Source organism: Diceros bicornis, chromosome 4 (genome assembly GCF_020826845.1).
Source record: "Diceros bicornis minor isolate mBicDic1 chromosome 4, mDicBic1.mat.cur, whole genome shotgun sequence".
Taxonomy (NCBI): Eukaryota; Metazoa; Chordata; class Mammalia; order Perissodactyla; family Rhinocerotidae; genus Diceros; species Diceros bicornis.
Window position 1 is genome coordinate 64109596 of NC_080743.1, and position 144179 is coordinate 64253774.

Genomic DNA, 144179 nt, shown 5'->3' on the forward strand with positions numbered 1-144179 from the left:
CCCCTCACTTGCATGGGCCTGTCGAGGAAGAGGAAGAATCCCCCTCTGCCCTTTCCCTTAAGGTTCTTATGGCTGGCCAAATAATTAAAAGACAGGTTAGCAGGAGAAAATAATACCAAGTTTAATAACATGTATACATGGGAGAAACCAGGGAAACTGAGTTTCTCAACACAATAGTGGTGATTCTCATCTTAAATACCATCTTTAGCTAAAGACAAATGAGGATGTCAGGGGTGGGGAGGGTGACAGAAAGGACACAGAAATCACAGTAATCAAGGGTATGCAGATTTAAGGCCTCATCCTCCACACTGATAAGTTTCTAAAGAGGTCATCCCCCCTTCCCCCCAGCACAGAGCGGGAGATACTTTTACAAATGGAGATTTCCTTTATAAATGTAAATGTTTGTCTGGCAACTCTTTGTAGGGCCACCTAGGGAATGTGGCTGGGGAGAGACAGAAACCTTGACAAGAGGGGCTTGTGGTGCCTTTCCTATTACAACATCTATTTTACATTATATTACAATCCTCTGATAGTAACTCCTTCCTGGAACAGGTCTTCTATGTTAAATTCTTTAGGCAGTTTGGTGGAGCTCAAATGTCCATCAGTGAAAATAATCAAAGTAAAGAGATATATTTCGGGGTGGTCAATTTTGATCTCCCACAGGCCCCTCCAACATCCTGGAAGAGGTCATATGTTTTTGTAAAATTTACAAAAGTCAGATATGTTAGTCACATTTGGATAAAACCACTGTCTTTCCCCCTAGACTTTCCTCTGTCACATTTCCTTTCCTACCGGCAGCATGAGAGTAGCTGCAGGTAGCTTTTGGGATCCATCCAAGGAGAACTTGAGTTAAGAATATGTTTAGTTCTGGTTTGATGTAATAGATGTACGTGGTTCACAGTCAATTCCAGTATGGTAAGGTTCTGCAAGCCATCCTGGTGTATGAATGGCTTCCAGGAAAACTTCACCAAAGAGCCAATGCTCCTGGTTTCAGGACACAAGGTTGGAGGACCAAAGGTAGCATGAATGTATCACATCTTCCAACACTCAGCACTGGAAATTTGTGGGTAGTGAAGGAAAACCAAGGTTGAAATATCTAGAGTCAGAAGCTAATCTTGTCCAAAAATTTTTCCAAGTGTCGGGGAAGAGGGAGAATCACCCTCTGCCCTTTCCCTTAAGGTTCTTATGGCTGGCCAAATAATTAACAAGACAGGTTAGCAGGAGAAAATAATACCAAGATTAATAACATGTATACATGGGAGAAACCAGGGAAACTGAGTTTCTCAACACAATGGCAGAGATTCTCATCTTAAATACCATCTTCAGCTAAAGACAAAGGAGGATGTTGAGGGTGGGGAGGGAGATAGAAATCACAGTAATCAAGGGTATGCAGATTTAAGGCCTCATCCTCCACACTGATAAGTTTCTAAAGAGGCCATGCCCCCTTCCCCCCAGCACAGAGAGGGAGCTACTTTTACAAATGGAAATTTCCCTTATAAATGTAAATGTTTGTCTGACAACTCTTTGCAGGGCCACCTAGAGAATGTGGCCTTGGAGAGACAGAATTTTTGGTAAGATGGGCTTGTTGGTGCCTTTTCTACTGTAACATCTATTTTGCACTATATTACAGCCATCATATGACAGTAACGCCTTCCTGGAACAGGTCTTCTATGATAAATTCTTTAGGCAGTTAGTGGGAGGTCAAATGTCCATCAGAGAAAATAATCAAGGTAAAGAAATATTTCAGGCTGGCCAATTTTGATCTCCCACACAAGCATCAGATGTGTGTACAATTGTAAGCAGAGGATTTGGTTCATTTCTGTGTCTAATGAAAATGGAAGTTCTTTCCTATCAAGAATATTATATCCTCAACAATGTAGAATACAAAATTATAAACACACCATGATATTTTTGTCTTTGATCAGTGATGATAGGGGAAAGAATTGATACCGGTTCAAGACAAGGTTGACATAAGGGAAGCCATATTTTAGAAAAGAAAACCTCTGTTGTAACTTTGAATACCCTCTGACAAACTAACCCAGCTGGATATGCACCCTCCAGGAGATCTAACTGCTCTGTAGATTTTAGGACCCCTGCTTGTGCATGTACCTCCCAGCTGCGATAAGATGATAACTTTATTCTTTTGAGTTCCTTAGGAGTGTGATGACTCCCAAACAGAGAATCTATGCTAATAGCCATCATCAGCAAAAACTGAAAGATCTGGTGTGGCTACTCCCAGTCTGTAAGACCAGAAAGTCAACATTCCTAACCCCCTCCCCTATAACCCACTGGCTTGCATAAGTGCTGTAAGATTTGTGCCCCCTTAAGACGGATTTTTTAGACATTAGTCAGCAATCTTCCCTCTTGCTGGCAAGCTGTAATAATAAAGTCCTTTTCTCCTACCACCTAGCCTCTTGACTATTGGCATGTCTTGCGGTGAGCAGAAGGCCCCACATTGGGCGGTAACAGAATGAATTATATTTCTAGTTTCTCTATAAAAAATGGTATTATAATATCACTGATGAAGAGGAAATCAAAGAGTATGTAGCAAAGATACATAGGAAAAGGCAAGTATTATAGTGGAGTATCTAGTAACAAATTAATTGTTATTTTTTCTGGATTTTGTAATGTTCATGTCATTTTTCAGCTTTTAAATTTTGTAATTTTTTCTGATTTATGTTCTTGGCCTAAATAATAAGTCATTCTAATACCTGATATTGTATTCATAATTTTCTATTCAATTTTTAAGGAAGGCCCCCCAAATTGTGGAAGTTCCAGGGGCCTAAAACTGGATCTGTCTCTCCTACATACACATATACATATTTAAAAAATCAATATAATTCTCAGTTTTAATATAAAGAAGAAATAAAATAAAATAAATTTATACTAAGAATATACATCCGTAATGAATGTGACGGCCACAAATACAGCCTGATATGAGGATGGAGAATTGGCGAAACAAATATCACAAACGGTGTAGCTGTTGGTGATCTGATTTTCCGACACAGTGAACAATTCAAGGACGCTGTTTCAGGAAAAGCAAAGAATAATCCTCCCTCAATATACACAGCAGTTTCTTTCCTGTAAAATCCAGCATATGTGAAAAAATGCAAAAAATACTTTGCATTTATTTGTCAGTCAGGTTCAAGGCTCAAGTAATTATAAAATATCTGGCTGGACACTCAAAAGTCGTGCAGAAGCAGGACAGTTCTTTATCATGCAAGGTTGTCCTGGGTTTTGTAGAACGTCTGTCTGCCTACTAAATGCTAAAAATGTATCCTGCACACCCGTCAGTGAGACATGTAAGAAGCAATACCTACCCCACCCCACACCCAGCCCGACACACACAGACACACACCACACTTCTTAATGGCCTATTGCAGGCAATTACACACTCAGGGAGTATGATCTGAGAGGTTCAGATGACTCCCTGCCCGTCCTCATTTCCCAGCCCCCACTCATACCCACCCTCACCCCTAGAAACACCCTGGTCACAGTACTGGTTAGCCAGGTTCTGAAGGATTAAGGTTTCAAAAGTTACCCATTAAAATGCAAATATCCTTGGCTAGGCTAAAACCTCTTGTCCTTATCAGCTAACAGCCTAAAGGGAGTCCCAGAGAAGGCTGTTTCCATTTTTTAACTGTGTCATTCTGTAAGGAAGCATAAAATAAACCTGGCCTATACTACATATGGCTTGAGGGCTGGTTGCAAGATGGGTTTCTCTGTCTAGAACCATATCTGAGAATGAGCTCAGAATCCTCATAAAGCAACTCTCCCTCGCCCCCCACCTTGCTGGCCTGTGAGTGACTTGAGTCACTACTGCTCCACGTACTGGTCCTGTGTGATCCAGGCTGCATCCTTTGAGGACACAGTTTTGCCTTCTGAATCCACCAGTGGCCTTTCCACTTTTTCTTCCTATGGATGGACCAGGAGGATAGGGAAGGAGGTCTCTTTCTCTGTCGCTCTGAAGTCCAAAGGCTTCTTACGAAATAATCATAATAACAGTAATAACTAACATATACAGCATTTACTATCAGCCAACCTGTGTTCTAAACCTTTCCATATATTAACTCGTTTAATACTCACAACAACAGGTACTACTACTATCTCTGCTTTATCAGAGAGCAGGCTGAGGCACAGAGAGACTGAGGAACTTGCCTAGAGCCACAGAGCCAAGGAGTGGTCTGAGCTGAGAATCAAACTCCTCAGCCTACTCAGAGCCTGGACTCTTAACCAATCTTACACTTAACCTCTGTGAAATATGCATGGATAATAATTTATTTCTGTTCTTCTAAATCTTTTAAATTTTATATAATCGTCTGGCATTTTAAAAAACTTTTTTTTATACTACCATTCCCCCTGGGAATCTTCCTCAGTAGGGTAACAATTCTGTTCTCCACATTCTGAAGGAAAGATCAGCTCAGTTAACATCCGTATCTGTTGGAAAGCAGGAAGGCAAGTCTGAGGTGCTTTAGGTCTCATGGCTGGAACATAGTGTTTATAAGGCAAAGGTCATGGTCAATTTGCTTGAGCTCATCTTGTGGTTCAGACTGCTCCCTCACTATAAGATGCCACAAAGATGCCTTATCCAGAAAGAGAATGGCAGGTCACACATCTCAAAACAAGCAGCTTAATATCCCAGATGCTCACAATATACACTAAAAGAGTGTGAATTAGGCTCAGTTAGTGGTCCAGCCAGCTGACAAATTTTAGGACACCTATTCAAGGATTTTGTCTGTAATTTATAGTTTTAGGGGATATCCAAGTATTGAAACACTAGTTAGGAAATCTTTTCCCAATTTATTGCATTTTTCTGTGCACTCAGAATATGATCATGTACCTGGCCCAGGCCCTTTGGCTTCTGGGCTTCCACTGACCACCTTTAACTAGATATCTGGTAGGATTTGCCTGTAAAGAGTCTGTGGGACATTAGCTCCAGCTATATCAATTTGTAGTCTCCAAATAGTATGGTCGCCTTTGAATTTGAGCCATAGCATATTTTGTTATTAAAATCACGTGTGGAAATATTTTTGCAGCTAGTCTCCATTCAAATCCTTATTTCTGTGAAAAATTCCTCCGATTCTGCCTTCCGTGTTAGAAAGAAGTTAGTCTCTAAAAGTGAAAGGGAAAGAGTATCATCCTTGGGATTGTTTCCTAAGGTCTTATTTTTCTTTTCTTGGGGGGAGAATCTCTGTCCACACCCAAGGTTGTAGCTTGCATAACCCCTGTCTCCATCTCTTTCTGAATGGCATTTAATTTAGGAGTCCTGGAAGTTTCCATTTATTTCTCTTGGATCCACCCAAAGCAGGTGACGATTCAGGTCAAGACAACAAATGAAAAAAGTGTTAAAGCCACCAACTTTATTGTGACAATTCACCAGGCAGCCACCACCTACTCTTTCTGAGTGGATTCCTGTTTAAAGCGGCAGACGGAGCTGATGTCCTCTTGGCCCTAAGAATCTACAGTTAAAAAGCAAGAATCTCTCTTCTCTCTTCATTTTAGGCACATCTATGAAATATACATAACTAATATGCCGACAGTGCCAATAGCACTGCACGGCTGTGGATTGAGACAGCGTCTCTTAAAATCAAGAAAAAGAACTATAGAACAAGAGATTGGACTAGATCAATGATTTTCCTTTTGTGGGTCATGGACCTCTGGGAATCCAAGGAATTTTTGTGTGGGGACTATGAATCCATGTGCACGCCAAGCGTAATGTGTAGATTGGATGAATAAGGATATATATTATACGGAAGTGGTCATGAGTGTAGGCTCTTCAGCCAGATTGCCCGGTTTCACATCGTAACTCTTTCACTTACCAGCTACATATTCTTGGACAAGGCACTTAATCTCTTCGTGCTTTAGTTTTCTCAGTCTTTAACCACATAAAGTGAGTGGGAGGAACAAAGTAGATAAGGCATGTTGCGTACTTAGCCTTGTGCCTAGTCCTCAAAGAGAGACCAGTATCTATCAGGTACATACACACCATAAACAGACAACTATTTTGCTCTTTCATCATTTCATATCCAATTTTTTTGTGTGTGTGTGAGGAGGGCCAGCCCTGAGCTAACATCCAGTGCCAATCCTCCTCTTTTTGCTGAGGAAGACTGGCCCTGAGCTAACATCCATGCCTGTCTTCCTCTACTTTATATGAGACACCGCTACAGCATGGCTTAACAAGCGGTGTGTCGGTGCGCACCCAGGATCTGAACCTGTGTGGGGGTAGAGGGAGAATCCCCCTCTGCCCTTTCCCTTAAGGTTCTTATGGCTGGCCAAATAATTAACAAGACAGGTTAGCAGGAGAAAATAATACCAAGTTTAATAATATGTATACATGGGAGAAACCAGGGACACTGCGTTTCTCCACACAATAGCAGAAATTCTCGTCTTAAATACCATCTTCAGCTAAAGACAAAGGAGGATGTTGGGGGTGGGGGGAGTCAGTTACAGGAGATTACCACTAAAGCACAGTAAACAAGAGTAAGGTTATTATGCAGATTTAAGGCCTCACCTTCCACATTGATAAGTTTCTAGAAATGAGGTCATCCCCCCTCTTCGCAATACAGAGGGGGAGATACCTTTACAAATGGAGATTTCCCTTATAAATGTAAATGTTTGTCTGGCACTCCTTGCAGGGCAATCTAGAGAATGTGGCCAGAGAGACAGAATTTTTGACAAGATGGGCTTGTTGGTGCCTTTCCTATAGTAACATCTATTTTACATTATATTACAGCCATCAGATAGAAGATCTGTTCCAGGAAGGAGCTACTACGTCAAATTCTTTAGGCAGTTAGTGGGGGCGGTCAAATGTCCATCAGAGAAAACAATCAAGGTAAAGAGATATATTTCAGGGTGGCCAAATCTTGATGTCCCACACCGGCAAACCCCGGGCCGCTGCAGCAGAGCGAGTGCATTTAACGGCTTGCGCCACTGTGCCGGCCCCTATATCCAATTTTATATGGACCTTGCCTGGTGTTGAAGAACGTAGAGAGGAAAAAGCCAGTAGATTGGCTTTTCTTTCTGGAGAATGGTACAAAAGCCCAGATGCCCTATGAACTGATACCTCCTCTGCCAGCATGTCCCAAATCACAAAAGTTCCTGTCAAAAGCCTTTCACTTTGGACACCTCACAGTGGATAAGTTCTAATAGTTCACACAATTGAGTTTCATTTCCCCACTGCTACAAAGTGAAATATAGATTATGGTTTCCAAGAAGCAACAACAAGTCAAAATTGGGGGATAGAGGTACTATTTACGAGTGCTGAACACATGAGTGCTCAGATTCAAAAGCTTGTGGTAAGAAGTGAGATTAGGACACACTCTACTGATCTCAGGGGGCACATGTCCCTGATATTGACAGGCTGGATACAAGAAATTAACAGCACATTCCACCTAGAGAGTGCATATAAAATTTGGAGGACTTCTTTTTTTTTAAGATAAAAGGTGTGTGGCATTCAACTGGTACATCAACCAGTTATGCTAGGTGGAGGGGAGCTATTGTTTAATCCTAGTGTTTATGTGTTCCTTCTGAATTCTCATTTTGTTCCTTTGGGTTCCTGCAGTTGTATGCTATAGGAATTAGGGTGTGGTTTATTCTTCCTGATGTTAATGTTGTTGGCTTTGTTGTTTTTTGGGGTTTTTTTTTTAGGAGTGGATAGGTGAGTGGTTTGGTTTGTTTTTTAAGCTTTAATGAGCTGCTTTTGTTGAATCTGCTCCCAAAACACTAGCTTTATTTCAATGCTGGACACCGAAGCAAAAGCTTTAGGATTGTGAAGCAAATAAAAGTAGTCTCTAACTCCAAAGCGTACACTCTCCAAACATGGAAATAGTACCTACTGATGAGCTCCACTCCACTTCCCACTCAAGTAGGAGATATTTGGACAGCGTGGAGACTTAAGAGGATGCCTTTAAATAGACTATTTGAGTCACAGTAAAGTGGTTGTCTCTGAAGGACAATTTCATTGTAGATCACTGTCCTAGGAACAAAGAATACCCTATAAATCCCCTGAACAAAACTCAAAAAAGTGTAAAGTAGAATCTGTCACTGTCTGTTCCAGGATCTTGATATTCAAATATTGCCCTCCAATAGCACCTCAAAAACTATATCTTCCCCACTTCTTTCTCCTCCTCTTCGCTATCTCCATCAAACAACTTTTTGTGTTCTATTCTTTCCTTATGTTCTCTTCTTGACTATGGAGAGAAAAGTCATATTTGTTACATAAATTATACTGGCATAAGATACTGGTTATCAGATAAAGCAGCCTATGTATGTTGCCAATTGCCTTAATTCAGTTAAAATGTATGTTTCTCCTAAAAGTTTTTAATAAATAATGGTAACAAAGGAGGAGGAAGATATTTTTATTGAGCGTCTTTTACATACCAGATGCTGTGCAATGCACTTTACACATTTATTATCTTATTAAACCTCATAATAAAGCTGTGATCCGGATACCATTGTTGACCCTATTTTACACATAAATCTTAATCACATAAATACTAGCAGTATTTGAATTTAGATCTTTAAATACAAACAACTTGCACTTTTCAAAATAACTTGCTGCTTTCTTTAAATATCTGTCACTAAAACATTTCAGGACCTGGGACCAGTCACTAATCTTTTTATCTGAAACTTTCTGTTTATAAATCTTTTTAGCTCCATATTCTCTAATTCCATAGAAGCTGGAAGCTCTGTTCAGATGTTTATGTGGACCAACTTCATGTTTAATTCAGCAGACAATTCAACAGTCTGTGAGGAAAAGCCTTGTATGACGAACAGGGCCTCGCTTGCTTCCTATTGCCCCTGCTTATTTCAGAGTTTGGGCAAGGATCAAATATAATACTGCATATGAAAAAAATTTTGTAAATGGTAAGCCACTATAGATATTTATGGACTTACCATCTCCAGTATCATCACCAGTACCAAATTCTGGAAGAAGGTGACCAACTCTGACTTAGATCGAAAAAACAGATGAATTAGTCAAAGGTATGCTGTAGGAAAGAGAACTGACATGGATTTAAAGGAGAAAGGGTGATCATGCTGGAAGATTAGAAAGATAAAAATGGACAAAAGCTGGGAAAGGAAAGAAAATAAATTATATGACCTAGATTCCTATAAATTATGGTTTAACATCTGCCTTCTTGTATTGTGAGCCCCAACAGGACCCAGTGGGAGAGAAGGAGTCTCTGAAAATATCTCTAATTTTGTTGGTCAGATAGTGGATCATCAGGGAATCAGATGATAATTTGTAGATTTGCAGACTAATAGAACAGCAGGAAATGAGGTAACAAGCGGATTGGTAGCTCCAGAGAACCACAACAGAATTTTAGCAATTTCTGGCCACACTTGTGAACGTACATAAACAGTATATCACCATGATTAAGACTTTTACTCTGGGGTTAGATTTTTACATGTTTGAATCTCAAATTAGCCATTTAGTAAGTAGTACCCTAAGACAAGTTACTTAACCTCTCTAAGCTCCAGTTTTCCTATCTATAAAATGTAAATAACTGTGGTACCTATTTCATAGGATTATTGTGAGAAGAATGAAATATCAGATCTATTTTATTTTACAATTTTATTTAGCATAGTCCATCATAGATATTAGGTGCTGAATAGTTAACTTTTGTTGTTTTATTCTGCTCTCCCTTGCACCCCACTTTTCTAAGTTGCATTGATTGACAGTTTAAGAAAACTCTGTGACTGTGTGCCTAGCCCTGTGTCTCTCTTCCACCAGATTCCAGGTGAGTACATGGAGATGGGGTGGAGTGTGCAGTAAGGGGGTGATTACAAAATTGCCCAGTTAGGCACTATTCCAAATATTATCTCCAGAGAAGAAGGCAAACCTAGGCACAGCTAATGAGTCAAACAGATATGATGTAGAAAACATTTCCTTCTCCTTTTTGGTTTCAAGTTTAAGTCCCTAGACCTCTCCAGTCCAGTCGGCACCTAGAGGCCACGGAGGAGATGTCTGCTCCCATGGGAGGCCCTGCCCTGCTGTGGATAACATTTCTGCTCTTCTGTAAGTAGAGTTTCGGTTACTCTTCTTGGAGGGGCCAAAATGGATTTCAGGAACAGCTGGGAACACTGACAATTTCAGTGGTGACTTTTTCTAGGCTGGGCACAAACCATGGGGGTTTCCTGGGGATCCTGTAGTGGAGACAAGCTGGAGAGCAGAGGAAACTGGGCTGAGCAACACCTAAGGGGGAAGTCAGACTGAAAGGCCGGTTCCTTGCAATGGCTCTGGCATCTCCCAGAGAGCAAGGGAGGGAGGACAGAGGAAAGAGAGAAGCTCCTTCTCTCCCTGGGTCAGATTCCTGAGAAGATAGTTGGCCCTTAAAATTCCATGGATGTCGACCTTATCACCATACTCAGGTCGCTGTCCTCAGGAGTCCCAGAAGGCTGAGGAAAGACACTAACTTATCCTCTCTGGATTTTTGCAGCTCTGGATGGTATGTCAGCAGGTGAGTCCTCTGTCCTTGTTCCCTCAGTGGTTCAATGTGTCTGGGCATTGCTCTCCCTCACTGTTTCCCTTCATCCCATCACCTCTGTTTGCTGATTATGAATCTGCCCTTCCCTGTCCAACCCGCTTCCCATTTCCACCTTGCCTTGTCTTCCTTCTTTTCCCTCATTCAAAAGCTTCTCACATACCATTTCATTCTCTCAAGTCATTCCCTCCTCTTTCTGTACCAACAACCATGTCTGTTGAACATCTAAGTCTCAGCCTCTCTTCCAGCCACCATCATATAATCTTATTTAATTCTTACATCACCATCGTTATTATTATTATTGCCATTTTATAATCGAGGATGCTGAAACTCAGATTAAGTAATTTGCTAGAGGTTACACAACTAACAAAGGACTGGATTCTAACATAAATCCCTTAGATCCAACTCTGGTTCTCTTTCAACTGCATCACCCTTTCCTCATCACCACCTAGCCACTTCCTTGGCTTCTGTTCAAATTATCATTGCATCTTATTCTTAGAAGGCTTTTAAGACTGATCCTTTTGGTGTTTCTCACTACCTTCCAGTATTGACACATATTGTTCACACTATATACACTCACAGTTAAACAGTCATAAAAGTTTAGAGCTACGAGAGATCTTATATTTCATCTAGTCCAACACCTTTATTCATTCATTATTCACTCATTCATCCACTCAATAAATATTTAATGAACACTTACTATGTACCAGCCACTGTGCTGAACTACGGTTGAACATGACAGATATTGTCTCTGCCTGAAAAGAGATTCTGGTCTTCATTTACAGATTCTACAACTGAAATCAAGAGAATTAGAGTGAGTTATCCTGCATCACACAGTAAATTTGTGTGTTTTTCAATATCCTGCATTTGTGCCCTATCTTCTTCCTTAGGTTGGGAGCTCCCTGGGGCCACAACATTGTTTCCTCCTTCCTTTAATCCTAGCAGTCGGGACAGGGTCTTATCACCAGCAGTACAAGAGTAGACTGACCGTTGATTATCTGACTCTTGGTATGTCTGTACTTTGGAGCTTAGAGAGTTTTCAATTATTACTTTTCCCCTCTATATCTTTTTCCACAATTTGATCTTCTAGGAGGCACCCGGAAATCTACGGTGTCCTTGAATCCCCCATGGAATAGAATACTTCTAGGAGAGTCTGTGACTCTTATATGTAATAAGGATGAGCCCCTTGAAGGCAACTCCACTGAGTGGATCCACAACAACACAACTTTAAATGTGACAACTATGAGTTTGGACATCGTGAATGCCAAATCCCAGAATACTGGGGAATATAGATGTCGGAACAAAAAATTTAGCCTGAGTGAACCTGTGTACCTAGAAGTTTCCAGCGGTAAGTTCCAGGGCTATGCAAATATAGATTCTTCCATGAGAGGAATGGCCCACATGAAGATGGGGAGAAAGCAAACTATTTCAAGGCTTAGGGTACCAACGTGGGACACAGGATCTCTCACTCAAGACCCGTCCATCTCCTTCTTTCACCTCTACTCCTTCTGCCTGTCCTTCTGCCTTCTTTCAATATTCTGGCCATCTCCCAACATTATTCCTCTACTCTATTTCATCTCTGATTATCTTTTCTACATAGGTGCATATCATATGATCAAATGGCATGTTGGGTATGTGAACATTATAAAGAGCTATGTATCTGAAATAGGATCAAAAAGTTTGATCTAAAGATTTGTTCTGCAATTTCCATGTGCCACAACTATTAGGTTGTACTCGGCATTTTGAAAGATATCTGTGTACAGTCCTCATGTCTCTACTTTTACTTAAGAATAAATCTTATGTTTGCTTCATCTTTATCGCTCTCCTATTGCCAACAGTTAGCACTGCACACTTAGGCATATGTGGGTTAGTTAGTAAATATTGAATCAACAAACTAATGATTTCATTTGATTGGCTAGGTAATTGTTGTATTTTACTTTATATTTTTAACTATAAATATATTTTAAAGTATAAACATACTTTATATTTTTCTCTTGAGTGAAAAAAGATGTTTCAACATCAATATGCAAATTCCAAATACAACCTAAAGGAGTGTAGAATAGCTTCTTCATTTCCTTGAAGTAGATTCTAGAAAAGTCATCAAGGATCGCTCCTAAGTAAAATACATTTTCACAACATAGCCATATTTCCATTCAGAATTGTCCTTTGGTGAATGCTTTTCAATTCTTAAAATGACATTAGCCATAGAAACTGACTCTTATCTTTTACTGACTCATTATTGACAAATATTTGTTGAGTACCTACCAACTTCTAGGTGTTGTGTTAGGCACTGAGGCTGTAATATAAGGAACAGACGTGGCCTCTGACCTTTTGAAGTATAGATCCAAATGAGGAAGAGGACATTAAATAAGTAATTACACAAATAATTAATTTAAATTGTGATACATGTTTTGAGGAAGTTTTGGGGCCAACTATGATTAATAGCAGAACTGCGAACCCCCTGTGAGGTATGAGGGGACAAAATAGACACTCTTCTAGGCTAAGGCTCTCCAAACAGAGTAGGTTTATTTCCCCCTTAGTGATTAGAACTAGCAACAATGAATCTGAAGGATATACTGGGTTTCAGATCTTCCGTGGATGAGCTCAGCAGAAATGTCAGATTTTACAGCCCCCTGACTTACTTTTCATGAGGAGAGAGGGTTTATCAATATAGAAGACAAGCTCTAAGCATTATTTTGTGTTGACTTTTTATTGACCTTATGAGCCAAGAAATGGGTTAATGATAAACCATGGTTTCTGATACACTCTCTATCCAGGACTTCTTTTATTTTATTTTATCTATCTATTTATCTATCTATCATCTATCTATCTATCTATTCATTCATTGTTAAATAAATAACATAATGAATGCTCTTCAGATTGGCTGCTTCTTCAGGCCTCTGCTCAGTTGCTGATAGAGGGTAAGTCCCTCCTTATCAAGTGCCATAGCTGGAAGAATTGGGAAGTCTACAAGGTGATCTACTACAAGGATGGCAAACCCCTCAAGTACTGGTATGAGAACCACAACATCTCCATTGCCAATGTCACAACAGAAGACAGTGGCTCCTATTACTGCGAGGGCGCTTTTTACCGCAAGCCGGGAAGTATACGCTATACCTCTGATCCCTTCAACATTACTGTAAAAAGAGGTGAGTTGGTGAAGGAAAGGGAAGGAGTCAATAGCAAGGGAAGGAAGAGAGAAATCTGAGCCTGACATGGTTGCAGCTTGTAGAATGGGGGCAGCTGCAATACCTTGGAAAGTCTACTAAACTTGCAGTGAGGAGACCTGGGGTATAGTATATCCCTCAATCTCTGTCTTATTCCTTATTTGTTTAATGGCAATGTAATATCTGCTCATATTATGGAATTTTTATGAAACTTAAATGTGGTAATATTTGTGAAATGGATTTGTAAACCATTAAGCACTACCCAAGCATAACAGATTGCTTAATTACTGTTTTGATCTTAAAGTCATCTGTTGCTCCTAGGGAGAAAACTTATATTTATCAAATTGAAAGAGAGTTTCAAAGTTGAAGGAATAAAGGCTGTAAAGAGCTTGAAGAGTCTATTTCAACCTGGGAGGGCTGGGAAAGGAAACCAACAAATCAATAGTCTGGTGCTTGTGTATTGGAAGATGAGAGAGAAGGCTTGTTGAGGAAAGGATAGAAATGTGGACTGCCCCTATAGCCAATGACCAAGACTGCGCTTTCTAAACTTCATATAAGAGAGGGAGCCTTTGTAATATTTGTCTTGCAAGGAGGAAATCAGACCTTTTGTTTGGCAGATTTTGTTCACAGTAATGTCTAAAAAAGCATGAGATCAGAAGACAGAATTAAGCTCTAATGGCAGTTCTCCGCTAACTAATTTGAGACCTAAGTGCTATTTAATTGTCAATGGATCTTTATCCGTAAAATAAGGAGTTTGATCTAGATTCCATCAGAATCACTTGGGGAACTTAAAAAAATATTGATGTATCTAATCCCCTGAAGTTCCGATTTAATTGGTTTGGAGTGAGGCTGGGGCATCAGTATTTTCAAAAGCTCTTTCAGGTAATGGTAATGTGCAGCCAGTGTTGAGAGCCACTGGTCTAGGTGATCTCTAAGTGATTTCTGGCTGTAATATTCTGGGGATCTGTAATTCTAGAATAATCACAAAAATCAATAGTTTGTAAGTAGAATAACAGAATCACAAAATAGTGAAGTTGGAAGGCAACTTAAAGATGATCTAGTCCAATATCTTCATTTCACCCAACATGCATGCAATAAATGATGATTGAATGATTGAGAAATAAGGCAATGTTGACCCCCTGCCCTCACTCTGTCTCCTTTCCACCCCCAAATCATATGTGGTTGTTGGTCTTATCAGCTCCAAAAAAGGGAGTCATCTGTTATGACCTTCCTCTTGGACACATTGGCTAGAGGAACTGTTCTACAGGGGCTGTTGGGGAAATACTCAGGACTCCATAGGGCTCAGGGAGCACAGACTGAGGAACTCAAACTCATGAGTGTTTTCTCTCTGCTCCTGGATGCCATATCATGTTCGAAGATGAAGGACCAGGCAGGGCTCTTCTCTTAAGGAGAATGAAGCCCTGAACCTCATTCTTCAATTCCTAGTATGTTATGTTTCTTGTTGCATCTATCTTCCACTACAGATCCCCAAAGCAAATACTACCGGCTACAATTTCTTTTGCCGTTGTTGGTGGCGATTCTCTTTGTTGTGGACACAGGACTGTTTATCTCAACCCAGCAGCAGTTAACATTTCTCTTGAAGGTTAAGAAGACCAGGAAAGGCCGCAAACTTATGGACCCACATCCTAAGCCAGACCCCAGAAAGAACTGATGCACTGCTCAAGAAACATTTGCAACAGCAATTTCTGACTAGCATCAGCAATTGCTTCTCCATTGTCAAACACAACTCACAATGTACATGGAAAGGTCTATGCTCAAGGTATATTGCTTCATTAAACCAACTAGAACTTGTTAAGTGGCATGTAATAGTAAGTGCTCAATAAACATCACTTAAATAAATAAAAGAATGAATAGATTCATTTATTAGCATGTGTAAAAGAGAAGTACAGGGGCCAGCCCAGTGGCGCAAGCAGTTAGGTGCGCAAGCTCTGCTGCGACGGCCCGGGGTTCGTCAGTTCAGATCCCGGGATCACACTGATGCACCGCTTGGCAAGCCATGCTGTGGCGGCGTACCACATAAAGTGGAGGAAGATGGGCACGATGTTAGCCCAGGGCCAGTCTTCCTCAGTAAAAAAAAAAAAAAAAAAAAAAAAAAAAAAAACAGGAGGATTGGCAGATGTTAGCACAGGTCTGATCTTCCTCACAAAAAAAAAAAAGAGAGAGAAGTACAATTTGAAAAAAGAAGTATGAAACCACATAACATGATGCTTCTAAGTATTTGTGGCTTGCTCTTTTCTTTTTTGCTTCTAGAGACAATCTAATTCTAGATTAGAAATGTACTCTCTTGACCATTGAAAGTCTCAGCTAGGAATGAGAAGACATGGTAGGATGCTGGTGAGGTTCATCATTTTTATGCTCTCTCTTCAACATATTATCTATGAGCTTCCAGTTCTTGGCAGAATTTGGGGCAGTCCTGAGCCACAGGACTTGGGGAATAAGGCTCAGTCTAAGGTTCCCCTGTGATTGTTTCACCTCTCTAATATCTCCCAAACTTAAATCTTGAATATACTCTTACCACACCTGAATTAAGCATCTTGGAGAAATGCCAGTGAATAATAATAATCAGAACTCTCAACTCGGAAAACAGTTCAGGTCTGAATATGCTCTAGGGCAAAGATCCAATCTTTGCTCTCCCGTCCCCAGCCCACCTGCAACCATTGAGGCAGTTATACTGGGGGCTTGGGGAAAGCATTAGGGAAAAGAAGAAACATTTTGTCGGTGCTGACCCTGAGTTAATAATAGTCAATGAGAGATCAGAGCACCTATAGTTTACTTATGTTTTAGAACAATTCATAACTTAAGGAGGAAGTGAATCTAGGGGGAAATTTTGTAAATATCCATGAGGATGACAAGTTCCATTTTCTCCAAAGGATGTTTTTGGGCCATAAAGCAGAGAGAAATTATTAGAGCTTTTATTTATTTTTATTTTCTATATAGATATCTAGTATGAACCTCCTTAACACTCTCCACTTTTTTCTTTTTAATTAAATCTTTTCAGAGAGGTAAGAAATGACTAGATTCCCAGTGAACAGCCTTGTCATTTGGCTTTATGTAACTAGGCCTGGTAAGTGAAGAAGAGATTTTTTTGTAACAACAGACCAGAAAATGTCCCTGTAGGAGGCTCCTTGGTATTGTTCCTGGACACTTCCCCTGCCCTTAAGAAAAGATAGGAGGTCTGTTATAGGTTATAACCTTGGTACCACAGCCTTGAAGAAGCAATAAAATCTTGCTTCACAGTGTTCTATACACAACTACACGTCAGGCTAGAGAGAACTTACTTGCTCCTTTATTTGGTCTGAGACCAAATGACCCAGAATTAAGAATTGAGAAATATTTAATATGGATAGAAAGTCCAGGCTTGATCAGCTTGAGATATATCTTCTGAGGGATTTTCTGCGTTCTTGAGCATTACAATTCACTTTCACCTCCTCTTTTATCCCTGCTCCAAGATTGTGAGGACTATGGATAGAGCACAAACCTGGAAGTTCAAGCTCCTGTTAACTAGTTGTGTGATCAGGGGAAGTTCCTTGCCAGTCTCTGAGATTATATTTCTTCTTCGTAACAAGAAGTGTTTGGACTAGGTGGTCTCTAAGTTCTCTTTAAACTAGACATTTTGTCATTCGTTGCTTGAAAACCCAGTTCCTATGTGGTGACTATCCAGGCACAAAGACTCAGAATGAATCTCCCAAGAAGCTCCAGTGTGAGTCTTTCCTTCATCCTTCACACAATATTCTCTCCCTTCACTGTGCTTTTCCATGTATCTGAATTTCAGGTTTGTCCCAGACATAAGTCTACCATTCATTTCTACCTATTTTTTTCTTGATATTCATGCATCTCTTATTCTATAGGGAACAAGTTAGGGCTTGAGTATTTCGTGGACCTCCAAAATATGGCATTTATAAAGATATCTTTTTATTGTAATATACATGAAATCTACATATGCCAGAGAGGCAGCATGTGTATCATACAGACGATTAGAATAGAAATAATTTCCCCCTGGTTCACCCTTGGGGCCAGTCCATAGAGCAATTTTTCTTTCCCATAATTGCTCTTCCAACTTGGCTGCCACAAATCATCATGAACTCCCAGTTTTATGACTAGTTTTTTGAAAATCAAGTCAATAGCTCCCTACTGGTGGCCATTGGAAGAGAAATTCCCTTGTCCACCTCAAGAGTGGAAACTCAGACAAAAGATCCATCTTCTCAGTGTTTGGGGGAATTGAGTACTTGAAGAAAGGCTCTGTTCTTTTTCTTTTCTCATTAAATGGGAAATGGGACTGTTATTGGGAAATGGGAACATCTCCCTGAACCCAGAGATGGGAGCTTTATGTTGAGAATGGCAGAGGTACCTGCCAGCCTGGGTCCCTAGATAACCTCAGAGAGTAGTACTGTTTTCCTGTCTTAAGTTGCCTGTCCAGCTCTGGACAGTTATTTACCAAGCTCAAGTCCCCATCTGGTGCTTCACCAAGCTCCACAACATTCCCACCACAATCCTTTTACTCTATAAATGTGCCCAGGACCACATCAAATTCACTTGTACACATCACTTACAGCACCCACACTTTCTTTTCTTGAAAATTGGAATGACATATGCTCACTTTTAGTCTTTCCTGTTATTTGCAATATTTAAAATATCACTGAGATTAGTCAGAAATCTTACTGCAAGGTAAGGACACCAGGCTGCAATAAAATTTAAATTGCATGTAGAGAAATTTTTGAAGACAAAGGAATGACTTCTTGTGGATTCTGAGAAAAATTCAAATTTTTATTTTTTTAACCAGTTTCCAAGAAACCAATACTACACTGCCACTGACTAAATTGAGGCACAGTAAATATTGCTCAATTAATAGGATGAAATTATTTTTTAAATTAAAATATAGGAGCCACTGACATTCTGCCTTGACTTGAATATGTCAAAGCTGAAAATTTGGGTTCTCCACTTGCCAATTGCTGTTCTAGAAATGGGATCCTAACACGTCCAGATTGGGATCTCCAGGAAACAGTCTCTGAAACAGAGATTTGAATGCAACATGTTTATTAGGGAAGCGCTCCCAGCATCAACACTTGTGTGGAAGGGAAGGAAGCAGAAGCGGGCAGAGGGAGAAGTTGAAATGTGATGCAGTCACAGCAAAAACCTCAAACCATCTCGCAGATGAGAGCCCTGCAGCTGGGAGAGCCTTTTGTAATCATCTTAAATTGAGGTAAGGGGGCAGGGTTTCTACCCTGAAATAGACAAGTCATTGGAGGAAGTCTGCCCCTGGGAATTGGGTGTGACTTTGAAGGAGGCAGCTCTTTAGCAAGGGCAATTCCTGAAGAGGGACTCAGCTGAGAGCTGTCAGCCCAAGACACTCCCAGCAGCTGGGGGAACGAATGTGTGGGTCTTGAAGGGGCGCAATCTGGGTAGTGTGCCACAGCATCCACTAAACACAACTTCACATAGAAGAGAGTGCGACACTGGTCCTCAGACCTTTCCCTAACAGCTTGATCTAGATTAAGCAGAACTGCTAAGCAAAAAATTTTTGATAATTGTTTTTTGGCTGTCCTCACAGAAATGAACTGACTTTATCATTTCTAGAAGTCTTGACACAAAGGCAAAGATATCTTTTATCTCTGGTCAGACTTCACACGCCAGTGTTTTTTGTAAAAAGAGACATGTTTAACTTGATTTAGAAGATTAGTTAATTTCCACTGTGTTCCATCTCAGCACCCAGCTGCTTCATAACACTCTCACAAGTGACATCTTGCCTCTGCAGAGTCACCACATGGGATCAGCTGGATTCTGAAGACTGCAGGAGCTGTGTTTGAAACTCAGGTTATGCTTGTTTCTCAGTGTAGAGGGCCAGAGTAGAGTGGAAGGATGAGGGACAGAGGATCTTACCTGCACCAGAGCATATGCTTTCACCTGTGATGCTCAGACATGAAATGCTGTTTTTAACTCAGGTTTTAAGTTGGGAGTATCTAAGAAAAATTTCTCAAGATTAACCTCTTCAGGCTTAGGAACTTACTAGTAAAATTTTTATTTAAATGAAGCTTCAGACTTCTGCTCATTAATAAATATTTTCAGAAGTTGTAGTTAAAGTGTTTAATTTATAACACTATTTCAAAGAGTTTAGGTCTACCCCGCAAAAGAACTATACTTTTGTTTGGCTCCTTCCAATCTCCATCCTCTCATTCCTGTGTTGGAAGTGTGAAAAGCATTGAACTTTTCAGCATGTTCTCCTTCACAATTGGAGCTTTCTCACCTAGGCCTCTCAGGACTATGGACAACCCACCTCTGGGTTCTCGGTAGCTGACGATTTTTTGCTTTCCCATGTTTGCACTCCTCATTCCCAGGAATGGTCAGTTAGGGCAGTTCTACCCTGCGGAAAGTGTGTATCCAGCCTTTTGAAGATTCCTCAGGCTGTGATGGGATATTAGCAAGTAGCAAAAACAGATTACAAGGAAGCCTTCAATGTCCACAGAAAAGGATATGCATGTATGTCTCCTCGTTTATCTGTTAAAAGTTTACACAAATTACTCCTATACCCTAACAACAACAACGAAAGTCTTTCTGAGCTGGTTTCCAAATCTTCGACTCATTGAGATGAGTCTGTCATGTTCATTAGCTTTTTAGACCCTGCTGGATTTTGTGTCTTAAACGAAGTTGTGTAACTCAACATGTCCTCAGTATGTGTGTAGCTGTGTGCAAGTACGTGTGACAGAACATGGATATGAATGACCCAGGCAGGTAAATCTTTCCCCTAGATTCGTAAGTGTATGACAAGTCATTTTCTGTCCTCTCTGAAGGAGAGCACAGAGAACCTTGACTAGCTCAAACAGAAGCCTCCAGTTTTAGCACTCAACTCAATTTAGTCTATTCTTCTTGATCCCATACTTAAAGACATTATTGAAACAGCATTAAAATTAATATATATTTATAAAATCAAAGAAAAGTGCTTCAACAACTTTCCTCATTAAGAGGAGAGGGGCTTTCACCCCATGGCTCTGCACAGAGCATCTTTGACCTCCTTCTTCCTCGGGCTGTACACGACAGGATTCAGCAGGGGAGTGATGACAGTGTAGGTCACTGAGATGAGTCTGTCCTGCACCAGGGAACTCTGGGACTTAGGCTTGAGGTAGATGATAGATGCACAGCCATAGTGGATGATGACCACTGTGAAGGAGGATGCACAGGTGGCAAAGGCCTTCTTCCAACCTTCAGCTGAAGCAATCTTAAGGATGGTGGAGATGATGAGGACATAGGAGATAAAGACCAGGCCCATGGGTAGAACAAGGACACATACACTGACAATAAAGTTGGTAATCTCATTGACAGTGGTGTCTGTGCAGGCCAGCTTCAGCAGAGGTCTCACATCACAGAAGAAGTGAGAGATGACAAATGCATCACAGAAAGGGAGGCCAAACACAGGTGTTACCAGGACAATGGCCATGCCCAGGCCAATCCCAGAGACCCAGATGCCAGCTGGATGCAAGCCTCTTTACCCATGATGACTGAATACTGCAGGGGGTTGCAGATGGCCACATAACAATGATATCCCATGGCTGTGGGCAGGAAGCAGTTGTTGATAGCAAAGATGAGATAGAAGAGCTGAGTGGCACAGTCTTGGATAGCGATGGGCTGGTAAGGACTCATGAGGCCACAAAGCATACGGGGAATGATGGCCACAGTGTAGCAGGTCTCAGAGATGGACAGCACGCTCAGGAAAAAGTACATGGGAGTATGGAGGCGACGATCCAGGTGAATAATAGCCACAAGGATGACATTGCTGGAGAGAGTCAGCAGGTACAAAATTAGAAAGACAAAAAAGAAGACAAGCCTGTGCTGCCACCCAAACATGGAGAAACCTTCAAAGAGAAACTCAGTCACAGAAGTGGAATTTGGCTTTGGCATTGAGGAAAGTCTAGATCTGAAAGAGCTGGGCAAAGGAAAGAAAAGTGTGATGAGTCAACCATGAAAGAGTAGGATGGAACAAAGCCTTCAGTAAAGGGTGTGTCCATCCTCAGAGCAATGACCTAGACCTAGACGTCAAGGGCCATCAATGTTCAGCTGTTGGCCAGTTGCTCAAAGTCATCACCTTTGCTATTCTTTTCTTTGGTCCTGTTACTCCAGGACCCTGGGATTGAGAGCAGAGACAGATCTGAGAGGGAAAGTAGAGACAAATTAAAAGATAAATTTGCAGGGGCCAGCCCCGTGGCTTAGCGGTTAAGTGCGCACACCCCGCTACTGGCGGCCCAGGTTCGGATCCCTGGTGCACACTGACTCATTGCTTCTCCAGCCGTGCTGAGGCCGCATCCCACATACAGCAACTAGAAAGATGTGCAACTATGACATACAACTATCTACTGGGGCTTTGGGGGGAAAAAAAAGGAGGAGGATTGGCAATAGATGTTAGCTTAGAGCCGATCTTCCTCAGCAAAAAAATAAAAATAAAAAAGAGGAGGATTAGCATGGATGTTAGCTCAGGGCTGATCTTACTCACCAAAAAAAAGAAAAAAAAAGATAAATTTGCAGAAATAATTACCCAGCCATTGAAGAGGTGAGTCCAAGTCAAGGAAGAAATCCAGCTCTGTATTTCCTCTTCAGCCACTCTTGAATTAGCTTCCTAAGAATCCAATGATGAATAGTGACCTAGGTGAAAGAAAAATGATACCTGAGGTTCAAATCCTTTCAACACTGTCAGAATGTACTGTCGATACCAAATGCCCCATGAGGGTCCTAGAATGATTTCTCCTCCCCAGAACCCTAGGTCCTAGGCTTCACTTTCCCTAAGCCCTGCACGCAAAATCCACTGTGATCATGAAAGACTAGAAAAGGGAGCACTTCTACTAGATATTCCTCCTGAAAACACTGCACCAAATATCTTCTAAGATCATGAAAAACAGTTTGATAAGGCACTGCAGGTATTTAGCTTATCTCCTTGAATTCTAGCCAAAGGCAGGAAAGAGGATGGAATAAATCTGAGGCTATGCCTTCAAGTAGGGAATGGGTTTTCCGAGTGTAAGAGCAAAGATAAAATTCATTTAATCATAAAAGGATCAGATGTTCTGATTTGCTACTTCAATTTTGCATATTCCAAGTTGTGATGGGGATAGAAACGAGCTTACCCCATGTAAGCTCAGAACTAGAGTCTGCACTGGGGCAGATTTAACCCTGGACCTTAAACCCATATCTAGTCCTGACAAAACCTACCAGTACCTCCATTCAGAAAGCTGAGAATCATCCAAATTATCTCCCTTCCCTTTTCCATCCTGAAGACAGTACCTCCTGAAATTCTTTCCTCTCTGCGTCCTCCTCTCCCTGCTTTCTACCAACACCCAGCTTCTGACCACCGTCATCACTCTCTATGATGACTGTGATGGTCTCCTAACTAATCTCCCTCACTTCGGTTGACCTTAGTTCAAGTCCAATTCTTCCTCCTGAAGGTTGTCATAACATTCTTTTAAAAAATCTGCTAATGGATCTCTCCTGCATAAATTCTTTCAGTAGCATCTCCAGATTTTAAGCACAATATTTAAACTCATTTGTAAATTGAGTATAGCAATACTCCATACAGTTACCATGAGGATTAAATGTATCTGGAGAGTTTGACATAGCACTTGATACATAGGAAGCCCTTAATAAATAGTAGTTTTATTGATCATTGCTCCTTTTCATTTTCCACAAATGAACGAGTTTAAATATCTAAGAGAAGCAGGGTAGCAGTAGGATTTGTAAACAACCTGCAATTATGCCAGCTTTGATTTTATAAATTTTATAATTTCTCTTCCAATTGCTCATTTTTCACGCTCTTTTAAAATCTTTCTTGAGGTGCATTGACCAGAACCATGCATTGCTACATGTACTATCCCAACACAGGTATGCATTAGGTAGAATAAACTTTTCAGTTTTCCTTCTAATCCCCTTCTTGATGCTACCCAACATTTTACTCCTCCCTTAGATCATAGTAGCCCATCCAGCTAACACATCTAGAAACAACCTGCAGTGACATCTAGATTGTGTCCCTGGGTTATAATTGATAGTTTTGAACCCTTCACTATCAAATCACAGTTTTCACTATACTTGCACACTTAAATTGAAATTCATCCAGGTTATTGTTATAACTTAATTCCACTTTCTTGGCCAGAAGCTCTTACTCATGCATGTAGCCTACAATATTTCTGTTTTCTTCCTCCTCCAGACCATTAGTCAACTCTAAATTGCTAATACTCTAAAAAACTCTATCCCAGCACCATTATGTGGGAGACTCTAACAGATAGGACAATCAGTAAAGGGGTGCAGCGTGGGATGGGGAAATAAAAAACATTGGCAAGAGTAGGATTACTCATCTAGGGTGTAGGAAATGTAGGTGAGGAAGGAAAGAAGAGAGACAGATGGACAGAAACTTCGAAATTCAGATAATGTCTCTGATTTTGGAGTTTTTACTACTCTTTATTTCTTTCAAATAAATGAAAAAAAAAAAGTTAAATAATATCTGTCCCTGATCCAATCTTGGATGAGTGTACTACTTAACATTCTTTCCCCAGGGAAGAAAATTTATCTCATTGTTCCATGATGGTTTTTTTTTTAAATCTCCTGTGAATAATAAAATTTTGCTTCAAATCCAAGCAAAACCATTTTTTCAGTAGTTGAATGTGTTGAGTAGTCACAAAGTTTAAGTACTGTGCTAGTACTAGGAAAACAAAGATGACCGAGAAACGGTCCTGGCCCTCGCGGAGCTTAGATGTTTGAACAGCCTTTTGTATAGGACCCAATTAAAGGCCCTTGAAGTCTTATGCCTCTCTTCTCTAGATTAGTTTACACATCCACATTTCCAAAATCATAGACATCACAATATTCTCTATGAGAGATGATGTTCTCCCTTCTATAGACTATAAGTTGCTGTGTGATAACTGACTGTACGCTATAATGAACATTCCCCATCCTAGCATATAAGGAAATAAAATTTACCAAGTCACCTGATTCTCTGGTCTTCTGGAGAGCTGTACTCATGCCTGAGAGTCACTTCCCCCACTCAGGAAATTTGACTGCCTGTAATAATAGATATGAATTTTTACTAACAGTTATAAAGTGTTTCCCAGATTTTTGTCAATGTTCTTCCTGAAATTATTTAAAAATCCATCAGTTATTTGAGTTTAGGTCACTTTGTAAAAATATTGTTATTTTACCAAATAGTCTACAAATTTCCTGTAAAGGTGACTAACGTCTTACTGAGCAGAGCTATGGTTTAATAGGAATTTCCCCTTCACTGGCATATCTTTAGATACCACCCAGAATGCAATACCTAAAAGAAACTAGAGAGGTAGCAAATAATGTCTATCCCAGTCTTCTAGTGCCTGAGACTAGAAATGAAGGACAGAAAAGTCACCTTAGTCATCTCTAGATTCTCACAGCCCCTCCAGCTGGAAGAAACTCCTCTTTGGGTCACAAAGAAATAACTCTGGCTTGAGATTTCTTAATAAGGTGCAAATTGTCTCAGAGTCCTCCCCAAAACAGTACTGACTACTCCCAAGTGGTGGATAGCAGAAGGCACAATCCAAACAGCAGAGTGCCTGGAGACCTCATTACTCAGGCAGCTCATTTCCTAATCCTGAGATTAATATTTTGGAGAGTAGAGTTGGCTTGGCTATTAGGAGAAATCTCTGGGGCTAAAAGGCTGATTTCAAACGTTGTTGGGGTAGGCCATGGTCCTTCTAAGATACATGCCATCCTTTCCGTCCCTTACTCTGGCGCCAAAGGAGGGGAGCTTAAGATCTTATGGAATGACTCTTCATAAGCAGCAGAAAATAACCCACGATTGCCAAATAGAGTTTTAGCATGGACCCTTGTTGCCAGGTACACAGAAGGCTGACCTGCAGATACTCGGACACTTGAAGCCAGTTTAAAGTCTCAGGGTAGAATTGTTAATCCAGCTCTTGAATTCTGTTGTAAAAACTTTTGTACTTTTAACTGATCTTTCTCATCTCTGCTCTGCTTGCACATACTCTCCATCATTTTGAATCCTCTAGCTCTGTTCTGCCCAAGGTCATCTTCCATGGACTACATCCATCTTATTACCCATAGCCCAAATAGATGTTAATGAGTGTTAATAGCCTTAAAATATGTAAAAGTTAGCACTCAATTGTAACATATTTTTAACTCTTTAATCATTTTCTTTGCGCTGATCTTATATTCCTATCTCAACTATAAGAACTTTTAGGTGGAGACTATCATTTATCTTTTGTTCCCTCACTGTACCTACAGCTGCTACTGCTAATAAAAATAATTACTGACACTTATTGTATGTGCTTATTATATGCTGGGTACTGAGTTATGTAATGTACTTATATTAATTCATTTAACCCTAACAATGAATCTATAAGGTAGCATTATTATATTAGTTTTCAGAGGAGAAAACAGGCACAAAGACAATATATAAATTTCCCTAGGACACTGAGCTGATAAATGGGAAATCAGAACTTAAACTCAGGAAATCCATCTTCAGAAGCCATACTAGCACAATTCTGGACACAAAATAATTCTCAATAAATGTTGGTTAGATTGAATTTAACTTCAAATTTTGTTCAGTGTTGGTACTGCTAGTGATAGCAATCTGAGACGGCACCTGGGTTATGGTGAAAAAAACATTAGACTGGTGATTCTGTTTGCCCAGGTTTTGGTTTCCATATCTGCCACTAACTTGATTAGTGTTTGAACAGACACGTCTTATTTGGTCCTCTGTTTATTTGTCTGTGAGTGATGATATGATAATGTGGTGGTGATGATGAGGATGATGATGATGATAGTAATGTCTAACCAGATCTCGCCTCTCACTCTGCATTCTTCACGTTGTTTTATGTAATCTCACAATAACATGATGAAGTAAATATATATTTAAATATTATTATCCCCATTTTACAAATGAAGAAACTAAGGCAAATTAAGAGAACTGGAATAAGTGACCCTTACCAGGGTTCTTTCTACCCTGCTACTCTTCATATCCCTATAAAATTGAAGGATAGAATTAGTCCTTCTCCATCTCTAAAATAGTATTATAATGACTAGAAAATGTGGATATAGCTTCTAACTCAGTGAATTGTTGAGGGGCCAAGATTCAAGAAAAAAAAGGACATGTAGAAATATTAGCCTGACACCCAATTCTTTGCAGTATCATGGTGGAACTCGAATTTGTCATTTGTTGGTTTTGAGGGGAAGACTAAAAAAAATGAGCAGAGCATCTGGCAGTCTTCGTATGCTTAATAGCTATACCCTAGGTGAAAGGGCAAAGTGGAAATAAACTAACTCTCACCAAGACTGGAACTAGTTTCAATTTCACTTAATCCCTCCTTGTATTAATATGCTCTTGCCCCTAATCTAACTACCTGCCAGAAGGCAAAGTAAAACCTTGTCTAGAGGAGGATAATGTAAAGCTTCAATTTATCTTTATAATTTTTTCGTATAGAATAGAGGTAGGCAAACTACAGCCTCCTGGTCCATGAGCCTACCACTGGTTTTCACACAGCCTACAAGCCATATAATATTTTTTCCATTTTTGAATGGTTGAAAAAAATCAAAAGAAGAATATATTTTGTAACATGAAAATTGTATGAAATTCAAATTTCAGTGACCATAAATGAAATTTTTTTAATTCATAGCCACAATCACTCACTTACACATTACCTATGGCTGCTTTTGTGCTACTATGACAGAATTTAATAGTTGCAGCAGAGACTTATGGTCCATAAGTCCTAAACTCATTTACTACCTGGCCCCCTCAGGAAAAGTTTGAGGACTCCTGATATAGAGTGTCCAGGATGCAATAAACATGTACCAAACATACCAGGAGAAAAAAACAAAATGCTAAAAATCAAGAAGAAAAAAAAGCACTCCATCAAAACAGACTCATAAAAAAAATCACTGTAATAAGTTTTCAGGTACAACATTAAGATAAATAGATTGTGGCTGATGCACCCTAAGCTAACCCTCAATGAGTCACATCTAGTTATAATCTCCTCTTGAGTGTGGGCAGAACTGTGACTTGCCTCTACTCAACAGAAAACTGCAAAGGCAATGGGAAGTCACACCCATGCTTACATTACATTATATAAAAATCCTTCTTAGCAGACAAGAGCAAGAGATCCTCCCTTGCTGGCCCTGAAGAAGTAATCTGCCATGTTTTGAGAAGGCTTGTAAGAGAGTCATGTGGCAAGGAATGTAGGCAAGCTTTAGGAATTAAGAAATCTTAGCTGACAGCCAGTAAGAAAACACAACCTCATTCCTATAACCACAAGGAACTAATCCCGCCAACAACCATGAGTTTGGAAGAGGATGTCAAGCTCCAGAAAGGAATACAGCTCAGCTAACACTTTGATTTCAGGTTTGTGAGACCCTGAGCAGAGGACCCAGCCAAGCCATTCCCAGAATACCTGATCCATGGAAACTGTGAGATAATAAGTATGTGTTGTTTTAAGCTATTAAATTTGTGGTGATTTATTTTACATGAGAAAATGAATGGAAATATGCTACATGTAAAAAAAAAAATTGTGGTTATTTGTTATGAAGCAATAGAAAACTAACACAATTTTTATTATATTGGAGAAAATAGATGACAAATTGTGGAACGACACAAAGAATTGGAAAATATTTTTTAAAAAGAAGCTGAAGGGAATTAAGAGGTACAAACATCCAGTCTTAAAATAAATGTCATGGGGATGTAATGTACAGCATAGGGAATACAGTCAACAATATTGTAATAACTCTTCATAGTCACAGATGGTTACTAATCTTACCAGGGTGATCATTTTGTAATGTATAGAAATGTCAAATCACTATGTTGTACACCTGAAACTAATACGAAATTGTATGTCAACTATACTTCAATACAAAAATTAAAAAAGAAAGCGAAAACATCAAAAGTAAAAAATATAATAACTGAAACTAAGAGCTTAGAATATTTTAACAGTATATTAGAAACAACTAGAGATAAAAATCAGTGAATTAGAAGTACGTGAGTAGAAAATATCCAAACTGAATCACAGAGAAGATAAAAGAATGTAATACATTCAAAAAAGCATATAAGGTATATAGAAGCCAGTGAAAAGGTCCAGTGTATGTGTAATTGGAGTTCCAGACCAATAGAAGAGATAGAATGTGTCAGAAGCAATCTATGAAGAAATACTAGCCACAAGTTTTCCGAACCTGAGGAAAATATCAAGATACAGATTCAAGAATCACTCTGAAATATAAACAGGATATATACACATACCCCCACCCACAAAATGCGTGTAGGCATGTCATGTAAAACAGCTAAAAAATAAATATAAAAAGAAAAAGTCTTAGAAGTAGTTAGAAGAAAAAAATCCATTATTTTCAAGGAATAACAATAAGACCATTAACTGACTTCTTAATAGCAATAATGGGAAAATAATGAGAAATCAATGGAATGACATCTTCAAAGTGCTGAAAGAAAATAACTGCCAAACTAGAATTCTGCAGTCAGGGAAAATACCCTTCACTAAGAAATGCAAAACAGAAACAGTTTCAGAAATGGAAAAAACGAGAGACTCCATCACCAGCAGATCTGCATTAAAGAAATGTGAAATGGAGTTCTTCAGGTATAAGGAAAATTCATCCTAGATGAAAATAAAAATGAAAAATAACCAAAATGAATAAAAAATAACAGAAAAGATAAATGCATGGGCAAGTATAAATTAATATTATACATAATTAATATTATACAATAATAAATTAATGTCTTGTGGATTTTTAAATAATTATAGAATTAAAATACACAACAATAACATGAGAATGGGATAATTTAAATTAAGGTTTCATATAGTTTATGCATGGTCCTTGAAATGTAATCTCTAAAATAACTAATAAAATGATGTGTAAGCAACAAACAAAAGGGAAAGGAATAATAAAAATACTCAGATTACTCCAAAATAAAGCAGAAAGATGAGAGGAAAGGTACACACACATAAAATTAGAAAAATAGAAAACAAATCCTAACATAGTATATTTAAACCCAAACATATCAGTGATTCCATTAAATATACAATGTACATTTCATTAAATGTAAAATAATAATTCAGTTAGTAGACAAAGATTATCAGCCTGGATAAGAAAACAAAAATTTGTTTACAAGAGACACACCTTAATTACCAGCATACAGAAGGATTGAAAATAAAAGAATAGAAAAATATACCACGCAAACATTAACCAAAAGGTTATTGTTTTATGTTAATATCAGACAGAAAAGATTTCAATTTTTAAAAATTTATTGAGGCTTATTTTGTGACCTGGTGTGGTCTAGCCTGGAGAATGTTTCATATATACTTGAAAAGAATATATATTCTGCTCTTTCTGTGTGGGGTTTTCTGTAAACGTCAGATCAAGTTGGTTGATAATGTTGTTCAAGTATCTATATCCTTACATATTCTCTGCCTAGTTGTTCTATAAATTACTGAAATAGAATTAGGGAAGTCTCCAACTATAATTGTTGAATTGTCTATTTCTCCTTTCAATTCTGTCATTTTTGCTTCATGGATTTGGGGCTCTGTTGTCAGGTGCATATACATTTATAATTTTATATCTTGCTAACATTGATTCTTTTATCATAATTAAATATATTTTTTTCTCTCTTGCAATATTCGTTGTCTGAAAGTCTATTGGGTTTGATATTAACATAGCCACTTAAGCTCTCTTATGGCTACTGTTTGCATGGTGTATCTATTTAAAAAGTATTTGTCTTTGATTCTAAAGTGTGTCTCCTGTAGACACATATAGTTGAATCTTCCTTTTTAAAACCCAATGTGACAATTTTTGCCTTTTGATCAGAGGATTTGATGCATTCACTTTTAATGTAATTAATGATATGATAGGATTAATGTCTTCTATTTTGCCATGTTTTCTATGTTTCAGGTCTGTTTTGTTCCTTTGTTCCCCTTTTACTGCCTTCTTTTCTGCTTAAGAAATATTTTTTATTGTACCATATAATTTTTCTGCTGCTTTTATAGATTTTCTTTTTTTTTTTTTTTTTGCTGAGGAATATTAGCCCTGAGCTAACATCTGTTGCCAATCCTCTTTTTTTTTGCTTGAGAAAGCGTAGCCCTGAGCTAATATCTGTGCCAATCTTCCTCTATTTTTCCTATGTGGGTTGACACTACTGTGTGGCTGACAAGTGGTGTAGGTCTGTGCCCAGTATACAAACCCACGAGCCTGGGCCACCGAAGCAGAATGAGCCAAACTTAACCACTATGCCACAGGGCTGGCCCCAATTTTATAGATTTTTTTAGCAGTTGTTCTATGCATATTTAAACTATTACGATCTAGTTCAGGTTAATATTGATTTGATTTCAGTGAAATATAGCAAATTTACCCCAATATAACTCCATTTTCTCCTCTCTCTCCTTTGTGCCATTATCATCTATACTACATCTTCATTTTTTATAAATCCAAAAATACAGTATTATAATTATATAACTGTTTTAAACAACGTTATGGTTTTTTAAAAGAAATTAAGGGAAGAAAATAGAAATACATAAATACACACACACACACACTCTTTTATAATTACCTACATATGTTACATTTCTGGTTTTCTTCCTTCTTTCCTGTGGATAAGGGTTACCATCAATAGTCATTTCCTTTCAGCCTGAAAAACTTCCTTTTTTATTTCTTGTACGGTAGGTTTGCTAGCAACAAATTCTCTCAGTCTTTGTTTATCTGGGTATACCTTTATTTTGCCTTCAATTTTGAAGGATATTGTTGTGGATGTAGTATTTTTTGTTAAAACGTTCTATTTTTCTTTCGGTAATTTGAATGCCATTGCACTGTCTTCTGGCAAATTTCTTTCTAAGTCAGCTAATAATCATGTTTTTTCCTCTGTACATAAGTCACTTTTCCCTGATTGTTTTCAAGATTTTGTCTTTGTATGCGGCTTTCAGCAGTTGACTCTGATGTGTCTACATATGGTTCTTTTTGTGTTTATCTACTCAAAATTCATTGAGCTTCTTGAATCTATTAAGTTAAAGTTTTTCATCAAATTTGGGAATTTTTCAGCCATTATTTATTCAAATATTTTTTCTGCCTCTGTTCTTTTCATGGGAATCCCACTACATCTATTTTGGAATGTTTACTTTGTCCTACAGGTCTCTGAGATTCTACATTTTTCTTCATTAGTTTATTTCTCTGTTCTTCAGACTAGATAATTTCTATTGATTGATTTTCAAGTTCACTGATTCTTTCTTCTGCCATCTCAAATCTGCTGTTGATATCACCATTTCAGTTATTATAGTTTTCAACTCTAGAATTTGCATTTGCTTCTTTTTTATAGTTTTTATAGTTTCTATTTCTTTTTTGTGGGATCACTGCCATCATATTATTCTTTTCCATATTTTTTTAATTCTTTGAATATATTTATAAAATCTGCTTTCATAACTCTGCTAAACCCAATATAGGGGTCCATTCGGAACCAATTTCTATTAACTGTTTTTTTCCTGAGTTTGGGGGTCACACTTTTCTGTTTCTTTACATAACTTGCAATATTTGGTCAATGAATACATTGTGCAACTCTGGAAAATGTATATTTTCAAATGCCATCATTGTTCTTTTCCTTTTTTAGTTACTTTTTTCAACTTCAATGCAGAAACCACTATATATGGATCTGATGTCTGCTCAATTATTTTTATCTTATAGCCTGGCTTCCCAGGGGTTTCCTTGTGACTACATAGCTTAGTGGGTAGCCAATGATTTGGGCAGAGATTGTAGCAAACATCTAGAGCCCATAAGGCTCTATCTTCTCATGATCAACCTGTGTACAGGTTGTGGAATACCTTCTAATTTCTAGCCAGTTCTCAGGTCTCACTTACCTTTCAATTTCAGCCTGGTTTTCTCAATTCTCCCTTGTGCATTCACAGTTTCTATGCAACTAGAGGTGTGTGAGGAACCTATCTCAGCCTTTCTATGGCTCTCTTATTTTCAGGATCTCCCAGTTAAATTCATGGCTCACCCAGAACCAAGAACACAACATCACAGGGCACAGTAGCATAGCTGTGGGTTTTTTCTCACTCCATTCCTGACTGAGTCTGCCACATTGAGCCAGCAAAACTGAAGGTTATTGCCCAACCACCACTGCAAGTATAGACCAACCCGCTCTGACACAAAAGCTGCTGGTTTTTGCAGCCAATCCCAAGCAGATAAAACTAAAGTTCTTACCCACTGAACTGGGGGTCTGAGGATGATAATGGGAGCATCCCAAGACAAAAAGGCCACAGACTCCTGCTATCCTCACGTGAAGCTCTAGCAATTTTTTTGAACATAAATGTTTCTTAACTTCTTATCTGCCTTTGGTTAATTTCCAGTGCCATGAAATAATTGTCTATGATATATAATTCAGTTTTCTACTTGTTTTTTATGGAAGGAAGTTGTTGGCCTCTTCTTGCCACCATTACTACCAGTTCTGTCTGCTCCACTTTCTCTCATTGCCTCCTGATCCACAACTAGTTACAGGTCCCAGAAGACTCCTAATTTACAACATCGAGAACCTAGGAGATGTGTGTAGGAAGTCATTCTAAACGTGTTAGAGGAGAAAGAAACATAATGTTCAGATAGGCAGTGTGTATTGATGTGTGCACTTAACCAGAAATTCTGGACTCAATTTATCTGCTCAACGAGATGAGAGTAGCTCTTACAGTTTGCTCAGTTGATTAACTAAAATGTGGACTCAACAGCGGAAAATTTAATAGTGTCTGCTCCCTGTAGCCTGTGGTTGAAGATGCAAGATGTTGCCATTGAATGGCTCCTTGGTTTCAATAGGGAGGATGAAAACTCAATGAGTCAAAGATCAAGTGCCACCATATACCAATTGGATGTAAAGAGTGTATGTGGTTACTGAAATGGGTAGCAGTAGTAGTCAGAATTGCTTGCAGAGCTCTTTGGTGCATCTAATTGATTATGGTGTTCCTAAGACTGAAATAGAATGGAAACTGGGTCTATATAATAGTAATAATACATTTTGAAAATCTCTAGGACTGGTGAACATAACCCTCACTCGAGTCACCAAAATGGAGAACCATGGTCTCTCACCCAATTCCCAGACTAGAGCCAGTTCGCATTCCCAGAACCTCTTGAATGGCCATATCCCTTTGAGGATACATCCTACGACATTGCTACAAATACATATTATAAATTTTCTTTATTGCCTTCCCTAAAGGAATCTGAATCCATTTGCCAGGGTGATGCAATATAAGGAATATTATACATATATTATTATCATATATGTCATATTATATAATCCCCACATTTTAGGGAGAGTATTGGACACAATCTCTGAACTGACACTTATTCCCTGCATAGCAAACACAGTTTAGCATGGAAGCTCATGAACGTCAAGTAAAAAATGGAATTCACATTGGGGCCAGTGATTCCCAAACACAGTCTGGTTTATTTTCCCATTTCCAAATGTATTTTTTAAATAGACACACTTGGCAGCACATTGCACATCTGCTACTTTGTTTCCTGAGTTAGCCATGATACTGTCAATTTTGAGTAGGCCCTAGAATAAGAGAAGGCTCTGAAGTTAGCCCAGGATATAGCACAAGCAACTCTACTACTAAAGCCTTATGACTCCATAGATACAATGTCCTCAAAGAGTCAATTTTTACAGAGATTGAGAGATTTATAATATGTGTTTATAATATTTATTTGTGGCAATGTCGCAAGGTCTGTCCTCAAGGGGACATGGCCAACTCTTCATTCAAGGGATCTAGTCAGAGAATTGGGTGAGAGGCTATGATGATTCTCCATTAAAATGAATTAAGGCAGGATTCTATCAGACCCCAATAGGAGGATCACAGGGCAGACTCCTCAAATTTCTATAAAAAACCATACTTTCTTTCTATAGATAAGCAGTCACTTGACCATATATCCCAGGATGCCTATTGTGAATTGGTCTTATGTGTGCCAACAAGCCAGTCATCTTCGTATCTACCACCCGAGTTCCAGGTCCCATCATGTTTCCACTGGAGGACTGCAATAGCCTTCTAATTCACCTTTCTGCTTCCAAACTTGTTCTTCTCCAATTTATTTTCCACATTTCAACCACACATTTTGAAATGCACATCTGATTGTGCTATTCACCTCCTTAAAATTTTGCTGGCGCCACATCAGCTTTACAGCAAGCTTGAGGTGGTATAAGACCCTGCACAATCTCATCCCTTATTACCTTCTAACTTCGTCTCTCCCTCAGATTCTTTGTGCACAGTTTGGCTTTCTTTCAGTTGTTGGAATGAGTTATTATCATTAATCTATCAAATCCTTCACTCTTGCTTTTCTCTCTGCCTTAAATTCTCTTCCCTAACTTCACCTAGTTAACTCATATTCATCTTAAAGATCCCAGTTCAAACATCATTTCTCAGAAAAATATTTTGACTTCCCAGACTAGCAAAACTTGCCCCTTTTTATTAAATGTTTTCAGAAGACCTTGCATTTTTCCTTGTAGCAATTATTTTTGTTTGTAATAATGTATTTATTTGTGAGATTATTTGTTTGAAAACTGCCTGGTGTGCAGGCTGTGCACTGCACAAGAATACCTAAACAAGGGGGAGAGTGAGAGATAAAATCCAGTCCACAGTCTACTTGACAAGTCATACATCCTGGTATAGAGCTCCATCTGTTCATAAGAAGGGATGCCATTTTACTAATTGCCCAAATATACTGTCTACTCATCAAGTGGTGTGCACATGGCTGCATCTACCCATAAGAGGCTCGTTTTTCTAATTCTCACAAAGATACCTAGTGGATTAGCTACAGCTCTATATGCCTCTCTTCTTGATAAGCTCTATGAGAGCAAACACCGTGACTATTTTTGTCATGCTTGTACCTCTAATACTTGGCACAGTGCCTGGAACATAAGTAGATGTTCATTAATATTTTTGGCTTCAATAAATGAAGGAATGAGCTTCAGACATAGAATAATAGACAAGCTTTTTACTTTGCATATTTCTTCTGGATTCATTGGTTTTTTAAACAAAAAGCATGTCAGTTTCTACAACGCAAGATCTTCTTGTAAGTCGGTAACCAAAGACAAGGAGTTTTAGTCTACTAATTGCCCAAGTTCCTAATCAAGCCCCTGGGATAGAGCCTCAAGCTCTGTCTCTGCTGCCCCTTGTGCCCTGGAGTGATTCTCAAGAGGAAGTCTCTAGAGTCCTGATCAGATGTATCTGGTCTGCCTTTGGGAGTAGACAGAGCTCCTGGATTTAGGGTTTCAAGAGGCTTCAACTCTGCAGGAAGATCTTCTCAAGCCAGAGAGGTCAGTGCTCTGGGCCTTGAGTGAGTCACCACACTCTGAGCTTCCTTCTGGCCCTCTGCAGATGCTCAACTTCTAGGCTTGAGGTTTTCAATTTCTCCCCTATAGGCCTCTTGGAGAGAGTCCTATCTTGGTTCTTTTTTTTCTTAAGTTCAGATGCACCAGCTTTGTAACATGTATACATGCGAGAAACCAGGGAAACTGAGTTTCTTGGTAAATGGCAGAGGTTTTCACATTAAACAGCATATTCAGGTAGACAAAAGAGGATGTTGGGGGTGGGGAAGTCAGCAATGGGGGATGACCAGAAAGCACAGTAATCAAGAGTATGCAGATTTAAGTCCTCAGCGATAAGAGTTTCTAGAGATGAGGTCATTCCCCTTCTTCCTGGTACAGAGAGGAAGACACCTTTACAAATGGAGATTTCCCTTAAACAGAACTTTGGTAAGAATGGGCTTAGCAAGGACCCTCCCAGTCTATTGCTTTTAGGCAGTATGGGGGAAGGTCAAATGTCCTTCAGAGAAAATAATCAAGGTAAAGAAACATATTTTGAGGAGTCCATTTCTGATTCCCCACACCTGGTAAAGTTGAAAATGACATGTCCTATGAACCAGCAATTCCACCATTAGATATTTAATCCAGAAAAACTAAAGAGACACATACGAAAAGTTTATAGCAGCTTTGTTGGTAATAGAACAAAACCCTGAAACAAACCAAAGATTCTTCAAAAGTAGAAAGGATATTTAAATTGAAGTAAACTCTCACAATGAAGTAGTATAGAGTATCAAATGAATTAATTATAAAGCTGGGGTGGGCAACCTACAGCCCACGGGCCAGCTATCTGTTTTTATAAATGAAGCTTTATGGGAACAGTCACACCCGTTTATTTATGTACTATCTATGACTGCCTTCACACTGTAACCGTCCAATTGAGCAGCTGCAACAGAGACTATATGGCCGGGAAGACTAATGTTTGCTAACTGATCCTTTACAGAAAAACTTTGTTGACTCCTGTTATAAGATCATTAAAGAGACTAATTACGTTTTCATGAATCAACATAGATGAATCTCAAAATCAGAATGGTGAATAATAGAAGCAAATCACAGTTATATATATATGTATATATATAAACAGATATATATAATTATATATATATGTTTGTGTGTACGTGTATTCTATTTCTTCAATGTTCGAAAAAAGGAAAGATTAAATAATATATTGTTTAGGGATAATATGTTTCTTTAAAAACATGGAAATGCTTTGACCTAAAATTCATGATAGTAACTATTTGGCATATATTTGAAGTATTTGAAAGGAGCATGTACGATGCTACCAGATTTATGGTGATGCTCTATTTCTTAGCCTGGGCAGAGGGTACCTAGGTGTTTGTTTTGTTATTTTTCTTAAAATGTACATTTGTTTTATGTACTCTTTTTAATGCATACCATATTTTACAATAAATATTTTAACATTATAAATCAAGAAAAGTGTTCATGATATTGTTAAATGAGAAAAATATTGCAGGGGCCGACCAGGTGGCACAGCGGTTAATTTCACCTGTTCCATTTTGGCAGCCCAAGGTTCGCCGGTTCAGCTCCTGGGTGCAGACCTACTCACCGCTCATCAAGTCATGCTGAGGCAGCATCTCACATACAAGAACTAGAAGGACCTATAACTAGGATATACAACTATGTGCTGGGGCTTTGGAGAGAAAAAAAGAAAAACAGGAAAATTGGCAATGGATGTTAGTTCAGGGCCAATCTTCCTCAAAAAAAAAAATATTGCAAAACAGTAAAGGTCATATGATCCCATATATAAAGAAAACAAAGATATATATCCATGTCTATGTGAATATCTATGTATAGAAATAAGACTAAGGGTATTAAGTGAATACATGTGGCATTTGTAAACAGAAAATAATGCAATGCTATTTTTAAAATATATATTATGCAGCTTGTAAATGATGCATATGAAAATCTTGTATTTCAATGGAAAATAATAAGTTATAAAGCAGGATGTGATATAGTATATACAAAATTATCTCGAATATATGAAAATGTGCAAAGAAAAAAAGCTGAATGGAAGTTATCTAAATGTTAGTAGTGTGTGATTTTACATGGTATAATTATGGGTAAATTTCTACTGTCTCCTGAATTTTCCAAAATGTCCATGATAAATATGTATGACTTGTGCAGTGGGGTGGAGGAGAGGTTCAGTTTTTTTAAGTTTCTCTTGAGGTGATTCTTACCACCATCTTTCCATCTAGGCATCCCTCCCATCTTAATTCTCTCAGCATTCTATGCACTCTTATATGACATCATTTGTCACATTCAGTTGATATCATTTGTCATTTGACTTTTCAACTAAATTGTAAGCTTTCTGATGAGAGAGATCATACTTAGTCATTTCCACATATGCAGAACTTAGCCAATTTTTGCCATATGTTAAGCTTTTGATATCTATGTGTTAAATGAACAGATAAATGAAAGAATACTCTTTAGGTACTTCTAATCTGAAGGAGGAGACCCATACCTCTGCCAGATACATACAACAGCCCTGCCTTTGGCACACAGAAATCAGAGCAAAGTATTGAAGTAAGAATCTAGACTTCAGAGCTATAGGGGAGTGAGAGGTGGAGAACATGGTCTCTTCCACTGGGACATTTCGTACAGATGGAGCATATGAAGCACTCAAGCAAAAGAAAGACAGAAAATGGGCATACATGTAGACAGGAAAGGATCAAGTTTATAGAGTTTATTAAGTTGCAGAAGTTGAGAGATTGCCAGAGAAAACGAAAGAACAATATAGGAAAACATGGGTGGATGAACTAAATATTGGCAAACCATTATCATTAAGAAGGGACATAGACAATTAATCTTGTTAGTTTTCCAATCCTCAGTCTGACTTTCGGTGAGTTGTTCTTTTCTCTAAAAAGATGGTAGAAATGTATATGAGTGAGTTTTCTGCATTCTACAGTTTCCTTCATTCTTCAAAGTAATGATACTTCTACTATTCAAAAACAACTATGTGGTAGAAATGTGAGGAAACTTAATTCCAAAAAGGGGAAAGGAGTTGCCTAATATCACACTTTGAGTTCACAGCAGAGATAACTCGGGAACCCGGCTCTCTTTACCCTGCACCCTGAATCCTTTGCTCTTGAAAGATCTCAATAGTGGAGGAAGATATTGTGTCTCAGCTGGGTTACTGATACATGTAGCACAGATACACAAAAGTTGATGAGCCTTCTTTAGGAAAACATTAAAAAGCAGAGGAAATCACTGTATCCTGTTCTGGGTTGTTTTTGATGTCTCTGTGGAGAGGCAGGTTCATGGACTCGGTAAGTATTGCCCAATTTCCTTTTGTTCCTAACAAAGCTACCAATGACTGGGGGGAGGGCAAGTTTCAGAGGAACGTTGTATTCCCTTTTCTGTTTTCTTCTGTGGCAAGTCTAGCACCTATCTCTCAAGAATCCCAAGCTCCAGCCCGATTCACAGCCATATCACACACACACACATGCATTATGCCAAACATGTTTTCCTGGAAGTAGTGACCTGGATGCCCCTATGTTACATTGCTGAATGGAAGCAGAGCAAAGAACCTAACCCAGAATTGAGCATAATAAGTAAGGGGAGTCAAAGCAGCATATAGACCTTAAACACTGATGGAACAATAAAGTTGGCCCTTACACTCCGAAAGTCTGAAGTAATTAGTAAATGTAAATGCAGAAACTAACATTTGGTTAAAATATACTATATGCTAGCCAATTAAGACAGGCTATATAATTTAAAGTTTAGTATTTACTCTCCAAGGAAGTAAAACATTCCCATTTTATAGGTGGAGAATTTGAGGCTCAGAAGGATAAGCTACTTAGACTCACACATCTAGTAATTGGCAAGACCAGTTGTGAAACACAGGTTTCCAAATCCCACGCACTTCCACTGAATTAAAACCCTATTGAATGAACATTCAGGCATGTGGTTCAGGTTAGCGGGGAGGGAGAGAGCAGCTGTATGAAAGATGCCTGAGCCTCAGGCTTATTCACTCAAAAGATATCAGGGACATCAGTGGTAGATGACAACACTGGGATTATAAAGTTTTTCTTATTTACTATCTCTCCTCCACAATTTTACATAGATTCTTCCGTTATTTAAAAGTGAAACTTATGAGAATACTCTATTTCACTTTATAGGCACCTGATCTCACGTGCCTGGTCTCAATCAGCCATCGTGCAAGATACAGGGAAAATATGAAACTCTAATGTTCAAGAAAACTGTCAGAGAAACCAGAATGGGAAAAGGAAAAACTTAGAAAATTTAAAATCAATTCTCCTTTTCCTTTTTTTTTCCTACCAACAACCACTTACTTTTTGGCAAACTTGGCAAAGGAGATGAGAGAGAGCACCAGCGATTAAGAGAACTGGAGCTTACATTGCTTTATATCTGTGAGAGTTTTGATTTTTTGCAGTCTGATGAGTGTGAAATTGTCTGTTGTCTTAGCTTGTGGTCTGTGGTCTTATTTTTCCCTGGCTACTAATGGTGTTAAAAATCTGTTCACATGCCCTTTATGCTTCCTCATATGAAATTCCTATTCGTTTTTTTGACATATCATTATAAGGTGATCTTTTTTTTTCTTTGTGATTTTTAGAAGCTCTGGATACTTTAGATACCAGTATTTTATATGTTATTTTTGTTGTAAATATCTTTTCCCTGTTTCTCCCTTTTTCTTTTTTGTGATTTATTTTGAAAAATAGAAGTTAATTTTTATGTAATTTATCATTATTTTCTTTTATGTTTTATATCTTTTACTATCTCGAGTTTTAAAAATAGTCTCATATCTTATCTTCTAAACATTTCATAGGGCATTTTGTTTGTTTCTTCTTAGGTTTTTAATACATCTGAAACTTTTTTTTTTTTACAGTGCAAGCTAATATAATTTCATTTTGTCCCACATGGATAACCAACTATTCCAGGATCATTAATTGACTATTTTATGCTTTCCACTGATTTGCAATGCCAGCTCTGTTATGAAGAGTTTCCATATTTCAGAACTCCATTGTTTTCCATTGGTGTGATTGTTTATCCCTGTGCAAATACCACACCTTCTTCATTACTACAGCCTTGTAATAAGTAATGATATTTGAAGGGCAAATCCTCTCTTCTTGTTTTTCTTCTTCAAGAGCGTTTTGGCTTCTCTTAGATCTTAATACTTCCATGTAAATTTTAGTATCAGTTGTCAAACCAACAAATAACCCAATAAAAACAACCCATTTGGGATTCTGATTGAATTGCACTGAATTCATAGACTATGAATTAATAGATTTTGGATTAATTGGAATCTTCATAATATTATATCTTCCAATTCATAAGCATGCTCTATTGTTCCATTTATTTCAGTCTTCTTTAGTGTTCTTCATTAAGATTTTGTAATTTTCTTGATAAAGGTCTTTAGTCCTCAGTACTTCATATGTTTAATCTATTATAAATAACTCCTATAATTTAATTTGCTATCAGTTTGTTGAAGTACGGAAATGTGATAATTTTTTTACATTAGTTTTTTATCAGAAAGCTTGCTAAACTCTCTTAATAATTCTAATTTATGAGTAGTTTCTTTTGGATTTTCTATGTACACAGTCACATCACCTGTAAAGAATTTCTTCCTTCTCAATCTTTATATCTTTAGTTTCTTTTTCTTGCCTTACTGGGCTGGCTAAAATATTCAATACAATATTGAGAAGTGGATAAAGCAGTCACTCTTATCTTGTTCCTAACCTTAAAGAGAAAGCTTCAGTATCTCACCACTAAGTATACGTTGGCTGTAGAATTGCCATACACATTCTTTATCAGCTTAAAGAAAATCTTTTATTCTTAGTTCACTAAGGGTTCTTCTCATAAGCAGACATTGAATTTTAAAAATTCTTTTTTGGCAGCTATTGAAATAATCATATAACTTTTTTTCTTTAAACAGTTTATTTGAGGAAATATATAATTGGACTGTTTTAATGTTAAACAAACTTTGCATTCTGAAATAAAACCAACTTGGTCTTATACCCATTTTATACATTGCTAGATTTGGTTTGACAATATTTTGCTTAAGAATTTTACATCTATATTTGTGAGTGAGATTGGCTTGTTAAATTTGGTGTCAAGACAATTCAAGCTTCATAAAATGAGGTGAGGATTCTCTTTTTCTATTACCTAAAATAGTTTGTATAAGATTGAAATTAATTTATCTTTGAATGTTTTATAGCATTTATTGGTAAATTTTTCTGGAGGTTTATCTGTAGATTTTTCACTACTCTATTTCTTAAAATAGTTTTCAGGTTTCTACTTCTTGTTTCAATATTGGTCAGTAATTTTTTCTCTAGAAATGTATCAAGTCCATTGAAGTTTAAAAATACATAGAGATAAAGCTCTTCATAATGTTGCTTTTCACCTTTTTCTGTCTGAAACTTGTGTAATTGTGTCCCTTTATTCATGCATAATAGAGTATTTATGTCCTCATTTGTTTTTCTGTGTCGGTTTCACTAGTATTTTACCCAAAGTTTATAAACTTTTACCTTTGTGGATCTTCCCTATTTTATCTTTCTTTTATATATCATTAACGTCTGTTTTATCATTATTGTTTTTTTCCTTCTACTTTCTTTTCTGTCTTGTTTTTAGAACTTCTTAGGATGGATGCTCAACTCATTAATTTTCAGTATCTTTTTTTTTTTAAATAACAAACAAGCATTTTAAACTATAAACTTCCCTCTAATAATGTTCTAAATGCATTGTACATGTTTTGGTATGTGATTCTTTTATTATTGTTTAGTTATAAATATTTTTTAACTTCCATTATAAGTTCCTCTTTGAACTATCAAACATGATTATCAAACATTTGCAATTTTTCACATTATTTTTTGTGGCAATTTCTAACTACATCACACTACAGCCTGAGAATGTGGTCTACATTGTTAAAAAATCCAGTCCTAAGAAAGTTTTGCGACCAACTTAATGGGCCATACATAAGGGGTTATTTTTTTTTTTTAAATAACCCAGGTGTACATGAAAATGCTTTACCTCAAACTTTCAAATATTGTTGCTCAAATTTTCTGTATCTTTACTTCCAGTTCTAGGACACAGTCTGCCATGTCCCTGGAAAAGGCAGTTGATTCATGAAGTTTTGAACTGGGTCTTTGTGGTATTGAATCTTTACTCTGGACAGTGTGCTCACCAGAGGTCAGGGCAGTCTCTGGTGCCAGGAGGTGATGTTGACCTTCTCTTTATCTTTCAGACCTGAAATCCTCAATGAAGACAGCCAACCATACAGAGGTAAAAGAGTTTGTTTTCAAGGTTTCTCCAACTTGCAAGAACATCAGCTTACACTCTTTGTGGTGTTTCTCACCCTGTACATCCTAACTCTGGCTGGCAACGTCATCATTGTGACTATTATCCGTATTGGCCATCACCTCCACACCCCCATGTACTTCTGTCTAAGTGTCCTCTCCACGTCAGAGACTTTCTATTCCCTGGTCATTATCCTACGCATGCTTTCCATCCTAGTAGGATTGAGCCAATCTATCTCCTTGGAGGGCTGTGGCTCAGCTCTTTTTCTTCCTTGGCTTTGCTATCATCTACTGCCTCCTGCTAGGAGTAATGGGGTATGATCGCTATGTGGCCATCTGCAATCCACTTCGTTACTCAATCACCATGAATTGGAGGGTCTGTGCCATGCTGGCATCCTCAGTCTGTGCCACAAGGTTCTCACTCTCACTGGTTCGGGCTGTGGCCATTTTCAGACTGCCCTTTTGCAATACACTGATTGAGCATTTCTTCTGTGATGTTCAACCTGTGTTGGACCTGGCCTGTGCTACCCCAATCATCAATGATATCCTGACCTTAATTATCAGCCTCTTGGCCATCACAGCCCCTGTCACCTTCCTCTTCATATCCTATGTCCTCATTATTTGTACCATTCTCAAGATCACCTCAGCTGAATGCCGGAAGAAGACCTTTGCCACCTGTGCCTCCCACCTCACTGTGGTCATTGTCCACTATGGCTGTGCCTGCATTGCCTATTTCAAGTCCAAGTCAGAGAACACCAAAGATCAGGATCAGTTAATCTTAGTGACCTACACGGTCATAACACCTTTACTGAACCCTGTTGTGTATAGTCTGAGAAACAAAGAAATCCAGGATGCTCTGCGGAGAGTGGTAGTTAGGAAATCCCTTTCCTAAAATGAAATCTCTACTCAAATAGGCCTGCATGTCTTCCAGATGGAAGCTTATAGGTAAAGTTATAGAGCCAGGGTTTCAAGTGATTGGTGAAGTCTCTTCATCACAGTCAGAGCCAGGGCAAAAGTGAAGCTGTGAGTTAGCCTCTAATAATTGACTTTTACTTCCTCAACCTCTTTGTTAACATAATAAAAACACAAGTCACTCTACAGACCTGTAAACAGACACCCATTGGCTCTATTCCAGGAGATAATTGCAAGGTCAGATTGTGATCTAGTGTTTATCTTGTGCTTAAATTTAAAGTGACCGGTCCACTTTGCTGAAGTATAAACCCCATTAAAATTGGCACTCGACTGAATCTTCTTTTATCATAAATTGGGTGCTTCAACAAGAGGTTACTGGAAAGGATATTGTGCAGAAATCTAATTCCTTTATGTTTTAATAAGATAAGCAAAGCAAAAATATAGATATCTTTTATGAAATGAGTTTGGAATGAGCTAAAAATCTTCTAGAGAGAATATTTGTAAGCAAACTGCTGCAAGTTTCCTGTCACTCACATGTGGGACTCCAAAGGAAAGGGAACTAGGAGTTGGGGCTGGGGGAGAAGGGGAGTTAAGTGGCAAGGACTCCTAACCACATATCACAGACAAGGAGCTCTGGCCACGCAAACAAAGCTCACGTGACTAGGTCTGATCCTTCATTTCTTCTGGCTAAAGATAAGCCACATGAAGAAGTGCTTGTGTTACCGCACAAAGGTCACGATCTGCTCGCTGTGAGACAAAAGCCAATTGTCAAGAGGCAAGATGGTGGAAAAGAAAGGGCAGTTTATTACAGCTTGCTAGCAAGGGGGAGGATGGCTGACTAATGTCTCAAAGAACCATCTTAAGGGGGCACAAAACCTTACAGCAGTTATATAGGCTGGTGGGTTATAGGGGAGGGGGTTAGGAATGTTGACTTTCTGGTGTTACAGACTGAGAGCTGCCACAGCAAATCTTTCAGTTTTCATTGATGATGGCTATCAGCATAGACTCTTTGTTCAGGGGTCATCACATTCCTAAGGAACTCAAAAGAACAAAGTTATCATCTTATCGCAGCTGGGAGGTACATGCACAAGCAGGGGTCGTAAAATCTACAGAGCAGTTAGATCTCCTGGAGCGTGTATATCCAGCTGGGTTAGTTAGTCAGTGGTCATTCAAAGTTACAATAGGGCTTCTTTTCTACAATATGGCTTCCCTCATGTCAACCTTGTGTTGAGCCGGTATCACTTGTGGGGCTGAAAGAAATGTCTCCCTTATGGACAGGATGAACAACAGGCTCAGAGGAAGAGGAGACTGATGGCTCAGCGAACAGATTGCTGAAAGAATGCTATGAAATTGGCTAAGAAGAAAGAAAAATTAGAAGCAGATCCAAATTGGAGTTTCCAGCGATGGGAGAGTAGAAGGCAGAACAACGGAAGGATCAGGAGGAGCCAAAAATAATTTAGAAAAGGTCTTTCAGATTGGGTCCTCTCCTGTGCTTTGTAAGCCAAGTCACAAAGGCAAGGAAAGAGAATTAAATGGAAATATGAAAAAGAGTCAGCATAACACCTTTCTGATAAATTAGGTAATTTTATTACTCCTGAAAAGCTGAAAAAAGTCAACAATAAAAGATTTTGACATGAAAACACCCATAAAATTAAAGCAAATGAGTTAGAAATGGAATAATAAAAGAGTATTTACTGTTCCTCATTTCAAAAATATAAAAAAGAATGAAAGTGAACTTTAGACTCAAATGTGAGACAAAATAGGTGTTGAATAAAACTGTAATGATTAACAATTGTAATTACTGAGCAAATCAAAATTACTATACTGAGCTATTTGTAAAAAGATACATAAGAAATACATGAGTACACAGTATTCCCATTGTAAAATATTTTTGAAATACAGAAATATCAAATAAAATGTGTAAAGTGATTGTGAATTTTATAGGTTATGTAAGCAGGCATATAAAAATCTAACTAACTTTAAAAACGTTCTGCAAATTCAATCTACCTTGTAATTCAGAGCTCCCGATCTGCCTGCTGGTGGAAAAGTGTTCCATCAAGTCTTTTTCATGTAAACTCAGGCAATTTAGTGATTAAGTCATTTTATGAGTGAACACCGTGAAATTCAAGATCCTGCTCTTCCTCCTTCTTCCCCCTTATCCTGGAAGTGAATCAAATTCTGGTCAAGGCTCTAGTTTTGTTAGCATGGGGGAAGAGGAACCTGATCCATGGTGACTTCTTACCTGCCCATGTTGGATTCTATGGAGATACATGACCCACAGTGGCCATTCTTGTTGGTATCCATTGAGATGACGCTGGTCTTGCCATGTTCTTTAATCAGTGTGGTCCCTGCACTTCATTTTCCTTGTGACTACTATAGATCCGTTGGCCTTCTCTTAGCCACTTCTTGAGGGCACCTAGGCCTTCAGCTGCACTCTTGACCCTGTAATGGTGTGAATAGGACTCAGTGAGGTGTCACCAAGACTCACTCACCCATTTCTGCTCTGCCAGGATTCAGGCCTTTTCTAAGAGACTCCCCTGGGAAGCAGGGGCCATACCCTTTCTGCTTTTATCAGATCCTTCCCTACAGCAGGCTTTAGCTGGTAGATGCAAGACCCGGCCTTCCCTAATATCCAGTTAACTCTAGTGTTGTCTTCACAAAGCTGGGTGCCTTTATTTTATTTTGGCAGAAAAACCTGAATTCATCCTAACTCTATAGTTTACATTATACATGTCACATTCAAACTACTTTAGTACTTAGGCTTTTGATATTCAAAATCATTTTTTGTAAACTAAAAGAGGCTTTTCTCTCCAGAAAAGTTTGCTAAAGTTAAAAAAAGTTTCAGCTTTTAAGACAAATGTTTTAATTAAGAGTTTTAAAAAATCTTTTTGAAATCAACCAAGTTCTTTTTCTGATTCTTTTGGGTTGACCCTTCCCTGGGGCAAATGAAAGTCCTCTGAAACAAAGTGGAATGTGGAAACAATGTAGAATTTTTATTCTATTGAATACATATATTTATTCCATGTGTCAACAATATTAATTACCATAGATATTTTTTATGTTTTATTATCTAATAGAGATAGTTATTTGCCATTATTCTTCTTCAGAATGTTTTTGGATGTTTTTCTTGTTTAAATTTTTCATACAAATTTTAGAAGCAGTTTGTTTAATTTACGTCTCCCCTCCACCGCCCCAACGTACACAATATACCTAACTCAGCACAGTTACACACATACAAGCAAATCAAACTCTGGTATTATTTTATTGGAACCCTATTGAATTTATAGATTCATTTATGGAAAATTGACATCTTCATGATCTTGAGTCTCCCTATTCAAAAACACAGTGGTATTTTCGATCGGCTCAATCTTCTTTTGAATCAGGAAGTTTTACATTCGTCTATATTTTTTTTCTAAACGTTATATAGTTTTATGTTTTACATTTAAGTTCACGATCCATTTTGAGTTAGCTGTGTGTAAGTTATGAGTTTAGGTGAAGGTTTAATTTTTACTTATAGATATCCAATTTCTCCAGCACAATCTTTTTAAAAGGCTATCATCCTCCATTGAAGTGCATTTGCACATTTGTCAAAAGTCAGTTGAGCATATTTCTGTGGATCAATTTCTAGATTTTCTATTCTGTTCCAGTGATCTATGTGTCTATTGCTCTACCAATACTACACTGTCCTGATTAATGTAGCTGTATAGTAAGCCTTAATATTGGCTAGAGTGATTCCTCTCACTTTATTGTTCTTTGTCAAGATTATTTTAGTTATTCTAAGACCTATGTATTTCCATACCAATTTTAGAATAAGCTTGTCTACAAAAAATCTTGCTGGGATTTTACAGGAAGTACATTAAACTTATAGATCAATTTAAGGAGAATTGACATCTTTACTATGTTGAGTCTTCCAATCCATGCATACAATATGTCTCTGCATTTAAGTCTTTGATTTCTTTCATCAGCATTTTTTAATTTTCAGAATACAAATATTATACATGTTTTGTTAAGAGTATACCTGAGTATTTTATTTTCTTTGGAGAAATTATAAATGATAGTATGTTTTTAATTTTGGTTTCCTCATATTCACTGTTAGTATATAGAAATGTGATTGATTTTCATATGTTGATGTTGTATGTTGTGACGTTGCTTAACTCACTTGCTAGTTCTAGATTTTTGTAGATACCTTGGGTCTTTCTACATAGACAATTATGTCATTTGCATAAATAGGGACAGTTTTATTTCCTCCTTTCAGATCTATATGCCTTTTATTTCCTTTTCTTGTCTTATTACAGTAACTAGAACTTCCATTACCATGTTAAGTAACAGTGGTGAGAGCAGACATTCTTTTTTTTTTATTGTGACATTTTTGTTGTACATTATTGTGTATCAGTCACCATAAAAGTGCATCCCTCCACCCCTTGTGCCCACCCCCCAACCCCCTAGCCCCTGGTAACCACCAAACAGTTCTATCTCTGCGTGTGTTGGTTTATCTTCCACGTATGAGTGAAATCATGCCCTGTTTGTCTTTCTCTTTCTGGCTTATTTCACTTAACATAATACCCTCCAGGTCCATCCATGTTGTTGCAAATTGGATGATTTTGTCTTTATTTATGGCTGAGTAGTATTCAATGGTATATATATACCACATCTTCTTTATCCATTCATCAGTCGAGGGACACTTGGGTTGCTTCCATGTCTTGGCTATAGCGAATAATGCTGCAATGAACATAGGGGTGCATAAACCTCTTTGGATTGTTGATTTTAGGTTCGTTGGGTAGATACCCAGTAGTGGGATAGCTGGATCATAAGGTATTTCTATTTTTAATTTTTTGAGGAATCTCCATACTGTTTTCCATAGAGGCTGCACCAGTTTGTGTTCCCACCAGCAGTGTATTAGGGTTCCCATTTCTCCACAGCCTCTCCAGCATTTGTTGCTTCTTGTCTTGGTGATTATAGCCATTCTAACGGGTGTAAGGTGATATCTTAGTGTGGTTTTGATTTGCATTTCCCTGATGACTAGTGATGTTGAGCATCTTTTCATGTGCCTACTGGCCATCTGTATAGCTTCTTTGGAGAACTGTCTGTTCATTTCCTCTGCCCATTTTTTGATTGGGTTGTTTGTTTTTTTGTTATTCAGTTGTGTGAGTTCTTTATATATTATGGAGATTAATCCCTTGTCAGATATATGGTTTGCAAATATTTTTTCCCAGCTGATGGGTTCCCTATTCATTTTGATCCTAGTTTCATTCGCCTTGTAGAAGCTCTTTAATCTGATGAAGTCCCACTTGTTTATTTTTTCTTTTGTTTCCCTTGTCTGAGTAGACATGGAATTCAAGAAGATCCCTTTATGGCTGATGGCGAGTAGTGTATTATCTATATTTTCCTCCAGGAGTTTTATAGTTTCAGGTCTCACCTTCAGGTCTTTGATCCATTTTGAGTTAATTTTTGTGTGTGGTGAAAGAAGTGGTCTACTTTCATTCTTTTGCAAGTGGCCGTCCAGTTTTCCCAGCACCATTTATTGAAGAGACTTTCCTTTCTCCACTGTATCTCCCTAGGTCCTTTGTCAAAGATTAGCTGCCCATAGATATGAGGTTTTATTTCTGGACTTTCAATTATGTTCCATTGATCTGTGTGTCTGTTTTTGTACCAGTACCATGCTGTTTTAATTACTATCACTTTGTAGTATGTTTTGAAGTCAGGAATTGTGGTGCCTCCAGCCTTGTTCTTCTTTTTCAGCATTGCTTTAGCTATACGGGGTCTTTTCTTGCCCCATATGAATGTTAGTATTCTTTGTTCTATTTCTGTGAAGAATGTCCTTGGGATTCTGATTGAGATTGCATTGAATCTGTAGATTGCTTTAGGTAGTATGGGCATTTTAACTATGTTTATTCTTCCAATCCAAGTGCATGAAACATTTTTCCATTTCTTTATGTCATCATTGATTTCACTCAATAATGTCTTATAGTTTTCATTGTATAGGTCTTTCACTTCCTTGGTTAAATTTACTCCTAGATATTTTATTCTTTTTGTTGCAATTGTAAATGTGATTGTCTTCTTGAGTTCTCTTTCTGTTAGTTCGTCGTTGGTATATAGAAATGCAACTGATTTCTGTAAGTTGATTTTGCACCCTGCCACTTGGCTGTAGTTGTTGACATTCTTGCCTTGTTCCTGATCTTAGGTGAGAAGCCTTCAGTCTTTCACCATTAAGTATGATGCTATCTGTAGGTTCCTTGGATGTGCTCTTTATTAAATTGAGGTAATTCCCGTCTATTCTTAACTTGCTAAAATTTTTGTCATGAACAGGTGTTGGATTTTGTCAAATGTGTTTCTGTGTCAGTTGATATAATTATAAGATCTTTCTTCTTTAGCCTTTTAATATGGTAGATACCATTGTTTGATTTGTGGCTATTGATCCAGCCTTGTATTTCTGGAATAAATCCAACTTGGTCACAATGCATAATTCTTTTTTACATTGTTGGATTTGGTTTGATAATATTTTGTTGAGGATTTTTGCATTTAAGCTCATGAGAGATATTGATCTGTAGTTTATTTGTGCAGTCTTTGTATGGTTTAGGTAACAGGATAATACTGCCCTTATAAATTATCAATTCATAAAGTGAGTTGATAGGTGTTCTCTCCTCTTCTGTTTTCTAGAAGAGATTGTGAAAACTTGATGTTAATTTTTCTTTCATTGTTTAGTAGCATTCTCCAGTGAAACCATCTGTGCCTGGAGATTTCTTTGTCAAGAGTTTTTAAATTACAATTTCAATTTCTTTAACAGTCCTTTAGTAGTCCTATAGGACTACTCAGATTATTATCTATTGAATAGTTATAGGATTATTCAGATTATCTGGTTGAGTTTCTGTAGTTTGATTTTTTTGAGGACTTGATCCATTTCTTCCAAGTTTTTGGATTTATAAATATAAAGTTGCTCATAGTATTTCCTACTATCCTTTTAATAGCTGCAGAATCTGTAGTGATAGCCTCTATTTCATTCCTGATATTGGTGACTTGTGTCTTCTCTCTTTTTAATTTTTGTCAGTCTTGCTGAAGATATATCAATTTTATTGACTTTTTCCAAAGAATCAATTTTGTTCCATTCATTTTACTATTTTCTATTTTATTGACTTCTGCTGTTATTTTTATCATTTTTTTCTTTCTGCTTGCTTTGGGTTTATTTTGCTCCTCTTTTCTAGTTTCTTGAGGTAGGAACTTAGGTTATTGATTTAAGATGTTTCCTCCTTTCTAATGTAAGCATTTAGTGCTATAAATTCCCTTGTCAGCATTGCTTTATCTGCATTCACATGTTATGATATATTGTATATTAATTTTCATTCTTTTCTATGTATTCTTTTATTTCCTTTGAGACTTTGTCTTTGACCCATGGATTCATTAGAAGTGCATTGCTTAATTTTCATGTTAGAGGTTTTCCTGTTGTCCTTCTGTTACTGATTTTTAGTTTGTATCCTGGATATTTTGTCTATTATGCTAGAAGATTCTAGATTCTATTTAAATCTCTTCTTTTAGCAGGTAGTTGCCCAGTTTAGGGTTAGCATGCAGGGCCTCACCTACTTTTGTGGGCTGTGTTTCCAGTGACTGTTTAGTTTTCACAGCATTTTCTTTGTTATTTGGTTGTGCTTCATTCATCTGGTGCTGTTACGACTGCCACTAGTCCCTGCTGGTGCTGCCTGAGGGTTAGAAAGGGATTCCTCAAGCTGGGCTGATGATGTGGAAGGGCGAATCAGCCTGTGTGGACAGAAACTTCCCTAGCTAGGCACTTATTAGAGTCATATCCCCTTGCATGTGGGGATGGAGAGCCTTTCCTACTAGTATTCGCTCACCACCCCAACCCCACCCTGTGTCTCTGGAAGGTGGAGAGAAGTATCAAGCTCACAGGGCCAAAGAGGTTTCCAGAACTCAGTTTGTTGGTGGGATCAGTCGCCCTGGTGTTTCTGATGGGGGAGGAGAATCTGGGTGTCTCTAGGGGGTGGGGAGTGGGGGAGTTACAGGCCCTGTAAGGAGGAAGAGCACTTTCCTTGGCCACTTATTGTTAGTGGGGCTCCCTGACCAATTCCCCTTGCTAGTGGCGCTGGGATCATCTGGTATTGTGGGAGGGACTCTTGTTTGATCCAGGTTAGAAATGAGCCTACCTGGGCTGCCTTCTGTTGCCAGGTTGGGGGTCAGGAAACACAGGGACCTAGGTGGCCTAATGTTGAGATGGAGGAGGTTAAGATTCCCTGCCACTGTGCTGCTTCTCTAGTGCTGGGGTCCAAAACAGGTTCGTTTCCCTCCTACCATCTCTTAGAGTTCTTCTTTGGTTGCATCTTGGATTATTTCTAGGGGTTATAGTTGTACTTAAGGGGGAGAAGTAAACAGAATTAAGTCTATACTATCTTACCTGTACCAGAAATTCATTTTTCTATATCTGTATCTAAATTTACACATTTTCTAAGTTCATTTTTTGACATTTCTTATAATTTTGCACTTGAAAATGATATCTTTTTTTCCATTATGTTTTTAATTGGCTTTATTTCTATGTAGCTGGGATAATGATAAATTTGAACCCAGAGCTGTTATGGAATCATTTTAATGCATATAATAATTTTTCAGTTGAATCTTCTGGGTTTTCCAAGTATTCTATTGTATCACCTGGAAATGATTATAATTCTACCTCTTCATTTCCAGTTTTCATACCTTTTAATTCTTTCCCTTGATTTAATTATGTTGGTCAGTATAAGCAGTAAAAGATAAACAATAAATGTTTTAGTGATCATTTTGTCTTCTTATTCTATTTAATGGGAGTGTTTCTCATTTCCCTCTATTAAACATGAGCCTGGATTTTTAGTTGAAATACATACATTTTTGTAATGTTAAGAAATTATTCATCTAATCCTATTTAATTGGATATTTTAAATAAAGAATGGATGTTACATTTTATCATATATCCTTTTCAGCATCTGAAGAGAAAGTCGCATAATTTCTCTCTTGTTCTCTATATAGTGAAATTTATTAAAGGATTTAAAAATTCAGAACCCTCGTTGTATTACTGGAATAATAGCTAACATGTATAGAATTCTTATTATGTGTCAGGCATTTTTCTAAGGATGTATATTAATTAATTCATTTCATGTTTATAACAATCCTATGATTTAGATACTATTTTTATCTCCACTTTATAAGCATGGATACTGTTATTATATCCACTTTGCAGAAAAGGAAACTGAGGCACTTGGAAGTTAAATAACAGGTGTAAGGTCACACAGCTCATAAGTGGTAAAGCAAGGATTCGAACTCCAAGAGTTTTGGATTCATGATTTTTCCTCTTTATCACATGCAATATTGTATTATACTTTGGCATGCTATACTGTTATTTTAGTCTACTGCTCATTTCTCTTTATTTACTTTAGTGAAATTTGTCAGTATTTTGTGTGTCTGTGTGTGCTAATCAAATCACGCTTTCTTTTCAATGCTGCTGACTTCATAAAATAATTTGAAGGGTTTCCTTTTTTTCCTAGGCTTGGCACCTTTTTAAAGACCATCGGAGCTATTTGTTCCTTAAAGTTTTGGTAGAATTATCCTCTGACTTTATATCATATCATTTTATAGCCTGGAATTATCTGGCACTAAGACTCTTGCTCTGGAGGGGTAGCTTTTTGGCAACTTTCTCTACGGATTCTTCTAAAGAAAAGGTTGCTTTAGATTGGGTCTTGTTGCTTTAAGTTGATTGCTGAGAGGAATAAAGGGAAATCCCAAATTTATAATTCCTGCCCTGATCCTTTCTGGACCCAGGCTTGTCTAACTAGCTGCCTCCTTTTGACATTTCCGTTTAGATGTCTAGGATCATCCCAGGTAAAACACATGAAAAAAATATTAGCATACATTCCTCAAGCTCGTAAACGGCACCTTCTCTACCCAGTTGCTCAATCCGAAAGCCAGTGAGTTTGTTTTGAATCAGATTTTTTCCTCATTCTCCCTCTCCAGCATTGAATCTGACTGTACATTTTTATGCCAAAAAGGACAAAAGATATTCATACTACTAGCACCTCAGTGTGTCAAGCAAAATAAAGTGATATGGAGAAAATCTTCAAGTAGAAATGTGGCCAAGTGCACACAATCTCCCAAACACTCATTAACCTGTAGCTTAGGCTGTGTGTAAGTTGGCTAGTTATGCCATAGGAATGGCATATTTATAAAAGAGACAGGGAACATGTAAGTGACTAAGTGACAACAGGAGATGCCAGGTTGAAATAGCCTTGTTAGAAAAAACAGAACATCGAGAGCTCTCAGCTGGTGTCACCCTGTTCTTCCCTTGGGGTATCTTAGAACTGTGGCGTCAGCTCTTCCAAACTGCTGAAGGGGAGAGAAAACAAGTCTGTGGGACCATCTAGACTAGTATTCTCTGACAAGTTTTGTCAGCCCTACGTGAATTTATCCATTTCCCTCCATCTCCACTGAAACTACTCTTATCCAGAAACAATCTTCTCTCACTGTCTACTCTCCTTGTTTATTCTTGTTCTTTTCCACTCAATTATCTAAGTAACAGCAAAGTTATCTTTCAAAAATGAAAATCAGATCACTCCCTTCCCCTAATTAAAACTATCCAATGGATTTCCATTGCACTTGAAATAAAATCCACTTTCCTCCTGATGGCCTCTAAGGCCCTACCTATCTTTGCCACACTATGCCTTTAAGAATGACCTCATCTCTTATGACTAACCCCTTATTTACTAGTCCAGTATCTACATAGCAGGTTTATTGCCGCTTAGGATCTTCATACTTGCTATTCCTTCAGTCTAGAGGGTGATCTCTCCAGATTCTCATTCTTTCATTCATGCTTGTTCATTCTCTATCATTCAGGCCTCAATTGAAATGAGAAATAATCCTCAGGGATTCTTTCCCTGACCACTTCATCTACAGTCGTGTCCACCAATGTCATCTTCATTAGGTGACATTCTCCATTAGTATTTTATGGTTTCTATAACACCAATCACTATCTGAAACTAAAAAATAAGGTTAAGAATAAGGGATGGAAAATTGTGTACCAGTAAAAATGCTAAATAGAAGAAAGCAAAAAGTACTATTCAAAACAAACAAGCAGTGACCAAAAAATTTCCTACCATCGTGGAACTTATATTCAAAGAGGAACATAGATAATTTAAAAAGTATATAAGTAATGTATAACGTTATTTTAGGAAGTGATAAGTGTTTGAAGAAAAAGCAAAAGCAGAGAAGAATAAAAGGATAGTCATCACTGGCAGCAGGGAATGGTAGCTTGTTTAGATTGGGTGGTCAGGAAAAGCTTTTCTGAGAAGGTGACGTTTGAGCAGAAGAATGAGTGAAGTGAAGGAGTGAGTGAGCCATACGAGAATCTGGAAGAAGAGTGCTCCGGGCTAAGATAAGATCAAGGATAGAGTTCTGAGGAGGGGTTACCTTGGCATATGTGAGGAACAAAAAACAGGCCATTGTGGCTGGAGAGTAATGACTAAGAGGAAAATTGAAATCATGGTCTTATAAGCTATGGTAAGGACTTGAATTTTATTCTAAGAAGAATGGAAAGTCATTGTAGGTACATCTGAGTGAGGGGACTACCTGATTTGATTTATACATTAAAATCTTTACTTTGGCTGCTACTGTATGAAAAATCTACTGCCAGAGCCAAAAGGGAAGCAGGATAGACCAGTCAGAATCTTGTTGTGGTCCAAGTTAGAGGTGATGGCAGCTTGGAAACCCAAGATGTACCTTTGAGTGAGGACTGACCAGTTCAGCTGGGGACATGTTCTATTTGAGATGCCAAGTAGACATCCAAGTAGAGATCCAAGTAGAGATAATGGACTGATTGTTGAACATATAACTTTGGAGTTTGAAAAGAAGTATGGACTGGAGATTTAAAACTTCTTTAAAGCCAGAAGAGGAAGAGATCACTACATTGTAAGTATAAATACAGAAGTGGTCTGTGGCTGAACCTTGAAGTATACCAACATCGCATGTCTGAGAGAAAGAGGAAAGAGAAAAGACACTGGGTGGGAAAAAACAAAGTGAAAAATATGAAAACTATGACAGGGTGTGTCCTGGTAGCCAGATGAAAAAGGTTTCCAAGAAAGAGAAGTAAATCAGTTGGGTCCAATGCTGCCAACATGCCAAGTACAATGAGTAAGAATTGACTGTTAGATTTGGCAATACTAGTGTTTAGTCTTGTTGGAAAAAAATCTGTCTTAGCAGAGTGATGGTGATAAAAGTCATTTAGTGTGAATTCAAGAGAGAATACAAGAAATTGAAGACAATGCAATTCCTTCAGAGTTTTGATGTAAAAGGGAGGAAATAAATGGGCCTGTAGTTGGAAAGAATGTAGGACCAAAGAAGGTTATTTTAGTGTGGTTTTTTTATTCTTTTAGCATAAGGGAATTTATAAACAAATATGATTGTAAGTGAAAATGACCTAATACAAATTTGACGATTCAAAGGAGATGGGGAGAAGTGCTGAAGCAAGATCCTGAGTAAGCCAGAGGGGTTGGGATGCAGTGTGCAAGAGTGTGGAAGGCCTTGTTAGAAGGGCAGGGAGTGCTCCCACAGTGAAAGAGCACAAGGCTCAGCAGTAGAGCACAGATGCACTTGGCTGGGTAGAGGTAGTGATGGGACTATGAAGAAGATCTCTTCTAATTGCTTTGAATTCTTAATGAAATAGAAAATAAAGTCATCTGCTAAAAAAAAAAGAATAAGGAAGAACCTTTGCAAGTTGGAGGGTAGAAAAGAACCTGTGAAAAGATGCCAAAGAGGGTGAGAGACAGAATGGTAGGCAGGAATATGGTGGGGTTGCCCAGTAACATCAATGCCCAACTTAGTGTTCAATATCATGCATTTTAAGTAAGACCAGTTATGACAGGAATATGTTTTTCACCAATGAAGTTCAGCTGCATGAGTGTTCTGCACAAGAGGAAAATTTGATTTAACCAAGGTTGTAATTATACTAAGTAAGATAGGGGCACGTGAATTAAAGATGAATGCAAGGCAATAATGAAAATGATAGTCTATGGAATCTTAACAGGGTAGGGAGGAAGGTGAAGATACATGGGGCAGTAGCATGAGACATTGAAAATCATAGAAACAAACATAGATATATAATGTAGGACTTTATAAATTGAGGAATTATTTGGATTATGGTCCCAGTGAGAACGAGCTAGAAAGATAAGCGATGAAAACAATAGTTCTTTAGAAAATATAATGGAAGAAGATATCCCATTTCTAAATGAAACAAAACTGATCAAATGCATAGGAATAGGCAACATGCACTTTCTATATAAAGAATATTTCAAAACTTTACTGAAACACATAAAAGAAGACAAACATTTCCTTTTAAATCTTACTTTGGATAGAAAGCTTCAGTGTTGTAAAGACTAAAGATGTTTATTCTCCTTAAATTTCTATGAATACAATGTGAAATCAATAAAAATACCATTAACTGTTAAATGTGAGATTAGGGAAATTCCAAAGAAGAATAATTGGGGGGAGGAATTTAGCATATGGTAACATAATGTAGTAATAATATAAGATGTTTTTATTATTCATATATGATGGTGAGACAATGGCTTAGTTATTGGGAATAACAAAAGGTACACTTGATTTGATTTTAAGAATTATATCTAACTTTGTTTCTTACAACCAATTAAATTCCAGATGAATGAAATATTGAAATATAAGAAATATAGAAGAAAAACATGGGTACTTTTTAAAAATAATCTTGGAGTTAGGAAGGCCCTGATAAACACATAAATATAATACTAATAAAATTTCAAACTCACAAACTCAGTAAAAATGATAAATGGAAGAAAAATATTTGCAACATGTATGATAAAAGGCATATTTCCTTATTATAGAACTCATTATAAGAAAATGACAAAACAATATAAAAAATGAGTAAGATATGTAAATGGACATTCACAGCAAATGAAATACGAATAGCTAATAAACATATAAAAAGATACTCAGCCTCATTCATAATTGAAGAAATAAAAATTCAAAGAAAAAAATAATACACCATTTTTACCTATCAGCTCGCCAAACATTGAAAGAATTAGTCAAATGCTCATGGATGGTGGAAATATGGGTAAGGAAGCATTCTCAAACAGTTATGCTGAGTGTGTAAACTGACACATCCTATTTTGGTTTAGTTTGGCAATAGTTATTAAGTTTTTAAATGCACATATTACCGACGAAGGAATTTTACTTTCAGGAATTTATCCTATAGATAGGCTCCCAGAAGCACACAATTATATATGAACAGAGATTCTCTTTACAATACTCTTTAAAAATGCCAAAAACTGCAAACAGCCTAAATATGCTTTGATAGATAGGATAGGTTAAATAAATTATGTTATATTCTTACCCTACAATATGCAATTGTTCAAAGGAATGCTGTAAATCTTCACGTACTGATTTGTAAAACCATTTCAAATGTATCGCTATGTAAAAAAGCAAGTAGTATAACAATACGTAGAATACAGTCCATTTGGATTACAAAAACAGAACACACACAGATATATGCATAGAACATTTCTAAATTCTATTTAGTAGGTTTGGTTTTTGATGTAGCAAGAGTTAGCAATTTAGAAACAACTTTCTATGTATTTTAGACCTAAGCAAATGTGCAAATATATTGAGAATATTTGGAAACAGTTTTCTTACTGTTGGAGAGAGGAGTTATAAATATGGAAAGGGGAATACTAAAATATATTCTGAGATATTATATTGGAATTGGAGATATCTTATGAAATCATGGTTTTTAAGATACAGATATTAATACACACAGAGACACACACCACTTTCTAGTTTTTTCGCTAAGAGAGTCTGAAAGTAATTATACAACAGCAGCAATAAGTACATCTAGCACCCAGATCTTAGTTTCTAAATACAATGCTCCACTAAAAGGTACTAGAGCTCCTTAGAGAAATGGTTGATCCCAGGGCAAGCTCAGGGGAGGTACAAGATGAGCCTGGAACATCTTGTTGGGCTGGAGCATAAAGAAGTGCTTAAAGAGTAATGGAGACATTAAAACAACATAGGAGACAGACCAAAGCAGTTCCCACTGGCCAATTCTGTGATGATTTGAACATCACCACAAATAATGTTAGTAGCATCTAACATTATCTAGTAGTAGCTATATTATCTAAATCTAGCAGTATCTAAATAATATCCTTTTCACAGTAGAATGCCAATCTATAGGAGGAAAGATGGAGTTAGAAAATCATCAATGAATCCTAAAACTAGAGGGTGAAAGTTTGATGAGGAACAGGATGTTAATTTCAACATATTACCCTACAAAAAAGGGAAAAAGATAACTTACAATGGAGAAACCTGGTGGACACCTTAAATAGGAGATTACAGTTAACGTCACTAATGTTGGGATAAATTGACATCACGTGGCTGCTGTTATGATATGTTGAGAATGATGCAACATCGCTTTTGTGATATTCTTGTTAAAAACTCATAATCTGAATCTAATCATGAAGGAGATTAAACCAAAAGAAGTACAAAGACAGAGAAGGAATTAAAAAAGAATTGAAGATGAATGTAAGGGAAAAATTATAACGCATTCTTCAGCTAAACCCAAATTAAGAAACATTCTACAAAATATATTACTAGCAGTTTTCAAAAGTATCAAAGTTGAGAAGACAAAGAAAACCAAAGTACTGTTTGAGATCAAAGGACATTAAAGAAACAGGACAACAAAATGCAATGAGTAATTTTGAATTGAATCCTGCACTGCAAAAAATGTTAGCTATAAAGGACATTATTGAGATAATTGGGGTGATTTAAATATGATTTGTGGACTAGATAATAGTATTATTGTATTTGATATTAATCTATATGTATGTGTATCTATCTCTCTGTATATACACACATATACACTGATTTTTTTTAATAACTATGTTGTGGTTATGTAAGAGAATGATCTTCTTAGGGAATACACACTAAAACATTTAGGGGTAAAGCGATATAATGGCTTCAACTTATGCTCAAGGGATGTGGAAGAAAATTGATAGATAGATAGGAAGGAATGAAGGAAGGAAGAAAAAGAATAATAAAGCAAGTGAGACAAAATATAAATAAGTAGGGTATCTGGATAAAAGATGTTTTGGAGTTTTTGTACTTCTTGCAACTTTTCAGTAAGTTCGAAATGGTATCTTTAAAAAGTTTCCAGAAAAGCTAAAAAAAAGCTTACATGAAAAAATTATTAAAATTTCTTTAAAGATATTTGTGAAGGGTTAACTCAGCAGGCCTGGGTTACTCATACTCTGCTTCCCTGGTTGACAACAATCTGCGCCTATGGTCACTTTTCATTGTTGCTGGGAAAATTACCCATGTTCATATGATTCCACTGGGAGAGGACAGTTGGAAGCTTATATTCGATTTCTCCTGGACTTTGCCCCATGGACCTTTGCCCTCTATTGATTTTAATCTGTATTCTTTCGCTATAATAAACTATAACGATGACCACAACAGTTTTTCTGTATCCTGTGAGTCCTTCTAAGAGAATCATCTAGCTCGATGGTGATCTTGAAGACCTCCAATAAAAATTAAAGATATTTAAATAAATAGAGAGATAGCCAATGTCAATTCATCCCTAACGATCTTTTAACTTAATGCAATTCCAAAAACCTCATCTAAAATTTGTATGGAAAAGCAAAGGCCCAACTACTTAAAAATAAATTAAGGTAGAGGGTTGATCTGCCTGATAACTAAGATTTATTATCAAGTTACAGCTGTTAAGACAGTATAATTTTTGTACAGGGAGGTAAACTGACCAATGGAGCAGAGTAGAGAGTGCCTAACCTGACCATCTTTATATAGAATTGTGATATATAACAGAGATAGATTGTAGACAACTGGGGAAAGGAGGACTGTTCAAAGAAAGGTGCTAGGATAGTTGGTTATCCATTTAAAAAAATAAAAATGAATTTGGACATCTATCTTACCATCTATGCAAAAATCAATTCTAGACTGATTTAAATATGAAAAATATATTAATATGCTTAGAAGAAAATAAAGAAGATCATTCTGACATTGAAGTAGAAATTTCTTTTTTCAAGGAAAATGTAAAAAATGCTAACTGCAAAAGACAAGAATAATACATTTGACTACATTAAAATAATTTTGTTCAATAAAAATTACCATAAAGAAAATGAACAGACAAGCCACAAAATGGTAGAAAATATTTGCATAACATGTTAAGGACAAGAGTTTGGTGCCCAGAGTACATAAAAAGCTGCTACAATTGAATAAGAAAAACACAGAGAATCCAATAGAAAAATAGGCAAAGACATGAACAAATGTTTTACAGAAGACAAAACATTCATGGCCAATAAACGTTGAAAAATGTTCAACCTCTTTACTATTCAAGAAAATGTAAATTAAAACCACAATGAGATACAATTTCACATCCACTAGTTTGACAGAAATTAGGAGGTCTGATAACAAGTATTTGAAAACATGTATATCAACCAAAACTCCTCTTATTCTTTCCTTGTCATAGTGGAAATTGGTACAACCAATTCAATATTTAACTTGGTTTTATCTTGTAAAGTTGAAAATTTTTATATTCCACGAGCTAGTAATTCTTCTAAAAGATATAGACCTTTTTATATAGAGGAACTTTTGCACATTTGCTCAAGAATGCATGTATTAAAATATTTGTAACATTGCAATTTATAATAACAAAAATCTGAAAATAACCCCATTATCCCTTACCAGTAGAATGGATCAAAAACATTGTGGTATATTCACATGATGGAATAGTATAAGGCAGTTAAATTAATAAACTGCAGCTCTATTCTGGATTTTAGAAACATAACATTGAATTTTTTGAAAAGCAAGTCTCAGAAAACTACATATAGTATATCATTTATAAAGCTCAAAAATAGATATAACTAAACAATGTGTTATTTAAACATACATACATATGTAAGAAAGGTGTAAAGTAAGTGATACAAAAGTAAACATAAAAATCAGGATAATAGTAACCACTGGGTGGGGGGACAGCGTGAAGAGAAAGGAGGTGGGAAAAATGAGAAATACAATAGTGAATGTAGCTTTTGAGTTGGGTGACGAGTTCTCAAATATTTATTTTATTGTTATGCTTCACAACTTACATATTTTAAACATAATGTCTTATAAGTATAAAGTATTATGTTAAAAATGATAAAAATATATATATATATATTTTAATAAAGAAAGATCAGAACATAAGCCAAGCCTACATGAGATCACAAAAACCTACAGGCAAATCACAACTGGTGGCTTCAGAATCTTCTTATCACCCTAGCCACAGTTTTGTTAATTTTGAAATTTACAACTTTTGTTTGTCTTTTATTGTCTAATTCAGTCAAGGTATATCCCTTTTATTTTCTAACTCCCATTAATGTCATCTCAATATTAGAATGTTAGATTAACAGATCTAAAATCTGCCTTTTGGGGGGGGTTCACATTTTCCTTTAATTTTTCCAAGAATCCCTGAACTTAAGCATTCCAAAAGAGTGATGGAGTTTACATAAACACCTGGGTAGGGAGAGTCTGGAGTTTGGCTAGTCTAATTTTGATTTTGTTTCCTGTTTCCCTTGAGGACAACTAGCCTAAACTGCCTAAAAGAAGATACTGATCATCTGCTAATTGACTGTAGTAGACTGTATTTTGAAAAATTGAACACAATATCCCCCATTCCACATTCTCTCCTTATAGTGTGCCACACTCCTGTTAAAAGATGAAGTCTGTACCTCCTCGCCTTGAGACTGAGCAGGTCTTTGTGACTGCCTGGACCAATACAGTGTAGTGAAAGTGCTGCTGCGTGACTTCTGAGACTAGGTCATAAACGATTGTACAGCTTCTATCAGGGTCTCTCTCTTGGGGTACCTGCTCTTGGAATCCAGAGCACCAGGCTATGAGGAAGCCCAGGCCACATGGAGGGGCTTGTGTAGGTATTTCAGTCAACAGCCAATATCAACTGACTGTCATGTGAGTGAGGAAACCACAGCCATCTCCTGCCCACAACTACACGAGAGACCCAGTGTGAGAACAGCCTGAGACCAGTTACCCCAGAGATGAATGATAAAGGATAGTTATTGCTTCATGACACTAAGTTTGGGGTAGTTTGTTAGGCTTTAAACTGGTACATCTGAGTTTCAGTACAGTAACTACAGATGTGGACAACTACAGTTATGCACATGGACAATCCTACCCATTCAGCGCTGGGCTGAGGTAAAGGCACAGAGCACAGTTCCCAGGAACACGGGACTTCCTGGAGCTCAGCCCTTTCTGTTGTTATACAGCCATACCTTGAGAAATCTGCTGACAGGGAGTCAGAGGTTGTTTGGCCATCTACCTCTTAACAGACCCCTAACCACTGTCCTTCCTTTCCTGGTTACTCACAAACCTGAGATTCTGCTAGATTTCCTTTTCCAACCTTTGAAACATCAAAGGACACCTTCTCTACTGGAAAATAAGATTACTAGAGCATCCCCCTCCAACATGGCCTTCTGATTTTTGACAGAGAACTCAGACTGTAACAGTACAAAGCTCTCCTTACCCTGATTGTGTGTTGATAGAGCTGTCCTAATTGTCTCCCGTGAAAGAGGCTTTATATCCACTTCCCATTTGGGGAGGGAGCCTCTTTATGCCTCAATGCTGATTTGTGTTTCTAGTGAGAACTAGGGTCACAGTTTGGCTCTTCTCTCACTAGAGCAAAGAAAGAAAAACGCAAATTTAACCAGCAGGGGGACTCAAAAACGAGGACTATCTAATCAGGCTTTGACGCCCAAAGCATTGAAGGCTATAATGCATATGAAAATATTACTCAGCTGCAAACAACAAGGAAAGAAGTTGAGATGCTAACTTTATCAATGATAATTTAATTAAAAATTTTGAGTTTTCTAATAAACTGTAATTTGGGTAATATTTCCTCCTCTTGTGTCTTGAAACTGATAGGGATAAGAGCAAATATTATTAATGTTTTTATATTTCTATAAACTTTTCCTTTTATAGTTTTCTAAATTTAAAAGTGACCACAAATTCAATAGAGAAGGAAGAAATAGGGAATATAAAAATAAACAAATAACAAACACAGGGAGCATTTTTTAAGTTTATCAAGATATGAATGGAGGCACTTCATTTTTTGCCAAGTGTGGCAAAATTAACTTGGAGGAGAATTGTCTGGGTCTGGCAGTGAGATGGATAAGGGAACATATAAAAGGAAAAAATAGTGAGAATAAGATTCTCTTAGGGGAAAAAAGTGCCTGGGGTTGGGGCAGGGAAACCAGTGTTGAGATGACACTAGATTGGGCTCACGAAGCCTAGTGCATTTAACCATGTGCCTGATGGTCCCTTAGGATGAAATCCTGGCTCAGGTTTGTTTAGACACACAATTGGTCTCCTGGCCTTCGAGAGAGGTCTGTATTGTCTATTGAGGTTTGGTCTCCCATTTCTGAATCACAAAGGACAAAAATGATAGCCAGACTTGACTGTTTTAATTCCAGAAAAGAAGAAGAAGAAAAAAAAAAAAAAAGCAAAACAGCTTCTAGTACTGAGCAGGGTTCTTGACTACAGGGAGAGCTGCATGATTTCCCGGAATCCAAGACAGTGGCTTAGCTAGAGCTCACTCGGGCTTTGTAACCATGGTTTTCCAAGGCCCAACTGTATAAAAATAGAATGTTTATTTAAAAAATAAAATCTGACATATAAGCCACTGCTGTTTCTACTTGCTGTGAAAAGTGCTGCAAGACTCCCAAAGCACAAGCCAGTGTAATCTGGTAAATGTGCCCTACGCATAACGAGGTCCCCTGGCACTGGCTGGCTGCTTCCTTCCAGCTCCAGGGTGACTCTCAGGGTGCCAAGGGAATGGCACCCAGAAACCTTGAGAGATGATCCTCAGAGAGCCTTCCTTGGGTGTCAAAACTCCTCTTCCAGCTGGAGGAAATATCCAGTATCCAATGAGCTCCCTGTAACTTTACTTCTACCTCCATCCCTGGACTGGCCCTAGGGCAGGTGGAAGGACCACATTCAGGTGCCTTTTCTTCACGATCTTAATTTATGGATACTTGGGACCAACGGGCCACACCTCTGACCTCTACCTCCATTTTTCTGTTGAGCCACAGATTTGCAGGAGGAAAAGTAAGTGAGATCTGGAAAAAGACTCAATGACTTACAGAAAGAGCCATATGAGGAATAAAATAAAAGTATGGGTTTTGTTGTTGTTAAAGGGTCAAATTAAATTAAGCTGGAAAGGGTCCTGGTGTCTATGAATGCTTGTTTTCCTTTTTCCTTGATTTACTACTTTCAACCATAACCTGCTAATCCTAAGGAATCATGACTTCTCAGGATAAAGAGTATCTTGACTAATATGGTAATAAAGAATGTGGCTCTGCCACTTATCAGCTATGTTTCCTTGTGTATATTCTTGTCTTCAGACAAAAGGTAATCCACAGAAATACTGTTGATAAAGCCTCACGGAGTGCGTTTACAGTTACTTCATGGTACACACATCAAGGCCAAACAAATTTCCCTGTCAAGAAATGGTCTCTGACGTCTAACATACAACTTTGTTTTTTGCAACCTCTTTTCCATTCATATCATGGTCTGAGGAGTTGAAGCACAACTGTGCACCAATCCGTTACGAATAACTTTTTGTAGACTTCTTTTATTAAAAATGGTATATTTCTGAAAAATAGATTAATTGTAAAAGCACTAAAGAAGCTTACCTTTGAAATTGACCCAATTGTAAATCATTTTTCAGTATGGTTAATCTGCTTTACTTCCAGCAAAATGCACTTTTTATACAACTCCATCTATTCTATTATTGAATATATTTATTCATTTTTTTGTGTGAGGAAGACCAGCCCTGAGCTAACATTCGATGCCAATCCTCCTCTTTTTTGCTGAGGAAGGCTGGCCTTGGGCTAACATCCGTGCCCATCTTCCTCTACTTTATATGCGACGTCATCACAGCTTGTTAGGCATGCCTAACAAGCGGTGCGTCGGTGCGCAGCCCGGATCTGAACCGGCAAACCCCAGGCCGCCGCTGCAGAGTGTGCACACTTAACCGCTTGCGCCACCGGGCTGGCTCCTTGAATTTATTTTTTTATAGCTAACCTGTTACATAATTATATGTCGGTTATTAATAGGATAAAGGCTACTAGAAGAGTTGCACTACAAGTATATTTTCCTATTAGATGTTAATAGTGTCATGCTTTCTTCTAGTGTTATAATTCCAATGTTAAAATTTAGCTCACTTCTTTAGTTGTTTATTGCTGTCACAGGTATAGACAGCGGGGAAAAGGAGAACAGAGGTTAAAAACATTTACTACTCCTCTTCTCTGAAGAAAATCTCACTGTGGTTCCCCAGCACTCTGCTTCCTAATGACAATTTGATGGAGCAATGACCTGTAATGATTCTACCAGCAGATATTTGCGCCCTACATAGCAGTGGTCACACGGGGGTCATAAAGAGTTGGAATACATGGTCCCTATTCTAGAAGACTATATAATTTAGCCATGGTGGGGGCAGTTCTACAATGCTGTTTTGTGTAGTGGGAGGAACAATGGACACAGGATCAGAAGACATGGGTTCAAGTCTTGATTTTTGTCCTTTGGCAACTGTGTGTCCGTGGGCAATTCCCTAAGCAGAGCTGATCTGCAGTTTCTGCACCAGAAGAGAAACAGTAATTCTTGTCCTTCCTGCTCCACTGGATGGTAATGAAATTAAATAATGTATGTGAACATGTTTTGTAATCACAAGTGCACTATAAGCTGCTTTCAATACAAAAGAACCAGTAAACAGTTCTGTGCTACCTGTGTGCAACGACGTGTAGGCCAGAGTGGGGCTGTGGGAGATTTTTCAGAGGTCATGGGCTTTGCATGACTTTGAAAAAATGAGTGGTATCTAGAGAAGAGGAGTGTAGGACAGAAGAGAGCATCAGCACCATCAGAGTTGAAAGACTGGAAGGAGAATGCAGTGTGTAACCCCAGTAGCAGGAGTGCTACCCAAACCCTAGAAGCTTGGGTAGGAATAGGTGGCTACAGAGTCTGGAGTTCTGCGTGACACCACTGAACTTGAATGGATTCAATAATTTTTTGAATTCTAATGTAAGTATGACACTTAGTTTAAAATGTTTTTATGAATAATCCTATGATGTTGTAATCATCACTACATTCACATAAAGATGAGGAATCTGGTCTTAGAGATGTTAATTCCTTGCCCAAGATAACTTAGCACATAATAGAACTAGGATATAAGTTTATAGCATTTGACTCTAAAAGCCACGTACTTTCTTTTTAGTGAGAAAAGAACATTTCTCCATTCTCTATTTCCAAAAGAAATAAGCATAAATGTGAATATAAATAAGCAGAGACCCGAGGTAGATTAACCAAGAGAATTTACCGAACTTACTATTTGACAGAAATCATCTATCTAGGTCCCTTAAATTATTTTTTCCTTCCTAGATACCATATATGATTTAATGAAGAAAGAGAATCACACTTTGGTGAGTGAGTTTACTTTCCAGTGTTTCTCCAGCTTCCATGAGCAGCGGCTCACCCTTTTTGTCGTGTTTCTTGCACTGTACATATTAACCCTGGCAGGCAATATCATCACTGTGACCATCATCAGCCTTGATCGTCACCTCCACACCCCCATGTACTTCTTCCTCAACATGCTGTCAGCTTCAGAGACCATGTACACACTTGTCATTATTCCCAAGATGCTCTGTAACCTCATAGGTCTGAGTCAGACAATTTCCTTGGCAGGTTGTGCCACTCAGATGTTCTTCTTCACCACTTTGGCCATCAACAACTGCTTCCTGCTCACAGTGATGGGTTATGACCGTTATGTGGCTATTTGCAACCCTTTGAGGTACTCTGTCATCATGAACAGGAGGGTGTGCATCCAGTTGGTGTGGGGGGCCTGCAGCATTGGCCTAGTTGTAGCAATGACCCAAGTGTCAGCTGTGTTCAGGTTGCCCTTCTGTACCACAAAGGTGGCCCACTTCTTCTGTGACATCAGACCTGTGATGAAACTCTCCTGCGTTGACACGACTGTCAATGAGATTCTAACTTTGATCATCAGTGTGCTGGTGATCCTGGTTCCCATGGGATTGGTTTTCATTTCCTATATTCTCATCATCTCCACCATCCTCAAGATCACCTCTGTTGAGGGTCGGAAGAAGGCCTTTGCCACCTGTGCTTCTCATCTCACTGTGGTCATTGTCCACTATGGCTGTGCCTCCATTGCCTACCTCAAGCCCAAGTCAGAGAACACCAGGGATCAGGATCAGCTGATATCAGTGACCTACACTGTCATCACTCCCTTGCTGAACCCTGTGGTGTACACCCTGAGGAACAAAGAGGTCAAGGATGCTCTGTTCCAGGTCATTGTCAGGAAGTTTCCTGACAAAATGGGCCTGTTTCAATGAGGTTCTTAGATGATTCTCTAGAGAGGGAAAAGCAGAGCAGTGCCTACAGTCCTGAGCAGTGGTTAGGGGAGAGGAGGAGAGAACAAAAGGATTATAAATTCAGCTGCTGGAGAAAAGGAAAAGGTTCTCCAAAACACAAGCAATCCCGCATTTCACAAGAGAACACAGATGGTATGGGACATCAGCTACAGAAGGAAGAACTCAATGACATGGGCTGTCTGGGCAGCCTGGGACAGAATGCGATCAAGGTAGTAAAAAGAATTAATGAGGGGAGGCTGCTCCACGGCAGGGCTAAAGTTTCAAATATATTCTATAACGCCCTTTTTTTGGACATAGGTTTTCTCCTTACTCATTTAGAGCTACACATGTTTATCACATAAGTGAAGTCTTTCCTTTATGGACAATTCAAGTTCCTTGCATCTTAGACACCATCAATAAATGGATATCAGAGATAAATAAGCATCTATAAAATTCATCAGCCCTTGAATTCTGGATCTTTTTCACATAAGTTCCAGGTTGGCCATATGGGAAAACGGGGGCATAAGTTTTCAGGATCATGTAAGAGAAACATTTTTGGAAAGTTGATTAAAATCCCTTGGTGATCTAGTTAAAGAAGGAGATAACACGAAGTGATCATATTGGCATTTATGTTATGAGGATATACAAAAGTTGTTGGTGATATTATTTGTGAGTGACTCACCTAGTAAAAAAAATCGGGATTGCCTTTGTTTTTTTGTTTTTTTTTTTAATTTTTTGTTTATTGCAGTAACATTGGTTTATAACATTGTATAAATTTCAGGTGTACATCATTATAGTTCTATTTCTGCATAGATTACATCATGTTCACCACCCAAATACTAATTACAACCCATCACCACCCACATGTGCCGAATTATCCCTTTGACCCTCCTCCCCGCCGCCTTCCCCTCTGGTAACTACTGTTGTTGTTATTATCTACTACTTAATGAGGGAGATCATACGGTATTTGACCTTCTCCCTCTGACTTATTTCACTTTGCATAATACCCTCAATGTCCATCCATGTTGTCACAAAGGGCTGGATTTCATCATTTCTTATGGCTGAGTAGTATTCCATTGTGTATATATACCACATCTTCTTTATCCATTCGTCCTTTGATGGGCACTTAGGTTGCTTCCAAGTCTTGGCTATTGTGAATAATGCTGCAATGAACACAGGGGTGCATGTATCTTTATGCACTGGTGTTTTCACGTTCTTTAGATAAATACCCAGCAGTGGAATAGCTGGATCATATGGTAGTTCTATCCTTAATTTTTTGAGGAATCTCCAAACTGTTTTCCATAGTGGTTGCACCAGTTCGCACTCCCACCAGCAGTGTATGAGACTTCCCTTCTCTCCACATCCTCTGCAACACATGTTGTTTCCAGTTTTGTTAATTATAGCCATTCTGACTGACGTGAGGTGATATCTTATTGTAGTTTTGATTTGCAATTCACTGATAGTTAATGATGTTGAACATCTTTTCATGTGCCTGTTGGCCATCTGTATATCTTCTTTGGAGAAATGTCTGTTCAGGTCTTTTGCCCATTTTTTAATGGAGTTGTTAGTTTTTTTTGTTGTTGAGATGCATGAGTTCTTTGTATATTCTGGACATTTACCCCTTATCAGATGTATGGTTTGCAAATATCTTCTCCCAATTGTTAGGCTGTCTTTTCATTTTGTTGATGCACAGCTTTGCTGTGCAGAAGGTTTTTAGTTTGATGTAGTCCCATTTGTTTATTTTTCTATTGTTTCTCTTGCCCAGTCAGACATGGTGCTTGAAAATATGTTGCTAAGACCGATGTCAAAGAGCATACTGCCTATGTTTTCTTCTAGAAGTTTCATAGTTTCAGGTCTTACATTCAAGTCTTTAATCCATTTTGAGTGGATTTTGTGTATAGTGTAAGGTAAGGGTCTACTTTCATTTTTTTGCCTGTTGCTGTCCAGTTTTCCCAACACCATTTGTTGAAGAGACTTTCTTTTCTCCATTGTATGTTCTTGGTTCCTGTGTCTAAGATTAGCTGTCCATAGATGTGTGGGTTTATTTCTGGGCTTTTGATTTTATTCCATTCATCTGTGTGTCCGTTTTTGTGCCAGTACCATGCTGTTTTGGTTCCTATAGCTTTGTAGTCTATTTTGAAATCAGGGAGTGTGATACCTCCAGCTTTGTTCCTTTTTCTCAGGATTCCTTTAGCTATTCGGGGTCTTTTGTTGTTCCATATAAATTTTAGGATTCTTTGTTCTGTTTCTTTGAAAAATGTTGTTGGAACTTTGCTAGGGATTGCATTGAATCTATAGATGGCTTTAGGAAGTATGGACATCTTAACTATGTTAATTCTTCCAATCCAAGAGCATAGAATATCTTTCCATTTCTTTGTGTCTTCAATTTCTTTCAGCAATGTTTTATAGTTTTCAGTGTACAGATCTTGCACCTCTTTGGTTAAGTTTATTCCTAAGTATTTTATTCTTTTTGTTGCAATTGTAAATGGGATTGTATTCTTAATTTCTCTTTCTGCTACTTCGTTGCTAGTGTATAGAAATGCAAGTGATTTTTGCATGTTGATTTTGTATCCTGCAACTTTACCGTATTCGTTTATTACTTCTAAAAGTTTTTTGGTGGATTCTTTAGGGTTTTCTATATATAAAATCATGTAATCTGTAAATAATGAGAGTTTCACTTCTTCCTTTCCAATTTGGATCCCTTTTATTTCTTTTTCTTGCATGATTGCTCCGCCTAGGACTTCCAGTACTATGTTAAATAGGAGTGGTAAGAGTGGGCATCTATGTCTGGTTCCTGTTCTTAGAGGGATAGCTTTCAGTTTTTCACCATTGAGGATGATATTAGCTGTGGGTTTGTCATATATGGCCTTTATTATGTTGAGGTACTTTCCTTCTATGCCCATTTTATTCAGAGTTTTTATCATAAATGGATGCTTTCTCTGCATCTATTGAGATGATCATGTGATTTTTATTCTTCATTTTATTAATGTGGTGTATCACGTTGATTGATTTGTGAATGTTGAACCATCTCTGCATACCTGGAATAAATCCCACGTGATCATGGTGTATAATCTTTTAATGTATTGTTGTATGCGATTTGCTAGTATTTTGTTGAGGATTTTTGCATCGATGTTCATCAGTGATATTGGCCTGTAATTTTCTTTTTCAGTGTTGTCCTTGTCTGGTTTTGGTATCAGGGTAATGTCGGCTTCAGAGAATGAGTTAGGGAGCTTCCCCCACTCCTCAATTTTTTGGAAGAGTTTGAGAAGGATAGGTATTAAGTCTTCTTTGAATCTTTGGTAGAATTCATCAGGGAAGACATCTGATCCTGGACTTTTATTTTGGGGGAGGTTTTTGATTATTGTTTCGATTTCCTTACTTGTGATTGGTCTATTCAAATTCTCTGTTTCTTCTTGATCCAGTTTTGGAAGGTTGTATGATTCTAGGAATTTATCCATTTCTTCCAGATTGTCAAATTGGTTGGCATATAGCTTTTCATAGTATTCTCTTATAATCTTTTGTATTTCTGAGGTGTCTGTTGTAATTTCTCCTCTTTCATTTCTGATTTTACTTATTTGAGCCTTCTCTCTTTTTCTTGGCGAGTCTAGCTAAAAGGTTGTCAATTTTGTTTATCTTTTCAAAGAACCACCTCTTGATTTTATTAATTTTTTCTATTATTTTTTTAGTCTCTATTTCATTTATTTCTGCTCTGATTTTTATTATTTCCCTTCTTCTGCTGATTTTGGGCTTTGTTTGTTCTTATTTTTCCAGTTCCTTTAGGTGCATTGTTAGATTGTTTATTTGAGATTTTTCTTGTTTGTTGAGATAGGCCTGTATTGCTATAAACTTCCCTCTTAGAACCGTTTTTGCTGTATCCCATAAGTTCTGGTATGTTGTATTTTAATTTTCATTTGTCTCCAGGTATTTTTTGATTTCTCCTTTGATTTCTTTGTTGACCCAATCGTTGTTCAGTAGCATTTTGTTTAATCTCCATGTATTTGTGGCTTTTCTGATTTTCTTCCTATAGTTGATTTCTGGTTTCATACTGTTGTGGTCAGATAAAAAGCTTGTTATTATTTCAATCTTCTTAAATTTACGTAGACTTGTTTTGTGGCCTAATATGTGATCAATCCTGGAGAATGTTCCATGTGCATTTGAAAAGAATGTGTATTCTTTGGTTTTTGGGTGGAATGTTCTGTATATTTCTACTAGGTCCATCTGTTCTGGTGTGTCATTTAAGGTCAATGTTTCCTTATTGATCTTCTGTTTGGATGATCTATCTCTTGGTGTAAGTGGAGTGTTAAAGTCCCCTACTATTATTGTGTTACTGTCTATTTCTCTTTTTGTGTCTTTTAATAATTGCTTTATATATTTAGGTGCTCCTACATTGGGTGCATAGATCTTTACAAATGTTATATCCTCTTGTTGGATTGTTCCCTTGATCATTATGTAATGGCCTTCTTTGTCTCTTTTTACAGTTTTTGTTTTAAAGTCTATTTTGTCTGATATGAGTATTGCTACCCCAGCTTTCTTTTCATTGCCATATGCGCGGAGTATCTTTTTCCATCCCTTCACTTTCGGTTTGTGAGTGTCTTTAGGTCTGAAGTGTGTCTCTTGTATGCAGTATATATATGGGTCTTGTTTTATCCAATCAGCCACCCTATGCCTTTTAATTGGAGCATTTAGTCCATTGACACTTAAAGTATCTATTGATAAGTATGTACTTACTGCCATTTTTTAACTTTTTTTATGTTCTCAGTGTTTTAGTAGTCTTTCTCTGTTCCTTTCTCCTTCTATACAGAATTGATGGTCTCTTTAGTTTGACCTCTGTCTGAAAGCTCTACTCTTTAACTCCCCTCCTCCCTCATTTTATGTTTTTGATATCATATCTAACCTTTTTTTTGTACATTTATATCCATTACCCTCTTATCGTGGAAACAGATAATTTTTCCTATTTGTGGTCTTCTCTTTTCCCCTTAAATCAGTCCTTTTAACATTTCTTGTAGCACTGGTTTCTTGGTGACAAACTCCTTTAATTTTTGCTTGTCTGGAAATTTTTGATCTCTCTTTCCATTTTGAATGATAACCTTGCTGGGTAGAGTATTCTTGGCTGTAAGTTTTTTCCTTTAACTCTTTAAATATATCGTGCCACTTTCTTCTAGCTTGTAAAGTTTCTGCTGAGAAGTCAGATGATAACCTTATGGGGTTTCCTTTGTATGTAACTTGTCTTTCTCTTGCAGCTTTTAGGATTCTCTCTTTATCTTTAATTCTGGACATTTTGATTGTGATGTGTCTTGGTGTGGGCCTCTTTGGGTTTATCTTGTTTGGGGCTCTCTGTGCTTCCTGTACCTGGATGTCTGTTTCCTTCCTTAGGTTAGGGAAGTTTTCATCTATTATTTCTTGAAATAGATTCTCTGCCCCTTTGTCTTGCTCTTCTCCTTCTGGGACACCTATAACATGGATGTTAGTGTACTTGATGTTGTCCCAGAGGTCCCTTACTGTCCTCACTCTTTTTAATTCTTTTTTCTTTTACCTGTTCAGCTTGGGTAATTTCTTCTAGTCTTTCGTCCAGCTCACAGATCCGTTCTTCTGTATCCTCTACTCTGCTTTTGAGTCCCTCTAGTGAATTTTTCATTTCCAGTATTGTAGTCTTCATTTCTGATTGGTTCTCTTTTATATCTTCCATTTCTTTGTTGACATTCTCACTGAGTTCATCTATTCTTCTCCCCAGATCAGTGAGCATCCTTAACACTCTTAGTTTGAACTCTCTGTCAGGTAGGTTGCTCGTTTGTGTTTCACTTAGTTCCTTTTCCAGGGTTTTGTCTTGTTCCCTTACTTGGAATGTATTCCTTTGCCTCCTCATTTTGCCTCTTTCCCTGGTGTTGTATATTAGGTAGTTCAGCTACGTCTCCTGCTCTTGGAGAGGTGACCTTATATAAGTGATGCCTTAGGAGGCCTGTAGTGTGCTTCCCTCAGTTCTCAATGTTACATGGGTGACGCCTATGCGGGCTACGTGTGTCCGTCTGTTGTGGCATGTTTGCTCTCCCTGTAGGTGCCCAGGGAGGCTGAGTTATGCTCCTGGCCAGCTGTTGTAATGCTCAGCTGCTTGTAGTTGTTGTGGGCCCTTCAGTTTCTTTATCGGGTGTGGGGAGCCCCAGTACAGTTGGCTGCAAGTTCTAACACCACATTTGTGTTTCAGTATTTCTTTTAAGTGAGTAGGCCCCCAGCGTGGCAGGTTGTTAGGTTCAGGGGCTTACAATCGCTGTAAGCCTCCAGCCTTTAGGTCTCTTGTCAACTCTCTGAGGATTGCAGCTGTGTGGGGCTGGTCTCAGGCACAGGAGCACCCAATTGTTTCAGGCTTTGGAAGGTGGGGCAAACCCACTATGTGGGTCTTTGAGAAGCACAAGTCTTCTGCAGCTGACAAGCGCTGCCACCCACAGGTCCACACACACAGTCAACACAGTCCTGCCCCATGTGCACGCCCCGATCTCCTGAAGTGGACCAGTCTCTCCACGGCGGGAGCCCCACACACTCCACCACTGCCCCACACTCTCCACCTTCTCCTTGTGCAAGCCCTCCCCACTGAAGTGGGCTCAGCTGCCAGGCTGCAGTGAATCTAGTTACCAATCTATGCAGGCCCACAAGTTGCCTGAGGGCTTGTTGTTGGGTGGGGCCAGTCTCTAGTGTGGGCTGCCTGCCCTGGCTGAGCTGGATTAAATCAGTGCTCTAGTGGGTGGGGCAGACTCTGGGCTAGCAGGCCCCAGGGAATACTCCAATGGCATGCCCACACCAGTCCCCAACAATGGCCGCTGCCTATGTCCCCATCCCTGGAGAGGTCTCACCTCTCACTGCAATGCACTCAGAGCCTATCAGGTGAGTCTCTTTTCACCAAAGCACTGTGCACCTTTCTTTCTGGTAATTTTAGGTTGCTTTCTGAAATGGGTGAGTTTGCACATGGGCCCTTTAAGAGCCGGTTTTAATTTCTTTGTGAACCAGCTTTTCTGGGGGTACTCCCCAATGTTTTAGTAGCAGGCAAAGTCAGATATTATGCCCCTTGTCTCAATTGTGCTGGATCCACAAAATGCCCACAGTGGGAGCGCTCCCCGGCTCAGGGTCCCGCTCCTCCAGGGAGGGCTGCATACCTTTGGGTGGCTCCCAGGCGGCCGTGAAGCTCTGCAGCTTATGAAGGCGGCATTTTTTCTCTCCAGAAGGGAGTTTCTGCCTCTTCCACCTCAGTTAGGATTGTCCTTTGATGCAAGAGTTCCTCTTATCCAGTGTTCAGTTCTCTCTCTGGGGTAATTTTTCCACGTGTAGTTGTAAATTGGCTGTGTCCGCAGGAGGAGGTGAGTTCAGAGTCTGCTTATGCCGCCATCTTGACTTCTCTTGGGATTGCCTTTGGAGATGCTTGCAGAATGCACACAGAAGTTACTAGTGGAAGGGAAAAGAGAATCTACAGCAGGGATGAGTGAGGTAAGAGGATTGGGAGGATTTAGATGGGTAAGGAGAATGTAGCCATCTGATAACTTAACAAAACAACAACAAAAGAAAAAGACTCAGACAATCAATCCTATCATTTAAGACCCTCTAGGATCTGAATTAATAAGGCATCTTTCCCTAGTCACCTCCACTTCCAGCACCCCTCCTCTTAGCCCATCATCCAGCTCCACACAGCCTACAATCCAATAATACCTAGTGACTTGTGGCTTCCCATTTCCCATTTCATATACTCATGCCTTCATACAGTTGATTGCCACTTAATGGAAATCCCTTCCTGCCACCCTCCCTGCCCACTCAACCAGGGTGCTCTTCTACTCATTTTGAAACACCAATCTGAAGCATCTCTCTTTTTATGTACCCTCCAATGGAGAAGAAATTATTCTCTCACACTCCAACCTCCAAACTCATACATTCATGTATTACTATAGCGGACATTTTCCATGACATCTTTATGAATGAAAGTGTGAAATGGGCAGTGAGTTATGTTGTGACTAGATGAAGTCTTAGCTAGGTGGATAGTTCCACCTACCATTTAATGTCTCACTTGTACCAAATGATGTGTTTTTCACAGGCTGTGTTCTTCTTTATGTAAATTTCAAAAGTTAGAGCTGTGTCCAAATATTTTAATTTTATAAATAGCCCACTATGATTCAATCTTACATAAATTCAACTTTTTTGGAGATTTATCTTGAAATTCAAGAGAACTCAAAGTAAAGCTACCTCATGTTTGCCAGTGGTCACTTCTACTTTTACTCTGTAAATAAAAAGTTTTTCTTTTTTCCACTTTAGACTGTAGTCTCAAAAATGTTGCCCTATCTGGTCAACTTTCTCAATAATAATTTATATTTACACACTTAGCTACTTAAAATATTAGGTAGCAGTTTTTGTTGGTCAGCAGCGTGAAGTGGATATAACGTAAGTATTGTAAGAAAAAGACTCCATTTTGAGTCCTGGCTCTACTTCTTATTCACCATATATACTTGAATGATTATTTAACTTCTCTAAGCTTGCAGTTTCCTCATCTATAAAACTTATATTGAAAGTTTGTTATGACAAACACATGAGACAATAAGTGTAAAACTCCTTTGTAAATGACAAAATGGGACAAATATTCTTTATTTTTATTATAGTAAGAAAAGAGTTATAATCTCTGTAAACTTCTAATTATGTCTACCAAACCCAGAAAGCTCAATCTCATCCATCTGAGGAGGCTACTGCCTCAGAAATTTCTGATTCTGCTTTTTGTCTGCCTGCCATCACTCTCTTTTCTACATCTGGTTCAAGATGAAGTCTCTTTCCTCAGACATCTCGGAGAATGAGGAGAAGTTCTCTTCAGGATGATCCTCCAGACACATCCCAGTCGTTTAATCGAGGCAGTGCTTCAGTGACCTCACAGCAACAGAAAGTGATTGTTGCACTTAGTTTCCCCAGACATACGGGCTCTTCACTTCGCAACTGGTCTCTTTTGTTAGGAAGAGCACAAAATCACAAGGAGACTTGAATTTAAGATACATCTTGTTCCTTCCCAGCTGTGTATCCCTAAGGAAGTACTGAATCTTTCCTTATCTGCAAAATGGGGTTAACAATGCCTACTCTGTCTTTCCCTTTAGGCTCTTGTAAGAAACAACCACTCTAGAATAAATACAGTAGAAACTACTGTGATAACCATAGGAAAGGTTAAGAAATATAATGTATTATCATCATCATCACTATTATTATTAGCTAACACAATCTCTATGTTCTTACCTATCCAATTTTTCCTGGCCATTTTGTATTATTTCACTAATTAATTTTTGACTCCTACCTTCCTCCCACATACTCTTATGTTCTAATTGCTATTGCATCCTTCATTAAGTCTGGAGGTCATACATTTGTAGTCACTTACAGAAAAACATTTTCCAAACTTTGCATCACCATCTTTTGTTAGCAATTTCAGCAGTTAATGCCAATCTTCCTGCTCCACATAGAGCACCTTCCTTCCTTCTAGTTCAGTGGCTTTCAAATTCTTTACCATGATGCACAGCCCCCAATAAGAAATGTATGTTGTAACATAACCCGATAGGCATGTATACACCTGTGTGTATACACATATACAAACTGAAACAAAGCATTCACAAAACAGTACTTAGCCTTACTGCAGGCAATGCATTCTGATATTTTTCGTTCTAGTCTGTTCTGTTCTATATTTAATTTTATTTAAATAATGTTAATGAATAGAGGTGCATCTAATACATATTTTGACTACATACTAAATAGTTGAGAGTTAAAATATTCAACTGAAACTCGTTATCTTCGTACTCTATTTCTGGTATGCTGAAATGAAATTAAAATCTTATAAAAAAACTTAATAAGGGGCCGGCCCGGTGGCGCAAGCCGTTAAGTACGCGCACTCCGCTGCGGCGGCCCGGGGTTCGCTGGTTCGGGTCCCGGGCGCGCACCGACGCACTGCTTGGTAAGCCATGCTGTGGCGGCGTCCCATATAAAGTGGAGGAAGATGGGCACAGATGTTAGCCCAGGGCCGTCTTCCTCAGCAAAAAAAGAGGAGGATTGGCGGATGTTAGCTCAGGGCTGATCTCCTCACAAAAAAAAAAAAAAAAAAAAACAACTTAATAACATTGGAATTTTATTATTAAACATTCAGTAATCATATTTAAACATTTGACATTTCAGAGGAGGGACATTTAGTCTTCACTGTAGCTGCTAGATTGTTCTAGCAGTCAATAAAACACACATTTGGAATCTAGGTATATGGTTCACTTTTCAAGTGAGAAATTGAGATTGGTAGAGAAGCAAAATATCTTGGGAAAATACCTCATTTTTCTCTAACATGTTCTTCTTTACTTCATATTCTTTATTAGATGTGGATTGAAACTAATTTATCCTGGATACTGTCATACATGATTTTGGTGGCAAAATTGATATCCTGCTGTAAATTCATCTATAAAATTGATAAGATTCATGACTTAAATGGAATTAAGAAGCTAAAAATACAATGCTTATAAGTTGTTTTATTTAATATTATAAATAGAATATTATAAAACACCAGACAATTTTACAAAGATTAGAATTCTGATATCTAATTTCTATGGTTCTGCTTTGTATATTTAAATTTTATAAATATTTATTGGCTTTACAAAGACATAATGTTCTTTCTAAAGCTATCTAATAACAAACACATTATCTCTTAATATTTATATGAAATATTGATTTATTTTCCTATTTAAAGCTCTTGAATTTTTCCAGAAAATTAACAACTCTCACAATTATCATCAATTATTCTTGCATTTTACTCTTGTAATAATAAATATAGTATATATTTCAATGGATTGAGAAAATTTTAACATGTAAAGCATATAAAGCTATTACAGTCTGTCACAGAATGATTATATTTGAAAATGCATATTTAAATATTTTTAAAAATCAAAATGACTTGCTTTATTCATATTGTTGATTTTGTTAGATTGATTAGAGATAATAACTTATGCTACCACATGATCATCATTCACTTACAAATTCAGGGATCCCCAAAAAAAACGGCATACAAGGTTTTCAGCCATTGTTGTTGTAAAGCCTGTAGTCAAGTAGCAAGCAAATTGCAGATTTGGGCTAAATATCAAAAGCAAAGTCAACCGCTGGTGTGACACACTAAACTTAGGGGAAACATTTGAAGACATAGATGCCATAAGGGAACGTGGCATGTAGGAGTGACACACCAAACTGACTGAAATGGTAGGAGAAGGAGGCCACCTATTTTTCTTATTTATTCTTTCATTCTGAAATAGTAGTATGTCAACTGGTATTTATCTGATTGTAAAAGCAATACTCACTCTTTGAAAAAAGTTTTAGAAAATTATAAAGAAGAAAATGGAAACTCTGTTCTTCCGATGTTCACTACGACAACATAAGTACATACAGCATTTCTCCTCTCCATACTCTCCAACTCCATCCCTACCAAACTCTAGAATTGATAGGAAAAGTTTTTAAGGTAGGATTATAGGCAGTGCTTAAAAACAAAAATGGAATTTTTAGTGGACTAGAAACTATGAAGCATGTTGAGCAACTATGAGGCATGAAATAGAGACTCAAAACAAATGTAATTAGATTGATAAGATATCTCAGAGGTATGTGGGAGTGAAAAAGAGAGTCCAGTCACAAAAGCGGGAGCAACACAAAAGTTACCTCATACCCAGAGGTGGAGGAAAACAAGAACAATGAGAAACCCCAGGAGAAAGCAACAGAGGGTATTGTCCAGAAAAAGCAGCCCAACCATCACTTCTTGCTCCAAGGCAAGCAGTAGAATGGTTTTGGTGGTTTCCAGAAAAAAGCAAAGCTTGGAGAGAGAAAGAGATACCGCAGTGACACAGGAGTGTAGCAATAACAAAGATCAGGGTAAAAACATAGGACATAAATACAGAAGGAAGCAACTAGATACTAGAAGTTTTGAGCTAAAAAGTAGTAATATTTTAATTTTTGTAAAATAATTTATTATAAGAAAATTAAACTCACTTCTCTTGTTTAATGTGAAGGCATAATACTGGCTAATACTAGTTATTATTTAAAACACATAAAAGTTATAGGAATTCTGTTAAATATAATTTAAGGGTAGAGAGAATTCTGATGAAACAGAGATTTTACATATGCATTATTTGTTGCTTCTTCCTAAAACTCTACTAAATTTGTATTAAGAATAGGCTCACCTCTATAGCAAAAGAAAAAAAGGAGATGACAGCAAAAGAGTGTGAAACAAAATTTTGGCATCTGGAAAGCAGATTAATAAATTGTTATTGACTCCTGTATGACTTAGCACGTAGGAGAATGCTGATGTAGAACACACAGGAGATGCCTGAGGCAGAGGAAACACCAAAAATGCCAATGATTTATCAACCAGAATGCCAGACGCATTCAGGAAAGGGAGACAGTAAGTACTTCTGAACACAGGAGTGTATGACTAGTCTAAAACATAGAATTGCTTGAAAATTTTTGAGAGACGTTATACAATCAGAACCTCTTCCTCATCTAAGCAGAAGGCTGAAGGGTGACTTTCTGGAGAGACTTACAGAGATGAGGTGGTGGGGTGCTATAAAAAAACAGAGAAGTAAAAGAACATCAGCAAACCTGTCAGGATATTGACAATAAGGCTTACAGCTCCCAATAAGGAAACTGATGGATTTACCCCTGGGGAACTTAGCATTTCAAGAGCAAAATTCATAGATATAGACAGTTCAATGTCTTATGTTGAAAAAGTAAGCTTACCCTAATAAAGCCATCTTTATCACATTAGCCAGCTTTATCACCCTAGTAAATAAAGCCCACCATTCAACATATTCTACACCACACACACACATACACACACACACACACACACACACACACACAGAGTCTCCAAACAGCTTGTTAGTGCATCACTCAGTTATGAATGGACTAACAAGGATCACCAAGCATTTGAGGAAAACCACTAACATGAAAAGAGACATCAACCTTATAAATGGATAAGAAAAGAACATGGAAGAATCAGATACAGTGCAGGAATTAGATTAAAATCTTTCAAAAGATACATATTTAACATTTTCAGAAGGATAAGACGAGATACCCTATTGGTAAAATAAAAGCAGTGGTATATAAAACACATGTTCTGAAAAGTAGAAAGAGCTTTTACAAATTAAAAATACATTAGCCAAAATAAAAAATTAAATATGAGAGTTGCAGGAGAAATGTGATGAAATGACTTGAATAGCAGAACAAAAAGACAAATAGGAGTGAAATAAAGAAACAATATATGAATATTAAAGATAAATATAAGATGTTCAATATTTGACCATATAGGACTCAAAAATAAAAACAGAGGAAGTAGAAAGGGTTAAATATTCAAAAAAATAGTAAAAGAAAATTTTAAAGAGCAAAACATGAACTTCCAGACCAAATGACTATCACACTGAAAACAAACAATTTCGACCACACCCAAAAGTGTATCTTCATAAAGTATCCAAAAACTAGATTAAAGGGATGACCTTAAAAGCTTCAAGATAAAAAACCAAATACAGTACTATACAATGGATCAAGACTCAAAATGGCTTTGGACTTCACACCACAAGTTAGAAGACATTGAACTAAAGGTTTAAAAATTCTAAGGGAAAATTATTCCTAAACTGGAATTCTGAATTCAACAGATTATCAATCAAGTATGAGAGTAAAATAACATTTGCAAACATGTAAGGTCTCAAGAAAATTTTGCCTCTACCCTCTTTCTCTGGAAGCCATTTAAATGAGGGTGTAAAACAAGAAAGAAGACAAAGGATCAAGGAGACCGAATCCAGAAGAGAACAGGGGAAAGGGGAATTCCCAGGTTGGAACTAAAGAGAAGTGTCATGTTAATAGCCATCCAATCAGCTAAGGAGCAAGTGAGCAAAATTGGAGAAGAAAGGCGGAGAGCTCATGGAGGGCTGGCCCCATGAAAAGAGAAAGGAAAGGAAATTAAGAGATTTCTGATATTATAGACCATACAGGGAGAAATTGCTTGGCTTTCTTGCTCAAGAGATATATAATTACAGTATATGACATGAATCAGCTGTGAATAGTAGTCAGTTAATCATTATCATTTAAACATTAAATAATGACAACCAAAATTAGAATACAAACATTTTGAGGAGATAAGAGGAAGTGTGTCTGTATGTTTTGGGGTGTGTGTAAGTGAGCTAGGATGTGAAGATGGAAATAGGTAAAGTTTTTGAGAATAATGTGATGGTTAATTGTATGTGTCAACTTGGCTGGGCCACGGTGCCCAGATATTTGGTCAAACACTGTTCTTGATTTCTCTGTGAGAGTGTTTTTAGATGAGATTAACACTTAAATTGGTGGACTTTGAGTAAAGCAAATTGTCCTCCTGAGTGTGGGTGGGCCTCATCCAATCAGTTGAAAGCATGAATAGAACAAAAGACTGACCTACCATGAGCAAGAGGGAACTGAGCAGCAGATGGGGCCTTCAGACTTGAACTGCAGCATTGGCTCTTCCCTGGGTCTCCAGCCTGCCAGCCTACCCTATAGATTTGAGATTTGCCAACTTCCACAATTTTGTGAGACAATTCATGAAAATAAATCTTTATCTCCTCTCTCTCTCTTTCTCTCTGTCTCTCTCTCTCTGTGTATGTATATATGTGTGTGTGTACACATACACACACACACAATCACACATTCAATTGGTTCTGTTTTTCTGGAGCTCTGTGACTAATACAGGTAGCCTCCAGGGAATCAGAGAAAAGGATAAGGAGGGATGGAGTAGAGAACTTTTCTCTCTCTTTTTTTTTTTTAACATATTTTAGTAATATTTGAAATTTTAAACTATGTATGTGCACTATTTCTAAAAAATAAAAGTAAAATATTAAAAAAGTTAAGGGTAATCACTAGGTTAATAGGCAGAGAATGTAAAACCTTCAAACCAGTATACAGCACATAAAATAGAGCATATAAAAAACTGATCAATCAAATTAAAAGCTGGAAGGAGGGAAAAGCAGCAAGGAGAAACATGGTAAAAGGAAAACCCAAAACAAGAAGGCAAGAATAAGCTTGTAATAATTATATAAATATCAGTTAAACAAAATTCATGGAGGAAAAAACACTGAAAGGAACAAAGAATTACATTTAATTCTGATAAAAAGAATAATCCACCAAGAATGTATAGCTGCCATTAACTGGTATGGACCTAACAGCCAAGCTTCAAAATATATCAAGCAAACGCTAACAAACTACAAGGAGAAACTGGCATTGTAAAATTATTTTAATGACATTAACAAATATTTTCTAGAAACTAGTAAAGCAGACAAAATGTAAGAAAATAAAAGTCTACAAAAGGTGAGAAAAACACAATTAATGAGCTTGATTTAAAATTGTTGGCATATACACATGAATTTTTCACAAAAATTTGACCACACTGTATACCCCAAAGAGATCTCAATAAATTTCAACACATACATACTGATTTCACAATCAGTGCAATAAATTAAGAAAGTAGCCACAAAAACTGGCAAATCCTTTGTCTTGCTATCCTCTTCCCACCAATCTCCCCACATCTGCAAATATAAAAATATAATTTGAAAAAAATCATGAGTAAAAGAGGAAATAAAAGTATTAAAGAGTATTAACTATTTGGAATTAAAAGATAAAAAATGCAGACTAGCAAAATGAGAGCAGTGTATTAAAATCAGTCCAGAGATAAATTTATAATCATAAATTCACTTATTAAAAAAACATGTAAAAGTAAACTAAATTTTTAACTCAAGAGCCTAGAAAAAGAACAAAGTAAATCCAAAGAAAATGAAAAAAATAACAATATCATTTATAATGATAATATATAAATTAATGCAATGATAATTAAGGAAAAATTAAATAAACAGAGCTTAAAAAGAGTTAAGTAAAAATCACAATAAAAATTAGATCTTGAAAATATTAAAACATAAAGTTTTGCTAGGTATGACCAAGAACAAATGAGAAAAGGACCACCTAAATAAAGTCACAAATAATATAAGGACATAATTAGTGATGCAAATCAAACTGTTAAAAATTATAAGAAAATAGTGTGAAAAGCTTTGGATCAATAAATTTGAAAACACAGATTAAATGTACAATTTCAATGAAAATATACATTTATAATACTGGCCTCAGAATAATTAGAAAATGAACAACCAATAATCAAGAAAAATGAAAATGATAGTCAAAATATATTTTCAACCCCTAGTTAAGAGAAAGACATGAGACCAAACCTTTAAGAGAAGATATGAACATTCTTTCAGGTCTTGTAAAAAAAGGAGAATCTCTCCAACTTGAATCACAAGGCCACTAGACTCAAAAACTTCATATCAAACAAGAAATAGGCAATTACAAATATAAAATAAACACCAATGTCACCTACAGATAGGAGCAAAATATTCTAAATAAAATCGTAACAAAAGGAATCCATAGTTAAAAAAAACAGCATGTCCAAGTTGGGTTTAGACTAGGAATGCTAGGATGACTGAACGTTAAACGAATCTGTCAAACTAATTTACTGCGTTAACAAATTAAAGGATAAAATTCATATGATTATCTCAAAAGATGAAAAACATAAAAAACATTAGATATAAATCCAACATCCAGTTGATCATCAACATTCTTACCAAACTAAGACTGAAAAGGAATTTCCTTTACCTATGAGCATCAGAAGTCTATACCAAACATCATATTTCCTGACGAAATATTTGAGTATTCCAACTAAAGTCAGGAAAAAGACAAAAATATATACACATAGGTAAACATAAAAGACAATCTAGATATATTTTGTTTGCAACTCTTTTCTTCTATCTGATTTAAAATACAACTGCATAAAGCAATAACTACAAAAACGTGCTGATGGACTTGCAATGTATAAAAATATATAAAGATGTAATATGTATAATGATAATAGCACAAGGAGAGGTGAGAAAATGGAGCTATATTGGAGTGAAGTTTTTGTATGATATGCAAATTAAGTTGGTATTAATAAGATCTAGATTTTTTTAAGGTAAAAAATTAATTGTAATTCTCCTCAAGGCAACCACTAAGAGAATAACTCAAAAAAATCTAGGAAAGAGGGCCGGCCCCGTGGCTTAGCAGTTAAGTGTGCGCGCTCTGCTGCTGGCAGCCCGGGTTCGGATCCGGGCGCACACCGACGCACCGCTTCTCCGGCCATGCTGAGGCCACGTCACACATGCAGCAACTAGAAGGATGTGCAGCTATGACATACAACTATATACTGGGGCTTTGGTGGAAAAATAAATAAATAAATAAAATTATAAAAATAAATAAATAAATAAACTTCAATGGAAGAAAACGTATAACTTTGAGGGAAAAAACTCTAAGAAAGAAAAAACAAGGGAACTAAAATGTTACACTAGAAAATACTTATTTAACAGAAAAGAAGGCAGTAATAGATGATGGGAAAAAAAGCATGACGGATAGAAAACCAATACTAAAATAGGAGATGTAGATCTTACCTTGTCAGTAACTACATTAAAAGGAAATAAACAATTGAATTAAGAGGCAGAGATTGGCAGAATGGATTTAAAAAATGTGATGCAACTATATGCTGTCTACAAGAGACAGACTATAGATTCAAAGACACAAATAGGTTAAAAGTAAAAAGATATAATAAGACATGTCATGCAAACAGTAACAAAAAAATATCTGGAATGGCTATATTAATATCAGACAAAATTGACTTTAAGACCAAAATTGTTACGAGAGAAGAGAAGGACAATTTATATTGATAAAAGTTCAATTTGTCAGGAAGACGTAACAATTATAAATTGTATATGTACTTAACAACACAGTCCCAAAATACATGAAGCAAAAACTGACAAATTTGAAGGGAGAAATAGACAATTCAATAATAATAGTTGGAGACTTTAATACTCTATATTCAATAATGGATAGAACAACTCCTCATAAGATCAACATGGAAATAGAAGATTTGAACAACATTATGAACCAACTAGAACAGACATCCATGGAACATTCTACCCCAAAATATCAAAATACACATTCTTTGCAAGTACACAAGGAACATTCTTCAGGATAGACCATATGTTAGACCATTAAGCAAGCCTCAATAAATTGAAAAGGAGTGAAATCAAAGTGTGTTCCCTGACTGCAATGGAATTAATTAGAAATCACTAACAAAAGGATATTTGGGAAATTCACAAATATGTGGATATTAATACACTTCTAAACAACCAATGTGTCAAAGAAGAAATCATAAAGAAAATTAGAATATACTTTAAGATGAATAAAAATGAAAACACATCCCTAAATTTATATGGAATACAGCAGAAGCAGTGCTTAGAGAGAAATTTATACATGTAAGTGTGTATATTAAAAAAAAAGTTCTCACATAATTAACCTAAGGCTCTCCTTAAAAACCTAGAAAAAGAAGAGCAAATTAAATCCAAAGCAAACAGAAGGAAAAAAATAAAAATATTGGAGGGGAAATAAATGATATAGATAATAGAAAACAATAGAAAAATCAACAAAACCAAAAGTTGGTTCTTTAAAAAGATCAACAAAGTTGACAAACCTTTAGCTAGACTGACCAAGAGAAAAAGAGAGAAGACATAAATTGCTAAAATCAGGAATTAAAGAGGAGATATTACCATTGACCTTACAGAAATTAAAATAAAAAAACAAGATTACAAGGGAATACTATGAACAATTGTATGCCAATAAATCAGATAACATAGATGAAATGGACAAATTTCCAGAAAGACAGAAACTATCAAAATCGACTTAAGGAATAGAAAATCTGAATAGACCTGTAACAAGTAGAGATTGTATTAGTAATGAACAAACTTCCCACAAAGAATAGCCCAAGACCAGATGGCTTCATTGGTGACACCTATGAAACATTAAGGAATTAATACCAATCCTTCACAAACTCTTCCAAAAAATAAAAAAGGAGGAAATACTTTCCAACTCATTCTACGAGGCCACTTTTATCTTGATACCAAAACCAGGCAATGACATCACAAGAAAATAAAAAGTATAAACCAATATTCCTTGTGAATATAAATGCAAAAATCCTCAACAAAATGGAATCCAGCAACAATTCCATTCCTAGGCATATATCCAAAGGAAATGAAAACAATGTCTACACAAAAACTTTTAGATTAATGTTCATAGCAGCATTAAAAATGGAACAGCTAAAAAATATTCAGAACAGCTAAAAAACGGAAACAGCCCAAATTTCTATCAACTGGTGAATGGATAAAGAAATATAGTATATCAATATATTGGAATATTATTCAGCAATAAAAAGGAATGAAATATTGATACATGCTGCAACATGGATGAACCTTGAAAACGTTATGCTGTGTGAAAGAAGTTTATCACAAAAGATCACATATTATATGATTCCATTTATTTGAAATGTCCAGAATAGGCAAATCCATAGAGATACAAAGCAGATTAGTATTTGTGAGTGGCTGTGGGAGGGGAGAAATGAAGAGTGGCTGCTAATGGCTACAGAGTGCCCTTGGGGGCGATGAAAATGTTTTGAAATTAGACAGTGGTGATAGTTGCACAACTGTGTGAATTTACTAAACACCACTGAATTACATACTATAAAATGGTGAATTTTATGTTATGTGAATTATATCTCAATAAAGCTGTTATGTAAAAATATCTATTTACAGTAATAAAAACACCTGAGCAACTGACAAAAACATAACAAAAGCACACAAGATCCTTCTGGAGAATATTAGGTAATTTTACTGAAGGACATAAAGGAAGAACTGCATAAATGGAACCATATCCATTTATGGGAAGTTTCAAGGATGCAAAGATGTCAATTCTTCCCAAAGCAATCTACAAATTCAATGCCATCCCAATAAAAATCCCAGTATGATGTTGCATGCGTACTGACAAACTAATTCTAAAATTAGTTCAGAAGTATAAGTTCATTCCTTTATTTAACAAATATTTATTGCTTGCTTACACTATGTCAAGAATTATTAAAGCTGTTAGGGGTACAGCAATCAAAATGATAAAGAACTTCACTGCTTTCATGGGGCTTATATTTTTAATGTGGTAAAACAGACAAGGCTATTTTAGAAAAAATTACAATGGGTGTCTTGATCTAGCAGATATCAAGCTATGTCATAAATCTACATTAATTAAAACAGCATAAAATTGGCACCAATAGACCATATAACAGAACAGAATCCAAAACCAGATGTGTACACATGTACTAATTTGGCATATGATAAAGAAGAAAGGAATATGATTGAATAGACACTCCTTAGATAAGCGCAAACATGAAGCAATTTTTCATTAGATTTTTTTTAACACTGCACTTCCTGGCTCTGAATTCCAGTGTGCTCAGAGCCAACAACTATTAAAAAAAAATCATGCAATTGCTTCTCTTCCTAGTTGATATTAACAATCCAAAGAAAGAGTCTCACCCGATTCTCAGCTGATGCTATGAGGCACAACATAGGCTAAATTGCTGTTTGGGGTCCAGGAATAAGAGAATATCGATAGAAAACAAGTTTTGGAAAGCCCATCTCTCACTCACATACTGAGCACTAATGGGTGATGAGACCCCTTTAGAACCTCTTGACCTCAGCTCTACTTCTCATTTCCTCCCCTCTCCTACCCAGAGATTCTCTCCAATGGACAAAGAAATGTTCAAAGATAAGAGAGGACTGTGACCTCCTCGTTGGTTCCTTTATTTACTACTCCCAAGAAGGGATGCTTCCCCACTCCCACTTCTAGTTTTTTGATTCTAAAGCCAGTGAGGTCAGTGTGGGGAGGGGGAACATTAGCGGATACAGCCCACAACAGGCAGACAAGGTCCCATACACTAGCTCAGGCATGCTCAAAGAGTGGGCACGGGATCCCTTTCAGAATGTCTGTCAGACCAAAACTATTTTCATGATAATCCTGATGTTATTTACCTTTTTCACCTATTCTCTCCTGAAAGAGTTTTCCAGAGGCTGCATAACATGTGATATACAGATCATGTGATATATCAGCTTCTATGCAGATATTGTGGGATATATCAGATTATATACAGAAGCAAACATGAGAATCCAGGTATCTTCTCTTAAGCCAGACATAATGAGATTTGCAAAATGTAAACCAGGGCCACTCTTCCAAATTCTTTTTGTTTATAGTTATTTTTCATAACAATGTTATTTATATTAGCATATGATAGATTTATGATTGTTATTTTTAAATGAATTAATATAAACCATTTTCAAAATGTTTGTTTTAATTTCTACTACAGTAAAATAATATAAACAAAAGCCCTTAGGGCCTTCAATAATTTTTAAGAGTTTAAAGGGTTCTCGTGATCAAAAAGTTTGGGATGGCACCAGCCTTCTAAGAGCCAGCTTCAGCATATCAACATAAATAGGTCATGAAGCCCTCAATAAACATCACTTGAATAAAAGAGTGAATAAAAGAATTTTGAAGGATACAAATACAGTTTGAATTAGATAACGTGTATAAACTTCTAACACAATTCCTGTTACACAGTAAATACTTAATGTGTGAGTGTTTTCTTCCTTGATACTAAAATAAGAACCATCAGACTCAGAACTGGAATTTAACCTCATGTCCCTGTATGCGTGAGCTCTAAATAGGAAGACATCCTAGGATGCTGGTAGGGTGATAATCATAACCTCCATCCCAACGTATGTAAATTTGTGCCTCTAGCCCTTGGCAGAATTTGGCATGGTTCTGGTTCACAGGAGCCAGAAAGGTTGGCTCAGTCTAGGATCCCCTGTGTTGAGTCCCACTTTTGTAGTAACTCCAGACCTTATAAATCTTAAACACTCTTGACCAGATCTGAGTTAGAGAAACTGGAGATATTTCAGCCAATAATAGCAGTCAGTGTCTTCAGCCTTTCAGACAATCCAGGACTGAATAAAGGCTCTGGGGAAAAAGCTAGGCACCTATCTGTTTGCAGGCTCCTTTTTTATTCCTACATCAGAAGCGCAGTGTAGGATTCTAGGTTGTGCAGTGCATGACAGTGCCACATCTAAGGGAATGCCATTGACATTTTAGACATCACAGATTTATAATTTCCCAAGAGAGGGTGGTAAAATTATTATAGCAATTTCTGACAGAACTGTCTAGAGGAGGGAACGCTTTATTCTAAAATGCACAAAAGCATCCTATAGACCAGTGGCAGCCCTACCTATGTTATTCACTGAAAGCCCAAACTTTGCTCGTGAAGTTTCTGCTTCTTGTGAACCCGTTCGCTAGAAAGAGTAAGAGACAATGATAGAAGAACTAGATCCAAATCCTGACTCTACAGCTCTCTTATTTTGTATGCTTGGGCAAATCAACCCCACCCGTATGTGCCTTTGTTTCCTCATGTGAAAAATGGGGATGATAAACGTCCTGCCTACCTTACAGAGTTCATTGAGGATCAAGTAAAAAACTGTATGTGGAAGTTCCTTATAAACTGCAAAGTGTGTACAAATGTAAAGAAATTTATCATCAGTATGATAATAAGTCCCAGTCCTTACGCTCCACGGTAATAGTGGTGCAGGGCATGAGGTAGCACCAGGGAGGAGAAACAGCATACAGACAAGGCTCAGCATGGGTTCCATGGGGTGGAGATGAAAGAGAGACCAGTGGAAGAGTGACCAGTGCACTTGTACCAAAGTTTGTAAACAAATAAAAACATGAGGGGAAATTGTATAACGGACAACTAAATTGACAAATCCCGTCTTCCCTTCTGAAGGTTCCCTGGCCTCAAAGCAGAATAAAATTTCTGGAGCTTTTTCCAAGGTGTTTAACATGAATCTTCCTTTTTTTTGTTTTGTTTTTTGTTTCATTTGGCAGATATAAGAACTGGACAGACTCTCAGGGCTTTTATTGGGTTCATAGGAATATGACTGAAATCTGACGGGAGACGTCTCTTGAAAGGACATTCCAGGAGTGGAACCCATAGAAGGCTTCCTGGTGTTGTGGAGAATTGCAACATTCCTGACTGTCAACACTTTGGAGGAATGAGTATAGAAAGAGAAGCTGTCACAATCTTGACACACTGAGAATTGAGTAGTATCTTCACCATGGTTCTGAGCAGAGTATCTTTGACCTCCTTATTCCTTAGGCTGTACACAAATGGGTTCAGCAGGGGAGTGATGACACTGTAGGTCACTGAGATGAGTCTGTCCTGCCCCAGGGAACTCTGGGACTTAGGCTTGACGTAGATGATGAAGGCACAGCCATAGTGGACGACAACCATAGGAAGTGGGAGGCACAGGTGGCAAAGGTCTTCTTCCGACTCTCAGCTGAAGTAATCTTAAGGATGGTGGAGATGATGAGGACATAGGAGATGAAGACCAGGCCCACGGGTAGAACAAGGACACAGACACTAACAACAAAGTTGATGATCTCATTGACAGTGGTGTCTGTGCAGGCCAGCTTCAGCAGGGGTCTTATGTCACAGAAGAAGTGAGAGATGACAAAGATATTGCAGAAGGGGAGACCAAACACATATGTTACCTGGACAATGGTTATGTCCAGGACAATTTTCAGTAACTCAGATGCCAACTGGACACAGACCTCTTACCTATGATGACTGTGATGGTAGATTTTATGTGTCAACTTGACTGGGCTAAGGAATGGTAGTTGGTAAGACATTAATTATGAGTGTGTCTATGAAGGTGTTTCCAGAAGAGATTAGCATTTGAATCAGTAGACTAAGTAAAGAAGATCACCCTCACCAATTTGGGTGGTTACCCAATTCATTGAGGGCCTGAATAGAAAAAAAGACGGAGGAAGGGCAAATTCTCTCTCTCTCTGCTTGAGCTGAGACATCCATCTTCTCCTGTCGTCAGACGTCAGCACTCCTGGTTTTGGGCTTTCAGACTCACACTGGGATTTACACCACCAGTCCCCTGATTCTCAGGCCTTTGGACTCAAGACTGAATTACACTACCAGCTTTCCTATTTCTTCAGCTTATAGATGGCAGATTGTGGGACTTCTTGGCCTTTATAACTGCATGAGCCAATTCCTATGATAAATCTCCTCTTGCGTATATCAATATATATCCTACTAGTTCTGTTTCTCTGGAGAACCCTGACTAATACCATAGGGGGGTTGCAGATGGCCACATAGTGATCATACTGCATATCCATGAGCAGGAAAGAGTTGTTTGCACAGCTGAGATGGAAGAAGAGCTGGGTGGTAGTCTTGAATGGCAATGGGCTGGTAAGGACACAGGAGACCAGACTGAATATAGGGAATAATGGCCACACTGCAGCAGGTCTCAGAGACAGACAGCATGCTCGGGAAGAAGTACAAAGGAATGTGAAGGTGATGGTCCATAGTGACAAATAACAGTCACTATGATGACATAGCCAGCAAGAGTCAACAGGCACAAAGTTAGAAGAACAAAAAAAGAGGACAAGCTTCTGCTAACACCCAAAGCTGGAAAAATCCTTAAAGAGGAGTTCACCCGCAGCAGTGAAGTCTGGCCTCAACACTGAGGAATATCTAGATCTGAATGAGCTGGACAAAGGAAAACGAAGGGTGAGGCTCTAACTATCCAACACAGTACACAGTGCTCTGAGTAGCATTCTTGAATAATGTCCCAGGCTCAGGACTCACCAGTGCACTTTCACTGGCCGAGAGCTCAGCATCCTTGGAAACAAATCAAGAAGTTTCTCATGATTTACTGGATTTAGGGAAGGGTTCAGAGGGAGGGAAATTTTCAACATAAAATGAACAGCAGAAATATGAAAACAATTACCCTGCTTGACCATTAAAAGGGTGGGTCCAGGTCAAAGAGGAGGCAGGTGTTGGGCCGGCCAGGTAGTGTAGTGATTAAGTAGCCCGGGTTCACAGGTTCAGATCCCTGGCACGGACCTGCACACCGCTCATCAAGCCATGCTGTGGCTGCATCCCATATACAAAATAGAGGAAGATTGGCACAGATGTTAGCTAAGGGACAATCTTCCTCAAGCAAAAAAAGAGGAAGATTGGCAATGGATGTCAGCTCAGGGCCAATCTTCCTCACCAAAAAAAAAGGAGGCAGCTGTTGAGTAGGCCTGGCACTTCAACTCCATCTGTACTCGTCCTTGATCTGGGCCTTTGATGAAACAGTGAGGAGGCAGCAATACAGTAAAGGATGAAGGATATCTGGGATTGATCACTTCATCTCTGTCAGCATGCATTTCCAGCACAAAGTGCCCTAGGAGTTCCCCAGAATAGAGGTTCTTCACAACTATCCTGAATCCTGGGCTTTCCTTTCCTCTGTCCTGCTCCTTTGTGCAGAGAAGATGATAGAATAAGGCCAGGCTTTGGGAAGGCCATTTGGGCTACCATATTGGCCATGTTTCCAGAAATGCAGGTCAGTGCTTCTTTAAAGTAAGTTTTGGTATGTCTCTTTCTTGCTCGATAGTATCCTCCCTAGAGAAAAGCACAGTATCTGGTGTTAATAAATGATGTTCACTTTCTCTAAATCTCTTTCTGATGTGAATTTTTTCAATGAAAAGATATACATAGAGGTGAATGAGTTTTTTTTCAAGAATTTTTTTCCTGTACTTCATAACAATGGCTGATAATGTCATCAACGGGACTATAATCTTCAGCGACTATCACTTCATACTCCCCCTATGTATTTTTCCTTAGTGTCCTGTTTCCTTCAAAGATGTACTGTGTAGACATTGTCTCACTTTGGCTTTCAGTTCCTGTAGGCAGGAATCAGTCCATCTCCTTGGAGTACTGGGGGATACAGATCATCATCTTCTTTACTTTCCTGTCAACAACTCATAGCAGTAATAAGTTAATACCATGATACAGGCACCTGGAACCCACTCTTACTCAATTCAAGAACTGAAGAAGCTGTGTCCTGCTGGCACCCTCAGTGTGTAACACAGGATTGCTTCTATCACTGGTTCAGGCTGTGGCCACTCTCTAGCTGATCTTTTATGATGCTCTCATTGATCACTGTCTCTGTTATTTCTAAGTCATGTTGGACCTGGTTTCTGCTAGTCCATTTTCTGATCCTGTAACTTAAAGTCTTCTGACTATTACCACCTGCCACTGTCCTCTTGGCCTCTTATATTTTCATTATTTCTACCATTTTCAGGATAGCATTAGCCAAGGGCCTAAAGAAGTCATTGCCTTCTGTGCTTCTCATCTCACCATGGTGATCATCTGGTAAAACTTTACCTTTAGAACTTACTTTAAACATGATAGCAAGATCAGCAAAGGTTAGGATTAGTTGATCTCAATGACTACGTAACATCAGAGTCTGCAACACTTAAAAATAAAGATGTCAAGAATGTCTTGAGATAAGTTGTAGATAATAAAGCTCTTTTCCAAGATTATTTAAAGGATATTAAAAATCTCTTAAGCATTTTTGCAGATTTTCAATATAGAAATATTGTAAGTAAAGTCTCTAGTGCCAAGGTTTCAGGTGACTGGTGACATATCATACAATACAACGAGCGCCAGCACAAAAGTGAGATTCAAATACAAACCTCAGAAAAACCATTTCTCACAACCTCAGCCTATTGTTAATATTATAAATATATAAATTATTCCACAGGCCTCTAAATTGACGTCCACTGATTCTAGTTCTTGAGATTTCTACAGGGTCAAAATATAGTGTGAAGCATAAATTCAAGCTTATTATGTTCATTTTACATCACTGAAGCATAAACTATAATAAAATACATACTTAACCCAATTTGGATGTTTAAAAGGGGATTTATTAGAAAAGATATTTTAGAAGAAAATCTGACTGGGAATTCTGGTTTCCGATTTCACATGTAAGGAGCTTGGAAGTCACCACTCCATCTTTACAACAAGTAAAAAGCTGAACAGACTGAAGAATCAACAACTCTTCTTGGATCCATAAGAAAGGTGAGTATACAAGGCACATCACTGCCTCCAAGTTTGAAGAGACAGACAGGCAAATACAGAGGGTCACGGCTTACCATTACCACGAGTTAAACCACTGTGGGAACGAGTGCTGGGATAGGACAACCTCACCTGTAATTGACAAATTGCTGGAAGATCAGCATGGACAAGTCTGAGAGTTAAAAACTCCAGGGAGACCCAGTTGTAGGAAGGTCCCCATTTGCGAGCTTTACCTCCAGGAGAATCTATCAGATTCTCACAGTAAATATCGGAAAAAAATTCTCTTACGCTTCCAGTAGAAGGAGAGGAAAAGGAACCATTTTGAAATACACCAAAGCACTCTGTTCTTCTTAATAAGGTCTGCCTTCAGGAGAAACTAGTTAACCACAGCCTAAACATGTGGATTATTATCAAAGCCTCACTAACCTGAGAGAGGGGCACCCGGTTCCAGCAAGCTCAAGCCTTTCATGTGGGTTAAGGGAAATATCCAACTACAGCTCCCTCTAGCCATCCTCTCCCACTTAAGAAGAAAGAAAAAAAAACTGAGAACACTTGTGAAGTTCACAGTCCAGAGGCATAGGCTCACTAAAAGACTGACACCTAATCATAGGACTATAGAATGTTTCCCCCTCTCCCCCAACATCTCACCACCACATTATTAAAGGCCTAATTACATCAGTTCCTTTTACCCAGTGTATCATATCTAGCTATCAAGAAAAAATTACAGGGCATACTGAAAGGCAAAAAGCACAAATTGAAGAGACAGAGTAAGCATCAGAACCAGACATGACAGAGATATTGGAATTATCAGACCAAGAATTTAAAACAATCATGATTAATATGCTAAGAGCTCTAATTGATAAAGTAGATAGCATGCAAGAACAGATGGGCAATGTGAGCAGAGAGAGATAGAAATCCTAAGAAAGAGCCAAAATAAAATACAAGAAATCAAAAACACTAATAGAAAGGAAGCATGCCTTCATGGGCTTATTAGTAGATTAGACATGGCTGAGGAAGAAAATTCTGAGCTTAAAGATATATCAATAGAAACCTCCAGAACTGAAAAGAAAAGAGAACAAATAAAGACTGGAAAAAAAAAAAAAACACAGAACAGAATATCCAAGGACAGTGAAATAGCTACAAAAGGCATAATATGTGCATAATGAGAATACCAGAGGGAGAAGAAAGAGAGAAAGGAATATGATAAATATTTGACACAATATTGACTGAGGATTTCCCCAAATTAATGCCACATACCAAAGCACAAATCCAAGAAGCTTAGAGAATATCAAGCGGGATAAATGCAAAAAAAAAAAAAAAGACAGCTAGGTGTATCGTTTTGAAACTGCAAAGGTAAAGAAAAAATCCTGAAAGAAGCCAGAGGTAAAAAACATCCTTCCTATAGAGAAGCAAAGATAAGAATTACATCCGACTTCTCTGCAATCATGCAAGCAAGAAGAGAGTAGACTGAAATATTTAGCATCGAGAGAGAGAGAAAAAACACCATCATAGAATTCTTACTCTGCAAAATTATCCTTTGAAAGTGAAGGCTAAATACTTTCTCAGACAAACAAAAACTGAGGGAGTTTGTTTCCAGTAGACCTGCCTTCCAAGAAATGTTAAAATAAATTCTTTAGAGAGAAGAAAAATAATATAAGGTCAGAGAGCACCAGGCGCAGATGGGTTCACTGGTGAATCCTACCCAATATTTAAGGAAGAAATTATACTAATTCTTTACAATCTCTTTTAGATGATAGAAGCAGAGAGAATACTTCCTGAACTCCTTCTATGAGGCCACCATTACCCTAATACCAAAAAAAGACAAAGATATTACAAGAGAAAAAAACTACATGAACATAGATGTAAAAATCCTCAACAAAATATTAGCAAACTGAATCCAACAATATATAACAAGAATTATACACTATGACCAAGTGAGACTTATCCTAGTTATGTGAGGCTGGTTCAACATTTGAAAATCAATTAATGTAATCCATCACATCAAAAGGCTAAAAAAGAAAAATCACATGATCATATCAATAGATGTAGAAAAAGCATTTGACAAAATCAACACCCATTCATGTTAAAAAAAAAAAACTCTCAGTAAACTAGGAATAGAGGAGAATTTCCTCAACTTGATTAAAAAAATCCACAAAAAACCTATAGCTAACATCATACTTAATGATGAGAAACTCAAAGTTTTCTTGCTAAGATTGGGTACAAGGTAAAGATGTCCTATACCACCACTCCTTTTCAACATAGTATTGGAAATCCTAGCTAATGCAATAAGACAATAAAGTGTATATAAATTGGGAAAGAGGAAATAAATCTGTATTTGTTCACAGATGACATGATCGTCTATGAGAAAATCCAAAAGAATCAACAAACACCTATAACTAATAAGCAATTATAGCAAGGTTGCAAGTTACAAGGTTAATATACAAAAGGCAATTGCTTCCCTATGTACCAGCAATGAACAATAAAATTTAGAACTAAATGGAAAATCAAAAACTATAAAAGTCCTAGAAGATAACATAGGAGAAAAACTTAGATGATTTTAGGAATGGTGATGATACTTTAGATATAACACCAAAGGCACAGTCCATTAAAGAAAGAATTGATAAGCTGGACTTCATTAAAATTAAAAACTTCTGCTCTGTGGAAGACAATGTCAAGAGAATGAAAAGACAAGCCACAAATTGGGAGAAAATATTTGCAAAAGACACATCTGATAAAAGACTAGTGTTGAAAATATGCAAAGAACTCTTAAAATTCAACAATAAGAAAACAACCCACTTAAAAAAATGGGCCAAAGACCTTAACAGACACCCCACCAAAGAAGATACACAGATGGCAAATAAGCATATGAGGAAATTCTCCACATCATACGTCATCAGGGAAATGCAAATGAAAACAACAAGATACCACTACACACCTATTAGAATGGTCAAAATCCAGAACACTAACACCACCAAAAGCTGATGAGGACGTGGAACAACAGGAACTCTCATGCACTGCTGGTGACACAGCCACTTTGGAAGAAAGTTTGTCAGTTTCTTACAAAACTAAACATACTCTTACTGTATGATCCAGTAATTGTGCTCCTTGTTATTTTCCCAAAGGAGATGAAAGCTTATGTTCACACAAAAACTTGCACATGGATATTTATAGCAGTTTTATTCATAATTGCTAAAACTTGGACACAAACAAGACGCCCTTCACTAGGTGAATAAATAAACAGTGGTACATACAGATAATGGAATATCATTTAGCACTAAAAATAAATGAGCTATCAAGTCATGAGAAGACATGGAAGAAACTAAAATGCATATTACTAAGTGAAAGAAGCCAATCTGAAAAAGCTACACATTATATGATTCCAACTATGTAACATTCTGGAAAAGGTATCTATGGAGACAATAAAAAGATCAGTGATTAACCTGAGGTTGAAGGGGAGAGAAGGATGAATAGGTAGAGAACAGAGGATTTTTAGGGCAATGACAATACTCTGTATGATACTATAATGGATACAAGTGATTACATATTTGTCCAAACCTATAGAATGTACAACACCAAGAGTAAAGCCTACAGTAAACTTTGGACTTTGAGTTAATGTAGGCTCATCAAATGTAATAGATGTACCACTCTGGTGGAAGATGTTGATACTGGGGGAAGATATGCAAATGTGCAGGCAGAAAGTATATGGGAAGTCTCTGTACCCTCCTCTCAATTTTGCTGTGAACATAAAACTTCTCTAAGAAAAAAGTCTTTAAAAAAACTAATTGTACCCAGTTTTAGTATGATGATAATAGTAAGATATAAACTTTTAGAAATGAGTTGGTGTAAGGTATAAGTTTTCTTCAGTGACTACTTTCTACCAATCCAAATCAAATTGCCTTTTACTCACATGTAGATCTCCAAATGTACAGGAGTTTGTGGAGAGTAGAAACTGAGGAAAGACTTCTAACTACATGAGACAGATATGGGGCTCTGGCCATGTCAACAGGGTCATAGGATTTGGTCTGATTTATATGATTCATACGATCACTTCTGGCTATAAAAAAGCTACTTGAAGCAGAAGTCCATGTAGAGCTGAAAGAAATGCGTCTCCCATGCACAGGGTAAAAAACGGGGTCAGAAGAAGAAGAGAATGCTCATGGAGCTGACTGTTGAAAAATGCTACGAAATTGACCTAAGAAGACAGAAAAATAAGAAGGAGATCAGAACTGGGGCTTCCAACAACAGGAGAATAGAGAAAAGTGAAGGTGGAAGGACAAGAAGAAGGACAAGAGGAGCCAAAATGAGTTTAAGGAAGGCTCTTCCCTTAATAATCCAGGTACCAATGGTGAGGAAAAAGTTAATTAACTCAAAATAGTTAAGAGTCAACATGCTACTTTTGTGATATGTTTGTAGTGTATAATCTCTACTTCATTGGAAAAGCAAAAAATATACACATATAATCACTTTTCATATCAAAATTTTTCTAAATAAAAATATACATTTATATTATATCTTATGGAATTATTATAATTGGTGCTCTTCATTTTTTTGCATGGACTTCAGTTTTTGTCTGGTGTCATTTCCTTTCATCCTGAAGAACTTTGTGTACTCTTGTATGGCAGATCTGCTAACAACAAATACTCTCAAGTCTTCGACTACCTGGGAATGTTTTTATTTCACCTTCATTTTTGAATAATAGTTTTGCTAAATACAGAATTCTTGATCTTAAGATTTTGGGCATTGAAATCTTCAGATTGCGTTGAAGAGGAAGCTATGGATCATTGTCCTAGAAACAACCTGGAACTCCGCAGTTATTTGCATTTTTTTCTTGAAGTCACTTTTTCTGTTTAGGTACTTTTAAACATCTCCTTTAAAAGAAAACTTGGGGGAAAAAAAGGAATTCTTGATCAACAGTTTTGTTCCCAGTCATTTAAAATGTGTCATCCCGTTGACTCTGGACACCACTGTCTGATGAGAAGTCAGCTGTTAGTCTTATTTTGGTTCCCTTGTATGTGATGAGTTGTTTATCTCTTGTTGATTTCATCACTTTGTCTTTTAACACTTTGACTACAATGTTTCCATATGTGGTTTTCTTTGTGTTTATCTTTTTTTGGAGTTTCTTGTATGGATAGATTAATGTTTTTCATCCAATTTAGAATGGAGATTGGCCACTGAAACCACAGTGGAAACTGAGGAAGGAAGATATAAGCAAATCTTTTCTTAGGAGAAGGCAGTATGTGCTGGATCTCTGACTTCATCTTCAGATCTTCCCTCCTTCTGCGCAGCACTTTCTCTCCAGATATGATCTACTGAATTTATTGAAGAAGAAATGGCATGCCAGTGTGTCAAGGTAACTCTACTCTCTGTCTCACCAACCTGAATTGGTGCAGCTGGAATCTTTCCTTCCTTCCAAGGAATGACTGTTTTTTTTAGAAATGAGTTTAATATAGGGGCATTAAAGTTTGTCTCTTGCTTCCCAGCTGTTCTAGAATTCATGGAATTTAATTACATCCACAAACATAAATTGCATTCCTCCTCTCTCCCTTTCTTCTACAAATGACCCTGCTTCTAGCTAAGAAATTTAGAGCACTCTGAAGTTGTTTTTGTTTTTTTTTTTTGTTTGTTTGTTTGTTAACTCAGTCTTATCACAGATGCTCTTTCTCTGTTGGTTGCTCCTACTTTGCTTCTATGTATTGAAATGACAAGGGACTTAGATATGGGATTTTTCTTTTATATTCTCTCCTGAAGTGTTTCTGTCCAGTACCTTGCCTTACTCCTTCCTTCCTTCCTTCCTTCCTTTCTTCCTTCCTTCCTGCCTTCCTTCCCTCCCTCCTTTGTTCCTTCCTTCCTTCCTTCCCTCTTTCCTTCCTTCCTCCTTCTCGTTCTTTCTCCCTTTCTTCCTTTTCTTCTTCTCTTCCTTCCTAATTCTTTTGTTGAATAAGTTATACTCAGACACTCTACAAAATTCAAAAGTAAAACAAGTTTATAGTTAAATAATAGTCTTCCTTCAACTTCCTTCATATCCCTTTTAAAATGCTGACTCCCTGAAAATACCACCAAAACAATCTGTTGATAAACAAAGCTGAGTTTGTTCTTACTTTGATAAGGGAGAGTACCACTTTGACAGATTATTAGTAGTATCTAACAGAAGGGAGTGCAAAATTAGGCTGTTTATGAAGTTTTGGATTCTGGTCTATGCTCAGTTTTTCAATTCAGGGACTTAATTAGGATTAGGTAAGGGTCATGATATATTAGTTTAGGATTGGTGGATTCAACAAAGTAAGACTTTTGAGGTGAGGGTTTCAAGTGCCTTAGAGAGTTAACAGCAATTTGATGTTATTTATTGAAAAGCTGATCAGTTTTGTAGTTATTGGCAAGAGTTTTTTTGTGGAGGTTCCTAAGAGGAACAATAAAGTTATATACAACTTTTGTCTTCCTAGGCAAGAATTTTTTGGAATAGCAATGCCATGTTGATGAAGACAATGGAATAGTAAAGTTGTATTATGGAAAACAACTGAATAGCAAAGTCATGTTAAGGTAGTCAATATACTCTCTCCTTTCACCTCTCCACCCTCTACTCATTCCAGAAAATACATAGTCTATAAATACACAGATATGCCTTACATATACAAGCTAATATACAAGCACACATGCTCATATGCACATTAATACTTTCTCCACTATATTTAACACTATCTTGGATACCCTTCCATAGAGTATTTAAAGACTTACCTGAATTTTTTAATGGTGGCATAATTTTCCATTTTATAGATATGTCATTATTTATTAACTAAGCTTATAATTATTTTTCCAGCTATTGCCATTATAAACAATTCTATAACAGAAAATTTTGTAAATATGTCATTTAACACATAAGTGAATACCAGGAAGTTAAAATGCAAAGTCAAAGACTATGATCATCCTAAACTTTGATAGAGTGTCATATTTTTCCCTATAAAGTTTTTATCAAGTGATCTCTCACAAAGGATGTGTTAAAATGCAGTTTCCCATCATTATGCCTCAAAGAGGAAATAGAGTGTAATGAGAAGCAATAGGGCTCAGTGATTAAGAGCATGGACTCTGGAGCCACACTGCCCAGGACTGAATCCTGTTTCCTCCAATTCTTAACTAAATAACCATAGGCAAGTTACTTAATTTCTTTATGTCTTGGTTTCTTTATCTCTAAAGTGGGCTTAATGATAGCACTTTCTTCACAGAGTTGTGAGGATTAAATTAGTTAATATATGCAATGTAGTTAGAAAAGTATCTGGCACCTAGTAAATGCTATATAAGTAAACTCTAAGTATATATAAGGTTTCAGGCTTCCCACCAGCGGAGATACTAAACATGGAGCACTTAACCAGGAAGACTTCCAAAGATCATTTTAGAGTAGGAATTGGAAGCTAAAGATGAACAGCAATAATTATAGGACGAATGCACAAATGTAATCAATTTTATAACTTATTCAATGTGGTTATGCAGTTAACCCATCTTCCTCTTTGAGATTAGCAATAAAATTCACAATTGATCTTAAGGGGAGAGGAATTCCAAAGAGGAACATTAATTTATTTGTTTGTTCATCAAATATTTCTTATTCCCCTACAATGTGTTAGTGTCTATGGATTCAATGGCTTGTACATAATAGTTTCTCAATAAATATTTATTGAATTAAAAATGAATTGGAAAGAGTCCCTGATGTTAAGGAACTCAGAACATCATTAGAGGAGAAAGGTAATGGATATGACAGTACAGAGTAATGAGTACTTTGATGGAGATTAGTATAGGATGCTATGGAAGCATAAAGAAGAGGCACCTAACTCAGTCTTAGAGTCACGGTACACTATAAAAGCAGTTATCCAAGCTAGTAAGAGAAAGGTGAATGACACATGTGTCACAGGGCATCTAGTTAGACACCAGCATTTATAAAGATCTAGATGAAGCAGCAAGAGAATCACTATAGCTTGGTGGTTAAATACAGAGGCTCCAGAGCCAAAGGGCCCTACGATTGAGTCTTATTCTCCTTAGGCAAGCTCTGATCCTCTCTGTAATACACTTTCCTCATCTATACAATGGATAGTATTAGTACTTAACTCAGAAGAATACCGTGAGGCTCAAATGGGTTAATGCATAAAACTTACATGGAGTAAGATCTCAAAAAACGTTGGTCATAATTATTATTATCATTATTAGGGATGATCATGTCATGTCTAACCTTCTCTAGTAGCACAGATGGGGCATCACCTGCACTGCATGAAGGTGAACCGAGAATTTGCATGAGGGTTCTTGCTTTTGTTTTTACTGATCTCTGATTAAACCTATCTTTTTTTTTTTTTTAATCTAGGCCTATATACTTAGGAAGAGCCCATAGTGCTTCAAATTCTGCTATCTTTCACGTTAATAACTAGAGCACGTCGTGCTTTAATCATACTCTAAGCCCTCTTTTTCTAATGCATTATTTTGCATTTTCTCACTGAAATTTATTTGCCACTTCCTGCTAGCTGCAAAGAAACTCCTGCCATTTATTTTCATTGACTTCATATCTTTACACCTTTAAGGAGTATATACATTTTCATTAAGATGAATAATCATTTACCTTGACTTTATTATCTACCTCTAACCTAACCATAATAGATAAAGGTTCTTTACTATTTTAATGGTTCAAATATTAGAGAGAGAAGCTTTCCAATTTTTGAAACCAAAAATATATTATTTCTTTTACTTATATAGCAAATGGTTCATCTGACCTCTTAAAGAATACATTTCTTTTATAAAAGTCATGCTGCTTTTCCACCCATTGGTGATGCTCAATGTTTCTGCACTTAATTATAGAAGCCAACATTTACCCCCACCCACTGTTACACACAACACATCTTCCTTCCCTTTTAGATTTTGCTGTACCTATTTGAACTGTGACAATTCTCCTTGGGTCTCTTGCATTTATGCACTTCTTGTGAGCAGAGGCACTCACTGTCTTTGTCCCAGATTATTATTTCAAGGACATTTGTATAATGAACAACTTTGGAAGATAGAGATAGTGCCTCCCTCTAGAGCATAGGGCCGGGAGGCACTTTATAGCAGATTCAAGTTCCCCAAGCTCAAGTTCCACTTTTCTAATGCAACTCACTGCATGTTCAGGTATTTCCTGGCTCTCTTTGTGTTCTTCTGTAAGAATTGGGGCTCAGAGAACCAGTGCAAATGTCAATACTATTGCTGTGAGTAATAATGTCTTTTGTCTCAGACCCAGGAGTCTCGTGTCTTCTGCCTGCACCCATGAAACTGTGGCAGGCTAACTTGTAATCTTGCAAATAAGGTAAATGCTTTCACAGTTCTTGATAATGGCTTCATTCCATCTTGCTTAATTCTCTAAATATGGTTCTTCCAGAATATGTAGAGTGGGGGTTCCTTCTCCACTCTGTGTAGCAAGGTCAATGCCCCTTCCACATCCAAGCAAAATACCAGAGATTTACATTTTCCAGAGATATTTGAAGAACTGAGGGGAAATGCTCTGTAGAAAATAAGCAGATTAAGAGAAATTTCACATACCAAGCAGAGAGACATTCATTCCAGTCTTCTCCTCCTCTGACTCCCACAATCCTGGCAATAAGGTGTACAGCCACCAGAAAGAACATTAGAGGAATCCTCCCTGGGGAGATGGAGACTCCCAAGAGGATATATCTATAGATACTAACATCTGGGTGCTTCCCAGTGAAAAATGACTTTGTCACTTTATTGCCCTATATACACAGATATATCTCCAGAACTTCCAGTTGGCTTATTAGAGCCTCTTTCTTAGATATAAATGGAAAATCAAGGTGGTTTCTAACATGGAAGACCATATGGGAACAAACAAACAGGAAAAATAAGAAAATTGGAAAAATGAGAGATAATGTATAGAGAGGATAAAAGTTTTTAAAAATATATGCACATGTATTTATATATATACATATTTAATATCTTCAAAGAGATGAGAGAATAGAGTGTATAGATGAAATAAAAGTAGGCTTCTATACCAAGAAAAATTTAGAAAACAAGGCAATTTCTTCCATTAATAAATTCAAAAATTGGAAGAGAATGTTGAGGAAGTCTTCTAGAAAATGTAGTAAAAAGAAAAGAATTTAGATAATAAAAGAGATTGAATAGAAAATATGAGGACCGGTAGAGGAGGTTTAATGTTCAACAAATATGAGTTCCAGAATGAGTAAATAGAGAAAATAGAATAAAGACAACATCAATGAAAAGAATATTTCAAAATATTGAAGATCATGAATTTCAGATTGAGTGACTAGCATAGTGGAAAAAAAATAGGAAGAGTACACACTTTGAAGAGTATCATCTTGTAATAGCAACACTCGAGGGAAAAAGGAAAATGCTAAGTTTCCAAAAAGAGAGAGGAAAACAAACATCATGTTAAAAAGACTGATAATACAAATGAAATTAGACTTTTTTAAAAAATACAATAAAACAATGAAGGAATGCCTTCAATATTATGAAGGGAAATTATTTCTAAGCTAAATTAATATGTCCAGCAAATTATTCATAATGTGTGTGAATATAATAAAGATATTTTCAAAGAAGTAATATTTTAAGGAATTTACATCCCATGTTCTTGTTCTCAGGAAGTTATTGAAGAGCTACTCCACCAAAAGGAGAGATCCAGGAAATCTGGACACTAAGATAGGTAAGAGATCAGGGAATCTCAGAATGTTGGTGGCCAAAAGGTACATGAAAAGGTGCTCAACATCACTAATCATCAAGGAAATGCAAATTAAAGCCACAATGAGATATCACCTCACACCTGTTGGAATGGCTATTATCAAAAAGACAAGAAATAACCAAAGCCGGTGAGGATGGGGAGAAAAGGGAACTCTTGTGAACTGTTGGTGGGAATGTAAATTTGTTACAGCAACTATGGAAAACAGTATGGAGATTCCTCAAAAAATTAAAAATAGAACTACCATGTGATCCAGCAATTCCACTTCTGGATATGTATCTGAAGAAAATGAAGTCAGCATCTCAAAGAGATATCTGCACTCCCATGTTCATTGCAGCATTATTCACAACAGCTAAGACATGGAAACAATCTAAGTGTTCATCGACAGATGAATGGATACACACACACATGCACATACACAGTTACATCCATATACACACAATGGAATATTATTCAGGCAAAAAAGGAGGAAATCTTGACATTAGCAACAACATAAATAAACCTGGAGGACATTATGCTAAGTGAAATAAGCCAAACCCAGAAATACAAATACTGTACAATCTCACCTATATGTGGGATATAAAAAAGTTGAACTCATAGAAGCAGAGAGTAAAATGATGGTTGCCAGGGCCTGGGGGAAATGGGGAGATGTCGGTCAAAGGGTACAAACTTTCACTTATAAGAAAAATAAGTTCTGGGGATCTAATGTACAGTATGGTGACTATAGGTAATAATGCTGTATTGTATACTTGAAATTTGCTAAGAATATATCTTAAGCATTCTCACCACACTCAAAAAAATAAATTGTTTAATTTTTTATGTGAGGTAATGGATGTGTTAATTAGCTTGATTGTGTTAATCATTTCACAAATCTGTATGTATACTAAATCATCACATTGTACAACTTAAATATATACAATATTTATTTGTCAATTATACTTTAATAAAGCTGGAGGAAGGAGAATGCTTGTGAAGAAAAGCTGCAGGATTATAGCCCTGTAGCAGCCCTACAGATCAATCCAAGAGATGGATTAAAGAAGGAGGGAAGAAGACTCCAGAATGGTAATCTTAAAACAAAAAGAAACTAACTGACTAGCAGGCCAACTAAGGAGATTAGATAGATAGATAGATAGATAGATAGATAGATAGATAGATAGATAGACAGATAGATAATTAATGACTTGGGAATATTACCCAACATTACCAAATCTAATATTTGACTTTATCTATCTACGGAAGAAGGTTTTACTGTTCTGGTGGAAAATTTGAGGTTGGATTCATTATAGACACTAGAAAACTATATAAACAAAAGGGTTCAATTACTAAAGTTTAGCAAGAAGACAAAAACTGCACTGGAAGAGATGTACACTTGTAGGATGCTACACAGCTCGGTTGTAAATAATATTTGCATATTATAATAATGTGTGTCCTTAAGATAGATTTAACTTTTAATGAGATGGTGACAAGAGAAGTGTGTGGGTATGTTTGTGTTCATGTGTACATAGATGGTATTATAAGTGATCTAGGAAGTCAAGAGATAATGCCTAAAATTTAGGAATTAAGAAATACTGTTATTTGCATTATATATATAATATAGCAGAAATATGGAAGTGAATAACATGAGAAACAGATAAAAGAGTTGAAAGTAGGTGCTTCTAAGAAGTAAGAATCATGGGCAGATAGAAAACTAAATGTTTAAACAATGTAGTACTATTTTGCATTTTTAATTCTACATTTGGATTATTTATCAAAAATAAAATTAGGGGCTGGCCCAGTGATGTAGTGATTAAGTTCGCATGCTCCACTTCAGCAGCCCGGGGTTCGAAGGTTTCGATCCCAGGCGCAGACCTACACACCGCTCATCCAGCCATGCCATGGTGGCATCCCACATACAAAATAGAGGAAGACTGGCACAGATGTTAGCACAAGGCAAATCTTCCTTAAGCAAAAAGAGGCAGATTGGCAACAGATGTTAGCTCAGGGCCAATCTACCTTACCAAAAAAAAAAAAGAAATAAAAAAGCTCTGAGGGTGATCTCATTAATATCTGCATTAAATCAATCAATCAATCAATAAAAAGTAAATAAATAAAATTAAATTGTAAGAATGAAGGCTAACTGTTGGATGAATAGAAGTGGTGTATATATAACTTTCTAACCAGAAAATGGAACAAACAAATTAGTCAACAAAAGATGACTAAGAAACAAACAGAAATCAAGAAATCTTAGTAAATGGAAAATATAAAATAAGATCATAGATGACAGTAATATCCAACAATTTCTCTAATTATAATAACGTGAATGAATTAAGCTAATCAATTGAAGCTCAGAGGCTTTCAGACTGAATTTTAATAATCTGAATCTACACTATTAAAATAATATGACACAGAGAAGTTGAAAATGAGGTTGAAATGGTATCCAGGAAAAGGCTGACAAAAATAAAATTGGTAATATTATGAATATCAGACAAAGTATTATTCTAAGTGAAAATCACTAAGGGACTTATAATATTGATAAACAAAACAATTCACCAGGAAACTATTCCATTAATGAATCTATAAGATCCTAACAGCATACCTTCAAAATGCATTATGCAAAAATTGATAAAAATATAGGAAGAAATTGACAAAAATCATAGTAGGAGATATTAACGCATTTCTCTTGGAAACTTACTAATAAGATAATCAGTATGGGTTAATAGGGCTAAAAAGGTTATAAAGACAAGTAACAAGCCTAATCTAAAACTCTAATCTTTGTACAGAGAATGTTCACTATTTTGACCATAAAGGATGCCTCAAGAAATTCTGAAATATTGATATTATGTAAATAATTTTCATGGTCCACAATGCAATAAAGTAAGAAATAAACCAAAAAAAAACCCTAGCCAAACCCTCCATTATCCTTCCTCAGAGTACTGAAGATTTACTTCATAAACACACACATAGCACTATATGACCACTATTATTTTAAGCACTTTCAAATATTTACTCATTCAATCTTTGCAACAATTGTTTGTGGTCAGTACTATTATTCTCTACATTTTACAAATAAGGAGGTTGAAGGGCAGAGAGATTGAGCAACTTGCCCAAGGTCACATATAGTAAGTGGCAGAGTAGGCCACAAGCCAGACACCCTGACTCCGGGATCTGAGTTCTTGATTTTCATATTAAGCTTATTCTCTTAACATAAACATCCAAATAAACTGTGAGTTAAAGAAATAAAAATTAAAAATACACAGTACAACTTAACAAAAGAACTAACATCAAAACGAATGAGGTACATCCAAAGTAGTTCTCAGAAAAAATTTATAGCTTTATATATCTACTGTAAAACAAGAGAGGAAATAAATAAATGATTTTTATTCAAAAACCTTTAAAAAGAAACCAAAGACAGTAGACACAAATAATAACAAAATAGAAATTAATTAAAATACAAAGTAAATATAAAATAATAGAAATGTTATGTTTTAAAATTTTGGATCTGTGGAAAGATTAATTTAAAAACAAAACCTTTCACAACATAATAAATCAGAGAAATACAATAAACAAAATGAGGAAAAAAGGATACAAGGGCAGAGACAAATGAACAAAATAATTATAAAAGCAAACTTTGAACAATTTTATATTAATCTATTTGAAAAAGTATATAAAATGGGAAAATTCAGAGAAATATCTTACTATAATTGTACCAAGAAGAAATGGAAAATTTACTAGAATAATAACCCTAAAAAATGGAAATGATAGTGAAAAACCTGTTCTTTCAAAAAACTAACAAACAACAACAAAAAAAGACACCAGACTTATAGAAAAGGTGTGAAATTTTCCCATCATTCAAAGAGGTCGCTAATTGCAAACCTTTGGTACCAAAAATAGATAAAGTAGAAAAAGATAATTATTGACCAACAATGGATGGATGAAAAAATAGCAAATTGAATTCAATAGTGTATAAAAAGACCAAGTAGGGTTTTCCCTTAAAAATGTATGAATGAGTCAACACTAGAAAAATCTATTAATGCAATACATCTATCTCTTAGCCGTGGATCTCTGCATTTTAACTGCTTATGAGCCCCAGTATTTCCAGTTTCTCTTGGGTAAATGTTTGAGGGCCTTAAAAGAGATTATGTGGAATTGAACCAAATACCTGGCCACTATTCCATGCCTGTCAGTCTCTCTCAGTTGACTTGGCTTGTCAAAGACAACACCATAAACTGCCTTGCTTTCATGTATTCATTTCTCAGTATGCTAATTCTTAGAAAGGGAGATTTTCCTACTTGTGAAGTCTCTAAGAGAAAGACATAAACTGGGTACCAGAACTAGGAATTACTAAAGAGACCAAGTTCCAGGAAAACCTGGTATATTTAACATCTGATTCTCTTTCAGCCTTTGGAATGGCCCATCGCGGGCTCACACTGTGAAAGACAGACAAGACCAGGTCAGCTGACTGCCTAAATGCTGGGAGTGAGCAAGAGGGGAGATTCAGGAATAACTCAAATGAGGGTCTTTCTTGTGATCGTCCTCAAAGAGAAGGTTCTCAGCTTTTCCTACATAATACACAGTGATGCCTTGAAGTCTGGTATGCAAAGCCAGCAGAACTGGCATGTAGTACAGATGCTGTGTCCCCACTTTCTGCTATATTCCATGTACCTGGCATATGAGAGGCACTCAATGAGTATTTGTTGGAGGAATCAGTGAATGAATGAGTCACAGTTCCTAGAATATTCAAATTGGAAGGGACCTCAGAGAGAGATCCTTCAGCTGTTAGGGTACAGAGAACCCAGAGTGAGGGACTTGTCTAATGAAGCTGCATCCTTAAACATGGTTGGGTTCTGAGGTCCTCTCTGCAATGGTGGTCTCAAGGCAAGAGCTCCTCTTCATTCTCTTCATCCACTGAGTGGACTAGGACCATGTCCTAACACAAAGGCTTTGTTCCTTTGGGAAACCCCAGATTGCCTACATACTATCTATGGGATCGAATTGATGGGCTCCTTTTCTAATGAGATCCCCAGACATCACGGTGTTTGGATCTTGCTACTGCTGCCTTGGGGACTGTCACTGTGGCTATGGGGAGAGGGACCCCGGAGTCCTGGAGCCCAGGAGAATGGTCCTCTCTGACATCCTGCAATCCAGACTTAAAGGGATGGGGCTTTGGGAGACACAGGCAAGCCTAGAGCTGCTTTCGGTCTGTTTGTTACTCCCAGATCTGACCAATCGGGGAGAGGAATTAACTGACAGACTCTGGTGGGTTCTAAGTTTTTCTTCTCGTCCTCTCCTTCAGAAGATTCTCTGGGTGCTGTATCTGCCACGGCACAGTGGGAATCCTGGCAATCGTGGTGCTATGCTCTCAAGCCTCACTGCCCTGAAGTGAAATGAGCCTTAGCCCTGCACGGTAAGATGTAAGTCACACTCTATGACTCAATGAAACATGATTCTTGTCTGTGACTGGATGTGGCCTATGACCCTTGTCTCATGGGATGCCACTTTCTCTTTTCCTTTTGTCTCCTGGGAATATTCTCAAGTGGAAAAATGAATGCACAGCTGTACCACAAAATTTAGGGGATAAACAGCATTATAAATATTGAAAAAAGTCACTCAGAAAAGGTTATCTGGGCATTAGCCTTAGAAAATCTCAGGCAGAACTTTCAAAGGGCTTAATTGGTCAATTTAGCTCAAAACATAGTATTTAGGGTGTCACATTGAGTGAGCCAGGAGAATTGGGAACATCCAGTCCTGTCCCTACCATTCTCTATCACACTCCTGATATGTGGGGCCTGGAGACGAGAAATGGAACATCTGACTTTGGTTAAACAAACCTAAATTGCCCCCTTTATACTGGAAAAGGCATATTCCCTGAACATAGAAGTCCCCACCGTTTCCTCCTTTTTCCTGCCCCAGATATCAACCAGTGGCTAGGAAGGTGGGGTCAGTGAATGGCTGACTGAAATATCAGGGTTTTGTGAGCACAGGTGTCCAAGTAGAAGGTCCTGGACGCAGGCCTGCCTGCAGAATTGCTGCACTGGGAACGGCTTCCCCATTCCAACCCACATCCAGAGCCTCCCCCCATCCTTAGAACTCTCTTCCCTGCTTGAGTATTGTGTTTCCTTCCCTGCTACCTCCTTCTCCTCATGTCTCCAAAAGATAGAAAAGCATCCTCCAAACTGCAAGCTGCTACACAAGCACTAGTTAGATGAAGACTGACCACCTTCTCACCTTAAAGGCGGGTTTGGGAGAGGAGAAGTGAAGATGAAACAATGACCTCGAATACCCTTATTTTGAAGTCTATGCTCGTCTTTATCAACGGTTACCATTTATTGACAGCATATTCTATACCAGGCCCTCTGCTAAGTGCCTTACAGGCATTTTCTCATGTAATCTTTCCATGAGTCCTCCAAGGTAGATACTAGTACTGTCTTCATCTTACAGGTGAAGAAACTGAGGCTGAAAGATAACGAGGAAATGTTTCTAAGGTCACACACGAAGTAAGTAGAGCTGGAGTGTGATCAGAGAGGTGTTTGATTCCAGACCACTCCCACCCCATCCCCACAAATTTCAGAACCTAGGGTTAGAAAGGAGGTGGAAAGTGAGGATTGGACTTTCCAATCAGTAGAGATTGGAGAAATTAATGAAAAGAACCATCCATGAACACAAAAGAGAGAGAGAGAATGTGTGTGTGCACGCGCGCGTGTGTGTGTGTGTATGCGTGCATGTTTGGGTGGGTCTAACATAAAAGTAGAACCCAGAGTTATGCGGAGTGGGGATGGGGAGGACAGATGAATGGAAGGAAGCAGAAATTGAATGCATTGTTTGACTGTTATATAAGAAGAATTGTGTTTGGCTATTTACATACAGGAATTCATATAATCTCCATAGTAACACTATGAGTAGATATTATTCTCTCTATTTTATAGGTGAGCAAATGGAGACGAAGTGAGCAAAGAAAATCAAGCATCCCTCTACTTACATCGGGGTTAAAGCCAGAGATTTCTATAAACTTAAATATTTTATTGTTTTTATCACTATTTTTTTATAGTTTCTGGTACTTCAAACCCTTAAGTTTCAGACTTTTTATTGTATTTAACTAGAGACTAGAAAATAGAAGCAGAAATTTCCTTCCACACAGAAGGACGGAGACTCGGGTGTTAAAACAAGTGGTATTTGGGGGAACACAGGAAGAAAGCAGGGCTGAAAAGAGAGTTGCTCTGGATCACAGAATGTCCTGAGTCCACACACTAGACTCTCCTCAAGAAAAAAAAAAAAAAAGCAGTGTATCTTCTCACTGCTGTATTCCAGATGGTAGCCACTTTGAATTTGAATGTGAGAGGGGGCAGTGTTATGTACCTTGGTTTACCAAGCCCGTCTGACCAGAGCTGGAGCTGGCCTCTTACCTCCCAAAAGTGTACCTCAAATAGAGATCTATCCCTGGCTTGAATTCCCTCTTCATGCACATTCCTTTGCACTGGGTCTCTGACATGTGATAGGCCACAGCTGGTCTAACCCAGGTGAGTTAGGGCAGAGTTCTGGGGCTGTGCACCCTTAGTCGAGTGCCTTCCATGGGCTATATCTATGTCTAGCCAAGTTGTTAGGTATTTCCACTACTCCCTTTACATAGTTACTCTCTTCCTCCCCAATACGTCTGCCCCCAATGTCAGGCCTCTGGGAACTTGTGAGGTCTTCGAGATCTTGGCCAGTGTCTGAATGCTGAGAGCTTCTGAAACCCAGAGCTACATCCATTTTGAGTCCCAGCACATGGCTGATGATGACCCTGCACCAGCTTACTGTTTCCAGCCTGGATGTTCAACCTGCCCACTTCATGTCTTTCAGACGCAGATTCTCCTCAATGCCAAGACCCAATTTCACAGCTGTGACAGAGTTTACCTTTGAAGGCTTTTCCATTTTTGGGTGGCAGCACAGACTCGTCCTCTTTGTGGTCTTTTTGTTCTTGTACCTGTTGACCCTTGTCAGCAATGCTATCATCTTGACAGTTATCCACCTCAACCGTCAACTTCACACAGCCATGTACTTCTTCCTGAGTGTGCTGTCCATTTCTGAGACTTGTTATACAGTAGCTATCATCCCCCGAATGCTGTCCAGTCTCCTTAGCCCCCAACGAGTCATCTCCATTCCAGACTGTGCGACTCAGCTCTTCTTCTATCTCACTTTTGGTGTCAACAACTGCTTCCTGCTCACAGCCATGGGATATGATCGCTATGTGGCCATCTGCAGCCCCCTACAGTATTCAGTCATCATGGGCAAGAAGACTTGTATACAACTGGCAAGTGGATCCTGGAGCATTGGCCTGAGCACAGCCATCCTTCAGGTGTCTTCTGTGTTCAGCCTGCCCTTCTGTGATGCCCACGTCATCTCTCACTTCTTTTGTGACATCCGGCCCCTAATGAAGCTTGCCTGTGCTGACACTACCATCAAAGAATTTATCACTTTGCTCATCAGTCTGTGTGTCCTTGTTCTGCCCATGGTCTTGATCTTTATCTCCTATGTCCTGATTGTCACCACCATCCTCAAGATTGCATCTACTGAGGGTCGGAAGAAGGCCTTTGCCACTTGTGCCTCACACCTCACAGTGGTCATTGTCCACTATGGTTGTACCTCTTTCATCTACCTAAAACCCAAATCCCAAAATTCCCTGCAGGACAGATTTATCTCTGTGACCTACACTGTCATCACCCCCTTACTGAACCCTGTTGTATACAGCCTGAGGAACAAAGAGGTCAAGGATGCTTTGCTCAGAGCTTTGGGCAGAAAGCCTCTCTCTTAGGTGTTGGTTAGTCTCAATAACAATAAAATTTAAAGAGTTTGGTGAGGTATCACAGTGAAGGAGCCAGTCACATAAGAGCTAGTATGAGGGCACCAGGTACCTGATCTGCAAAGCATCTGGGAATGACAGGGATAGAGTGAAACAAAGAAGAAAAAGATTAATGAAAGAACAGATGGATGGATTTTCCAAGACTGATAGATAGGTTTACCAAGCTTGATGGGAATCGAATAAGATAAAGCATATTGAGGTGCTGTACTATAATGTTAGACATTATTCCTGTTATTCTTGACATAAAGTATTGCAAACCAGCAACGAGAGTGGAAAGAATATATGGTATCATATCACAGGAATTTATGTAATCTGAACCTGGCCTCAGTATGAAAATCAAGGGCACTAAAATAACAACTTCATTATTTACACATAACACTACTTATGCTACATTTTACACTACAATTTAAAAAAATTCATTCCATTAATGATTTACCGTGTGCCTGTTATTACACGTATGAACCCTAGACAGCTATGTCAGGCACAGGCTCTGATAGCCAGTTTACAACAGGTTAAGTTAAATTTTGAGCAGCTTAAGCAAAAACCATAAAAATGGCTTCTTGTATATTTGAGAATTGCAAAAGGAAGAGCCCCCGTCTTTCATACTCCATCCCATCCCCTCTCCCCAGACACCCTGGGTAGTATAATGGACTCTGTTGCTGCTCTACCCAGATCTCCTTTGCTGGGCTGGCACACCCATCCCCAGTTGATGTGAATGTTGGAGTGCTAACTACTCATAGCTTCCCTGCACTTTGAAGAATTGCTATTGGCTGAAAGAGGGCTTTCTTAGAGGTGATACATACCCCACTCCTACCCCTCACAAGGGGTAGTCCATAGCCAACGCCTGAACGATGCAGAAAGTACAAAAGACCACTCACTTTGCCTCAAGATGGGACCAACTCTAGGGTGCAGTTCTAGATTCCTCCATTAAATCAGGCTGAAGTTAGACTCAAACTGAGACCGCATCCTTGCTTAGCTCTCTCTCTGCCCAAGTCTGTTTCTCTCACTCCATTTTCTCTGTGAGTATGCCCTCGATCAATCACTTGCACCTGGGTCCCTGTTTCAGGCTCTGCTTCAAAGGAATCCGACCTAAGCCAGGTGGTATCTATATCTATCAGGTAATCAGACTCCACTCTTGGAGTGTTCTCTCTGCATCTGTTGCACTTAGAACAGTGCCTGGTATGTAGTAGCTGCTCAATAATTATTTACTAAAAGAAAGAAGGACGGAAGAAAAGAAGAAAGGAAGGAAGATAGCTGTGGGCAGATAAAATACAGTTAACATCACAGGTAGCTCTTCTCCCTCTCTTCCTTTTATTACTTTCAGGCTGTTTGCCGCCCTTTGTAACATCCTCTTTTGGCACATTTATTGAATGCACCCTAGATAACAGGCATTAATTTAAGCACTTTATTCATTTAATCTTCACTATAAATCTATGAGGTAAGTATTTTTTTAAACTTATTTTACAGATGAGAAACCTGAGACCTGAAAAGATTAAGTAAATTCCTCAAGGTCATATAGCTACTATGTGGCAGAATGAATTTAAACACAGGCAATCCGGCCCTAGAGTCCATACGTGCATTATAAGCTCATGATGACTATTTTAACCCACCTTCTCCTTTACAATAAATAAAGACCAGGAGAAGAAAGAGCTCCAAACACTGTGGATTTACACATAGCTCAAACCTTATCAGATGTTCTTGGGTCTTGGAAATCAGTCTAGGAGTTCAGAAATTGTGTATTGTAATATACTTTATCCTAGAATATCTTGGTGCATCCCTTTTCCACTCAGCACAGCTCCAAAGATGAAAGGAGAAAGGAAGTCAAAAGTGGGCCAAAGACCACTGGAGAATGGTAGGGCTCAGGGCCATCAGATTAATAACCTCTGTTCTTATTTTCTTTCCCACAGTTACTGTTCACCCTGACCCTCTTCCAAGAGCTGATGACCTAAAGTAGGAGATACTTAAACAGCATGATATTATAGATGGAGCACAGGCTTTGGGGCCAGAGAGGCATGTGTCCCAATCCTAGGCCCACTATTATAAGCACATGTCCTAGGGAAAGTTACTTAACCTCTCTGGCCTCTGTTTCCTATTTTCACAGGACGGCTGACAATATCAACCTCCCATGGTTATTGTGAGGAATCAAAAACATTACGGGCATAAGGTTTCCTGGCACATGGGTAGCAGCGGAAGCATCTCATCCATTACCACCCTTCGTACACATTGCTCTTGAGGTCACTCTGAGGTCAACAGCAAGTCACTGTTGATAGGGACATAGAGTCCAAGTTTTAACAACAGAGAGAGTTCCCTCTTCCCAGAAAGTACTGACTTCGTAAGCGGGCTTCCCCTACGGTCTCTGATGCCATGTTCCAGTAAAAGGAATCTAACTATTCTCTCAGGGCCTTCCAAGAATTATTTCCTAAATACACCTGCCATGTGTTAGTATACCACTTGGCTGCCTCTCTGCACTTCTACCCCAGATTCCCTTCCCTTTTTGGTTCACCCACTTACTGGCCTACCAACTACTTCTCATAACGTCATTCCCCCTTCTCTCCTGGTTGCCTCAGAGTCTGCAAGGAATCTCAGGATTCACGTGTACATCAATCTTCATATACAGGTTGAATAAATACTTACAAAAATATGTGCAACTATTTTTGAATGTACCACAATTCATTTGAAAGCACCAATTACTAAATTCATAGTTCTCTTTTTCAGAATTTACTTTTTTCTATCAATAAGTACAAATACTACAAGTATTATTATCCAACTATTTTCAAACTGGAGATTCATGAAATATTTTGAAATTAAAATGGAGTTTTCAAGTGCAAAACAATTTGGAGACCACAGTTCTAGGTGACAGGGATAGGGTTGGGGGCAGTGTGAGAGTAGATAGAACTTCAGTGCTACGGGGTGAATTGTGTCCCCTCAAAATTCATATGTTGAAACCTTAACCCCCTATGTGACGGTATTTGGTGATGGGGCCTTTGGGAATTAATTAGGTTTAGTTGAGGTCATAAGGGTGGGGTCCTCATGATGGGATTAGGACCCTTTAAGAAAAGACACTAGAGAGCTCTCTCTCACTCTTTTTCCGCCATATGAGGCAACAGAGAGAAAGCAGTCATCTGCAATCCAGAAAGAGCTCTCACCAGGAACTGAATTTTCTACCACCTTCATCTTGGATTCCCAGGCTCCAGAACTGTGAGAATAAATGTCTGGTGGTTAAGCCACCAAGTCTATGGTATTCTGTTATAGTAACCCAAGCTGACTAAGACATTCACAAACAATGTTGACCTCAGTTAAATCTGTTGTGAATCTTATTCAGGGCTCTGGAAGATTCCCATTGACAATTCTAAAGCATCATTAGCAGGTCTAGACCTGGGATCCTAAACTAATGTGAATGCCATGAATGAACTATAATAAGAACTACTTGAATCTGGCCCCCAAATAAAGCAGTCTGCAGAACTAAGGGAGTTTATAGCAGATCCCCTTGGGTGTTTTGCCAGTTTTGTTTCTACAGTCACCCTACATGTTCATTTCTGTCCAGCACCAAATTCCAACAGATTTACAGTTCATGGCACAGTGTGCTCCTCACAATCTCCCATCTGTAAAATGGAGATAGTACCACTGACTTCATAGGGTTATTTGGAGGAATAAGTGAGACAAAAACTTGTGAAAGAATTCAATAAACATTAGTTGATTCTGAAGCTGAATACCTCTTCTTTTCCCCAGACACTACATTTTTATACCATCTACTCAGCACCACATTTCCAAAATTTTCTTAATTTGTCTCAAAGCAATGGTATCATAAAGCATTGAGCTATTTTACCTAACTCTACTCCTTTCCTGTTGAGATCCCATAGCCACCAATCATATCTAATGATGGGCCATTAATATAGAAGTCTTTTTGTTTGATTTATCTGTTACAATAGGCAGCTATGCATATTTGTAAATAATCAGGGAGTTGGCATGAATGAACCTGGCAAGAGTAGTTTATGAAATGATTAGTTCTTTACTCTCCTTTGGTCCACACATTGATTCAGATACAAGCCCTATTGATTCACCCCAAATGTCTCTCACATCCTGGCCTGACCTCTTATATCAGCAACCCAGCTGATCTCCCTGCCTCTTCCCACCAACCTCAAATCCACCTTCACACTGCTGCCAGATCAATCTACCAGATACCAGTGCTGAAGTATGTCTTTTTCCAGAAGAGAAGCAAAATCACCACATAGAAAGGAAGAAGGTGCAGGGTAGCTGGTGGTAAATGTTTATAGTCCTTAAGAGGCAAGTTGCTAAGAGATTTGAAGCTCATGAACAGGAAGAATAAATGAAATCACTTGAAAGGCCCTTGAAAGTGGTAAAGTTTAAACACTCTAAAACTCTTTGTGGCCCTGTCTTACTTTACCTACAGAATTTTTTCTGTAATCCACCTGAGTCTAATCAAAGACCATCTCCTCCTTGTCTCACTTACATATGGTACCCATTTCAGTTTATTATAATTGTCTATCACCTGCAACTAAAAAGTGAGCTCTCCAAAGGTTGAGGAAGCACCTCATTCATTTTTGTATTCCCAGCAACTAGCAACTAGCAAGAGGCCTGGCATATGCTTAGTGCTTGAAGAATCAATGCGTGCAGATAACTGCCACATGTTAGAGAAAGAAAATGCTAAAGAAGCAATAAATTAACTCATGGAGCATCTTCAGGGGGAAGTAAATTTGGAGTTAGGTCTTGACAGACTGGTAGAAGTTTGCCCAATGGAGAAGGGGAGGTAATTCTGGGTAAAGAGAACAGAGTGTTCAGAGGCTCATCTCTGTTTCCCAGGCCCCAAGAGAGCATCCTCAGGTCTAAAGACTGTGTACTTACAGTTTGGAATGCCATGGGGCAGAAAGACAGGCAACATGAACTGCCCTCTACAGAATCATGGCCATATTTGGCTACTTTTATTACAAAAACAATACCAGATTTTTAACTGGGTAGAGTTCCCGCCTATAAGGAAAAAAGCCTAAACTTCCTAAAATCCAAGATGACATGGCTCTAAGCTTGAGCTGCCTAGATTTGTAAACTATGGATTTTGAAGGCACACCTGTAAAAAAAAACCACAATGTGCTTATTGAAATAAGTAGAATTCAACTAAATAAAGCACATTCCACTAATGCTATTCCTACTTGAAGCCAAATCTTCCCCCGGGCTCCCAAATTGCTAACCCTGGGATTGAGTAAACAAACCCCATACATAATGAGGCCCCCAGGTATCTGCTGTCTGCATCCTCCTAGCCCCAGGGTGGCTCTCAGTGTGTCCTCAGGGAGTGAGCTCCAGGAGCCCCACTGGCTGCTCTTTGGAGAGCCTGTTCTCTGACTTTGAAGACTTCTCCACACAGAGGTGCTGTCAAGGATGACTCCCAAGGCTGACCCCATTCCTGCTAGAGTATGTTATCCTCTGCCTGCTCAGCCTTAGCTCCTGCCATAGGCCTGCTTGGTCACCTTGCTCTTCCTCGTGTCTGAACATTGTGGCTATGGGAGCCCAACATTTCAATCTTCACTCTTGGCCTCCTCCAGCCCAGCTCTCCTGTTGTGACTCAGCACTAGACAGACATACGTAAGTGCTCTTTAGAAAAGGATATGAAATGCAGCTTATTGCCCATGGGCTGACTTTAATTTATTGTAGTATAACAGCTCTTATCACAGCTGGAGGAGGTCTTCATAAGGTTGTGTTTGCTCTTCCTTCTCTTGATTTCCTTGGAAGAATTATAGGCTCCTAACAGTGGAGGATGCTAAGCAGGTCATAGCAGCCATTCTACCTCAAGACAGATAGACTTGAGCCAGATCAGATGACTCCCTAGCCCAGGATTTCTCAGTAGGCACCCTATTGGTATTTGGAATAGGACAATTCTTCCCGGGGCGGGACCATCACATGTATTGCAGGTCATTAAGCATCATTAATTGCTAGCAGCACCCATGCCCACCATTATAACAATCAAAAACTCTGACACATATTTCTGATTTCACAGTAGAGGTGCCATAACACCCCCCAGGTGGACCACTGCCTAGTTTATACCCAGATGCCTCACAGAAGATAAATATCTTTAGCCACGTATTTTAGTGTCAAATGATTTTCCCTGTTGAGAAGTATTTTCTGTTGCAGCCTTACTTTCTTTTAGCATTCTTAATGTAAATGATTAACAGCTGGTCACCAAGTTCTTCTAAATAAATTTTTATAAACTTGAAGGAGATCTCCATGCCTACTAACCTTCATCACTGATGTGATTTACTTTATGCAAAAAGTTTTTTTCTGAATATGCATAAGCAAACCAGAATATAATTTAAATACCCTACAGGAGCTTACTGTCTAATGAGACAAAAAAGTGAAATATTGCATAAATTGAACTGAGCCCCATCCTTCAACAAAATGATGTATCTTTAGTGTAACTCTGTTTTTTATATCCAGAGTCTGCTTTTGCTTTAGATAAATTTGCTGCATCTTCCCTGGTACAATTGTTTCCCTCCGCAGAGTAGGTGTATGCCTACTCACGAAATTGTATTGGCTGTAAATTTGCCTTCTAGTTTAGGGAAGGTGAAAATACAGCATAGTTTACAACATATGTGAGTCAGGGCTGTGAACTGTCAGCAGACTTCCATCATTCGGACAGCAGTGGGGAGAGGATAGCGGTTGGTTAAGGCTTGCCTTTTCCTTCTTGAAAACAAGATGAACCTTTCTGAGCCTGCTTTGCTTCTACTTCCTAAACGATGTGCAAACGGATGATTCATAGTCTTGAAAGAAAAGAATTCTCCAGTCAATCCTTAAACAAATTGTTTTCAAGCATCAAATTCATGCATAATCCTGAGCTTGAGGTATGCAGATGTAAAAGGTGTAAAGTCACAGTGTTTGTGTGAGGACAGTGCCGCACGGATGCTGGTGGACAATAATCCAAATAAACAGGAGAGCATCAGAGTACAATGAGTACAATATGTGTTGATGGAGGACTGAAAACTTGCATTAGTCTTTGAAGAATGAGGAAGATTTAAACAAGAGGAGAAAAGGAGGAAGAGTAGGGTGAAGCGGGAATGTGTGTGATTATACAGTGGGAAAAAAAACATGATTCTAGGATGCATAGGAAATTGTAATAGATGGCCACAGGGAAAAAATATTTTAAGTAAAGTTAAGTAAACCAGGGATTAACTTTAATCCACTGGGAAATGTATCCCCAGGTTTATAGCTGAGAACAACATTCAATCAATTTCAGAAATGTGCTTAAACTACTGTACTGAGATTTTGTATCTTTTATTCTCCTACATTTCAAATTTAGTGACCACTCAATGAAGAGAGAAAACCACACTCTCATAACCGAGTTCACTTTCCAGGGTTTCTCCAGCTTCCATGAGCACCAGCTTATCCTTTTTGTGGTGTTCCTTGCATTGTACACCTTGACCCTAGCAGGCAATGTAATTATTGTGACAATTATCCAAATTGATCGTCATCTCCACACTCCCATGTACTTCTTCCTGAGCATGCTGTCCACTTCAGAGACTGTATATACATTGGTCATTCTCCCAAGGATGCTCTCCAGCCTCATGGGTATGAACCAGTCCATCTCCTTGGCAGGTTGTGCCACTCAAATGTTCTTTTTCATCACCTTTGGTATCACTAACTGCTTCCTGCTCACAGCAATGGGTTATGACCGCTATGTAGCTATCTGCAAGCCCCTGAGATACACAGTTATTATGAACAAGAGGGTGTGCGTCCAGCTGGTTTGGGGAGCCTGCAGCATTGGGCTGATTGTAGCAATGACACAGGTGACATCAGTATTCAGGTTACCTTTCTGTGCTACCAAGGTGGCCCACTTCTTCTGTGACATCCGACCTGTGATGAAGCTCTCCTGCATCGATACCACTGTTAATGAGATCTTGACTTTGATCATTAGTGTTCTGGTGCTTGTTGTACCTATGGGTCTGGTTTTCATCTCTTATGTCCTCATCATCTCTACCATCCTCAAGATCGCCTCTGCTGAAGGCCAGAAGAAGGCTTTTGCCACCTGTGCTTCTCATCTCACTGTGGTCATTGTACACTATAGCTGTGCCTCCATTGTCTACCTTAAGCCCAAGTCAGAGAACAGCAGGGATCAGGATCAGCTGGTCTCGGTGACCTACACTGTCATCACCCCCCTGCTGAACCCTGTGGTGTACACTCTGAGGAACAAAGAGGTCAAGTATGCTCTGCTCCGGGCCATTGGCAGGAAGCTTTCCTGACAACTTGAGAAGAGTTATCCCAAGGCTCTTAGCTTCCACTCTCACTAGGAATATGAGGAATAGATCCACACGCCCTTGGTTCCCAGAGACCTGCCGCACAAGGAGGAGACAAAGAGAGAAACAGCAGCATCCAACTGTCTGAAAGCTTTAAACAGAGACCTGCATGAAGCGCTAGCCCTGTTTATGTGGATAAATAGATAAACAACGATAGGATTTGCCTGAAGAAGAGTCAGGAATTAGTGTGGGCTGAGGATTTTTCATTAATCTTTTGGTTTCTTTGTGGCTCTCCACTTAATGAAGGCAATAAAGAGGAAAAACAGAATCTAGGGCATATGTTTTTCCCTATAATCCTTTCCTTCCTACTTCAGAGCAGGATGATTTCTCAAACTGGAGTCCCTGTTGGAAGTTGTTTATACATGGCATATCAAGTAATAAGTGACTATGTCTACAGGGAGAGTGGTCTCAGAATGGGATAGCCCAGGGCAAATAGATCTCCTCTCCTTGCTACTTTAATTCATCCCAGTGTTTAGCAAAACTGATTATTAAAGATGGTGACCATAGACGGTTTAATTAGAGATCCAGGCAATTCTAGATCTTTTCAGTCATAATGACAGCCATTTTGAGGGCTCATTCCAAGATTCTCCTGGGTCAGTTCAGCTGCTGTTAATTCAAAAAGCATGTAATGGGCAGTAGTGATGAAGTAGGCTGGCTGCTGGATCCTGGGGAAAGAAAGATGAAAAAACCCTAATTACCTGGCTTCAAGAAGCTCAAAGTCTAGTGGCAAAGACAAACATTTAAAATTATGGTTTCAATTCTTTATAATAAGTGGTATATAAAAAAGATTAAAGGAGAACGAGAGGGAGGGGAAAAGAAAAAGAGGAAGAGGAACTCTGTTAGAGATGTCAGGGAAGTCTCAGAGAGGAGGTGATCTGTAATCCAGACTGATTTTAAGATACTTATATGAGACTGTCTGATGGAAAAGAATTCCAAAGAGGAGGAACAATATATTCACAGGTATGAAAACAGGAGGAAAGTTCAGGAAACGAAAAGTGATTCAGTATGCTGACTCCAGGGTGCAAGGGGGGGAAATGGAAAGAGATAAAACTAGAAGAGTAGATTGGGGTTAGACTGTGACGGTGTTGTATACTGAACTAAGGAATTTTGGCTTTAACTTTTAAACAGTGGGAATCACCTAAGATTCAGGAAAACTAGGATTCAGTTTATGAGGCATCTATGTGAATTTTTGGCAACCTTAATGTCCTTACTTAGCTCCACTGAGACATCTAAGAAGTTGTATGGATCTATCCACTCTAAGCCAAAAAAATCATGGGGGAAAACGGAATGTGACTAGAGATTTTGAGGTAATATATAGAAATAATGGTGTACTTACGATGAGGCTGAACCAGACAATCAGAGAGAGCATGGAGCAGAGGCTGATCAAGGAGTATCATGTAGTTTTGGATTTTGAGGTTCAAATGAGTACCCAGTGAAGGAGAACAAGCACTTGCCATTAAGTCAGTGACTGACTTATCTGAGCCAAGGCTGGACCTCAGACTTGGAGGCACCATGGCCCCAGGACACACCTTCCACTAGAATTAAAGGGTGGGCCTATTGCTTAGAAAGGACTTCAAAAAAGTTACAGGGACCCAAACATATCTGCTCTCCAGACCATAACAGAACTACCAGGCCCTCTCTCAGGATTTTATAGAGGAAATGGCAAAAATCAAACTATACCTAAAGTACTCCAAGTATATAAGGTGGATAAAAGTAATTAAAAGAAGTTGTTAACAGGCAAAGGAAAAATTTGAATAATTAAAAGCAAAGTAATACAGGCAAAGAGTTTGACAGTCATTCAATAAACATTCAAGAAGTCTTTACTAAATACCAGATAGTGTGCTAGACATGGAAAATATCACAATAAACTGTGCACTATTCTCTGAATAAAGGAGTTCCCAGTCCTGCAGAGGAGATGAGCTTATGCAGAATTCACCGCAATGCAATGTTTTAGAGAAATGGACAAAGTACGCTTAATATTTAAAGGCAAAGATGTAAGCCTTGGGACAGTTTTTTGTGATCTATATGAAGCTAAATGTCATCAAGCTGAGAAAAGGCCCTGCATGCTAGAGTGCAGTGAAACAAGTGCGTGTTACCTGGGCTATAATGCTTTTGTGATCTATGTGTGGGGCCATCTCGTGGGGCCGAGGGCTATGCGGCTTCTAACCAGCATCACTCAGGAAAGTTTATCACTATGGACTTCTAGAACATTTATCACCCGGGTTTTTCAGAAACCTTGTTTGAATGGAACAGTCAGACATTATAGAATCAGATGCTTTCAACAGCCCTTCTCACCCCATCAAGGAACGGGCCACAGAAATTTTTCTGTGACATGCTGAAAAGTTCCAACCTCTCACAGAATACTCGGCTGGATTAAACAGCCTAAGAGGAATCCTTCCTGTTCCCTGGAATTATTTTGGTCACTACTCATGCTCAGCGTCACTTTATGGCAAACACCTCTTCCGTAAAGTGGCCCCTTGACACAAGACACTTTCCCAACCGTTATCTCACTGAGTCCTCAGAACAATCCTAGGAGGGAGGCAGGGATAAGGCTCTCCATTGTACAGATAATAAGGCTCAGATAGAAAAAAGGGTGAAGGCAGAACTTGAACTTGCACAAGCTGACTGGCATTTTCTGTTTACCCGGAATGTATCACCAACCAAAGGCAACTCACAGTAGGGATACTGATGTACTAGAAAAATTAAGCTAAGCAAAATTCAAATTCCCCAGGGTTGGGGCCGGCCCGGTGGTGTGGTGGTTAGGTGCATGTGCTCCGCTGCTGGAAGCCTGGGTTCGGATCCCAGGTGCACACAGACGCACCGCTTGTCCAGCCATGCTGTGGTGGCGTCCCATATAAAGTGGAGGAAGACAGGCATAGATGTTAGCCCAGGGCCAGTCTTCCTCAGCAAAAAAAAGGGGAAGATTGTAATGGATGTTAGCTCAGTGCTGATCTTCCTCACACACACACACACACACACACACACACACACACACACAAAATTCCCCAGGGCCTCAAACTTCCCATATGAAACAAAACCTCATCCCTGAACCTTTTTCAAGAGAGAAGAATCTGTGTCCTGTATAATAGGGCCACCTGGGATCCTCGATCTAGCCAGTAGAGACCCCAGAGGAAGAGCATCTCTAGCAGCAGTTCAAGCTGTGAAGTCTTATTCATGTAGAACCAGCTAAAATTTTAGGGAAAATGATTATCCACTTTCTTCAATATTAAAGCAAATCAGAGAAAAGCATTTAATGCTCCGCAAGAAAACCTGACCCTTACTTAAAGGGATAAGGTCTGGTGCTAAGCGCAGGGAGTACAGTGGTGAATTATGCTAAATTTCTGGCCTCTAGACAGATTTTATATATATATATATACACTCATATATATATACTATATGTACTATATATATATGTACTCACATATATATACTATATGTACTATATATATATGTACTCATATATATATACACACTGTATGTATATGTACTCATATATATATATATATATGTATGAGTACTACATGAGAAATGTAAGAGGCAGTGGCAGCACAGAGGTAAGAAAGATTTAGTTCTAATTAACATTTTTAAATTATAAATAAAGGAAAACAAATTCAGGTTCTTGGTCAGCCACCCATTCACTTCTCCTTAATCACATATCACACCCTATCAGCAGTAGAGGGTGAGACACAGCAGAGAGATTTGAGGTATCTACTGTGGTCCATAACTGTCTTGTTTGGAAGAAAACCGCCAGCAGCTCAAGCTGTAAGTTTGGTAAGAAACTAAATTCCATCTCCAAAGACAAATAAGTATTCTTTATATCTTTATTTTCCCAACCCTATTGAATAAATCCTATTTATTTCGCCAAATCTACTTCCCTTAAAGGAGGAGAGTTCTCCTTTCGTGAATGTTGGGGTCCCAGAGTGGACTTTGGTTTGGAGCCCGTTTATACCAGTCACATATTGCAGCTGCAACATGAGGCACAAGAAGACACAAAGTCAGTAGACTGGATTCTCTCACTTATTACCTCTGTATTCTACGTTGCATCACTTAAATTTTCTGACTTTCAATTTCACAAGGTCTTATGGGTGAATCGTTAACCACCATCCTAGTTCAGGGAAGTGTAGGGAGATGAAAAGTCTTTAGGATAAAAGTAAAATATGAGATGAGATGGAGCTAAGGCAGAAGAAAATATTGAAATATTTTTCTGACTCATTTCTCTAGCCTTTCACTGGATTTTTAACTTCTTGATTTAGTATGTTTATAGTACAGAACAGTTTAGACTCTAGACTTTCTCTTATTGGGCAATTTTAGCTAAATTTCTTTTTTTTTTTTAATGTGTTTTCTCCCCACCCCATCCCCACCACTTCTAGCAACCACCAATCTCTTCTGTGTATCCATGACCTTGTTTTTTTTTTTTAGATTCTACATGTAAGAAAGATCATACAGTATTTGTCTTTTTTTGTCTGACTTATTTCACTTAACATAACACCCTCGAAGTCTATCCATGTTAGCACAAATGGCAAGATTTCACTCTTTTTTATGGCTGAATAATATTCCATTTATATATATATATATTTCTTAACCCATTCATCCATCAGTGGACATTTAGGTTGTTTCCATATCTTGTCTATTGTAAATAATGCTGCAATGAACATGGGGGTGCATATATCTTTTTGAATTAGTGTTCTTTGTTTTCTTTGGATAAATACCCAATAGTGGAACTGCTGGATCATATGGTAATTCTATTTAATTTTTTGAGGAAATTCCTTACTGTTTCCTATAGTGGCTGTACCAATTTACATTCCCACCAACGGTGCACAAGGGTTCTCTTTTCTGCACATTCTTGCCAACACTGTTATTTCTTGTCTTTTTGATAATAGTCATTCTAATAGGTGTGAGATGATATCTCATTGTGGTTTTGATTTGCATTTCCCTGATGGCTAATGTTATTGAGCATCTTTTCATGTATCTGTTGGCCATGTGTATGTCTTCTTTGGAAAGATGTCTATTCAGATCTTCTGATCATGCTCTGATTGTATTGTCAGTTTTTTTTTTTTTTTTGCTATTGAGTTGCATGAGTTTTTTACATATTTTGGATATTAGGCGTTTATCAGATATATGATTTGCAAATATTTTCTCCCATTCAATAGGTTCCCTTTTCATTTTGTTGATAATTTCCCTTGCTGTGCAGAAGCTTTTTAGTATAATGTAGTCCCACTTATTTATGTTTGCTTTTCTTGCTTTTGCTTTTGGTGTCAGATTCAAAAAATTATCACTAAGACCTATGTCAAGGACCTATGTCATCTAAAGTGAGTCTCTCGTAGGCAGCATGTAAATGGGTCTTGGTTTTTTACCCATTCAGCCACTCTATGTCTTTTGATTGGATCATTTAGTCCATTTACATTTAAAGTAACTATCCGTAGGTATGTACTTATTGCCATTTCGTTAATTGTTTACTGGCTGTTTTTGTAGTTCTTCTCTGTTCCTTTCTTTTTCTCTTGCTCTCTTCCTTTGTGGTTTGGTGACTTTCTTTAGTGGTACACTTATATTCCCTTCTCTTTATCTTTTATGTATTTACTATAGGTTTTTGCTTTGTGGTTACGATGAGGCTTACATATAACAACTTATATCCATAACTGTATTTTAAGTTGATAACAACTTAAGTTTGATCCCATTCTAAAGCTCACCATTTTTACTCTCCTCCCCATGTTTTATGTTTTTGGTGTCCCATTTTACTTGTGTACCCCTTAACAAATTATTGTATCATAGTTATTTTTACTACTTTTTTCTTTTAACTTTCACGCTAGCTTTATAAGTGATTAATCCATTACATTTACTAAATATTTAACTTTCCAGTGAGATTTATTCTTTCATAAGTTTTCTTGTTACCAATCAGTGCCCTTTCTTTTAAGCTTAAAGAAGTCCTTTTAACATTTCTTGTGAGGCTAGTTTAGTGGTGATGAATTCCTTCAGCTTTTGCTTGTTTGGAAAACTCTTTATCTCTCCTTCAGTTCTAAATGATAAATTTACCAGGTAGAGTATTCTTGGTTCGAAGTTTTTTTCTTTCTTTATATTGAATATATCATGCCACTGCCTTCTGGATTGCAAAGTTCCTGCTGAAAAAATCTGCTTATAGTCTTAGGGGGGCTCTCTTGTACGTAACAAGTTATTTTTCTCTTGCTGCTTTTAATAGTCTCTCTTTGTCTTTAACTTTTGACATGTTAATTATAATGGGTCTTGGGTAGGTATCAGGGCTGGCCCAGTGGCATAGTGTTAAGTTCACATGCTCTGCTTCAGTGGCCTGGGGTTCACAGGTTCAAATCCTGGGCGCAGACCTACACACTGCTCATCAAGCCATGCTATGGTGGCATCCCACATACAAAATAGAGGAAGATGGGCACAGATGTTAGGTCTGAGCCAATCTTCCTCAGCAAAAAAAGAGGAAGATTGACAACAGATGTTAGCTCAGGGCCAATCTTCCTCACCAAAAAAAACCAAAAAAGGTAGATATTAACCCAAATATATCAATTTATTTAAATGTGAATGGTCTAAATGCATCAAATAAAAGATAAATTGTCAGAATGGATAAAAAAATAAGACTAACCTACAGATTGTTTGCAAGAAACCCATTCAGATAGCTTAAAAGTAAAGAGATGGAGAAAGATATACCATGCTAACACTCATCAAAATAAAGATGCAATAACCATATTAATTTCAGACAAAGCAGAATTCAGAACCAGGATGATTATCAATGATAAAGGGCATTACCTAATAATAAAGGGATCAATTCTACAAGAAGACATAACAATCTTAAATGTGTATGTACCTAACAAAAGGGCATCAAAATACCTGAGGAAAAATTGTTAGAACAGAAAGGATAAAGAGACAAATCTACTATTATAGTTGAACACTACACTTTTCTGTCAATAACTGATAGATTAAGTAGGCAAAATATCAATAAGGATATAGAGGAACTATAGAGGAACCAACAAAACTATAAAGCAACTTTACCTAGTTGACATTTATAGAGTACTCCATCCAACAATAGAATACAAATTCTTTTCAAGCTCACATGCACATTCATCGAGAAAGATCACATTCTGGGCCATAAAACACACCTAAACAAATTTAAAAGAATAGAAATCACACAGTGTATTCTCAGACCACAATTCAATTAAACCAAAAGAATAAATAACAAGAGCATAGCTGGAAAATCCCCCAAATATTTATAAGTTTCTAAATAACCTATGAGTTAAAGAAGAAATCTGAAGAGAAATTTTTTAATATATTTTGAAATTAATGAAAATGAAAATACAACTTATCAAGATTTGTGGGCTGCAGAGAGAGGGTTTTAGAGAGAAACTTATAGTATTAAATGCATACATTAGCAAGGAAGAAAAATCAAGCATCAATAACCTAAGTCTTATCTTAGCAAACTAGAGAAAGAAGAGAAAATTAAACCTATACAAGCAGAAGAAAAAATAATAAATATTAGAGCAGAAATCATTAAAATTGAAAATAGAAAAATAGAGGAAATCAACAAAGCCAAAGCTGGTTCTTTGAAAAGATCAATAAAATTGATACACCTTCAGCTAGGCCAACCAAAAAGACAAAGAGAGAAAAGACATACATTAACAATATCATAAATGAAACAGTGGTCAAAGCTACCAACCCAGGAATAGAGAGAAACTTTCTCAACTTGATAAAGAAGATTTTTAAAAACTTAACAGCTAACTTCATAGTTAATGGAGAGATTGGATGTTGTCCTCCTAGATCAAGAATAAGGCAAGGAAGTGAAACTGTCATTTGCAGATGACATGATTTTATATATAGAAAACCCTAAAGAATCCACCAAAAAACTTTTAGAAATAATAAATGAATATGGTAAAGTCGCAGGATACAAAATCAACGTACAAAAATCAGTTGCATTTCTATACACTAACAACGAAGTAGCAGAAAGAGAAATTAAGAATACAATCCCATTTACAATTACAACAAAAAGAATAAAATATCTAGGAATAAACTTAACCGAAGAGGTGAAAGACTGGTATGCTGAAAACTATAAAACATTGTTGAAAGAAATAGAAGATACAAAGAAATGGAAAGATATTCCATGCTCTTGGATTGGAAGAACTAACATGGTTAAAATGTCCATACTTCCTAAAGCAATCTACAGATTCAATGCAGTCCCTATCAAAGTTACAATGACATTTTTCACAGAAATAGAACAAGGAATCCTAAAATTTTTACGGAACAACAAAAGACCTTGAATAGCCAAAGGAATACTGAGAAAAAAGAACAAAGCTAGCGGCCGGCCCAGTGGTGCAAGCGATTAAGTGCGCGTGCTCCGCTGCGGTGGGCCCGGGGTTCGCCGGTTTGGATCCCGGGCATGCACCAATGCACCGCTTGTCGAGCCATGCTGTGGTGGCATCCCATATAAAGTAGAGGAAGATGGGCACAGATGTTAGCTCAGGGCCAGTCTTCCTCAGAAAAAAGAGGAGGATTGGCATCAGATGTTAGCTCAGGGCTGATCTTCCTCACCAGAAAAAAAAAAAAAGAACAAAGCTAGAGGTATCACACTCCCTGATTTCAAAATATTCTACAAAGCTATACTAATCAAAACAGCATAGTACTGGCACAAAAACAGACACACAGATCAATGGAACAGAATTGACAGCCCAGAAATAAACCCACACAGCTAATTTTCGACAAGAGAGCCAAGAAGGTACAATGGGGAAAGGAAATTCTCTTCAATAAATCGTGTTGGGAAAACTGGACAGCCACATTCAAAAGAATGAAAATAGACCATTATCTTACACCATACACAAAAATTAACTCAAAATGGATTAAAGACTTGAGTGTAAGACGTGAAACTGCTAGAAGAAAACATAGGCAGTACACTCTTCGACATCGATCTTAGCAGCATGTTTTCAAGTACCATCTCTGACCAGGCAAGGGAATCAATAGGAAAAATAAACAAATAGGACTATATCAAACTAAAAATCTTCTGCACAGCAAAGCAAACCATCAACAAAATGAAAAGACAATCTAACAACTGGGAGAAAATATTTACAAACCGTATATCTGATAAGGGGTTAATATCCAAGATATATAAAGAACTCATGCATCTAAACAAGAAAAAAACTAACAACCCAGTTAAAAGCTGGCCAAAAGTTTTGAAAAGACATTTATCCAAAGAAGATATACAGATGACCAACAGGCACATGAAAAGATGTTCAACATTACTAATTATCAGGGAAATGCAAATCAAAACTACAATGAGATATCACATCATGCCCGTCAGAATGGCTATAGTTAACAAGACAGGAAATAACAAGTGTTGGAGAGGATGTGGGGAAGAGGGAACTCTCATACACTGCTGGTGGGAGTGCAAACCGGTGCAGCCACTACAGAAAACAGTATGGAGATTCCTCAAAAAATTAAGAATAGAACTACCATATGACCCAGCTATTCCACTGCTGGTATTTATCCAAAGAACACAAAAACATGAATGTGTAAAGATATATGTACCCCTATGTTCATTGCAGCATTATTCACAATAGTCAAGACTTGGAAACAACCTAGGTGCCCATCAAAGGACAAATGGATAAATAAGAGGTGATATATATATATACACACACACACACACACAAAATGGAATACTACTCAGCCATAAAAAAGGACGAAATCTGGCCATTTGGGACAACATGGATGGAACTTGAGGGTATTATGCTAACCGAAAAAAGTCAGAGGGAGAAAGTCAAATACCATATGATCTCACTCATAAATGGAGGATAAAAACAACAAAAAACAAATACATAGAGACAGAAATTGGATTGGTGGTTACCAGAGGGGAAGGTGAGAGGAAGGAGGGTGAAAGGAGTGATTAGGCACATGTGTATGGTGATGGATTGTAATTAGTCTTTGGTTGGTGAACATTATGTAATCTACACATAATTCAAAATATAATGATGTACACCTGAAATTTATATAATGTTATAAACTAATGTTACCTCAATTTAAAAAATAAATAAATAAATAAAAAGTCCAAAAAAAAGAATAAAGCAAGGGTGTCCCCTCTTGCCACTCATATTGCCACTCACATTCAACATTATACTGGAAGTCCTACCTTGTACAATAAGACAAGAAAACAAAGGTATACAGATCGGCAGGAAGAAATAATACTGCCTTTATTTACAATTGACATGATTATTTATTTAGAAAACTCCAAAGAATCTACAAAAAACTTCCAGAACTAATGAGTGAGTATGAAAATGTCACAGAAAATAAGGTGAATATACAAAAGTCAATTGTTTTCTTGGAATTTCATTCAGGAATGAAAATTTGAAATTAAAAAAAAACTTATAGAAATGCCAAAAATAATAAAATACTTAGGTATAAATCTAACAAAAATGTATAGGATCTTTATGTAGAAGACTATATAATACTGATAAGAGAAATCAAAATGATCTAAACAAATGCAGAGATATTCCACATTCCTGAATTGGGAGACTTATTAAGATGTTGATTCTTTCCAACTTGATCTATAGATTCACACAATCCCAATCAAAATCTCAGTAAGCTATTTTATAAACATTAACAAATTTATTCTAAAGTTTATATGGAAATGTAAAAGATCTAGAATAGCCAACACAATACTGAAAAACAAATTTGGAGAATTGAAAACTACCAAATTTTAAGACTTAACTATAAAGGTACAGTATTCAAGACTGAGTGGTGTTGGTGAAAGAGTAGATGTATAGATTAATGGAACAGAATAGAAAGCCCAGAAGTAAACCCATAAAAATATAGTCAACTGATTTTTTTTGCCAAGGCAATTCAGTGGCAAAAGGATAATCTTTTCAACAAATGGTGCTGGAACATCCATATACAAAAGACAAAAACAGCAACAAAAATCCTAGATGCAGATGTTACACCTTACATAAAAATTAACTCAAAGTGAATTGGAGGCTTTAAATATAAAAGGCAAACTCTAAAACTTTTCCAAGAAAATGTAGGAGAAAATCTTTGTGACCTTGGGTTGGTGATAACTTTATAGATAGATCCAAAACTTAAAACTTATGATCCATGAAAAAATTATGGTAAGTTGGACTTAATAAAATTAAAATCTTGTGAAAGATACTGTTAGGAGATGATAAAATAACTCACAGACTGGGAGAAAATATTTTCAAAACATATATCTGATAAAGGACGTGTATCCAAAATATACAAAGAACTTTCAAAACCCAACATTAAGAAAACAAATAATCCAATTTAAAAATGGGCAAAAGAGCTGACAGCTCATAAAAGAAGATCTACAGATGGCAAATAAGCACATGAAAAGATGCTCAATATCATTTTGCATTGGGGAAATGCAAATTAAAACAACAATGAGATACCATTACAAACCTATTAGAATGGCTGAAATCCAAAATACTAACAACAACAATTGCTGGTGGGGAATTGTGCAGCAGGAACTCTCATTCATTGAGGGTTGGAATACAAAATTATATAGCCACTCTGGAACAAAATTTGGCAGTTTCATACAAAGGTAAATATATTCTCACCATATGATCCAGCAACCACAATACTAGGTATTTACCCAAATGAGTTAAAACTTAAAACCACACAAAAACCTTCACACAAAGGTTTACAGCATCTATCTTCATAATTGACAAAAACTGAAGGCAACCAAGATGTCCTTCGTTAGGTAAATGGATAAATAGTTGTACATCCATATAATGCAATACTATTCAGTGATATAAATTAATGAGCTATCAAACCATTCAAAGACATAGATATATCTTAAATGTATATTGCCAAATGAAAGAACCGAGTCTGAAATGGCTATATACTATATGATTCCATTTTTGTGACATTCTGGGAAAGGCAAAACTGTGGAGACTGTAAACAGATCAATGGTTGCCAGAGGTTTGAGAAGGAGGGATGGTTGAATAGAAGAAGCAGGGGAAATTTTTTTAGGGCAGTGAAACTATTCTGTATGATACTATAATAGTGGCTACATGACACTATGCATTTGTCAAAACCCATAGAACATTGCAGTAGAGTGAACCTTAATGTAAGCAAAGGAAAGAAAAATCATTTAGCAGATGGAGATCCCAGAACGGAATGCAGGCAAAAAAATCTAACTGTATTACAAATATACAAAAGTACCTCACTGAAGGGGATAAGGGGAAGGTGCTGACCTAAGTAACTTTGGAAATGAGTGAAGTCTGTAAGAGTAAAGGCAAAAAGAACTATATATAAGAACTGTCTTCTAGTTTTTAAAATTGTTTCCCTCAGGGGTTTAGGTTAACAACTCTTATAGTGCAATAAAGGTATACTGGAATTGAACAATTGAAAAATGAAGGGCAGATGATGGAAGCCAGGTTTTTCACTGTTAGAGCTGGAAGTTACAGACAAGCAAGAGGAGAAGGCTAGAATGATCTATGTGGTAATGGATTACAGAAGCCCAGATCTTGGTTTCTAATATCTTTCTCCAATAAAAGAAACTAGCTCCTTGGGTAAATGGCTGATTCTAGGACTGGGGCAGGAAATGTACAAGATGAGCCTGGAGCATCTTGTAGTGCCTGAAAGTAAGAAAATGCTCAAACAACTCGATGATTTGGGTATGTCAGGGGGACACAGGAGCCAACTGAAAAAGCTCCCAATAGCCAAAGGTGGAACAATTTGAGCAACAAAAAAAGTAGTATTGGATTATAAACCAAAAGATAAAATAAATATCCACAAGTCCATAGTGATATGATATAAATTACTGAGTAAATAAAAAAATGGAGAAGAATAGACAAATCTCCTGGTTAGAAGAATTCCAAATAATTTTTATAAATACTCCACCCTCAAGGAGGTGGAGCATAACTTTCTTGTTAAGAGTGAAATGCGCATAGTGACTTCCTTCCAAAAAGTACAGTAGAGGAGTGGGATAAAAAGAGTAACGTTGATGGATCAGAAACCTGTAAAACACTACCTTATCAGGTAATCAAGATTAACATCAGCAATGATAAGTCACGTTGATAGCATGTTCCCTAAATATGATGTGATGAGAATGGCAGTTTTCCTCTTTGGTCTTCCTCCCAAAATCTATAACCCCTGGTAATTTTCTTTTCCCTGAAGTCTACTTTATCTGGTATATTAATAGCCACTCCTACTTTCTTTTGATTGATGTTTGCATGATTATTATTTTCCTTCCTTTTATTTTCTACTAGCCAATAAGTCAGTTTCTTCTAGACAGCATATAGTTAGGTCGTGTTATTAAATCCACTCTACCGATCTCTGTTTTAACATGACATATTTAGACATTTACATTTAATGTGATTATTGATATGTTAGGGCTAAGTGCACTATTTTATATTTTGTTTTCTATTTTATCTACTTTTTATTTCTCTTTTTTCTTTTTCATGCCTTCCTGTGGGTTACTTGAATATATTTTAGAATTTCATTTTGATTTTTTCATAGCATTTTGAGTGTATTTCTTTGTATAGCTCTTTTAGTGGTTGCTCATTTGGATAAATTACAAGGAATGGAGTTGCTAGGTCATATGGTGAATGTATGTTTAACTTTGTAAGAAAGTGCCAAACTATTTTCCAGAGTGGCCATACCAATTTGCTTTCCCAGTCTGAGAATTCCGGTTGCTATGCATCCTTGTAAGCTATTGGTATTGTCAGTATTTTTTATTTTAGCCATTCTGATAAGTATACAGCTGTATTTTAGTAGTTTTTACTTTATATTCCTCTAAAGGCTAGTAATGTTGAACATCTTTTCATGTGTTTGTCATCCTTATATCTTTTTGGTAAAGTATCTGTTCAAATATTTTGCCATTTTAATTGGATTGTTTGTCTTCCTACTCTTAAATTTTGAGAGTTCCTTATATATTCTGGATACAATTCTATTGTCACCTAAGCTATTTGTGAATATTTTATACCAGTCTGTTGCTTGTCTTTTCATTCTCATCATAGTTTCTCTCACAAGGAAAATTTAATTTATCAATTTTGTCTTTAATGATTATGTTTTTGGTATCATGTCTGAAAACTTGTTGCCTAACTCCAGTTAATGAAGATTTTGTCCTAAAAGTTTCATAGTTTAGCTTTTACATACGGATCTGGGATACATTTGGTTGATATTTGCATAAGATGTGAAGTGTAGGTCAAGGTTCATTTTTTTACATATGGATAACCAATTGTTTCAAAATCCTCTGTTGAAAAGATTATCCTTTCTCCACTGAATTTCTTTTGTACTTTTGTCAAAAATAAATTCTACATATTTGTGTAATGTTGACTATTCCTATTCATGAATATGACATGTCTCTTTTAAGATCCGCCCCCCCCACACACACACACACACAACATCTTTTGTGTATTGCTTCATTGTGTCTTCATTCGGTTCAAGTATTTCTAGGAATTTTAGCAACAGACAGGTCCTATGCTGACTTCCACTCTGTCTGTGCAGTCTTCTCAAAAGAGTGAACAAACTTCCCCAACCTGTATTTCTCCTTATTACCTGAGAGCAGAGACAATCTTGCTTATGCATAACAGTGCGCCTCATGAAAACAACTTGTCCTGCAGCCCCTCTTCCAGATGTCACATTAGGAAACAGAAAACATGCCTTCCCTCTGCAACTTCTTCCTCCACCTCCAAGCCTCCTTTACAAATCCCCTCACAGAAGTTCTTCCACATACAAATTATTTTATGCAAGTGGATTCCTGTGGGCCTGACCCAACATGTCTGAATCCCAGTAGAAGTACAACTTAGCCTCAAACTGAGACCCTCAGACTACCTTCAGAATATTTTTCCATGTTTTCAAAATGTCATCAATAATGAGATACGATGAGAGCAGGAATGGAGAGGAAATGTTATCACAAAGGATAAATCAGATTCTGGTCCCAGATTAACAAGGAGCATGAGGAAGAAGGTGGAATGAAAGATCAGTCTTACCATTCTCAGTGGACAAAACATGAGGTGATTCATAAAAATATAAATATGGGTAAGTTCAGTGGTAAACACAGGTTGAGTTTAAGATGATTATAAAGATTGTAAGTGGAAATACTTAGCAGAAAGTTGGAAATGTGGGTGAGAACCTCTGAAAATATAAAATGGAGAGCTATCAATACAAGGTAAAAGGGTTAAGCTATGAGAGTGAACAATTTCTCTGAGGGCGAGGTCATACAGAGAGAAAAACAAAAGACCGAGGATTGAGCTTTGAAATTAATGTGTCATTCAAGTGGCTGACTATAAAGACCACGTGGCAAAAGGTGTCAATGTAAACAGAAAAGGGTTAATTGAAAAGGGGCAAAGAGCTTTCCTCAGCTGTGGGCATTAAATTAATTTTGGCTTTAACGTAAGCTGTTTTTTATTTGTTGTTCTGTTTTGCTATTGTTGTTATGTGTTTGCTCTGCTAACTCACACTCAGTAGCATCACTATCTACCTACCCTGCCTTGCCTTATCCTCTTAAATAGAGAAGAGAGAATTTCCTGTTATCTGTGGTCTGGGAAAGCCAGAGACTGAAATTTTACACTAACACCAACAATATGATCCCCTGTAATAATCATTTTCCAATTTTATCCTTTCAAAAAAGAGATCATCCCTGCTTTCAGTGGTTTTATTGCTACCAGATATTTTCTGATTAATTGTTTGCATCTACACACAACTGTTCTTTCAAAACAATCCTAACAGATTCCTTCTATATCCAAGAATCCCACAGATTACACACAAGGTATTCAACGTAAGGTTTCCAAAATAAGTATTTAGTTTTCCAATTATAAAGTAACATATGGGGGCCGGCCCAGAGGTGCAGCAGTTAAATTCCCACATTCCACTTCGGCAGTCCAGGGTTTGCCAGTTCCGATCCTGGGCACAGACCTACTCACTGCTCATCAAGCCATGCTGAGGCAGCATCCCACATAGAAGACATAGAAGGACCTACAACTAGGTTATACAACTACATACTGGGACTTTGGGGAGAAAAAAGAAAAAGAGGAAGATTGGCAACCAATGTTAGATCAGGGCCAATCTTCCTCAAAAAAAAAAAAAAGTAATCTATGTCCATTCTGGAAAAATTAAGATAATATAAAAATATGTAAGGAAGAATATGATTCTAAAATCCAACTAACTGGTATTACAGTAAGTACATTTCCTATAGTCTTTTTTTCCACATTATTGAGATCATATTTTATTTAAAAAGTCACCTTTTGCTCTTTCACTTAATATAGTAAAAGCTTTTCTCTACACTATTACAGACTCTTCATAAGCATAATATTTAAAGGCTTCAAAATATTCCAACATATAGATGTCCAATATTTTCTTTAGTCATTAATTAGTTTTTAGCATTTGGGTTGCCATCTCATTTTTCTTCAGTACGAAAAAAAATGGTAGGAAATTGTGGCTTCTAATTTTTCAAATAATCTATTTTGACTCATTCTCACATAAAACACTTAATAGGAATGCCAATTTCAGTTAAATGCAAAACGGTGATGTTTCACTGAATCCTAATATGTTCAGGTCCTATCTGCATGAAATTCCCACAGTGTACAAAAATGATCTAATAAATTTTTTCTGGGTCATGAATACAAACCTAGAGTTAATCCTTCTTCTTCAGTGTATTAACCCCAAATCTCTCTTCTCATAACTCTATTTCTTTTCCCTTAAAAAAAAATCATCCTAATTACTTTCAATCATTTGCTGCCATAAAGATCACGGGGTTTTGGTTATTTACATGTTTCCTATACAATGATGAGAGAAGAATGTCTATCTTTATTATATTCAAGTATCCAGATCAATGTGTCTGTTGCTTTATTATCTTAAGGCTTTTCTGATGTTTTCTTCCGGGACTTGATTTTAATGAAATGTGTACACTAGGGCTGGGGTATGTGGAATCCTAGGCAGATAGTTATGATTGTGGGTTAAAAATTCATTGACTAATACCTTATAAAAATTTTTTCAACCAAGGCAATTTTTAAAAACACGTAATTTGAGTGTAATATAGTTTTAAAACAGCACTACAGAGTCTTTTCTCTACAAACAACTCCCCCTGCTTCTCTTTCTATAGCCAACAGAATTCTACTTTTGCCTCCCTTATCCCTCTTTACCTCCAAAGTTATAGTGCAGATCTGCAGTTTGGCCCTTTTGTGGGATCACTGGGCTAGAAGAGACATGGGACTGATCTCATTTTATAAATGAGGTAGCTGAGTCTTGAAAATTTTAAGGGACCTGTCCAACAACATGCAGCTAGCTAGTCCATGGTTGATTTGAATCCACTATATTTTCCAAAATACTATGCAACGTCATAAAGATGGATTATTAAAAGTTAGCTGAAAATATATTTCTCCTGGGAGGGTAAATCATTCAGTGAGAAAATGTGGGATGACTTTAGGCTTTAATTTTTTAAATATTTTGAAACTACAGATGCAAAGGCATGAATAAGAAGAGTAAGAGACAGAACATAAGTCTGACTCATGATTCATCTTCCCCACCCCAGCCTTGGTGATGGACGGAAGGAAAGGATCTTTTTTGTGTGTGTGTGAGGAAGATCAGCCCTGAGCTAGCATCCATGCCCATCCTCCTCTTTTTGCTGAGGAAGACAGCCCCTGAGGTAACATCTATTGCCAATCCTCCTCCTTTTCTTCCCCAAAGCCACAGCAGATAGTTGTATGTCATAGTTGCACATCCTTTTAGTTGCTGTATGTGGGACTCCGCCTCAGCATGGCCAGACAAGCGGTGCGTCAGTGCGAGCCCGGATCCGAACCCAGGCCGCCAGTAGTGGAGTGTGCACACTTAACCACTAAGCCACAGGGCTGGCCCCTGGAAAGAAAGGGTCTTGAATCCTGCCTTATCATTTCATTCATTGTGAATATTTTAATAATATTATCCTTTTTCTCGTGCTACATACTTGCAGGGGTTATGGGTTAAGGCATTTTTGTCAGGCCATAAACTGCTTGTACATGTTCTCTCTTATCCCAGGATAAAAATTCCAATATATTATCAGAATCGATGTGATTGCTTAAGCGATTCTTCCCAAAACAAGCGAGATCTTCCCAAGGTGACTTTTTTCCCATTATTATTTACATAAATAGCTGGAACTCTAAAATGGTGGCATGTCTGACTAAAAAAAGGGAAACAAAAAGGAAAATATTAGGTTCTGCTTTTTTGGGCACCCAACAACACAAGTCAATGAATCTTTAAAAACAAGATACATCTGTCTCTTCCAGTGTGATTAAGTACCACGTATCATGTTTTGCACAAACCAGTTCGCCACTAAGTATCTGTGGAAGGAAAGAAGTAGCGATAGAAAGAAGGAAAAAATGAAGGAGAAAGTATTTGATTTATAGACAAAGAAGGTAAAAAGAACCAACATAATTGAAAGCTAACCATGTGTTGGACATTTGACTTATAGTCTTATTTTATCCTAACAAATAAAATAGGAATTTCATCTGTACTTAGCTGTCGAAGGAAATGAAGCTCAAAGTTCATATATAGGTAAGGGACCATGGAGAGTGAGATTCAAACTGCCACCCCTACAGTTTTCCCTATCTTCACTACTATATTTTGCGTGGATTATTTTAACAGCTTCCTAAGAGATCTTGCTTCCACTTTTGCTCCACTCAAAATAGTCACTACTCAGCAACCAGAGCCTTTATAAAATGAAAATCTGATTGTGTCACTGTCCCCTGCTTGAATCATTCCAGTGGCTTCCCTTTGTACTTAGAATAAAATGCAAATGTTTTTCCCAGGTCTGCAAAGACCTATCTGACCTGACATTTACCTACATCTCCAACCTCACACTCTCACTCTCATTTACTACCCTCCAGCCACACTACTTTCCTTCTGTCCCAAGAATATAAAACCTAAATCTAGCTTTGGGTCTTTCAACTTGCTATTCCCCCTGCCTGCAATGCTCTTTCCCTTAGATCAGAGGATGGCAAATCATGGCCTACAGGCCAAATTTGACTCCCCCACCCCTGCCTTTTTTTGTAAATAACATTTTAATTGAACACAGCCACACCCATTCATTTGTTTGACCTATGGCTGCTTTCACACTACAACAGCAGAGTTGAATAGTTAAGACAGAAACCACATGGGCTGCAAAGCCTGAAATATTTACTGTCTGGTCTTTTTCAGAAAAAAAATTTTGCCAACCCCTGCCCTAGATTATGGCCTGGTTGGTTCCATCTTGTCACTCAGAACAGGTTTCCATCTCAAATGTCACTTTCAAAAAGAGGCCTTCCCAGACCACCCAGTCTAAAGTAGCTCCTTGCCACAAATCATATCATCCTGTATTATTGTCCTTATAACACTTATTTTACTCGTTAATTGTTTCACTTATTACTGAACTCCTCTCATTGGAATATGTGTTCCAGGAGAGTTGTGACATTCTAAGTCTTATTTATAACATTTGCCAGTTATTAACATAGAATAATATCATGATAAATATTTTTAATAAATGAATACATGATAGAACCCTTGGTTTTATTATTCCAAAACTCAGTATGTTCCACTATTTTATATTTTCCAACAACAAAACAATGGTCTAGTCATAGAAAAGAACAATGTATAATTAAACAAATTTTGCTTAGTTCTGCAGATCTCTTGCAGATTCAGTAAAGATAGACATCACCCACCCTCAGGAAAACCAAAAGTCTATGAAATGCAGCGTACCATTTGTAGAGTATACTCCAACTTAATTGGCAGTGCCGTAGCACAGATCTATCCATAACAACCAGGCAAAAGCATCTGGAAGATTTCCATGGGGAGATGAGTTTGCTCTGAGTGAGTCCTAGAAAACACTTCAAAGTAAGCAGTTTGTCTTTTGAGCTCAGCAACTTTGTTTTTCTCCTTACAGCATCCCCTCCTTCCATTGATACAATTGCTGTCCTCCTGTTGACTGGTCTTCCTGGTGTATCCAAGACATCCAGTTCAAAGGCCACAAGCAAGACAGCTACCCATGCTCCAACACTCTTTTCCTTTAAAAGTTTACTCATCTTGGGGCCCGTTCCTTAAAGATCTTCATCTGCTACTGAAAGTTGATATAGTAATACACTGAACAGGTAAATGAAGAGCTGGTGATAAGTCAGCTCACGTGTTCCCCTCCCTGAAAGATCCCCTGTTCCAGAAAGCCAATTGCCTTTGTTTAGATGGTCATTAAGAAATAAGGTGTTGCAAATCGTTTGGTAAGTCAAGTTACTAACTTTACCTCCAGTGTGTCCCTGAATGTGTAATAAACTATCAAATAATCCCTGCTTGCGGTCAGAATGGCACTAACTAACTGAGACATCCGCAATCAATTTACAAATCTGTAAAGTGGGGGTATAGGATTAGACGATCTCTAAGTCCCTTCAATTATAAGAACCCAGACTTCTAGGACAACCGCCAGAGACTTCGGGGCAGCACAGAAGTGTATGGAGTATCACACTGAGGTGACATTGATGGGAGTTACAGTGCTGTGTGGTTTGTGGAAAATTCCTTAATCTTCCACAAGCCTCAGTTGCCTGAACAATAATATGGAAATAGCAATGGTACCTCTTCTGTGGTTATGAGAATTATAATGCTCTGATTGTACTTAAAGCACTTAGAGCTGTACCTTGCTAATAAATGGAAACTATTTGCGTTGTTATTTTTCTAATATGCTCCAGTCTCAATAAATTTATGGTAGTATGATATTGACTATTACATTGGTTATATTTTTATGAAACTATTTTCTTAGAGAGGAGGTGAGACATACTAGCAATAAATTTCCAGAGAACTGGAATACCTGGAAATTGAGTTGATAATATGAGCCAACAAGGACTAGGTCATGTATCA

The 144179-nt window shown here is 37.6% G+C and overlaps 5 protein-coding genes and 2 pseudogenes across 6 annotated transcripts; 5 read left to right on the plus strand and 2 right to left on the minus strand.

Annotated features, from left to right (window-relative positions):
- The first annotated feature begins 9915 nt into the window (after positions 1-9915).
- FCER1A (Fc epsilon receptor Ia) lies at positions 9916-15493 on the plus strand. Of its 2 annotated transcripts, none has more exons than XM_058537741.1 (5): positions 9916-10018; positions 10440-10460; positions 11575-11832; positions 13364-13633; positions 15136-15493. In XM_058537741.1, the coding sequence occupies exons 1-5, from the start codon at positions 9964-9966 to the stop codon at positions 15321-15323; spliced, it is 792 nt and encodes a 263-aa protein (XP_058393724.1). In that variant the 5' UTR covers positions 9916-9963; the 3' UTR covers positions 15324-15493. The 2 variants fall into 2 exon arrangements, with proteins under 2 accessions (XP_058393724.1, XP_058393733.1); XM_058537750.1 differs by having other exon boundaries at positions 9940-10018; positions 10372-10460.
- Positions 15494-20642: 5149 nt separating this feature from the next.
- Positions 20643-21562, minus strand: LOC131403432 (olfactory receptor 10J3-like). Its single transcript, XM_058537764.1, is given in 2 exon segments — positions 20643-21118; positions 21121-21562. Coding segments are annotated over 2 exon segments (918 nt in total).
- A 21551-nt stretch (positions 21563-43113) lies between these two features.
- Positions 43114-44294, plus strand: LOC131403441 (olfactory receptor 10J1-like; annotated as a pseudogene).
- A 23398-nt stretch (positions 44295-67692) lies between these two features.
- On the plus strand, positions 67693-68643 carry LOC131401485 (olfactory receptor 10J1-like). Its single transcript, XM_058536857.1, has one exon. The coding sequence runs from the start codon at positions 67693-67695 to the stop codon at positions 68641-68643; it is 951 nt and encodes a 316-aa protein (XP_058392840.1).
- Positions 68644-91666: 23023 nt separating this feature from the next.
- LOC131401489 (olfactory receptor 10J3-like) lies at positions 91667-93855 on the minus strand (annotated as a pseudogene).
- A 20151-nt stretch (positions 93856-114006) lies between these two features.
- On the plus strand, positions 114007-115026 carry LOC131403448 (olfactory receptor 10J4). The gene has a single exon (XM_058537788.1). It carries the CDS (start codon positions 114007-114009, stop codon positions 115024-115026), a length of 1020 nt encoding a protein of 339 aa, XP_058393771.1.
- Positions 115027-122360: 7334 nt separating this feature from the next.
- On the plus strand, positions 122361-123317 carry LOC131403457 (olfactory receptor 10J1). The gene has a single exon (XM_058537801.1). The coding sequence runs from the start codon at positions 122388-122390 to the stop codon at positions 123315-123317; it is 930 nt and encodes a 309-aa protein (XP_058393784.1). The 5' UTR covers positions 122361-122387.
- Positions 123318-144179: the final 20862 nt, after the last annotated feature.

Excerpts from the sequence above, each read along its gene's own strand:
- FCER1A (XM_058537741.1), top strand. The coding sequence starts at position 9,964 with ATGTCTGCTCCCATGGGAGGCCCTGCCCTGCTGTGGATAACATTTCTG. Across the intron at positions 11,833-13,363 it reads GTACCTAGAAGTTTCCAGCG|ATTGGCTGCTTCTTCAGGCC; the intron begins GTAAGTTCCAGG and ends AATGCTCTTCAG. Across the intron at positions 13,634-15,135 it reads CAACATTACTGTAAAAAGAG|ATCCCCAAAGCAAATACTAC; the intron begins GTGAGTTGGTGA and ends CTTCCACTACAG.
- LOC131401485 (XM_058536857.1), top strand. The coding sequence starts at position 67,693 with ATGAAGAAAGAGAATCACACTTTGGTGAGTGAGTTTACTTTCCAGTGT.
- LOC131403448 (XM_058537788.1), top strand. The coding sequence starts at position 114,007 with ATGATGACCCTGCACCAGCTTACTGTTTCCAGCCTGGATGTTCAACCT.
- LOC131403457 (XM_058537801.1), top strand. The coding sequence starts at position 122,388 with ATGAAGAGAGAAAACCACACTCTCATAACCGAGTTCACTTTCCAGGGT.